This window comes from Chelonia mydas, chromosome 6 (assembly GCF_015237465.2).
Source record: "Chelonia mydas isolate rCheMyd1 chromosome 6, rCheMyd1.pri.v2, whole genome shotgun sequence".
NCBI classification, from domain to species: Eukaryota; Metazoa; Chordata; order Testudines; family Cheloniidae; genus Chelonia; species Chelonia mydas.
Genome location: NC_051246.2, coordinates 117,710,616 through 117,854,794, shown reverse-complemented (window position 1 = coordinate 117,854,794; position 144,179 = coordinate 117,710,616). Strand labels below are relative to the sequence as shown.

At 42.7% G+C, this 144,179-nt stretch overlaps 1 protein-coding gene and 1 pseudogene across 4 annotated transcripts; one reads left to right on the top strand and one right to left on the bottom strand.

The window, feature by feature from the left end:
- Nucleotides 1-13,619: 13,619 nt before the first annotated feature.
- Nucleotides 13,620-30,979, bottom strand: LOC122466313 (annotated as a pseudogene).
- A 34,429-nt stretch (nt 30,980-65,408) lies between these two features.
- On the top strand, nt 65,409-140,051 carry MTHFD1 (methylenetetrahydrofolate dehydrogenase, cyclohydrolase and formyltetrahydrofolate synthetase 1). Of its 4 annotated transcripts, none has more exons than XM_037901107.2 (28): nt 65,409-65,623; nt 77,656-77,740; nt 85,337-85,396; nt 86,181-86,234; nt 86,595-86,731; nt 86,943-87,043; nt 87,444-87,580; nt 89,040-89,151; nt 93,540-93,667; nt 95,748-95,845; nt 96,855-97,028; nt 97,752-97,888; nt 98,254-98,300; nt 100,240-100,347; nt 100,455-100,529; nt 102,368-102,470; nt 106,571-106,647; nt 107,415-107,555; nt 110,117-110,185; nt 114,647-114,758; nt 114,871-115,010; nt 116,179-116,220; nt 117,330-117,430; nt 118,330-118,507; nt 120,940-121,047; nt 121,940-122,092; nt 129,986-130,094; nt 130,286-131,346. In XM_037901107.2, the coding sequence occupies exons 1-27, from the start codon at nt 65,445-65,447 to the stop codon at nt 130,073-130,075; spliced, it is 2,946 nt and encodes a 981-aa protein (XP_037757035.2). In that variant the 5' UTR covers nt 65,409-65,444; the 3' UTR covers nt 130,076-130,094; nt 130,286-131,346. The 4 variants fall into 4 exon arrangements, with proteins under 4 accessions (XP_037757035.2, XP_043404407.1, XP_043404409.1 ...); XM_043548472.1 differs by lacking the exon at nt 130,286-131,346 and adding an exon at nt 135,989-140,051 and having other exon boundaries at nt 65,468-65,623; XM_043548474.1 differs by lacking the exon at nt 65,409-65,623 and adding an exon at nt 65,719-66,028.
- The last annotated feature ends 4,128 nt before the right edge of the window (nt 140,052-144,179 follow it).

The following is a 144,179-nucleotide window of genomic DNA, read 5'->3' as shown; positions in this document are numbered from 1 at the left end:
CCAGATCACTCTGAATTAGTGAACTATCCTCTTCATTATTTACCACTCCCCCAAGTTTTGTGTCATCTGCAAATTTTATCAGTGATGATTTTATGTTTTATTCAGGTCATGGATAAATATGTTAAATAGTGTATGGCCAAGAACCGATTCCTATGGGACCCCACTGGAAACAAATCCGCTTGATGACGATTCCCCATTTACAATTACATTTTTAGACCTCTTGGTTAGCCAGCTTTTCATCCATTTAATGTGTGTCAGAAGAGCCACACTCAAAGCATTTTCTTGGGTCTGCATCCTGGGCTGGATGTTTGTAAGTAGGGTTATTTAGAGGGTACCTGTTTGAGGTATATTTGGCCTTGCATCCTTCCTCCTGTGAACAGATCTGGGACCCCCTTTTACAATGTGTAGTTCCCTTTGGGGCTTTTTTTCAATACCCATTCTGGCCTGCATGTGCAAATCAGCAGCCTGAGCCGCTACCTGCACTGTGTCAGGATTCTTTTCTTATATGGTAGCTCTGATTTCATCTGAGCAAGCATTAAAGAAATGTTCTTGGATGAATAAATCAAACAATTTCTGATAATGCCCTTCTGCCCCTTTACTTTTTACCATTTTTCCTATAATCACACATTTTATGCATAAATTGTTCATGACTGATATTGTCATGCTTCTTTAGATTTGTAAACTTTACTCAATATGATTCTATCATAATTTGAAAGCTTAGCAATACAGCTTCTGTATATTTATCATAGTTTATTGCTTTTTCCTGGTCCAGGCCAGAAACATACTAGAAAGCTTTTCCCTAAGTTTCAGTGATCAGTACAGACATTCATTTTTCCTTAGGGATGCCATTGGCCTGGCATATTCTTTTAAAAGCAATTAAGTATTCTTCTATGTGTTCTCAGTCTTGAAAAGGTGGACACAGTCTGTCCCAGCTGGGTGAATAGCGGGTGGGGGGATTGCCCACAGGTTGGGGAATACCTTTCTGCTACTCCAGATCTATGAGCTCTGTTTCTTGTGCCTCCATCTGACACGTATATGCTCTCTTCTCTGCTTTGATCACCTTCAGTCATCACTGGTGGGCCCATTCCTCTGCCTCCTCGTTAGCATGGGCTGTCTGGATCACCTCCATTCATCTCTGGTGGTCCTGCTTCTTTGGTGGCTTCCTTTTACATTCTGAGCTCAGCCATCTGCAGCTAGTGCTTGTATGCCTCCTTGTCTTTGCCGATCTGTAGTTTGGTCAGCTCTACCTAAGCAGCCATATCTTGCGGGGAAGTAATGCCTGGCTGGTTTCCCAACCCTGCGTCATCTCCCTCCTCAATCTCCTCCTTGCTCAAAATACTTAATGAGTGAGGTTTTCAGATCCTGTGCTGATTTCCCCTTGTGCAGTAAACCATATTTCAGACACAAGCTCCCAAGCTGCTTTTTATCCATTGTGTCCAAGGACAGAAATATAGTGTCAATTTATAAAAGGGAAAATAAGGACAACCCGTGGAATTACAAACTAGTCCACTTAACTTCAATACCCGGAAAGATAATGGAGTAAATAATTAAGCAATCAATTTGTAAACCCCTAAAAGATAATAAGGTGATAATTAACAGTCAGCATGGATTTGTCACGAAAAAATCATGTCAAACCAACCTAATAGCTTTCTTTGACAGGGTAACAAGCTTTGTGGATGGGGGGAAGTAATGGATACGGTATAGCTTGACTTTAGCAAGGCCTTTCATACTGTCTCGCATGCCCTTCTCATTAACAAACTTGGGAAATACAACATATATGGACCTACTATAGGGTGGGTGTATAACTGGTTGGAAGACCATTCCCACAGAGTAGTTATCAGTGATTCACAGTGAAGCTGGAAGGGCATATGGAGTGGGGTCCTGCAGGAATCAGTTCTGGGTCTGGTTCTGTTCAATATCTTCATCAATGATTTAGATAATGGCATTGAGAGTACCATTATAATGTTTGCAGACAATACCAAGCTGAGAGGGGTTGCAAGTGCTTTAGAGGATAGGATTAAAATTCAAAATGATCTGGACAAACTGGAGAAATGGTCTGAAGTAAATAGGATGAAATTCAATAAGGACAAATGCAAAGTACTCCATTTAGAAAGGAACAATCAGTTGCACACATACAAAATGGGAAATGTCTGCCTATGAAGGAGTACTGGGGAAAAGAGATTTGGGGGCCATAGTGGATCAAAAGCTAAATATGAGTCAAGAGTGTAACATTGTCCTGGAATTAAGTTCCAAAGAACTTCCTTTTGGACCCCAGTTTATATAGTTAAAACTTGGGTTCTTCTCAGCTATACCTTAACCAATCATTTTGAACTAAAATATTACAAAACAGTATTTTTCACCAATACTAGATGATTATGAAACAATTCTTTAACCAATCATACCCCACCACCTTAGTTGATTTACATTTTGTGAAATTAGTTATGCAACAGACAGAAACAATTAAAGAATCAGCTAGAGACTATACGGATAAAAATAGAGAAGTAGGGACCATAAAGGCCAAACGAGAGAAGTATAGATTTCACCATCACAACTGTTAAGTGGCTCCTTGCCAGACAAAATGTTATCAAACATCTTAAGATCTGTTTTTCTTTAAATATCTTAAGATCTGTTTCTTTATCTGATGATGGTGGGTACTATTAGGACAGGAGTGCCTTCTTAACAGCCCGATATTACATTGTTTTGATGCAATTTAGATGGAACATGAGGATGTCACTCTTGCAGCTTAGCTCACAGCTGCTGTTTTTACTGCAGAAGAAGGCGGCAGACCTTATAGTTCCAAAACTTATTGAAAATCAACATGAATATTCCTGAGAGCTTTGCAGCCAGCTCCTTTAAAACTCTTGAATGCAAATTATCTGGACATGCTGATTTAAAAATGTCTAACTTTAGTAGTCTCTGTTTAACATCTTCCTGAGATACTAGCTGAATGAAAAGAGTGTTATCATCACCATATGATGAGACTATATCATATTTTTCCCCAAATACAGGACAGAAATATTGATTGAACACTTCTGCCTTTCACAGTGAGAACAGATTTTCCTTTATTTGGCACTTGGCAGAAGCTAAAAGGCCCTGGCCTGGAAACATCTCCATTTTGCCTCTTTCCTGCTCCAGCCTCTGGACTATGAACATATACTAATGGGAGCATGCTAACCAATGGACTGAGGACTTTAAGGTAATCTGGAGCTTTAATAGTTCCTTGATCCTTTGCAGATGGATTTATGAGTTGGATTTAGTACACAGACTGTTCTAGCCACATTGACTGCTGATTTCTCCCTTGCAATGGACAAAGAGCAAATGTCTGCTGACTTTCTCACATGAGTCAGCAGCCTTTGATACCTGTGGTATAAGCAACATAGCGCTTGCTTGACTGGTTTTGTTCTTTCCTCTCCAAATGTCAAAGCCTGTTCTCATTGAACTGAATAGCAAAACTCCTTTTGATTTCAATGGGGACAGGATTTGGCCCCAAGAGATCAGAGAATATTATTTTGGTCAATTGCTTATCTGTCCAGAGACAGTTCTCATGCATGTTCTGCCAGGCTGATTTTGATTGCCCCTCCTGTATGTCATGCTGAGGAAAATAATAAAACAACGTGGGTTGTCGTTCTATCAAGATGTACATGGCACACACAATTCTATGTCTCTTTTCCATCAAACCTAGATGGCGCAGCATCTTTGCTTTCCTAGTGCCTGGCAGAGAGTAATACTTAGATAAAGGCAAGCTGGCAGAAGCTTAGTTTGGATATAAGAGAGGCACTGACAGTGTGTTCAGAGAAAGTGGGGTGATTGTCCTTCCTTTCCTTCTTTCATTTAAGAAGTTTTCAATTTGGGGTGCTGCTGGATCCTCAATGACACCTGGAAGTACAGGTAGGGCCGGGGCCCAAAGCATCATTTTACAACTGCATCTGCTTAACAGATGCAGTTGTAAAATTTTAGATAGGTAAGGGGGGTGTCAGAGGGAACAGGGAGAGCGTGGGGGCTGCGGGCTGGGGGCAGGGCGGGGAGGAGTCACATGGAGGGTCACGTGGGGAGGTCATGTGCCCCCGCCCCCTTGTGTCCCTCCCATGCGTGCAGTACCGTCAGGAAATGATTTCTACTTGCACCACTGCTTAGAAGTTCCCAATGTTGCCTGAAGAGGATGTTTTTCTGACAATAACTCATTGGCAGGTATGTGAACAGCTGATGTAAAGAAAAGCTTGCTTCACCTCATGAGTGAAAACAAACAGACACAAACCCGAGAACTTTGTTGGTTGTATTGATGTACAAATATCAAGAAAAAATAGATTCAAGCAGTATTATAGGCAGAGTTGGTAGCTGCTCCTAGCATTAAAGTTGCCTAATACTTTCCATTATAAGGCCCTATGTTCTGTTGCTTATCACTTTGTAAAACTTCAGCCATTTGCTGAGTGTCTGCCTCAGGCTGAATTTTTTTTTCCTTTCTTTTTTTTTAAACACTTCATCAAAAAGGGTCCAGCTATTTCTCAGAATGACGTTAGAGGAAAATATGTTGTTTTTCCCATGCTAAAAGTGTGTACAACCATTTCACTGGGAAGCTGTTCCGCCTGCATGCTCACAGAAGGAACTTGACATTTGGCAGGGAGGTTGCCCTAGTACCAGGAATGCGCCTGTCGTTATCCCTATGAAAACCTATCCACATTTGGCCAAGATATACGATTCTGAAAATTGTAGTTTCAACATGCCCAGCAGGATCTTGATTTTGCCCCAGTGAGTCAGTGAGAATTTTGCCACTGACGTCAGTGGGAGCAGGATCAAACCTTAGAGGTTTGTTAGTGCAGCCAAACTCTCCGAAGATTCCACCTCCATTGAGCATTCTCCATTCCCTCACAGCTTCGGCATAGCAACGAGACTGTGTATTTGCCATCCCCACAGACTACTAAGCATGCTCTTTCTCAGAGTTGCAGCCAGCTGAACATGCCTTTCGGTCCCTCCTGTTCTTTGTCTGTGTCACACAATAGTTTAGTCTCCTGAGGACTGTTATACAATGGTCTAATTCTGGTTGTTGGCTTGGGTTGAGAGTGGCTGGTTGGTGTTTAGTCGCTTGTGATAGGCAGGAGCTCAGATTAGATGATCTGGTGGCCTTTCTGGCCCTAAACTCTGTGACTTTGACTCTGTGACCCTGTAACTGCTCTTCCTGGGTGCTGGGACAACCTTCCCAGGCTGTGCACCAGAACTGGGAACACCTGCTGGATCCCAGGAAGCAAAGAAGAGAAGGAAGAAGCAGCCTGGTTTGAAAGCAGGATGAAGAAAGAGCAGATGGAAGGAGGCAAGAACAGGAACTGGTGGGAGGAGATGATAGGAGCAGAGATAGGAGAGATAGGAGGCAGTTTGGGAGAGGGTGTAATAGGAACAGGTGGGGAACAGGATTCCAGGGGAGGGGAAATAGGAGCAGAACGTGGGCTCAGGATCAGGAGTCAAGAGGCAGGGATAGGAGCAGGAGGGAAAGTACTCCTGGGGGGAATTCTGGGCCACTGAGCATGTGAAGAATTTATGTCCCCCACAGATTTCTTTGCTTCCCTGCAGAAAAATGACTTTATGACAGGGAAGCAAAGGGAAGCCACAAGAGCAGTCATGTTTCAGAGTAACAGCCGTGTTAGTCTGTATTCGTAAAAAGAAAAGGAGTACTTGTTAGTCTCTAAGGTGCCACAAGTACTCCTTTTCTTTTTACGAATACAGACTAACACGGCTGTTACTCTGAAACCTGTCATTATGCAAGGCACTGCATTTAGCCGCATGGAGTGGAAATCTATCAACTGCATGAAAAAACTTGTACAGATACAGACAGACATCATCTTCCTTTCCAAATGCAAACAGATGGACATCGTACCAAAAGGACTGAAGGTAAAAAATCCATTACAATCTACATACCACACAGACTATGCTGACAGCTTGTGCCACACGCTCTCAAAGAAACTGCGGAATCACCTGATCAACATCCTCTACAGCAAACAGGGGAAGATTAAGAATGAGCTCTCAAAAATGGATACTCTCATAAAAAACCAACCTTCCACACAAACTTCCTCGTGGCTGGATTTTACTAAAACTAGACAAGCCATTTACAACGCACACTTTACTTCTCTACAAAAGAAAAAGGACACTAAACTTTCTAAACTACTACAGGTTACAAGGGGCCACAGCAATGGTTCCCTCAACCCACCCAGCAATATTGTTAATCTATCCAACTATACTCTCAGCCCAGCAGAAGCTGCTAAAACTGGTTAGTCTCTAAGGTGCCACAAGTACTCCTTTTCTTTTTAAGAGCAGTCATGTGACCCTCCCCAGCCATATGTTTCAGCTGTCCAGGGCAGCCGGCAGAGAGGTAAATCAGTGTAGGGCAGGAGGCGGGACTGGGGAAGACCCAGCTGGTGGCTCCTACCCTGTGCCGGGCTCAGCTGCTAGTCCCAACTGGGCTAGGGAGAAAGGGACTTCCTCTTCCCCTGCATGGCAACCAGGGCCGGGTCAGACCCACCCCCAGATTTCTCCCCCAGCTGCAGGAAGCTCTGCAAACACACCACACACACCCTTGCTTCCTGCACCCACTGCTCCTCAGCTGCAGGGGGAGGGACTCCTGTATAGGGAACTGCTCCCCCAATCCACCCAACCCCCAGGCATCCTGACCCCCTCGTACTGAGACCCTCCCGCTAAGCCTCATCCCCACCCCTCACTCAGAACCCCCCTGATGAGCCCCACTCCCCCTGCACCTGAACTACACCAATGAGCCTCCCGCACCCAGATCCCCACACCACTGAGCCCCATCCAGCTGCATCTGGATCCCCACCCCTTTGCGCCCCATTCCCAGCATCTGGCCCCCACAATGAGCCCTCCACACCAAATTCTATCCCCTCACAGACTCAGACATCCATCCCGCTGAGCCCTAACCACCTTCACCTTGGACCCCCCTGCAGAGTCCCATTACCGTTGCACCCAGAACTGCCCAACAAGCCCCTGTACATCCAGATCCCTACCCCCACCCCGCACCCAGAAAATAAGGAACACCACCTCTCAAAATATAGGTTTCAGGGTGTAAGCTTGCATGTCCATCCCTCCACTTCCACCTCTGGGGAAGGCCACACCTCCTTGCAGTTTGATCTGTTAGAGTCTTTTACAAATAAAGAAAAAAAGGGGGGGAATTAGCGGTTCTCACAAGGCCGCAGTCTTCAGGTGGGGTAGGGCCCTAAACAATCTGGGCTCTGGCCTTCAACCCAGCAGAATAGTAGCAGTCTATTTGCCCCGCCATTAAGCAGGGCTCTAGCAAGATACTAGAGTCTTCTATTGGTCTTTCAAAGAGATTTCAGTGGCTAATGTTAAATTGTTTGGCATGAAAAATACAAAAAACTCGTATAGATTTTTGTCCTTAATGTCGCAGAAAATAGGTAAACATTTTTGCTAGAGTTCTTGGTCTCATCTGTTATGACTGCACATATTCTAGTCTGCTTGTTGACCTAATTTCACAATCTAGTGTGTTCTGTATGACCTGATATGAAAATAAGCTTTTTCTCAACTTCAAAAAATATGAAAACTGAATTCTGGATGTAGAACTGAACTGTGTGTGAAATTGTGGATTATAATTTAGTGTCACATCTAGCAGTTCTCTAATTTTCTTTGACTAAATTATATAATTCATTATGACCCATAACTATCCAATTCTGTACAGCACAACAGAGAATTGAAGTAGTAATCAAAATAATCTCTTCTCAACATACAATTTTTATAATCAATCAGATCAGTGGTTCAGTACCGTCTGCTTTACTAAGATGCAAAACCCCCTACAGTTATTGTAGAATAAATTGCCTATCGGGGAGATTTCTTCCTCATCCCTGTCAATTGGAGGTGCTTTGAAGCATCTAGAGCCATTTTTAATCCTATGTGATATAACTGTAGATGTTCTCATTATCTACACAATTGTCTATTTTGTTGTTGTTAAATCCTACTCAGCTGTTGCCCTCAATGATATCTCAAGGCTATTTTGCTTTGACTTTGAATGGTCAAGAGATCGTGAACACTGCAGACATTGTGCAAGTTTTTCATATGCCCCATGTCTGCTTGGGCGGCAGTATTCATTGCAGTGGTATCATGAAGTGAGGATCTTTTCTCAGCTTCATACTTCCTATCTACAAAGGCCCAAGATGGAACAAAATTTACACAATTTACTCTTCTCTGAGTATCCCATGCGTATCCCATGCAGATGAAAACTTTGTAACATGCAGACTAAAAATATCTTATAACTGTATTTTTCTGTAGAAGGCCCTATATCCATATAGAAGAAACTTGGAGGAGGATGTGTGGGAAAGACAGAGGAGACCTGGAGTGAGGTAGAAAAACATACATAAAAATTAAAGAGGTTACAGACAAAAGGAGCAAGAAATAAGGTAGGAATTGTATACACTCAGTAAGGATACAGGTGAATTAAGAATCCAGAAGAGAGCAGGATCTACTGTTGGAAGGACAGTGAACAATACTAAATAGCAATGGCAGGAGAATAAAGTGGGGATGGAAAGATTAATATACACTTAGCAGCAGGGCAGGGGAAGAGGGATGAGAAAAAAAGAGTCTTGTATCCCAGTTTTTTGGATTGAACATAGTTGCAAAATGCAACACGCAATATATGCTATGTTTACTCAAATTCCTAGTGTCATATAGCAAAACAGATTTAAAATCTTTACCTAGCAACATTATAATGGACTCTTGTATATGATCAGGGATTTAACTGCCTAACCTTAATTTCAACTAAGCATATGTTAAAAACCTGTTGTGTGGAAAGTTACATATTTACATTTAGAGGCCAACCCTGAGTTAGCTACAGAGGAATAGGGAGTGGAAGAATCAATCCTCCTCCTTTCCTCAAGCTATGGAGCCTTTCCAATGAGACTACTGTAGCCCTATGGCTAGAGTATCTCCTTGAGTTCTTACATGGGAGAATCTGTGTAATGGGATCCTTCAGCCTACCCATTCCCCTGCCCCAGTGCAATGTTTTATACAGAATGTACATGCAGCTGGGCTCTCCATAGGAATTGCTCAGTGCCTAAGCCCCACACCCCATCCTTGCAGAGCAGAACCACGAAGATTCTGCCCAAAAGAGCAATCCACAGCTGCACGTGAGGAAGATGGATTTGCTTCTTACTAGTGAGGAGGAGTAAGACCCTTCCACATAAACACAAACTGGCCTATGGCCTTCCCTACCCCACCCCCACCACAAATTTTTGCTCCAGGTGTCTGGGGAAGAGCAAGCGACTATTTTGGCCATGAGTGAGGTAGCAAGGAGTGTGCGGCGGGGAGAAGTGGAGGAGGGAGTCCTCTATACACCTTGTAGAGGGTCTAATGGATGATTTCTCTCCTAGTAAAAAGAGGAAGAAGAGATCCCTGGGCTCTTCCTGGGATTTTGTGGCTACATGCCACACCTTACACAGGCTTGTACTTATAGGCACAATCTAGCACATAATTAACCACCACAAAATAAGATGTTAGGGTCAATATTTTCAAGTCTTCACTAATTTTGGGTGCTAAACCTGAGAAGGCTAAAGCCTGATTCTCAGAAATGTGGAGCACCCACAGGTCCAAATATCGTTACTAGGGTATGTGGGGTAAAAAATTCAAAAGCACCTAAATGGGTTAGGTGTCTAACTTCCATGGAGTTAGGTGCCTAACCTGCTTAGATGCTTTTGAAAATCCAACTAGGTATTTATCTGCTTCCTTTGGCACGTAAGTACCTTTGAAAATCTGTCTCTACATTATTTAGGTGCTTTGAAAAATTTATGCAAGGTGCTCAACACCTCTGAAAATCTAGCCCGAGGTGTCTCAGATTGAGCAACCAGAAATTAAAGCAACCAAAATTAGTGGACATTTTAGAAAATGTTGGCTTAAATGCTTTCTAGGACAGATGAACAGTAAATTTTCCAGTTTTCTCATCTAACACATCACATAGGAGACCAATATTGCATTAACTTTTGTTTACCATTTCATTAACTATGCTCCTAAATCAGTTCTGTTTTAGAATCATATTTAGAACATTTTAAAAATTCTGTAATTCTGCAACAGATACGTCTTTACAAAAATGTTTTGTAGCACTAAAGTCATTTCTGCCAGAGCCTTTTTCGGGTTAAAAGAAGAAAGAAAACCACTACAATTAAACATTTTTGAATAATTTATATAGTTAGTTCCGGGTTGATATTTTAAATATTTCTTGCAGCTGTATTGTACAGTATATGTATCACTGACCAGTAATTGTAATTCAGAATCTATTTTGTTAAATGGTTTCTTCTTTCAGGAAAATGTTCCATCTTGTAATAGTGGTATTTTATCCCATCAAAAAATGATTAGGATAAAACATCTTAGTAAATGCCATAAACTACTCAATAACATCAAAAAATTGAAGATGTACAAACGCTATCCAATTACTTAGGAAACATCTCAATTTGCAGGTAAGAGACCTCATTTCCTGCTTGAATGAGTAATCAAGAAAATATCATTTTCTTTTATATTGATCATGATACAAGGTACAATCTAACAACAGGTGCATACAATGGCCTATTACATTTTCTTTATTAGTACTAGAAATTCATCTTCAAAACTACTTCACTGATTTCCCTGGGAAAGGAACCTCCTTTCTGGATATTTTTATGTATAGTTTCTAAACTCTTAGCTGTATAAACTGAGGACTGTCGACATGCTTGGACTCTAAGTGAGATCTTGGCCTGGTTGAAGTCAATGAAAGTTTTGCCATTGACTTCAGTGAGGCTAGGAATCAGGATTGCACCTTCTGTATTGATCTATGAAGAAGCTGTAGGAAAGTTAGTATCCAAACCTTGAATACACTCGATTTTTCACTAAACAGGTTTCACTAGCACACGATGCTAAAAATAATAAAACAAAAACAAAACATGCTGGAATACAGTACCTTAGGATCCCAACAGTGGAATCTGTTTAGTTGTGCTCACTACAGGACCTAAGGATGGGGCACAGGAGACTTTATGCCACCTTACCAGGAACACGATTTGGAGGCTGGCTGGGGGGCCAGTTCAGTGCTTGGCATAAATTAGAGCAGACTTAGTGTTTCTCTAACCTACATCCTAAAGGTACCATTCCAACAGTCAGGAATAATCAAAGGCAATGATGCCACTTCCTCTTTCTCCTGAATGTACCCCATATGCCAGGAATTGCAGGAGTGGGTTGGTGGAGATCTGTAGATTTCCCAGGTAGTCAGATCTTCTGGCTATATGACCCTTTTTGCCATTCCACCAGCACAAAAGAGCCAGGTCAAACCTGAAAATCAGGCTCTAGAAGTTTTAGATCATTTTAAGCAGACCACTAGCAAAGCCAAACATGTTCAATAAAGCTCTTAGCTTTTTATCTTAATGCTGAGATTTAGTGTAATAAATAGTGTCATATTATCAGTGAAATAGTAGTTCTGGGGTTGGTATGAACTGCTAGAAAACAGAGAATAAAACAGGCCTTTTAAGTTTGCACATGAGCAAAAATTTAGCAAAGTGCCACAGATGCCACAATACTTGTCTTTGGGGCAATACAACGTTGTAATACCATGCCTTACCACACCTCTTGGTATTGGTTTGACCTACCTCTTGCTAAAAGATACATTTTTAGCAAAAACTGTTATTATATTTTAAACTACGCACATTTGACCTAATTCTCTTTTCATACCAATTTTAGAGTGTTGTAATTCCACTGACTTCAACTGAGTTACTTCTGATTTACCCTGGTGTGAAAGGAGAATTTAGGCCCATTACATCTGTGTAACTAGGACATGATTTATATGATCTTAACTGGACAATTGCCTTGTAAATACTCGGTGTTGGTGAGGCCTCATCTGGAGTACTGTGTCCAGTTTTGGGCCCCACACTAGAAGAAGGATGTGGAAAAATTGGAAAGAATCCAGGGGAGGGCAACAAAAATAATTAGGGGGCTGGATCACATGACTTATGAGGAGAGGCTGAGGAAACTGGGATTGTTTAGTATGCGGAAGAGAAGAATGAAGGGGGATTTGATAACTGCTTTCAACTACCTGAAAGGGGGTTCCAAAGAGGATGGATCTAAACTGTTCTCAGTGGTAGCAGATGACAGAACAAGGAGTAATGGTCTCAAGTTGCAGTGGAGGAGATTTACGTTGGACATTAGGAAAAACTTTTCCCTAGGAGAGTGGTAAAGCACCGGAATGGGTTACTAGGGAGGTGGTGGAATCTTCTTCCTTAGAGGTTTTTAAGGTCAGGCTTGACAAAGCCTTGACTGGGATGATTTAGTTGGGGTTTGTCCTGAGTTGAGCAGGGGGTTGGACTAGATGACCTCCTGAGGTCTCTTCCAACCCTTATCTTCTATGATTCTATGAAAACTCCTAATTCACTGATCATTATTGTCCTGGTAAAATATGTGTGGCAAGTATAATATATGTGTAAAGTATAAGATTCTACTTTATGATGTTACTAAGGCATATTCCGAATCTGAGGAAGCAGTCCAGACCAGTTCCTCAGAGACAAAAGGCAAACTGATGCCTCATCCATGTGTCAAAACAATCAAATGGACTATCATCTGGGTAAGCAGCCATTCTTTGGCAGGAAAAAGGGTGTGAGTGAGAAATTTACATCTTGACAATGGAAAAGCTGGAGTGTTTCCGTGTAAATAGAATGGGTGTTGCCTGAACCCCAGCTGGAAATTATTCTCAAAGAGGAGGAAAAGATATAAAAATGAGGAACAGAGGACACAAATCACCTCTCTTCCCTCATCTCTACTCACGGATAAACATTTGAAAGACAAAAGAAGCATCAATGAACTCGGGGAGTGGTCCTGGCTGAAGGAATCCAGCCAGACTGCTGTAAGCATTTGGTGAGAGAAACCTTCTGCTTTTAAATTCACTTAGCTTGTTAAATTAGGAATTAGTTTCCCTTTACCTTTTATTTCTTTGTAACCAATTCTGACTTTTAAGCATCGTTACTTGTAATCACTTAAATCTGTTTTTCCATAGTTAATAAACCTGCTCTATTGTTTTAACTAAACCAGTGTGCGTTTGAACTGAAGCGTTTGGGAACCTCCATTTGCGATAACAGGGTTTGTGCATACCATTTTCTGTTAATGAAATTACAAACTTTCTATAAGCACTGTATTGTCCAGGAGGTTGCTGGGCAATACAAGATGCACATTTCTGGGGACAAGTCTGGGACTGCAAATTCACTGATCATCCTGCAATATAATTCAGGAGTGACTGGCTAGAGCACTGATATCATGAGAGGCTGTGTGTGAACAAGCCAGGAGTGGCTGCTCTAATAGCAAAGCAACATAAAAGGCACCCCAGGTTGGAGAATTGAGGGGACAATTGAGAATTGAGCTGTTCAACAGTCCAGATTGTATCCTGGGGAATGTCACACCCACCTAAAATACATATCTGTGATTACAGTGTTGTGGCACTGCAGAGTTGGGAACTCATGAGATGGTTAGTTGATGAAGAATACTACCAGAGGAGAAGAAGAGAAATCTTCTGATTAGAATGCTAGAGTCTCTAGGATTCACCATAAATTACCAATATTCCCACATTAATTTCTTTAATAAGAAGAACACATGGGCTCAAGTTAAATATTTTAAAAGGCAAATTGAGGTGTGCCAAAAATCCAGATGTCTGTCTCCATCTTCATTGGATCCCTGCAGTTTTGAACGAACACTAGTGGATTTGTGGAAGAAGATGTCTCTGGAACACAGTATCTATAACAGTCAGAGGTATCTTATAAAAATGGGAAATAAGGCAGCAAGACAAAATGAAAAGATAAGACCTAATGATATGTAAGAGTTATGCTATTTGCCTGGTTCATGCACAACTGTCTTCAGGGTTCCTTCTCATGCTACACCCTACACATTGAACACCCTGCTTGAGCTAGTCTACAATGTCACCAACCTCTCCTCATTTAAATCCCTCCTGTATTCCCATTTTCTCAGTAATCCTTACAAGAAATTAGCTGAGTAATTCATCTCTTGTATTTTTTATTCTTCTTCAAGCAATGTACCTGTGGGTGCTCCACTCCAGGTGTTGGTACGTCCCACCAAGAGCGGAGCACCCACAGGGACACTCATCTCAAAGAACCTCAGTTACCGCACAAGGTGAGTAACCTTCTCTTATTATTATTAATTATTATTTTACCTCATGAATGAACTGCTCATCTATATGTAGAGAGGAGGTTGAATGTTAGGGGGAAGGGCATGGGACACGGGAAATGAAGCTGGGACTTGTGTGAGAAGATGATAAAATGGCTGAATTATAGGGGGGAATGGAGTTATTTAAATTAAACAAACTAAAATACTCGTTCTTATTATCACTCTGCTTGCTCTACTTGTATGTCATGTCTGTTTTCCACAACTTTTGTCTGTCTTTGTCTTTTTACACTGTAGACTCTTAAGGGCAAGAAATGGGACCTCAGATGTTTGGAGAATCCCTAGCTCATTTGGAATACTGCCACTATCTAAATAACAATAATAAATAATGGGGAGTAAAGGAATATATGAAAGAGAATCTAACATAACATTTATAAAAATAAAATCAACAACTGAGAGACAAATAACAGAAATACTGTCATGAGAGATTAAATAAAATACAATGGCGTAAAAACAACAGTAATAACTAAGAACAGTAAAATTTATATAAAAATACTAAGAGTGGGTTAAAAGGCAAAAGCCTAATTTTCAGAGGTATTGAGCATGTATAGCTCCCATTGATTTCATATGGAGTTGTGTTTGCATAACACTTGTAAAATTCAGGCCATGCTTTTGGAAATATACTAAATCAGAAAATGTTTTTATTGGTAGTTCACATGTTATAATTTTGCTCATGGCCCACAACTTGCATGTACAGTTTTTGGAGTAATTCGCAGAGCTTTGCCTCCCCTTTAAAAATTTGTGGCCCTTGATATTTATTTCTAACTTCTCACAAATCCAGGCTAATCTACAAAAAATTCATGGGGCCATGAATTACGGCAGCTGAGGATATAGTACATGCCTTTTTTTTTATTAAGTACTATAGATCATGGTGAAAATAATACACTTAAATTATTTAGTAGGTGGTACTCTTCAACAACTGTTTGATGATTTGTGAAGATTAATATAACGATACTTTATCCTTATATGACAGGTTTCAGAGTAACAGCCGTGTTAGTCTGTATTCGCAAAAAGAAAAGGAGTACTTGGGGCACCTTAGAGATTAACCAATTTTTTGAGCATAAGCTTCAGTGAGCTACAGCTCACTTCATCGCATGCATACTGTGGAAAGTATAGAAGATCTTTTTATACACACAAACCATGGAAAAATGGGTGTTTACCACTACAAAAGGTTTTCTCTCCCCCCACCCCACTCTCCTGCTGGTAATAGCTTATCTAAAGTGATCACTCTCCTTACAATGTGTATGATAATCAAGTTGGGCCATTTCCAGCATAAATCCAGGTTTTCTCCCCCCCCCCCCCCCCCCCCACACACACACACAAACCCACTCTCCTGTTGGTAATAGCTTACCTAAAGTGATCACTCTCCTTACAATGTGTATGATAATCAAGGTGGGCCATTTCCAGTACAAATCCAGGGTTTAACAAGAATGTCTGGGGGGCGGGGGGGTGGGAAAAAACAAGGGGAAATAGGTTACCTTGCATAATGACTTAGCCACTCCCAGTCTCTATTCAAGCCTAAGTTAATTGTATCCAATTTGCAAATGAATTCCAATTCAACAGTCTCTCGCTGGAGTCTGGTTTTGAAGTTTTTTTGTTGTAATATCGCAACTTTCATGTCTGTAATCGCATGACCAGAGAGATTGAAGTGTTCTCCGACTGGTTTATGAATGTTATAATTCTTGACATCTGATTTGTGTCCATTTATTCTTTTACGTAGAGACTGTCCAGTTTGACCAATGTACATGGCAGAGGGGCATTGCTGGCACATGATGGCATATATCACATTGGTGGATGTGCAGGTGAACGAGCCTCTGATAGTGTGGCTGATGTTATTAGGCCCTGTGATGGTGAGTGATCACTTTAGGTAAGCTATTACCAGCAGGAGAGTGGGGTAGGGGGAGAGAAAACCTTTTGTAGTGGTAAACACCCATTTTTTCATGCTTTGTGTGTATAAAAAGATCTTCTATACTTTCCACAGTATGCATCTGATGAAGTGAGCTGTAGCTCACGAAAGCTTATGCTCAAATAAATTAGTTAGTCTCTAAGGTGCCACAAGTACTCCTTTTCTTTTTGCGAATACAGACTAACACGGCTGTTACTCTGAAACCTCTCCTTACAATGTGTATGATAATCAAGGTGGGCCATTTCCAGCACAAATCCAGGATTTAACAAGAACGTCTAAGGAACGGGCGGGGGGGGGAGGGGTGAGGAGGGGGATGTAGGTAGGAAAAAACAAGGGGAAATAGATTACCTTGCATAATGACTTAGCCATTCCCAGTCTCTATTCAAGCCTATATAATCCTTATATTGTGTCTTTCGTCCATGGGTTTCAAAGCATTAAACAAATAATTAAGGCTCAGAACACTACTTTATAGCAGATAACTATTGGCTAGGGAACATGAGCCAGCGAGTGCCCAAGGTATCATTGCAATTAAGTGACAGAACCAGGAATATAATCCAGACTTCCAGTCTTGTGCACTGATCACTAGATTATACCTATGATATTACAGAAGTCTAGAAATCCTCACTAAAATCTAGGTTGTGTTGAGAAGAAGCAAAATACACATTACTGATTCTCAAATCCAGTTGTAAAACCACACAAAAGTTTTGATTCATTGTTAGAAGTAACTTTAGAAAATTCATAGGCTTGTATAAATTGCTTTAGTTGTCTGATGACCTCCTTGTCTGATATAGCCAATGTATTTATGCAAAATCCCATAATTTTTGTAATGGCTTCTCTAAAGTCAACAAGCTACAAAGAACCACAACAAGAAAATCAAAAAATATCACTTACTTTTACACAATAATTGTAATAAGGCAGTGGATGTGATAAGAATGTTGCTAGAATCAGTTTTAGGGTAAAAAAAATCTACACCTAGACAAATTTTTAATTAATTAAAGCCCTAGAAATTTTTTCCTTTTCCCCCCTCTTTAAAAAATCTGGATGAGATAACTTCTAATGACCTTTTAGGGAATAATATGGTGCTTGTGATATTCCTATTCTCTTCTGCAACACAGTTCATGATATCTTTGGGATAAAAATCTTTTTTTCAGGTTGTTGAATAAGTCTCTTAAAAACTCCTTGAGCTACCACTGTGTGAACTGAGTTGCAACTAATATGGGCCAGAGCCACTAAAAACTATTTAATCAGCTTTTTAAGAGTTGCAAAAAAGACATTAATAATTTGCTTTAATAGCAATGGGAGGAAAGTACCTGTTTTTCTCTTCTTGCTACTTCTTCAAGTGCTCTTTTTGCTATGTGGAGCTCATTAGTAACTGCTTCCAACATATGATGGGCCCTCTCTTTCTCCTTCCTTGCCTCATGTTCTGTGTAGTCTAGTTCTGTTTTCAAACTGACCACCTTTCTAGCTGCTTTCTCCTTAAACTTTTCAAATTTTTCCAAAGATTTACTGAGTTCTTCTATGGTTTTGTTCTGCAAAAAAATGTTTTTTAAAAATCCTAAAAATCTTAGAAATAGAAGAGAAAAGGCTGAATTCCCAGAATTTAATTAGTAGCCATTTCTCATCTGATTTTACAGATAGCTATACTTACTTTGAGATCATTTACACTCACAAATTTTGCCTGGAGAGTTTGATTTGACATTTTCATTTCACTAAGCAGTTCCTGAAGTTTCTCAGATTCTTTCTGGGCTTTCAGGCTCTGTGGATCCTGCCCAGTATTCAAGCAGACCTGTTGCTCTTTTCCTTTTTCAAACTGTTTGATCTTCTCTGTCAGTTGTTCTATCTGCCAAGTCTTCATTTTGATTTTTTCCCTTTGAGAATTTACCTGCATTAAGAGAGGGTTGGGTTTTTTTACAGGATATGCTATAAAAGATTTGAATTCCTGCTGTTGACATTTGACATTTCTTCTTACCTAAAACAAAAATACTCTAGTGAGTAGCTTTGAGTGAGAGGTCAGGCTGACATAGTACCTGATTTGTCTAAGCCACGGTTGCCTTTAAGCATGTATATTGCTATTTGGGAAGTCTTTCATGCATGTATTAGGTTATCATTTTAATAGGCTGACTTAATGCTTTAGCTGATGTTTGGGAAGTCTATTAAGATTCTTTAAGCACTGAAAATATTCCAGTATTCTAATAGTTTTGGGTTTTTTTAAATCACAGACCCTTCCTCTTCACTTGTGAAGCAGGGAAAAGACCCAGCTTTGTTTAATAAAACTTACCAAAAAAAAAAATCATAAAACATCTGTGTGTGATGCACTTAACATGTTTACCCACTGCACTTTATCATGACTGCCAAGGATAAACCCTATTTTAAACAGTGCCGACCAGAGTTTTTCATCCAGTATTTGCTTCAGAAGAACCCCTAAATATGTACTGGAACATTGTTGGCTGTAGCCTTTAAAAATATTATTCTTGTTTCATCCCATCTCCTACTTGAAGAAGACCGAATACTGAAACATTACAACCATGGCTTGTCCTGTGTATTGCATAGCTCTGTGTGACATGGAGCCCAACTCTGTGGGGGCACCCTTTAAAGCAGAAGACCAGAGAGGGTGGGGCAGGAGTAGGCTGAAGGAGGAGGAAAGATTGGGACAAACCCATCACTGCACATATCTTCAGTTCCCCTCCTTTTTACACATCCCAGCAGTCAGGATATGTTGTACCACAGATGGCTATTTCATCCATGAAATTCCCTCTTCCTTCCTTCTCTCTCCAAAAAAGTACCCATTACTTGGGCTGAGTGCTTGTCCCTGAATTTAACCCAAAGTGTTTTCTGGAGTTAAAGTGTTAAACCACATGCAAAATGTTATTTTGGATTGATTATTAAGTTTGTGTAAGCAGTTTTATTTAGTAAGTTTATACATTAATATATACAGACTTCAGGGAACAAACATTCATTAGGTGTAAAACTTGCCCAGAATTCCTATTTATAACCAAGTACTGAAATCATAAAGCAAGTTATTTGAAATATGATATCTTTGGCATTTTCAGGTGAAAATAACAAATTCTGTATCAGTTACCAAGGTTTACAGTTCAACTGGAAGAAGAATATATTTTCTGTTTTTGATTAGGCTTAATTTTGATATCATTTGAATGAAAATCTACTTATCTATGTATTTTTCAGTGGACATTGTCATTCATCCAGTTCCTACAGGGGTTTATGACAGAAGTGCAGACATTACTACAAGACTCATGCAGCTTAGTAATGTTGATCAGCCATTCTCAACAAGAGAAATGGTCTTTAAAATGTGAAAATGAGAATTTACACTGACCTTCTGCAAATTAAAGATGCAGTTCTTGTTCGCAATGAGATATTCTGTATCAGTTTACTGAGCTGTTCTGCTTTGTCCAAGAGCATTTCATATTGGCAGTGCAGACTTTCTGGTGAGCTAACCTGATTAATCTGTAGCTTCCCTGTCAGCTCTTGCAGAAACCCCATGTGCTGCATAAGAAGCAAGCGAGTAAAATGTATTAAACAATCTTTAGCATGATTCTAGTCAAGGTTACAAATAGGTCATTTAAGAGTCATTTTCTTTTTAGTGTCTTTTTACTTGTCCCCCCCCCCTTTTATTACTTCACATCCTTGTTATTAGAAATACATTTTCTACAAAGACATTTATACATTTTTCTGTATAAGTTTAAAAAATGTCCATGTGACAGAGTGCTGTAAGCTAGGAATTGAGCCAGAACTCTGATCACTCTGGCACTAATTGTTTCCCCAGAGAGGTCTGATTGAACTATCTAATCAGGCTGGCAGGCTCCTGCACTAAGGATTCATTAGCCCATCAACTGAGTGCTGATAAAAAGGCACAGGAAGCAAGTGCAGGAAGAGAGGAGCAGGGTTGCCTGAGCTCAGACTTAGGGCTTGTCTACGCATGAACTGCTACTGTGGCACGAATGCAGTACTTCAGTGAAGATGCTACCTATGCTGAAAGGCAGGGTTCTTCTGTCAGTGTAGGTAATCCACCTCCCCGAGAGGCAGTAGCTAGGTGCTGTCTTCACTGGGTTAGGTCGGTTTAACTGTGTCATTCAGGGATACCCTTAAGCAATATAGGTATACTGACCTAATTTTCTAGTGTACACCAGGCCCTAGAGAGCACACAAGGAAGGGAGACTTCTCCTCCTCTTGGGCTCTGGGTGAAAGGGCTGATGGTACAAGGGATGTTGTAAATAGTATTGCTGCATGAACTGTAAAGATATTAGCTCATCTTAATTAATTAGCCTCTTAGAGTTGGTATGGCAACTTCCACCTTTTCATGTTCTCTGTATGTATGTATATCTTCTCACTATATGTTCCATTCTATGCATCTGATGAAGTGGGCTGTAGCCCATGAAAGCTTATACTCAAATAAATTTGTTAGTCTCTAAGGTGCCACAAGTACTCCTGTTCTTTTTGCAGATACAGACTAACACGGTTGCTACTCTGAAACCTGTAAAGATATTGATGGAAGGAATTTAAATAAACTGCACAGCGTGAATACCTAACCAGTGAAGTCTGAACAGCATCTGTGGTGCTGGACCAGGAGCAAAGTGCGCCCTGCTACAGTCCATAAAGACTCTTTAAATTGTATTCCAGTGCTTTGAAACGCATATTACAAAATGACATACCTACTGGTCCAATTTTTAAGTTTCTCCCCTTACTTGTTCAGCTGGTGCATTATGGGAGTGTTTGTTAGTCACAATCAGGTAAAGCAGGTTAGAAAATCATCTGCCTAGATGTATTATAAGCTAGATGCTACCTAGCAGCAGGAGGAGCAAAATCGGGGAGAAAGAATGGAAGGCCCTGAAACCAGCGAAAAGCAGAGAAGTTGTGCTGTTTGCTTCCCTTTCCCCTAGGGCAGGCCTTCCATACAAACACTGCATGGTTGCAATGGCACCGGAACAATTTTTAGAGTGGGAATGTTGAAAGCCATTGAACAAAATAGTAAACCCTGCATATAATGGAAACCACTTCAAAACAGGGGGTGCTGCCACCCACAAAATTGGAAAGCTGGGGAAGGGAAGAAGCTATGCAGGGATGATGGGAAGAAAAGAGAGATGATAGAGGAGGAGGAAAATGTAGAGATCCATCTGAGAAAGCATGAGAGCAAATGGTAGGGGGACAGACAGGAAGAGATGAGAATGTAAAAAGGAGAACGATAAGGAGAGGAAGAGAGTGAAGAAGAGAATGGGATAACATGGAAGGTAAAAAGAAAAGAAATGATGTACAGTTGTAAGATTAGAAGTGTATGTTGTTTGTATCTCTCGCAGGACCCTAATTCCTCACTGGCCACTACCACTGGAAACCTGCCAATACATTTACACACTGGGCCTTTTTCCTGGAGTCTGCCCTTGCAGAAACTGTGAGTGCCTCCTTCAGAGTGCTGAGCACCCTCAATGCCAATGAAGTCAATGAAAGTTGAGGGCTGTGTCAGCACCTTGCAGGACTGGGCCCTTCCTGCTTTCTACCCAGTTCCTCTGCCCCATCAGAGCTAAATGCAGTTTGACTCTGCAGTGTCAGTGTTTCTGTTGCGAGACGTCGGTGTGAACTTTAAAGAAGTCTCCTTACTTTCTTCCTTTCAGAGATAAATCTCTCTAAGAGCAAATCTTCTGCAGCAAGCTTTTTTTCCCACGCGCTTTAGGGATCCCTTTTGTTTTTGAAGCACTTCTTCAGCTTTATAGGATTTACTCAGAGCCTCATGATATAGATCATGCTGCTGTTCTAGCTGACTGGTTAGTGACAGAACTTTCTGCTGCAGTTCATCAGTTTTCTATGGGTAAAAGACAGCAATTTGGCACTTTGACATACTTGTTACTTCCTGGCATCCTTATGTTCTGATACATCCACCTTCAAGAGAGTTTCAGAACTACTCTTCTTGGGGCCAAATCCCTGCCAGCACTGTGAGGATAACCAGAAATACAGTCCAGTGTGCGCTCTGCCATCCTATGCAACATTCCAGGATGCAGGCTGCTCTTTTGAGAAGGACCAATGTGTATCTGAGGCTAATGCATGCTTCCAATGGCAGAATGTGCACTGATGGCTGAGGGACTGTCCATACCCCCTAGTCAGCCAATCATGCCCCATTTTGGGCCATGTTTCATCATAGGAGTCCATCCCCCTCCCAAGCCCTCTATTGTGGGCTAGTTAGGAATGCCACCCTGCTAAAGAACTGGAAGAAAGAGGTTACCTCTCCTAATGCACCCATGCAGAACAGTGCAGAATTTGGACTATATATTGTCACAAACATCATAATAAAGCCAATGCTATTTTGTCCCAGAGGATTACAATCCAAGGTAGTTTAAGAACATTGGATTGCCATATTGGAAGGCATCAATGGTCCATCTAGTGTAGTATTCCACCTCCAGCAATAGCCAATATGTGATGTATTTGAGGAGATGAAATCCTCCATAATGTTTCAGGCCAATTGTGCAACATTTACTCCTGGGGGAATTCTGCACCAAAAAAAAATAAAAATTCTGCACACAATATTTTAAAATTCTGCATATTTTATGTCAAAATAATGCAATATAATCCAGCTCGTTTCAATTATTTTGGTAATTTATTTAAACTACAATACAATGGATGGAGAATGGGAATGGGGAGCATTGGAGGAAATCACCAAACACCCTCTGTTTAACAGTAATGTAACTAGTATTGACCCTTTACTTCTAATTATTAGTCAACAAATATATGCAGCCATATGCTCAGTGTTACATCATTGACAACTGAAGAGCAAGTGAGGGCTGGGGACTCAAACTCACAATTTATACTGGCTACTGACTGTCTCCAGAAAGGTCAGTCACAAACAGGTCATAGAGCACATTTTGATAGGAAATTTTTTTCAGTCCAAAACTTTAGACCAGTTCTAATCACTAAAACACCATAAACCTTTATAAGGCCATACTGTCCTTTACAATAAGGCTCCTTTAACCCACTCTGGCAATGTAAAGGAGCCTAAAAATGTTTACACCTGTTTTATACTCCTGGGGAAATTCACTAAGAACAATGGGAACAATTCACTAAGCATGCAGTTTGCTACATTCTCCCTTGCCTGTGGGAACAGAGCCTGCCCCACACCTACCTCTTCAGAAATACCCCAAAGCCCTGCCCCGCCACACTGAGCATGCTGCAATAGCGAGCAAGAGAGAAAGAGTGTCTCTCTCTCTCTCACACATGACTACCAAGTTCCCCCCCGCCCATACACACACACAGGTGGTGATTTACGTCTCTACCAGCTGCTCTGGGTACCCAAACTGACCAGTCTGCACTGACAGGGAGTGGGCACATGACCATTCTTGCAGCTTCCCTTTGCTTCCCCATCAGAAGTCATTTTTCTGTCGGTAAGCAAAGAAATATGTGGGGGCCATGAATTCTGCACACGCGCAGTGACGCACAATTCCCCCAGGAATAAACATTATGCCATAGAGCAATAGTATGCCAAATATCTTTCTTGAAACCAATTGCTTATGCCATGATGTATGAAAAAAACCTTATAATATTTAGCTACATAGTGTGACAGCAGATGCTATTCTAATTCATATTGGAGAGTATTTTACTTCACAATTTCACAGAAAAATCTTGGCTAAGAGTTTGTTTCTAGTTTGAAATTTTTGAGGAAGAGACTAAATATTACAGACCTAATGGCAAACATGTTGCTAAATATATCATTACATTTACTGGCTGTTTCATTAATATTTGTTTACAAAATTATTCATTTACCTTTCTTTTACAATGTAGTGGGGGGAAATATTTAAAACTTACTGCAAATGTTACTTCCAATATTTTCTCTTGATTTAGAAATCGATGGATCTTCTCCCAGATCAGATATAGCATTGGCAGTTCATTATTTTCTCATCTTATTCGATGCCACAATGAGTGAGACAATCCCCAGTCTCAATACTCAGTACATATTGTAAGAGGGAGACCACGGTGGCTGTAGCAGCACACCAAAGTGTTAACAGGTAAGTGCTTCAAGCTGTTTTAAGGATGACTTTTCAAATTCAGTACATCTGTGGTCTACAGATTAAACTAAAGTCAGTGAAGTTTCAGTAGGAATGAAATTGGCCCATTGTAGTTATAGGGTTAGTCACAAAATAAAAATATTAATCCATCTGTAATTTAAAGCAAGGTCATATGATTCTCTGTTGCTTCAGTAAGAGTGAGTTTATATTGTCAAAGGCTATTTTCTTTCCATTCTTATTTATGCATATCATACTGTTAGTGTTGCTAAGCTACTTGTATAAAATTAATTCTTGCATTTCTGCTAACGTGCATTATTTTTTAGTTAGCTCTGGCCTAAAAATAAGTTCTAGTAGTAAAGAGACACAATGGGCCAAATTTATCCTCTGCTATGCTGGCATAAATCTGGAGTAACTCTACAGAAGCTACTGGAGTTAGGCTCCCCACTTCTTTTCATAACTGTCTCCCTGATTCCCTTCTGCCCCCCACAAACACTGAGCAAAGCTCCAACATAGGAAAAAAATGATAGATTTTTAAGACCATTATGACAATCTAGCATGACCTCCTGAAAACAAAGGCTATAGATTTTCACCCCTCACTGAGCACAAAGGGAGACAATTTCACTTTTGTGTATGTAGGAATTGTACAACTTTCTGTCTTCCTGCAGTGATCACATGGTGGAGGAGAGAATGCTTTTCAAATGAGATCTTCTCTCCTTTTACAAAAAAATTAAATGGGGTTTTCTGCATTTCCACAAGTCTTCAACACACTATTTGTGGGAATCAAAATTAGTGTACAGGTAGACATTTTGTTCTAGCTGTAAAAAATTGTTGAAACACTGTTACCTCTCAGCCTTCCATTTTACATAATGAAATCCATTTGTTTGCTTTCTTGAACTGTTCCTAAACTATAAGAAATATAAGTATATTTCTTTATAATATTGTTTTGTTGTAATAATAGGCCAAATCCATCCCTGCTGTCATCCCACTAAAGTCAGCAAAGTTTCAGTAGGGATGAATTTGTCCCATTGTTTTTATTCACAAAATAAAATAAGACCATAAGAATGGCGAAACCACTGGGTCAAACCAATGGTCCATCTAGCCCAGTGTCCAGTCTTCCAATAATGACTGATGCCAGATGCTTCAGAGGGAATGAGCAGAACAGGGCAATTATCAAGTGGTCCATCTCCTGTCATCCAGTCCCAGCTTCTGGCAGTCAGTCATCTCTTTTCTAAAACGAATAGTCCCAGTCTTTCTAATCTCTCATAATATGGAAGCTGTTCCATACCCATAATCATTTTTGTTGCCCCTCTCTGTTCGTTTTCAAATTCTAATATTTTGCGAGGGTTGGGAGGATGGGATGGCCAGAACTGCACACAGTATTCTAGGTATGGGTGTACCATGGATTTATAGAGTGGCATTATGATACTTTTCTGTTTTATTATCGATCTTTTCCGTAATGGTTCCTAACATTCTGTTAGCTTTTTTGATTGCTGCTGCCTGTTGAGTGTATGTTTTCAGAGAACGATTCACGATGATGCCAAGATTTTTTTCTTTAGTAGTAACAGCTAATTTAAATCCCTTCATTTTGTATGTATAGTTGGGCTTATGTTTTCCAATGTGTATTACTTTATACTTATCAACAATGAATTTCATCTGACATTTTGCTGCCCAGCCAGCCAATTTTGTGAGACCCCTTTGTAAATCTTCGCAGTCAGCTTTGGACTTAACTATCTTGAGTAATTTTGTATTGTCTGCAAACTTTGCCACCTCATGGTTTACCCCCTTTTTCAGATCAATTATGAATATGTTGAACAGCACAGTTCTCAGAACAGATTTACCAAAATTTTAGTCATAAAGGCTAGGTTTGATAGTACTGTACTCACAGGTTTCCAAGAATGTTCACTGCCATGGATTTCTTGTATCCTTTCTTTAATAGCTTCCTCTGTCCCAGCCACAGTTATGAAGATGTTGCTCAGAAGTGTAGCCAGTTGACTGATGAAGGTTTGATATAGAGTCTGTGTAGTTTTAGTCTCATACATGGAGGCATGCAGAGCTCTATCTAACTCAGTGAATTTTTTCTCTTTATGGAGCAATTCTTGGCAACAGTTATCCCAAGCTATTTGCTAGTCTTTCTAAGAGAATGGTGTTATTCCTTTCAAAGGTGTTCTTGGTCAATACAGCCTCATCCTTCTCCTAAAGGCAAGAAAATTACAGTAACGCAATATTTCTCAGTCTGTCAGCATGGCCTCTTTGGGGGGGCTTCTGTTTCATTCAGACAAGAATCCAGGATAGGTTTTTCAACCTCTTTAAATAATATCTGTGCTGCTAAAGCATTCCAAGAGGGTTACTGTTTTCTTATTGGGATGGACACAATTTTGCCAGGTGCAGTTGTGCAAATGAAATATTTGAATCCTGCCAATATTTCCATAATGCAAAGAAGTCATACCTTTTCTCCTGAGCTGTTCATCCCAAAATAGGGAAAGGAGTGTCTTTTGTCAGGCCACCACTCGAATTGTTTACTTGAGCCTCACACCAGCATGGTGCATGATCACTGCCCTAGTCATCGTGGTGTCTCTTTGGGACCCCCTCTGAGTCATCCATTAGGCCCCCAAATTAATATGGGTCAGCCTCTGTAGTAAGGCCCAACACCAAAGAGCCTGTTTACTCTAGGAAAATTATCTATTGTTGACAATGAGAGTCACAATCTGCCTTCCGCCTTGCTCAACGTAGAAACTACTCTGCACCAGGTCAACAAGGGGTGCAGGGTACTTCCCCCAGCACACCTGCATGTCTATGCTAGCTGGAACAATGAAGACATATAGCAGCCCTGAAGAAGCTGCTCTGCTCCGCACCCTGCACTGTTACTCACAACACAGGCAGCCAATGCAAAGGAATAAGGGAGCATCTTGCTCTCCCTTGTATGACCAGGCAATCTGGCCCTTATCCACTATGCTATATCACTGATAGTTGGTAAAAGAGATTAATGGAAAGTATTGCCCTTACCTTCTTTAGTATTGCCAGTTGTTCAGTGTGGCCAGCTGCTGTTTTTTTATCCTTTCATTTCTGAAACAAGATTCACTATTGTTTCCCTACTAGCTTTAAGCTCCATTTCTTGAGTAGCCAAGGCTTTTTCAAGAAGTGCAATTCTTATCTTTTCTAGTGAATGTTCCTTCAAGAGCGTTGGAAACTGCATAATAAAAGCAAATCATCTACAGACACAGCTTCAACATTTTATGCCATTGTTATGCTTTTAACTGCGGAATAAAAACCAATACTGAAGAGAGACAAATTTAAAATGTGGTGTTGGAACATGAGTTTCATTCAACAGAAAAATTTAGCAGCCTCATTTCTTTATTTACTCCATCCCTTCTGCTCATTAATATAGCCCTGGAGTCCCCAACCAGGCATGCAGTCTCATGGACAAGTAATGCACTGCAATTCCTGCAAGTAGAATTATTGCATCTGAGAGGGCTTTGGTTGCTCTAATGTACATCAGCTGGCTGTGACTCCCAAGGGCTCTCCACCAGTTGGAGATCTCTGGAGCTCAGTGGTGATCCTGTCATTCCCCTCCCCCAACATGCTGAGGGCTGCAGGTGGGATGGCACATCTTTTTGGAGTCCTTTGTTTTCAGCACATGGGAGTACCTGCAGGAGACACCCCTTCCACAATACCTCAGTCAGCCAAACTCCATCTCCATGGATATGAATAGAGGGAAACAGTGGGGGCTCCAGGCCTGTGGAAGAGATGCTGTTTGTTTCGCTTAGTGGAGCTGCTGATGCTGAGAGTAGGATTCCATGGGAAGTGTGCCATGGGTGTAGATTCCACTGTTGCCTATACCACTTCCCATAGTGTGGTTGGGGCAAGGGGGAAGATGCTGCACTTCAGGTACTTGAGGTAGGAGCTCTGGTAGCCGTTTGATAGAGAGGTGCCAAGCATGACAGAGATTCCACAAACACAGCTGTTCTCATGAGATTTACACTGTTGTGTGAGAGTTGGAAAGGTCCCTTCCGGTTTTGGATTTGACCTGGGACAAAAGCACTTCCTCACTTGGCCAGAGACTAACCATTGAAAATGTTAGGCAGTAGCTTCGTTTCTCAGAGTGCTCAGAAAAGCAGGGCAGTCAAAATTGAACTTGCAATAGAAACTATCACTGCAACGATCCCCATAATCTCTGCAAATAAATGAAGAGTTGGGTAATCTTACCTTTATTACTAAAAATCCCAAAGGATCTTCTTGTCCTTTGATATCTATATTCATGGAAGAGGATAACTTGTCTTTGACTTCTGCCAACTTCTTATCCAAGCTAGCTGCTTTTTGCTCTGCTTTTTCTCTCCTCACCAGAAGCATCCTGTATAAAACATATTAACATTCCATAAACCAAAATCTCACGGTCAAAAGCAATAGCTAGGGATAAGCACTATAAGGTGGGTAGAAAGTTGGCTAGATTGTCGGGCTCAACGGGTAGTGATCAATGGCTCCATGTCTAGTTGGCAGCCGGTGTCAAGTGGAGTGCCCCAGGGGTCGGTTCTGGGGCTGGTTTTGTTCAATATCTTCATAAATGATCTGGAGGATGGTGTAGATTGCACTCTCAGCAAATTTGCGGATGATACTAAACTGGGAGGAGTGGTAGATACGCTGGAGGGCAGGGATAGGATACAGAGGGACCTAGACAAATTGGAGGATTGGGCCAAAAGAAACCTGATGCGGTTCAATAAGGATAAGTGCAGGGTCCTGCACTTAGGACGGAAGAACCCAATGCACAGCTACAGACTAGGGACCGAATGGCTAGGCAGCAGTTCTGCGGAAAAGGACCTAGGGGTTACAGTGGACGAGAAGCTGGATATGAGTCAGCAGTGTGCCCTTGTTGCCAAGAAGGCCAATGGCATTTTGGGATGTATAAGTAGGGGCATAGCGAGCAGATCGAGGGACGTGATCGTTCCCCTCTATTCGACATTGGTGAGGCCTCATCTGGAGTACTGTGTCCAGTTTTGGGCCCCACACTACAAGAAGGATGTGGATAAATTGGAGAGAGTCCAGCGAAGGGCAACAAAAATTATTAGGGGTCTGGAACACATGACTTATGAGGAGAGGCTGAGGGAACTGGGATTGTTTAATCTGCAGAAGAGAAGAATGAGGGGGGATTTGATAGCTGCTTTCAACTACCTGAGAGGTGGTTCCAGAGATGATGGTTCTAGACTATTCTCAGTGGTAGAAGAGGACAGGACAAGGAGTAATGGTCTCAAGTTGCAGTGGGGGAGGTTTAGGTTGGATATTAGGAAAAACTTTTTCACTAGGAGGGTGGTGAAACACTGGAATGCGTTACCTAGGGAGGTGGTAGAATCTCCTTCCTTGGAAGTTTTTAAGGTCAGGCTTGACAAAGCCTTGGCTGGGATGATTTGACTGGGGATTGGTCCTGCTTTGAGCAGGGGGTTGGACTAGATGACCTCCTGAGGTCCCTTCCAACCCTGATATTCTATGATTCTATGATTCTATGAAGCAAATGTCACAGAGCTTGAGGACTCACATATCTCTCAGAGTATATTTTGGATTCTCTGGACTCAAAGCAGGTTCAAGTTAGGAAAACATTTTGCCCGGTGATTTCAACCCACCTTCTTTATTGAGGGAGATTCATTTAAAAAAAAATTCACTAACTAAAGAGCAGCCTGAATATCAGTGATAGAGGAACACCCCCAAAGATAGACTTTTATAGTGATGGCCCTATATGCTATGTATTACTGAAGACACTAATTACTTTTCATTAAAATAATTGGAAGTGCTACTATAGACAGGGCTTCAGGCAGCTGCCAGCATTTTAACCATTGTGTTGTCTAAATCTTCTGAGAGCAGCTGTAGAGGATGTGGTGGTCACTATGTGTATTTTAGTACTCCCCCTATTATTGCCACCAGTGGAGCTGAATCAGTGGTAGCAACTATGGGAACCATCTTAATGTAGACAAGGCCCTGGCTAGATCAGATCCAGATCTCCAGGGCTACAAGCATTCCAGATTCCATTGTACACCAGAGCGTACAAACAACCAATGGGACCCAAAACAGGTATGGGCACAATCAGGCCCCCAATGTATTTTAAGGTTAGAAGGAGGCCAGAGATCACTGCAAGATAAGATAGTAGAGTGACAGGAGGGACTATGCAGATAAGATCTCTCCCAGTTTCCAGACCCTCCCATTCAACACTTATAACAAGGCCCTTGACCCTCCCACAATACAGCTGAAGAATGGAATATGATTGAAGTTTAAGACTTCAAATGGGATTGTAGAAGCAGGCCTAGATAAACTCTTTAATCTAGCAAGCCCCAGGAGCGAGGGGCGTGAATTAAAATAAAGGAAACAGCAAGCAAAGTAATAATTTAAACATAGTATTTTGAGCAAAATTCTGAACTCATATTAATGTAATTCCTGAGTAATTCCACTGATTCAATGTAGCTACTCAGGACTAACACTGATGTAACTCAAGTCAGAATCTGACCCAATGGCTCCTAAATGCCCTCTTTTCATTCAGTACATAGATACTCATTTTGGTGGGTAACAGAGGTGCATTGGATATTGGGAGACAATAATGTTTCTCTTTTTTTGAGTTTATCATGCATTAGTCTGTTACAGTCAAATTGTTAACACACCTGGAGTCTGGTAAAACTGACACTTTTGAAAGGGACTTGGAACCTTATCTCAGATGTTTTTCTAATTCTGAGACTCTTTCACTTAACTCTTGGTTCTTCCTTTTGAGAGTATAAATATAGGCACCTGACTGTGACTTTACACGGGTTACAGATGTAGCGATTTCTTCCAGCTCCTTGACCTGAGCTTTTAGGGTCTGAATTTTGGAGGACGGTCTAGTATTATTTTCTTTGTAGATTTCCAACTCTGATTTCATCTCTTGCAAAGAAGCTTCTTTTGTTACCAGTTGGCTTTGGAGCTGCTGGCTCTTAAGAAGAAGAATAGAAAGATAATAGCACCTGTACTTGCAAGAGACCTGGCACAGTACAAGTTATTAGTAACTTGGGAAAAGTGAAGATTTTATACTCAGAAGTGAAAGCGTTTTCTGCTGGATTTTGCTGTAACGTTTGTTGTAATGTTAACTGCATACGTCAGAAGTAAAAACAACCCATGATGGTATATGATACCCTCTTCTATGTTGGCTAAAATTTAGTGACCTGAATAAGTTAGCAAGCAAAATCTAGGGGTTTTCAGGGCCCTCAAAAGCTTGTCACAGGGCCCCAAGCTGCACACCACACCGTTGGCTAATATGAGATATAAAAATAAAAATACCTTGTATTCATATAGCACTTTTCACAAAGTGTTTTATAAACATGAATTAATTAATTCTGGAATCTCTGCAAAGAAAGTAAAATACTTTGGGCCAGATCCATGTTAAGAAATCCCTGTCCAGCATAAAGATATCCTATAGGGCCAGCTCCATGGCAGATCTTTCCTGTCTCTCCTCTCTAACATAATGGGCATGTTGGGGGCATTTCAGGGGCAAGTTAGGAGAACACTGCACTCTGGTGATCCTTGTTTGTCAGTGTAGTGGCCTGTAGGGGGTCACACACTGCGGGGGTAGGTTGGTCCACAGCCAGCTTTAAGGTGCACGGAACAACAGTGAAGTGCCTTAGAGCCACTTTCCTCTTCCCTCAGCTATGCTGAGCTCTGCTCTATTGCAGATGAGGATTCAGCCCTCTGCATTCTGTACAGTAGAGTGGGACTTTGCTAAGCTAATACTTCCAAGAAGGACAAGAGCCCATCTGCCTGCCTGCCTGCCTGTGGCTCCAACGTATGGCGTAATATACTGAATTCTTTCTGTGGCAGCATGATGTTTTGATAGGGATCATCAGTGCCTGATGCAGGAACTACCTACCTACCGATCAGCAGGGGGAAATGACTGTGACCCACATTTTATTTCCTGACTTTACATTTAATAAAACCACTAGATTCTTTAGTGCCATACTCAAATCCCTCTCTCTCTCTCTCACTCACTCACTCTCTGCTCCCTTGTATCTGAATAGATGTAGGAAAAGTACTGAAGAAGGAAAATTGAGGTAGCATTTTGGTGGCCATCAACATCTTAAACTATTATGTTCTAATCTAATCGATTTAGTTCAAATTTCTTATTAAGCTGGATAGAATATAACTGCATCCTTGAGAACTAGCAGGAAGTGGAAAGGAGAGATATTTGATTTTACTTGACATAGTAAAAGTACATTTGCTTTGTGACCAGCAAAAGATCAGGAACATTTTGTTATTGCAAGAAATTGCATCAATTACAAACCATATGATCATCCTGCAAAAGCATCATGCACACCAGTTACCTGCAGCCTGAGTTTTTTGCTTCTAGTTTCATTGTGGATTTTTCCTTTTTTAACAAAATATTTTTTCCAAAGTTGCCATGAGGTAACATTAATACAATTAGCAGAATATTTTGCATTGGGTATAATTTATTGTCAACTTGCTCTGCAAGAGGGTTAAGGGTATTGATTTTACATTATACAGCACCTTTCTTCCAGCAGCAAAGGGCTTTTTAAACTTGAACCTGTATCCCTTGCTCACATGTGTAAAAGCATTGACTTCAGCAGGACTAGTCCCATGAGTAAGGACTGCACAATTGAATATTATATTTACAGTACAGCCACATCTAGGGAGAGACATGGTGTGATGGTTCTTGGGTAGTTATTTTACTGCACGGTGACTTACATAATAAATATTAAGGATTTATAATTGAAGTTTGCCTGGAGTTTGGGGTTTATTTAACCCTGCAGTGCCAAGCAATCTTGTTAAAACAAGTATCAGAGGGATAGCCGTGTTAGTCTGTATCCACAAAAACAACATGCGGTCCGGTGGCACCTTAAAGACTAACAGATTTATTTGGGCACAAGGGTAAAAAAACCCACTGCTTCAGATGGAAGTGGAGTTTTTTACCCATGAAAGCTTATGCCCAGATAAATCTGTTAGTCTTTAAGGTGCCACCGGACTCCTCGTTGTTCTTGTTAAAACACTGTCTAAACTTTTGTAGTAGAGCTGTGTGTGATGTCTCAGGCCCCTGCTTGAGTTCAGATGCAGTATCAGGAATTGAATGTTTTTCCTTTCTAACATGGCAGCCAGGAGACAGCTGATCTGCAGAGAGCAGATCATCCCTATGTTTCATAAAGACTTTGAGACAGGAATGAATAGAGGCCATGAAGCCACCAGATGACACATAAAAGATGAAGTTAGGGGGCAGGGCCCTGTTGAGCCAACTCCTGGGTGAAAGAAGGGCCCTAGATCCTTCAGGAGAAAGGAGACTATGTGTGGGAAAGAAGGGACATGGTTGGGGAGGGGGGGTTTCCTAGGTAGTCCAGGGCTGCCCAGGTATTCTAAAAGTTTTGCAAACCTGGGGTAGAGTTTGTGTGAGCCATTTAGTTCATCTTTCACAATGAAACTTTAAATCAGATTAGTTTTGTCTGGTGTGGGATTTTGATGCAAAAATTGTTCCAATCTCTGGTAATTGCCACCATTGGAATTAGGGTTAGATTGCTACTTTAACCAAAATTGATTTTTTTAAAATCACCACACAAGTGTTCAGTCCTGACTTTTACATCTCATCTGAAAGAGAGCTTCTAAAGGAGTACAGTGCTACATAACATCAGGGGCTTTATTCAGCATGAAGAATGTCACCCACTGAACTGCAAGCATCAATTTCTTCAGCTCCTCTGTTTCCCTAGAGGTCTCCCACTCATACATGCACATAATTCCCCATGCAGCATGTATAGTTCCCCATGTATATCAAGCTAGGGCTATTTACTGTATTTTCAAACTAATGGAGCCACATGCTATGATGATGGTCACATTAGAAATATATAAATGGATAGTGAACGTATAATGTGTCAATTAAGGACATTTATTTTTACTATAGAAAACATGAACCCTCAGCTTTCTATTAAGTCCTGGGTAATATTTGTGCAAATTATATGGAAACCTGATATAAAAAGACTTTCCTGTATAACTAGGGCCCTACCAAATTCACGGTCCCTTATGGACAATTTCACAGCCATAGAATTTGAAAATTGGTAAATTTCACATTTTCAGATGTTTAAATCTGAAATTTCACTGTGTTGTAACTGTGGGGGTCCTGACCCAAAAGGGATTGGGGGGGGGGGAGGTCGTAAATCTGTTGTAGCGGGGTCATGGAGGATTGCCACCCTCACTTCTGTCCTGCCTTCAGAGCTGGACAGAGTGGGGATAAGAGTGTGCAGAGCTATCTGCAGCAAGGAGAGATACCCAAGAGCAGCCCTGCAGGGAAAGAACGAGTCCTGTCCTGCCCCAGCCCTCCTCGGACTAGCAGCTAGGAGCCCCCTTTGCTGGGGTGCTCCCAGCAGCACAGGAAAGATCGAATCTAACTCCACAAGCTTCCTCCAGCTGCAGGAACCTCTGGGGCTGCTGCCCAGTCCCAGAGTGTCCTGCAGTGGGGAGGGGCACCCGGAGGTGGGTCTGGTCTCCTCTTCCTCCCCTCTCCCCTCCCCAAGCAGCTGTGCAGGGGATGGACAAGTCCTGTCCCTCTCCAGCCCAGCCGGAGCTAGGATCCCCCTTTACTGGGATGCTCCTAGGAACAAGGGAACATCAATTTCAAGGGGAAGGGCTTATTTCAAGGTCCATGACGTGTTTTTCATGGATGTGAAATTGGTAGGGCCCTATGTATAACTTACCCAAAATATACAACTCATCTGCAGTTACAAAGAACTTGTGCTACCATATACTAAAACAGTATGTGATAGAGTCTCAAATGTGGAAGATCCAAAAGGAAAAGATATGTGAATGTAAATCAATTGTGGGAACAATTCTAAAGGACTAAGCTAATGAGGAGTTATCCTGAATATCCGTGTGCTTGAGGGTTGGCCTCATGTCTTTAGCCACTCAAAAGATGCAGTTTTCCAGAATAAATTCACTTCTTGATGAACATTTTAAAATGTTCAAAAAAAATAACGATTAACATTCTATTTTTAAAAATCAGCATAAACTAAAAGGTTCCTCATCTTTCAAAAATAGTAAGAGATTTTAAAATGTTAGCATAAAATCTGTCTCTTCCCCTTCCCCCCGCACCCCAGATAACCCATTGTTGACTTCTGTCTGGTCCTAACATCCATATGTGCAGTACGTATTTGCAGCCTCCTGCGTTAGCTCTGTGCAATTGACAAGAGCTCTAAGGACTTGGTTTCTGGATACTGTTCCTGTTCTCATGGAAACAGGTGTCTGTGCCTTAAACTAATCACGGTTTCAAAAAAAAAAACACCTTTGTTAACAGGGATTATTTATACTCATGAGACCTTTTTTTTGGCAATCCAGCTTCTGGCAGATGTTTTACCTACTATTATTTCTTTGCCCTTTTGTCAGTGCAGTAATTTAGGTAACGTCCAACAAGACCCAATCTGTTTTGCATGCTTGTTACCTGCCCCAAATAGCAAGATGCCTGCTTTCCCAATACCCATTCTATAAATGAAATTTTGTGTGCCAGTCAGAATTATTAAAATGACTTTGAACATGTAATCTGTCAGGGTTCCTTCCCCATTCTGAACTCTAGGTTACAGATGTGGGGACCCGCATGAAAGACCCCCTAAGCTTATTCTTACCATCTTAGGTTAAAAACTTCCCCAAGGTACAAACTTTGCCTTGTTCTTGAACAGTATGCTGCCACCACCAAGCATTTTAAACAAAGAAGAGGGAAAGAGACCACCTGGAGACATCTTCCCCCAAAATATCCCCCCAAGCCCTACACACCCCCTTTCCTGGGGAGGCTTGAGAATAATAACCTAACCAATTTGTTACAAAATCATCAAAGACCCAAACCCCTGGATCTTGAAAAATGGAAAAAGCAGTCAGGTTCTTAAAAGAAGGATTTTATTAAAAAAAAGAAAGGTAAAAGTCATCTCTGTAAAATCAGGATGGAAAAAACTTTACAGGGTATTCAGATTCAAAACACAGAGGATCCCCCTCTGGGCAAAACCTTAAAGTTACAGAGAACAAGAATAAACCTCCCTCTTAACACAGGGAAAATTTACATAAAACAAAAGATAAACTAATCCGCCTTGCCTGGCTTACCTATACTGGTTGCAATATTGGAGACTTGGATTAGGATGGGTTGGAAAAGATGGATTTCTGTCTGGCCTCTCTCAGTCCCAAGAGAGAACCACCACGTAAACAAAAAGCACAACAAAAGGCAACCCCCCCCACATTCCCCCAAGATTTGAAAGTATCTTGTCCCCTTATTGGTCCTTTGAGTCAGGTGCCAGCCAGGTTAGCTGAGTTTCTTCACCCTTTACAGGTAACAGAATGTTGCCTCTGGTCAGGAGGGATTTTATAGCACTGTATACAGAAAGGTAGTTACCCTTCCCTTTATATTTATGACATAATCTGTTACATGTACTGAATCCAAAAACTAATCAGCTATGTTACTAATTATTTTCTGTTGTTGTAGCCATGTTGGTCCCAGGATATTAGAGAGACCAGGTGGGTGAGGTAATATATTTTATTGGACCAGCTTCTGTTAGATATTACCTCACCCACCTGGTCTTTCCAATTATTTTCTATCTGTCTAAGGTATTTATATAGCATTAATCATTGTCATATATAAGCAGAGTATGAAACACTTTCTATTAGAAGTAATAGATTATCTAGTACTTTTGAGTCATGTGTGAGTCAACTGAAAAAGACTGTAGCCAAGCTCGGTACAGTCACTGTCAAAATATCGTGCTCATTACAGGAATGACAAGTAGCTACAAGTGACCCATGTTAACTCTGGCATAAAGAGTAATCAGTGGCCTCTCAGGCTTACAATTTTTAAAAGAAATCTGCTACTGTAATTGGTCACTTAAAAATAAATAGATCAGATGATGGTGCAATCTAACCACTATCTAGCAGCAACATTGAAAACCTGTGAAGCTCTGATTCCAGCACTGACATATAAACTTATTATATGAGACCTAGTGATTTGAAATGGGCTATCTGATTTTACTACAGCTTCTTAACTATCAAGAGTATATAGACTAATAGATTCCAAGGCCAGAAGTATCCATTGTGATCATCTAGTCTGACCTCCTGTATAACACAGGCCATAAAACTTCCCCAAAATAACTCCTAGTCATTATCAATAGTGCAATAATACCAAAGAGTCCTGGGGGGTAGGGAAGGGAAATGAGTATCTAACTCCCTAAATATTCTTCCACTCTCTGTAAAAGGAGCCAGAGGACCCTGACTCCTCAGTATCATCTCAGGACACAGGAGTTCTGTGTCTGTAAATTACTCGAAATGCAGGGAGCTAAAATGGACAAAAAGCAAGGAACTGTACCCAAAGGGGAAGTTCTGATGCACTTACCATGTAAATCAATGACCTAGCTGCTGCACAATACACTGTGGAGGCATATTTGGAAAAAAGGTCGTATGCCCAAAGCAAAATGATGGGAAAGATTCCTACAGTGAAAAAGTGCTAGTTAAACAAGGAGTTGTTGCCCCCTTTTGACTTGAGTGGCTAGTCAAAATTTGGGGCTCTGTGGGTGTTCCATTGGGGTGTAGAAATTGGTGGTAATTAGGTATTTCTTTGATGCAATTTTGCTCATTTTTAAAGAATGTACAAAGTACTGTGTCTCTGAACACAGAAGGCACAAAATAGCAGGAAACAGATTCTTTTGCTCACAGCACCAAGAGCACTGTTTTCAGCCTGCACCCGTGACAAAAAAACCTCCCCTCTAGATTTCCTCAGGGTTAGCCTCATGCTTTCAGCTGCTCCTTCAGGCTGCCTCTCTTACTCCATCTGTTCTTGTCTGACCTAAGTTTGGGAGATCTCTCTCCACACACATCCCCACCCCCCTCTTTTGTCTTGGGTGGGACTTATTCTTACAGTTATGTTAACTGAAGGGTGAGTTCACACCTACCAGTCTCAGTGAGGTTTTAACTCAACACATAACAAGCTTTCACTAGCTCATAACACAGTCATGACTAATTGCTGATTACAGGTCCTGGACATGTTTTCTAGAGCCAGAAAACTTTGGCCTAGATTGTGATACCCTTACTCACATTGAGTAATACCTTGTTCCTAGAGTAGTCCCACTGATTTCAGTGGGACAACAGAGGATTAAGGTGTTTCTGGACATTAATAAAGGTTTCACAAGCTACCTTTGGAATATTAGAAATATCAGAGTATAAGAAAGCTCGTGGTCTGACAGAGCAAGTAATGACAAAATTCTAACTCAGCTGAGAGGCTAGACACTAAGAAGTTTTGATTCTCAGATGCAGGGAGAAAATTGATAACCACAGCCAGAAAAAGACTCTGAAGGCAATGGATACAAATTGTCGGGGGGGTTTCTTAAAACTTGAGCCTGCTCTACTATCAAGATGACAGCAGTTGAGAAACCTGCAAGTGAACAGCCATCTAGCTGTAAATGAGTTTCCTGCCTAACCTTGTGTTCATGTCCTACATATTGCTCCTTGTCCAAACCATACATTTCCCCAACTCTAGAGAAAGGGCATGAAAGTACCTTAATTGATGATAAAATGCTTTTTGTACAAGATTGGCTTTTCTATCCACGGAAGCTAATAGGCTGCTTTTTTATTGATTGTGCTCTTCTTGCTAAATACAAACATGAAATATTAAGTTAGTAAATTATAATTTTGGCTGCAAGCAAGCAAACAATTTCACCATGCTGCTTTTTATCCCAGAATCAGATGAAGGCCACCATTCAGCACACGTGCTTTAAAAAGCCCTTCTTTGGCAGAACAATTTAGATCAGCGGTTCTCAAGCTATGGGGTTGGTCTCCCAAGGGAGGAACAGGAATGTGTCAAGGGAAACAGGAGTTGTGTTTTTTGTTTTGTTTTGTTTTGTTTTGTTTTGTTTTAAGAGCTCTGGCTGTCAGCCCTGTGTGACTGCGGCTCATCCAGAAGGGCCATGCACACCCAGGAGATGGGGATAAAGATGAAAGCTGGAGCCCTGCCACCCAGGTTCAGGGTCTTCTTCCCCCGCTCCCCAATCCCTCACCTGGAGGCGGCGGGGCTCTGACTGTCAGCCCCGGGATGGCTGCAGCAGTGCAGAAGTAAGTGTGGCAGTGGGGTGCTAAGTCTGCTATCACTTTTCACAGTGACACCCTTACTTCTGTGCTACTGCTGGCCTGGTGCTGCCTTCAGAGCTGGGCGCCAGCCAGCAGCTGCTGCTCTCCACTCTGCCTTCAGAGCTGGGTGGCGGTATATGTACTTGTGGAGGGGGCGTAAATTACTAGAGAGACAAAGAAGGGGGGCCCGATCAAATAAGTTTGAGAACCACTGATTTAGACCAATCCAAATGAACAACTATTAGTGATCAGCGCTTTAGCTGTCAGCAATAGAACTAAAATCACAAAATCCTAGGTTAATACTGTTTTGTTTTTCACAGAGTGACTGAAACAAAGCATCAGTAAGCCGCAGGATACAGTAATACAGTTTATTTATTCTGCACCTCAGTTTGGAGGCTGCTGTTTTTCACCAGCAGAGCTGCATATTCACAATGTGCTATATTAGGTGCTTTTCTGTAGCGAATCAGCTGGTATCTGGAGGCATCTTATTCTAGCACTGGGCCCAGAGAAACCTGGAAAGGCATATAATGTACTTTATCACTTGCAATCTTAGTGAAAATTATTCAAGAGAAAGGCTGGATTGCTGCATAGTTATTATATGGGGGAAAACTGAGCAGATTAGGCATACAATAAGAGTGCACTAAGCACTGGATGATTCCATGTGTAAATATAATGTTCCCTTTACAAAATTATTGGCAGTCCACAGGTTTATTGCAATTGACCACACCACGCAAGTCCGGTACAAAAGCGCCAAGGATTTTTTTTTTTACAGAAACAAGCTATAAGACAAATGATGCCATTCCATGTGAAAACTTCCAGGAGAGCAAAAGCTAGATGGAAATTTCCACAGCTTCAAGGTCAGGGAATTTCTTACAAATCATGGCACTGTGGCAAAGAGTTGAAGCATAGGGATTGTACAGGAGATGTAGTGCACCTGACTCATAAATGGGAGAATATTCTGGCTCTGAAGGAATTCACAGAAGGGGGTCTTCTGTGCTACTTCCCCATTTGCCACTTCCTCCATAGTGGCCTGGCTAAGGGAAAGCTGTGGTCTCAATGGCTTTCTGTTTCTGGGCCAAAACCACTTTTGAGGGTTGGACAGTTGAGGGTCTATAGTGGGAGCCCACATGAGAACATCAGAATTATTTTACATGAGGAAATCTCCATGCGTTCAGAGGGGGATGATGACATGAGAAATGGCTGTACCTAAGCCCTACCTTTCTCTGCCTCAGCTATGGTCTGCCAAAACTGCATAGTCCCAAATGTGATAGACAGGGGTGTCTACAAGGAGGGGCAAGCATGGGCACAGCTGGGCCTCCCCAATAATCAGCGGGGACACAGAACTTCTCTGGCCCTTGGGGCTGTGGTGGAGAGAGCAAGCTTCTCTGGCCCTGGGGTCATGGCAGGGAGAGAGAGCTCCTTTGGCCCCCAGGCCCACTGTGAGAAGAGTAAGCTCCTCCAGCCCCAGGGCTGCAGCAAGGTTTCAAAGAGCTCTTCTGGCCCCAAGGCTGTGGCGGGGCACAGAATATGCACCTCCAAAAAGGGTCAAATTTAAATTCCTGCTCATGCCCCTGGTAATAGAGCACAAGGAAGGTCTTCTACAGGGTTGGACAAAGTGGTGAATGATCCTGTATTGAGTGACTCTCCCCATAACAAAATTTGGGCCAAAGCTGTAACTTTTCCTCTCCTTTCATCCCTGCTCACAGGACAATTGGATGGAATGAGTGGCTCTATAGTTTAGTTCCCTCTTCTATATACAAGCAAAATGCAAGGTGAAAACATATGAGTGTTTTTTATTCATGCAAAGGCACGATTATCTCTCTTTTAACTGTTATTCGTTGTACATGCATGAAGGTGGCTGTGCTGCATGTTGAAGTGAAAATGATTCTTACCAATCCAAACATAACTGTGGCTGCAATTTCATGATCAGGAAAACCCGCACAGATTAGCAGTTTAGCAGGCTGAAAGTCAGTAATAAACACCTATTTCCTATTATTTTGCTGATTGCATGAATTTTAGTTGACTCTTCAGCAAGTGTTCTTTCTTCAGCCAAATTAATCAAACATAGGTGAGGTTTGTGGCTTAAGCGCATGAGTCTAACCTTAAACCATTCCCTGCCTTATTGTCTCTCCTGCCCTGACTCCTTTCATAAAAACACACAAGTCTCAGCTTCTTTTTCTTTGGTACAAAGCTCCCTCTGTTGTTCAAGTTGAGAGTAGCACTGCTTTAGCTGTAAATCTGAGTATATTCTGCAGACTCTGGGCCTGGTTCTCCTCAAACTAATGTAAATCAAGAGTATCAAATAAATTTGTTAGTCTCTAAGGTGCCACAAGTACTCCTTTTCTTTTTGTGGATACAGACTAACATGGCTGCTACTCTGAAACCTGTCAGTATACCCTTTGAAGTCAATGGTGTTACAACATTGTAAAGCTGGGATAAATTAGATGAGAAGTGAGTCCATAGCGTGTAGCATATTTTCTGATTTTACAACTATACCATACATTCTGAAGAGAAATATAAATGCAGATTTAATAATAATATGGAGACATATAGTCTACATGTGTAGCCTAAATGACCACTGAAAGATGCATTAATCATAGGAGACAAATTCCCGTTACTGCCATTTATTTCTGTTTGGGTTATACCAGGAAAGTTTCGATCCCAGGGCTCCAAAGTCATAAGTGTTAGAACTCTAAAGGTTAGACTGTGCAACTTGTACCCATGTTGGTGAACATCATAGACCTCCGTAGGACTGTACCTGGGGAAAGTGCTCACTGACATGTAATAGGGCCGCACAGTTTAGCCCGATATATAGTCCTGAATTTTTCCAGCTGCTAATGAAAACTTTTGATGGTTCATATATCCAGTGAGGTTACAAAATCTAGGATTCTTCTTCTAGAGATGCCTCTGTCTATTCCCACTTGTGAGATCTGGCACCCTTGGTGTCGAGATGCAAAAGTGCCTTGATAGGTCATGTTTCTTGACAGGCAGGGGCGCAAGAGATCTTGTGCAACAGTGATGTCATATTTCAGAGTAGCAGCTGTGTTAATCTGTATCTGCAAAAAGACCAGGAGTACTTGTGGCACCTTAGAGACTAACAAATTTATTAGAGCATAAGCTTTCGTGGGCTACAGCCCACTTCATCCGATGCATAGAATGGAACATATATATATACAGATAAGTTGGAAGTTACCATACAAACTGTGAGAGGCTAATTAGTTAGATGAGCTTTTATCAGCAGGAGAAAAAACCTTTTGTAGTGATAATCAAGATGGCCCATTTAGACAGTTGACAAGAAGGTGTGAGGATACTTAATTTAAGGAAATAGATTCAATATATGTAATGACCTAGCCACTCCCAGTCTCTATTCAAACCCAAGTTAATGGTATCCAGTTTGCATATTAATTCAAGCTCAGCAGTTTCTCGTTGGAGTCTGTTTTTGAAGCTTTTCTGTTGCAAAATTGCCACCCTTAAATCTTTTACTGAATGGCCAGAGAGGTTGAAGTGTTCTCCAACCGGTTTTTGAATGTTATGTTTCCTGATGTCAGATTTGTGTCCATTTATTCTTTTGTGTAGAGACTGTCTGGTTTGGCCCATGTACATGGCAGAGGGGCATTGCTGGCACACGATGGCATATGTCACCTTGGTAGATGTGTAGGTGAACAAGTCCCTGATGGCGTGGCTAAAAGGGAGTGAGCCCCACAATCAGGGAACGCAGAGAGGCCTGTGCTGCAGCTGAAGACCTAGGAGAAATTCTGACTCACTTAGCCACTCTCTTGAGGCTCACAGGAGTGCACGATTCAACTGAAGCTCTGTTGCTCTGTAGACGGGTACAGCATGTGCTCTCACTGATGTGGGAGGGGCAAGACTTCATCCCCAAGCTCCACTCCACACCCCCATATGGGGAAGCTAGCAACAGTGATGATGCCGGATCAAGTCATTCAATCGGATTATTTAAATGTAGGGTTGTTGTTGTTTTTGTGGGGTGGAGAGAATGACTCTTATTAAATGCAGTTTGTTTGTGAGATGTCTGTTCTGTTCTATACAGTTTCTTATGCTGCACCCATTCCCATAGTTTCTGATGCTCCAGTATCGCTACATGTAATATCTGATGCAGAGCCTATGTTTGATTTACAAGAGCCCTTTGTACCACTGGTGTTCCTACACTTCTGAAGAAGAAAGGAGACATAGTCTCTCCCACACCACTCACTGTTGGAGTTGTACGGATATCCGCTGTGATTTACTGAGGGCTATTGCTGTGCCCGACATAGCCTTTCAATCTTTTAAAAGTATTTTCAGTTTCCACTTCCAGGCCATGAGACGATCATCCATAAGCACAAAAATTTAGTTTGTATTCAAAGCATTTTGAACAGTTGTAAAAAGTTAGGCGCACCCTGTCATCTTCTGCCAACTCTTTGTTTTTCTTGGCTGGCTGTTAGGCTTGCTGTTTGCTTTCATAGCGGTGGCCAAATATCCACACTGTGACATTTGTGCTTCATGCCACTGTGTTGCATCAACTGTGACAACATTGGATGCTGACACAAAGTCACAGGGCAAAATCCTAGTCTTGTTGAAGTCAATGGCAAAGCTCCCATTGGCTTCAATGGGTCAAGATTTCAGCCATACTGTACTGAGGCAAAGTCACAGCATCAAGGCATAACAGCACTGCACCAGGACACTGCATTGTGACACAGTGGCATGACATTGTGACACTGAGAACAAATTATGGACTCTGTTTGTCCTGTCATTTTGGACCCAATGTCGATTTCAGAATGGGTAGCAACCCTACAGTTGACACTCTTTATAATGCCCAGCCCCTCCTTCCACTTGTTGACTTCTTGACCCTTCATTAAACAGCTATTCAAGGCCCACTACTTCCTGGTAGAGCACACAATTTTGTGGTTGTAGCATAGTTACCGAGCACTTTTACCCTATGCCATCATGAAAGTTCAAATACCTTCTGACCTGCCAGCGCATAATCCTACTTGACAGAGCACTATTCCTACCAAGAACAACCTCAGGTCCTACTTTACCCTGAGCATTTGAGAGGCCCCTGCTATGCTTTTTTTTTTTTTTTTTTGGAAAATTATTCATTAAAAAGAAAATGGCTTGGGAAGTAGGGTGGCTTTATCCTCTTGTCTTTTTCCATTTCTCACCCTCGTCGGAACACAGCACAACAAACTAAAAGCAATGCAAAGACCACTTTAGCGTGTCATGAAAATACAGTGTTACAAAACTTATGATTCTAAAGCAGCCACTGATATAACTATAAAACTGGGAAAGGATTCTTAGTCATTCTGGTACTCACACATAAATCCCTGGAGTCTCTCACCTCTGAAATACTTTGACAAAAAGACAGAGATCCATTTGCTGGTTGGCCATCCTCACGTAGCTTTTTGCCTTCGTTGGCATTCAGGAGGTATCCGGAATTTGAGTGGTTTACAAACTCGAGAAGATCTGACATGACTCAGGAAGCACTAAACTAAATTTGTGATAATACAAGTTACATTCTTCTGGCAACTCAAAGTGTGCAAGTTTTCAAGCAATGTCTAGAGGAACAACAATTTTATATACATTTTGCTGTATGGTCTTCTGCCAGATTGTCACTGCCTACCAAGTTTCTTAGAGAAACTGTTAGAGGTGCACTGACCCTGTGATATTATGGACAGGGTGTGACTTGTTTCTAAAGAGACCACAAATACACTGTACTGAATTCCTAACTGTTGTAGTTACCTGTCACTGAAACACAGGCAAAGATCTTCCTTCTAAATGGTGTTGTGCAACAATGGGAGCAAACTGCTTGTTTACAAATGTATCAATTTCATATTCAGGGCTAAATCCTGCCCACCTCTCTGAAGGAGCTCAAAGAGGAAAAAATGTATAAACAACCACAAATCTTTGTGTAATACATGACTACACCTAGTTTGTGTGATCATGTCTCTCTCTAGTGGCGGGTTCCAGCAACTACAACAGCATCCTGCTTAGTCACATTTCAACAAGTTCTCCTTTAGTTCAGGTAGCAAAGGCTTGTGGCTTTGGTGGGAAAGGATTTGGGTTCCATCCCTTCTCTGATGTCTGTCTGCGGCCACAGCTCATTATGTTCAAGCAGCAGCAGTATGTGAAAATCTGAAGGTATCCTGCCATGATTTACAAAAGTGCACTAGCAGGTCCATCTGACTTCCATAACAAGAGGTGCACTGTAATCAAAAACAACAGGGTATATTCAAAATCTGAGCAGACATGCTACCCTATGACCAATAATAACTTTGTTGTGCTTACAGGGGGGAACCTCAGAGTGTGCTAAGCTGGCACATGGTGCTCCTTCCTGCCTGGTGCAGCAGGATTTCTCTTGTGCTGGACATGCCTCATAGCCACAGTTTTATCCAGGAGAGCACTATGGCTCTGCTATATTGCTAGGGATAGGCCCGTAGTGTCTTCCCTAACATAAAGTGGAATCTTCTTACAGTGAAGTCACTTTTTCACAGAACAACGTCATTATAACTGGAACAGCCAGTTGCACATTACAGTGCTGAAATGGTCTATAACTTTCATTCTCCTTCACTAAAAAAGGCCTTTCACTGTATCCAAATTCACTGTAGGCAACTTCCACTGTACTTTCACCTGAGAAAAAAGGCACTCTGGTACCCGCCGGCTCGGCTGGTAGTGATAGATCTATCGGTGATCAATTTATCGTGTCTCGTTTAGACACGATAAATCAATCCCCAAATCGATACCTGTACTCCACTGCGGCAGGAGGAGTAAGTGGAGTCGACGGGGGAGCCGCCGTGGTTGACTCGCCGGCGTGAGGACGGCCAGGTAACTCGAACTAAGATACTTCGACTTCAGCTATGCGAATAGCGTAGCGGAAGTTGCATATCTTAGTTCGAACCCACTCCCCCAGTGTAGCCCAGGGTTTTTAAGGTAATTCTGTAGCCCCCCCCATTACCATAGTATCTGAGCACTTCACTATCTTCAATGTATTTCTCCTAGGGAAGTGCTGCTACCCCGATGGTACAGATAGGGAACTGAGGCACAAGGAAACAAAGTGACTTACCCAAAGTCATGCAGGAAGTCAGTGGTAGAGCAAGGACCCCTGTTTAAGGGTGCTCCTCAGTGCAGAGGGGTCTTGATAGGGCAGTGAATACAGCCTCTGGCTGTATTGGTTTTCCTCTGTTTTTTCCACCAGGTTCAGGAAACTGCCTCCCATCCAGCCCACCATTCCCTTAGAAAAGCTGTAAGGCCATGGTGTGGTGACAGAAGAGGGGGAACACAGTGCTGCAGAGACAACTGACCCCTTTCTTCATGCAGACGGAGTGATCAGTACATGGATCCTAATGTTGTGGCCCACATAGTCTAATGGTTTCATACCTGTAGGAGTTACAACTCAGCACTCAAACAGCTATGGCACAGAAATAAAGAATTTAATGGCACAAGGGTGCTCATGTTTGTATATTCACCCTTTCACTGTGATGTACAGATTGGGTAGAGAAGGGCATCTGGTAGATAATCTGTAGCTATATCTCCATGAAAACTTGAGGATGCTTCCTGCTTACAAAGCAATAACTAGCTATATCTCTTGGGCTGAATAAAGTCCAAGACCAAAGATTACTAGAGCAAATTGGCCTCGCAAAGTTCATTAACCCTGAGTATGGTTATTACTAAGTTAACAAAAGAAGTATCTTCTATTTTTTACTGTTTTTGCGGGCCGGGGGGGAACGACAGAGCACATATATGCAACATTAAGAATGAGAATCGATCTCTTTCTCTCTCATTTTCTTTTTAAATCTACTTTTCTCTCTGCAGAAAATGCTTCTTCCAATCATTCCCTTCTGCCCCAATCCCTGCCATTTTATAGTTCATGAGAATCTCCTTCCCCTCCACGCAAAGCTACCCCTTTAACAATATGGAAAGCATGTAAGCTAGGACATAAGGGGGGATGTTCATTCTCCATTGTGCTGTGTTGCTGTCTGCTCCTGCAAGCATCAGGGGCTCTTTAACAATAACAGTTATCTAGCACTTTACATATATTTTATGAAAATTCATTGATTATTATTATTAATTTGTCCTAGTCAATGTTCTCTCTAATATTTTATGTCCATGTCCACAATTTTGTTATGTACACCAATATGGAGGTGATGTGTGGCAGGGGTGAGGCCGAGAGGTTAGAGTGTGGGAGGGGGCTCAGGGCTGGGGGGGGTTGGGATGCAGGGGGGTGAGGGCTCTGGCTGGGGGTGCGGGCTCTAGGGTAGGGATGGGGATGAGGGGTTCAGGGTGTGGGAAGGGGCTCAGAGTTGGGGCAGAGGGTTGGGGTGCAGGGGCATGAGGGCTCTGGCTGGGGGTATGGGCTCTGGGGTGGGGCCAAGGATGAGGGGTTTGGGGTGCAGGCTGCCCCAGGGCTGCGGAGGGACGAGAGGACTCCTCCCAGCCCTCTCTCATCACAGTAGCCCGGGGCCAGGGGAGAGCGCCTCTCCCTGCCAGGGCAGCTCCAGGGCCAGGACAAGGGGAGAGGTGCCTCTCCCCTCTTGTGTGGCCCTTGATAGCCTGCTGCGTGGCCGTGCAGCTTAGAGGGAACTTAGATCCTATTGTAGTTACTGTTCCCTCTAAGCTGTGCACGTGTGTGCGCACACACAGATCTTAACCTCCACGCACATGGTGAAACACCATACGCACTCCGGCTTCGACGGCGTCTTATTTTTTTGCTTTGGCGGCGGCACAGAAGAAATTTTTTGCGTACACAGCCTGTTAAAAATTAGAGGGAACATTGATTGTAGTGCATAGGTGCCTCAGTCATGGATCCCATTGTGCTAGGTGCTGTTCAAACGCAGAACAAAAAGGTAGTCCCTGGCCCAATATTTATTTGCTGCCCAAGGTTTGTGGGGTGAAAGCAGATATCCTGTTCTACCACATCCAGTACCTGGCATGTCCGACCGGAAGTACAGTAAAACCTGCCAAATGCAACCACTCCCAGGAGTTAGCAAAAGTGGTCGTTCGTAAGAGGTGGTCTCTCTTCAAAGGTTTCCACATCAGAGAGCAGTAATGTTCCGTGGCCGCTGCAAGTAGTCACTTGTGACAGGTGGTTTCTCTTCAGAGGTGGTCTCTAAGGCAGATTTTACTATACTCCACACTTCAAACCAACCAACAAAAAACCCCCAACTTCACTGCAATCCACTGCAGTGCAGTGCAGAGACTGCAATGGAATCCAGTCACTAGGCACTTAAAATAATGGCCAGATACAGCTGTACAGGACAACATTTGCTTACATGGGAGCACTGTCTAGTGGTTAGAGCATGGGACTGAGACTCAAGAGCTCTGGATTATAATCTTGGCTCTGCCACGGACTTGATGTGTCTCATTACATAAATCCCTGTGCTGTAATGTCCCAGTCTGTAAAGTGGAAATAATTTTTATCTACTTCACAGAGGTATGGTGAGACTTAATTACTATTTCTAAAGTGCTTAGCGATCCGTAGATAAAAGGCACAGTATGAATGTAAAGTGTGATTATAATTAATAATGAGGCCCCATTTTTCATACAGTTTTATCAGCCTAGTGACCTGCCCATAATGCATTTGTACTTTTTGAGAAATCTCCTTAGAAAATCTCATGGCCACAGAGGTCTATGATTCTAATTATGTATTTTCGAAGTACCTTTTGTCAGTACAAAACCTTTTTCCAGACCCATTAACACATTTAAAGCATCTTTTGCATAATGCTATAAAGTAATCTCAGAAACTGGCCAGCATTATTGGGAGCCCTCCAGGAACTATAAGATTGAAAGGTCTTGTGCTTCTTGGTCAAGTGATTTCACTTTCAGATACCACATGACTCAGTCACCTTCAAACTTTTCTGAAAGGAGAATCTGTAGGGAGCTATGAACATTGAAACAAATTCAATGCTTCTCTGTAAAAATAGATCAGCAGCAGCTGTATCCCTGCATATATTTTAATCAGGAAATAAAGTAAAAAAGAACTTTCTTATGAAATCACGACAGCAAGAGGTAAAAGGACAAGGTTTGTGGTATGGCTCTCTTACATTTTGTTACCTCTCAGGGTTTGTCTACACAGCCCTGCAGTCTGGACCATGAGGGTGTGAAGTGTAGAGCACTCTAATGCAGGGGTGGGCAGACTACAGCCTGAGGGCCACATCTGGCCCTCCAGCCTGTGTAAACCGGCCCTCGAGCTTCTGCTGGGGAGTGGGGTCTGGGGCTTGCCTGTTCCCACGCTCCAGCCGGGGAGTGGGGTCGGAGGCCACTCCGCACATGCGTGCCACGCAGGGGTGAAAGTAAATCTAGATACTTACCGGTACGGGGCTGGGCTGGGGCTTGCTCTGGCCCCTGGAAGGGGCGGGGCCTCAGGCAGAAGGGGCGGGGTTGGGAGGGTCAGAGCCAGCCCCGGCCCACCTGTACCGGCAAGTGCCTCCTTCCCCCTCCATGGGGTAACAGCGGCAGCCGGGAGCTCTGGCAGCAGTTTAAAGGGCCCTGGGCAGTAGCGGCGGCTGGAGCCCTGGGCCCTTTAAATCATCCCCAGAGCCCCGCCACTGCTTCACCAGGGCTCCAGCAGCAGGGCTCCGGGGACAGGGCTCCGGCCGCCACTACCACCCCAGGCCCTTTAAATTGTCCCCAGAGCCTGCTGGAGCCCTGGGGAAGTGGCGGCAGGGTTCCGGGGACAATTTAAAGGGCCCAGGGCTCGGCTGCCGCTACCTAGCCCCACCGTCTCTACCCCAAGGCTCCGGCAGCAGGGCTCTGGCAGCAATTTAAAGGGCCGGGGGCTCCAGCTGCTGCTCTAAGGGCTAGTCTACACGAGAAGCACAACTGTGACACTGCAGTACGTCTGGTGAAGACGCTCTAAGGGAATGGGAGGAAACCTCTCCCCTCAGCATCATAAATCTACCTCCATGAGAGGCAGTAGCTCTGTCGGGGGAAGAGCTTATCCTGTTAATGGAGCGCTGTCCACACCAGTGCTTAGATCAGTGTAACTTACATTGCTTGGGGGGAGACTTATGCACACCCCTGAACAATGTAAATTATGCCAAAGTAAGTGGCAGTGTGGGCCTGGCCTAAGTGCCCCAGGTAAATACTGTTGGCAAAACTTAAGAGTCCCCTAGTGCACATTAACATGGTCCTGTCTGAAACAGGACTACATCAATGTGAACTAAGTGCCTTTTAGTTCACACCGGCAGGGTCTACATGGGACACTTAGAGCACAGCACATTAGAGCACTCTACAGTTCACACCCCCATAGTCCAGACAGCATGCCATGTAGTTAAGCTCTAACTTCACTATACACTAAGATTAAAATTCACATGTGCTTAAAAAAACCAAAAGATTTCCTTACCTATGTTACTAACAACATCTTACATTATTAACGGAGTAGGCAATTTCATTTTGGATTCAAGTCAGCTTCGTTTTCACTGTATGGTTCTCTAGCGTGATACTGCAATATCAAGATCACCAGATGGAAACTTCACTTCTTTACAAAAATGTGGACAAAAAAAATCTGGGGGAATCCTCACTTTTACAACCACATGTGGTCAGGATCTTAGTTTTATATCTCCATTAAAAGGTGACATCTCTGCAATACAGTGCCTCCTGAAAGCATATGGAGAATTGCCACCCAATGAATATCCAACACTACTCCTTCAATACTCTCAGTTTTCTCTGCACGCCTCCCATCCAAGAACTGACCTCTGAGCCTACTTAGTGTGTGAAAGCTGACAAGGGCACAACCTGGAATTCTATGGCTGCCTGCAGCCCATGCTTTAATAGCCTTTCACAGAATCTGGAGCCAAGTCTTTTTCGGGCTATAACATACTCTGCCAGACTCTGCATCATTTACAAAGGGTACAGTACTTAATCTGGAATCCCAAATTAGCCATAGAGAAGCTCCTAATAGAAATCAAAGTGAACATGGTCACTGCAACTGGAAACACATTAGCCTTTTGGATACAAGTGACTAATGGGCAAAGGACATAAGGCTGGGAAATCCTAAACTTGATACAAATGTATCAGCTATGATCAAGAATGTTTCTATTTAGTTCATTGCTCCTTTTTCTTTGTTAAATTTATGAACTAGAGTGGAATATACTTACAGTCAGTGGTGAGCTGGAGCCGGTTCGCACCGGTTTGCTGGAACTGGTTGTTAAATTTAGAAGCCCTTTTAGAACCGAACGGATGGCCCACGAGACCCTCCTGCCCGGTTCTGGGGGCAGTCAGGGGACAGGGCAGGGGGTGGATGGAGCAGGGGTCCGGGGGGGGGTGTCAAGGAACGCGGGGGGTTGGATGGGGCAGGAGTCCCAGGGGGCTGTGGTGGGCCACGACCCCCTCGTGGGGTGAGGAGGGAACCAGTTGTCAAGATTTTGGCAGCTCATCACTGCTTACAGTGATCTCTGTTACAGTGACACTCTGTAGAATGAGAGTTCTGAATTGTTTGAATGCAATGGAGTCTTGTTTAATTTCTTTTAAATCCTGTCTACGATATAGGCTGAAGCTCAATCCCAGATATTTAGATTGTGAGCTCTTCAGGGAAGATAATACCTTTTCATTATGTGTGTGCACAGTGCCTAGCAAAATTGGCCCTGATCCCTGACTGGGGCTGCTAAGTAAAAAATAATAATTAATACATGGAAGGTTGTTTTTGTTTGTTTGTTTGGTTGGTTTTTTGTTTGTTTTTTTTTTGGCTAGGATATGATAAATTGAGCAATTAGCATCACTTAGCACCATTCATACAATCCTTTCCAGTCTCTGATCCTAGCAAGGTATTAATTCCATTTACTAAGGTATTAATTCCATTTACTAAGTTCACCAGTAGCATTTTCTGAACCTCGCTGAGCTGTAGTTAGCTAGGTAATTATCCAAAACCAGAGCACTGGAGCATGCCCAAGGCTTTTCTGGTATAGCTGGCCAAGTGGTTAAGGTGTTAGATTCAAGATCTAATGGGTATGATCCTGTGTGGGTTTGAATCCTGCTTCTGGTAAAGCTGTAATGCCTGCTGCTTCCTTTTCACCATCTCGTACAAAAATTCAGGCTGCTGCTTCTCTTTGACATAGCCATCTGGCGTACTGTCCCGCTGCACCCCTGAAAAAATAAATAGAATTGTAGAACTGGAAGGGAACTCAAGGGTCATTAGTCCATGCCCCTGCTCTTGTGGCAGGACTAAATATTTCTAGACACCTAAAAGTTAGACGTTGCAATGCCTAAGTCCCTTTGAGGATCTGGGCCTGAGCCTGCAAAGTGCTGAGCACTGTGTATTTGATTCAGCAAAGCACTTAAGCATATACTCTTAACTTTCATCACATAAGTCATTTCATTGACTTCAAGGGTACTGGTCACATGTGTAAGTGCTCTACTGTATGAGGGCCAGAGTGTTCAGCATCTTGCAGGATCAAGCCTTTTAGGTAGGCCTCTGCATGCTAAGCTCTTATTTTGATGCCTAAATGGGAGCTGACCTCTTCAGAAAATTTGGTACTGAAGTTAAAGAAAACACTACAAAACAGACTTTTATTAAGTGGGAGGTGGGAGGGTCCCAGGGCTCAGGCTGCATCATGAGCCCAAATGTCTGCACTGCAATTAAACAGCCCCGCAGCCCAAGTCTCGCAAGCCTGAGTTAGCTGGAATGGGTGTCTATTTGCAATGTAGACAGGAATGAGTTGGATTGAAAACCCTTGTTACTCTTGCCTTTCCTTGTCTGTTCATGACATTCACTTGTTATGTTATGCTGAAATTAGAGCACAAACTCTTTGGGGAGGGACAATGTCTTTCCTTGTTTCAGTGAGAGCACATTTTGGGGCACTCAGAATGTAACAAGTAATCATTATGGAAAGGTACATGTAGAGTGCATAAGATAGCAGACATGCCATGACAAAGGGGTCAATAGGCATGGTGGTGTCTGATTTTTCTCTCTGCTACATTGTTATTATTAATTATTATTATTATTATTTATTATATACTTTTTATCTCAATTTGGGAGCCCAAAGGTCCTAGCCAGGCCCATTATTCTGGGCACCGTGCAAGCACAGAATAGAAACCATTTCTGCTGTGTAGGATTTACAGCAGGGGTGGGCAAACTATGGCCCGCAGGCCATGTCCGTCAGAGATTTTAATCTAGACCCGGAGCTCTATTGCCCCGCTCTGGTGCTCCAACCAGGGAGCAGGCTCAGGGGCTTGCCTCGCTCCGGTGCTCCTACTAGAGAGCAAGCCCTTGCACCCCGCTCCCGCTCCCGGGCAGGAGCGCCAGGCGGGCGGGGGGAGTGAGGCAAGCCCCCGATCCCACTCCCCAGCTGGAGCACCGGGTGGCAGAGTGTGGCAAGTGATGGGGTGGGCCTGGATGATAAGTGGGTGGCCCACGGTCCACCTGTGGTTACACCCCTGGTACAACGTGTCTTTTCTGATTTGAAAAAACATGTTGCCATCACAGCTCTTTTGAAAATGAGGCCCTGCGTGAAGTGCGTGCAATCTTCTAAAACAGCAGTTTGAAATAAGGGCAGCAGTTAGCATTTTCTTTTCCCTTTCAAAAATGGGCACTGCAAAAAAAAGAAAAGTGGACACTGAGTGTTAGGTTTTCAACAAAGAATGGAATGCAAAATATTTTTGCACAAACATGAACTTGAAGGCCGTATGCCTGATTTGTCAGGAGAGCATCGTGGTGTTCATGGAGTAAATCTGAAGCACCATTTTTCAACGGAACATCTTAATTATGGCAGCAATTGAACAACTGAGGAAAGGGCAAGAAAAGCTGAGAAACTCACCACAAACTTGAAAGCTCAGGAAAATATCTATGTGCAACAAGCTACAGTTCAGGAAGCCACCACAAAGGCAAGTTATATTCCGGCGTTTAAAATCATTGAACAAAATAAGCCTTTTGCTGAAGGGGAGTTTTTGAAAGAATGCATGGCTGATGTTGCTGGCATGCTGTGCCCAGAATACCAAAGCAAATTTGAGAACATTAGTTAGTCACAGAGAACTGTTACTGGCCTTGTAAAAGTGACTGATTGAACATTTAGCTTCTGAGTTGAACAAGAAAGCACAGGGCTTTACGTTGTTTTCGCTAGCTCTCGATAACAGCACTGAAATTAAGGACATGGCACAGTTATTGATTTTTGTCAGAGGAACTGACAACAAATTTGAAATCACAGAGGAATTTTTATCAATGGAATCAATGAAAGGCACAACTACGGGATCGGATTTATACGAGAAGGTGTCTGGCTGTCTTGAACATCTGAAGCTCCCCTGGAGTAAAATGGCAAACGTAACCACACATGGATCGCCAAATGTAATTGGGGAAAACGTAGGACTTTTAAAAAGAATTCAGGACAAAGTAAAAGAAGATGACCCTGATAAAGAGGTGATTTTTCTGCATTGTATTATACATCAGGAGATGCAAAAATGTCCTGGACATCGATCATGTTGTTCGCACAGTAGTGAAAATAGTGAACTATATAAGAGCGAGGGGACTTAATCATCGGCAATTCATTTCCCTTCTTGAAGACACTGATGTTGAACTAGGACTTACTTTATCATACAAATGTCCGCTGGTTCAGCCTAGGAAAAGTATTGCAAAGAGTGTGGGAGCTCAGAGATGAAATTCGCACTTTTCTGGAGATGCAGGGAAAAGAAAATGATTTCCCTGAATTAAAGAATTCAAACTGGGTGTGCGACCTCGCTTTTGGTATGGATATATTGGCACATTTAAATGAACTTAATGTGAAGCTACAAGGAAATAATGTGTTTGTACATGAATTGTATTCTAGTGTGACAGCTTTCTTGTTAGTCTTGTTTTCAAAACAAATTCAGGACAAAATGTTCACTCAGTTTACAACACTGAAATACTTGGAAGTGTCGCTAGAGCAGACAGAAGAGTACAGCAAAATTTTCAGTGACTTGCACAGAAAATTTTCTCATTGATTCTCTGTCTTTGAGAAGATAGAGATGTAAGCAGAGTCAGGATGAGCTCCACCCTGACATCTGGTGGTGAGGTGTGGCAAGTTGTGGAAAAGAACTTCAGGGGCTGATCTCATTTGCATAGGCACACCCACCCCACCTAGAATGAGGCCATAGCTGCCCAAATGGTCACTTTGGCTGCTGTGGGATCTCCAGTGTCTCTGTTATTGGGGCAAGAAGAATAAATTGTTATTACCCTGATTTTGGGAACTGTGTTTGGAACTGTACTGGGCCTTTTGTTATGATGGAGGGACTCACCATCAACTAAGTAGCACTCACTAGGCAAGGGACATGGGTTCCAAAACTCTGTGAATTGAGAGAGGCTGGGGACAGGTATTTATACTTGGTGGTATGGGCCCCCTGGTGAGGGCCTTACATGCTAATTGCACTTTCTTGTCTCTCCACTGTGGAATATCAGAGCTAATGTTGATTCTATTAGGAGTCTAGTTACAGGCTGCTGAGCTGAATTCACTTTGGGCTAATGGTGTACCAGCGCTAAGGCTCCCCTACTACAAGCTGAAATCACAAAAGAGCTAAAAACTGACTAAGAGCTGAAATCACTGAGTGTTGTGTTAAGTAGTGGGGGAGCCTGAAGATATATTGTGGAGCAGTTTGTGGGACGGCTGGAGCGGCTTGTGGATCCGCTGGTGGAGCAGTTCATGGGACGGCAGGAGCTGCTTGTGGGACGTGGAGCGGAGCCGAGTGGAGCAGTTCATGGGATGGCGGGAGCTGCTTGTAGGACGCCAAGCCGAGCCGAGCAGTTTGTGGACCGGCAGGTGGAGCAGTTCATGGGATGGTGGGAGCCGCTTGTGGGATGCGGAGCGGAGCTGAGCAGAGCAATTTGCGGACTGGCTGGTGAAGCGGAGCAAAGCCCTATGGAGCTGTGGGGCAGTCAGCTTCAGATCATGTAAAGTGCCCCTTATTTCTTCCCCCCCCCTCATCTTCACCCAGGTTGGGAGGTAAAACTCTGCAGATAAACTTTCGAACTCTGGGGCTGCCCTGACCAGGGACAGAGACTTTTGGGCCATTGGACTTTTGGGACTTTGGGTGATTTTGGGTTGCTGGACTCAAGAACTCAAGGGAAAGGACATGCCCCAATTTGCTTGGGGTGGGCTTTTGCTCATGGGTTGTGTTATGAATCCTGTTCGTGGTGTTTCCCCAACATAATGCCACATTGTTTCTCTCTGTTATTAAAAGGCTTTTTGCTACACTCAGACTCCGTGCTTGCGAGAGGGGAAGTATTGCCTCTTGGAGGCACCCAGCGGGGGTGGTATATATTTGTCCCAGGTCACTGGGTGGGGGCTCGAGCCGGTTTTGCATTGTGTTATTGGAATGGAACCCCTAGATACTGAACCCGGCCCTTGTTGCTGCCAACTCTGATGGGCAGAAGGGTTACAGAGAAGACACTGGAGCTGGTGTCATTGATTGGAGCTTATTGATCTCTAGTGCAATTCCACCTTGAAGGAAAAGTATAATTCAGAAAAACTGGACAAGCTTTATGCCTCCTTGAGTGAAACAAAGTTCCCAAATATCTGCAAGGTGGCGCAGAAAATCCTTGTTTTGTTCAGCTCCACCTATGTATGCGAACAAACATTTTCCCTGCTGAATTACAACAAATCTCGCTACAGATCCCAGTTAACTGACCAGCATCTCCGCTCAGCTCAGGGCTAATGAAAATGGGGGAAATATACATTAACTTTATAGATGGAAAAATATTTTTAAACAGGGAAAATTCAATTAAAAACATGATCCTTGGTCCTTATAACAAACCTATTTCTATGAACAGTATAATCAACAGACTCACTGTCTCTCCAATCAGCCAGGCGGTCTCCTCCAGGGATCTACTCAAATTATTTGGCTCCCAATTGCCTTTCAGAGGCAGTTACATAAAAAGAAAAAGAGAGGGCTGAATTTATTGTCTGTGGCTTCATGCTTCTTTGTGCCTCTCCTAAATTGGGCCAATTCAGGGCCCCTCATACTTCCCTAACCTGTGCCCAGCTGCCCTACAGCCCCCAAGGTCCATTATGGTAGCTGTGAGTAGCTGGGGTAAGGAAAAACCCAGACCATGCCCCCATTTCCCCAGGAACACCCTGACACACTCCCTATGTGGGGGCAGGGGCAGGTTTGTTCTTGTGTGGGTAACACAGAGCTGGGTATGCTAACTTGCACCTGACAGGGTGGAACCTGTATTAAGGGATTCCCTGGGGTGGGAAATTGAGTACTCTATGGCTTGTATAAACTTTCCTTACAAGATGCCAGGTAACCAGCTTTTAAATAATAGCATGGCCTAAACTAGGAGTTCTCAAATTCCTTCAGTGTGGATCAAATCTTAAAAGCAAGATTATTTTAGGGACCATTCCCCTCCTATTCATGATCATGCAAACCACCTTAACTCCTGTCCACAACTGCACAACATCATGGCAGCAACTGCTTACATTTGGGAATGAATTTTGTGAAAATTAATATTGGGAATGTATTTAAATGTATTTTTCAATGCAACTTAGCAGTTGGAAACAAGAAGAAACAGCACCATGTGGCCACAAGTCATTGCTTTAGGATTACTGGTCTAAAGGAATGAACAGGGAGTTAGAAGTCAAAGATCCCTGAGTTCTAAGCCCAGCTCTACCTCTGACTTCAGTGTGCGGCTTTAGGCAATCACTTAGGCCTATGTCCTCAAAAGTATTTAGGGACCTAACTCCCATTGATTTCAACTATGAGGATCTGAGCCTCAATTTTTCTTCCTCAGTTATCTCCTCTAAAAAATGGGGATAATGATTATTACCTTGGAAAAATGACAATCTGAAACTTCTTGTTTGCTCTGAATTATCAATCTTCTTTAAAGAGTCAGGATGACCCAGGGCCTGGTGTATCTTGAGGTCTCCGGCATTGTTCCAAATAGTATTAAGTACAATGTAAGGTACGCTAAAACCGTTAACAAATATTTTTCTTCTGCATGATGCCTAAGAAGTACCATAGCAGGTGAAGAAGAAGATTTTTGTATTACAAGTAAAGTGATTTATTTACAGGGAGGTTGATTAAACAATGGTACAATAAAAAGACAAACAAGCCAACCATCTAAAGGAACAGAAAAAGAAACCAACAAAAAACAATCAATGGAAAATGCATTAAACTAAATTATTTACAAGTATTTATCACTGATCTTAAAAACTCTAATGGGAGAGCAGAAAATAAAACCTAGTTATTTCAGTCTTCAATGTTCTGTACAAACTTTAACTATACACAACATCACTATGAGATAGGCAAGTGGTGTACTTTACAGAGGAGGAAACTGATATACCAAAAAGTTAAGTAACTTGTCTAACTAGCAAGAAAGAGGCAAAGGTAGGGTCAAACTCAGGATTTCTGGATTCCAGCTTCGTGCTCAATCCTCGAAACTACAATGCCCACAAATAACGGTATATTTATATTGAGAAAATGCATTGTGATAGAAAAGGTGAGAACTAGCACATTATCTACCATGCTATGAAACACAGCTTAGCCTTTAGTGTGGACGACAGTCATTTAAAAAAATGTTAACTGATTGTGGTTAGCCCTAGGTTAGGGTTTTTATCATCTTCTGAGTGAGGCTAGAGATAACCAGCACCAGCTAAACATGACTCTCATTGTCCACACAAGAGGTTAAAAAGTGTTCAACATGTGAGCTAACCCATTTTCTAACATGATGCATTTCCCCTATGCAGACAAACTCTGTACATCAGTCATTCTCTAGAACAGTGATACTCAGACCTCAGTGGTTCAGGAGCCCAATTAGTGATCAACAGTACCCAAAAGAGCCACAGTAGTGTGAATTCATTTTCATTTACTATAGTACTATATATTAGTATTTAAACAGTATGACAGGGAAATATATATAAAAATATATAAATTCTCACAGCAAAATGACTGACCAAGTATTATTTTATCAACTACAATTGGCTAATAACACAGTAGAAGCATCCTGATGGGTTAATTAAATCACAGTGTTTTAATATTATGTGCCACAAAGAGCCAGAGGAGACACATTAAAGAGCCACCAGCGACTCCCAAGCCTCAGTCTGAGTATCACTGCTCTAGGGATACAATCTTACAAAGACTTAAGCATGTGTAACTTTACAGATTTGAGCAATCATACTGTGTTCAATGGGGCTTATCTTGTGCAAAAAGTTACTTACGCTCGTAAATTCTTGTGGGATCAGGGCCCAGTACTGGTTCTCCACTCCTGTGTTGTAGTGAACAAAGTGGGTGAGGTAATATCTTTTATTAGACCAACCTCTGTTGGTGAGAGAAACAAGTTAAGCTTGAAAACTTGTCTCTCTAATATCCTTGAACCAACATGGCTACAACAACACTGCATATTACACTGAACGGGCATTCCCCATTTCAGCTTCTTTAGCACCGCCCATGGGACCAACCTCACTTTTTTCACTTGTCCTTCTCCTCATATAGAGATAGTCTAAGGGAGGAAGGGTTTATCTTAACTGGATGGAGAAAACCCTTAGTTCCTTTCCACAAATCCTGAGCCAATAAGAGGTCAATTTTCCATGAAATCATGATGCACCTACTAAGACCCGCTGCAAACACAGGCTCAGCTATTAACTCACCAGTATCACTGAAGCTGCAGGTCTTGCATGGATTTTGTGAGTTTCATGGCTTTTAAAAAAGCAATATCTATGACTTTTGACATCTTGTGTAAGAGGCAGTGGATGTGTTGTTAAACAATCAAACTTCGGGAGCTGCCAAGTTAAACCCTGGATTGCGTGGGAGGCTAACAGAGCAGAAGCAAAGCAACAACACTGTGGCAACACACAAGATCAAAGCAATAAACTCTCAGTGAAAGCTTTAAATCCCAACTGGATGAAGTTGCCCCATCCTCATCTTGAGTGATGCTGAGTTTATAAAAATCTGCCCTGGTATTACAATTACCATGGTCAGATCTGTCCACTGTTTTCAGAGCTCTAATACTCTTCTAATTATTCACACTAAAATGGGTAAACAAAGCATATTAGAAGTATTATTTATTATTCAACATTTTCACTTTCATTCATTTGGATAATGGAGTGGAGAGTATGCTTATAAAATTTACAGATAACACCAAGCTTGGAGGGGTTGCAAGCACTTTAGAGGACAGAATTAGAATTCAAAATGACCTTGACAAATTTCAGAAATGGTCTGAATTCAATAAGATGAAATTCAATAAAGACAAGTGCAAAGTTCTTCACTTTGCAAGAAAAAATCAAATTCACAACTACAAAATGTGGAATAACTGGTGAAGTGGTTGTACTGCTGGAAAAGCATCATGGGGTTATAGTGGATCACAATTTGCATATGAGCCAACAATGCGATGCAGTTGCCAAAATGGCTAATATCATTCTAGGGTGTATCAACAGGAGTGTTGTATGTAAGACATGGAAGATAACTGTCCCACTCTACTTGGCATGGGTGAGACCTCAGCTGGAGTACTTGTGCCCAGTGTTTGGCACCATGTTTTAAGAAAGATGTGGAGAAATTGGAGAGAATCTAGAGGTGAGCAACAAAAATGATAAAAGGTTTAAGAAAATCTGACCACTGAGAAAAGGTTAAAAAAACTGGTTATGTTTAGTTTTGAGCAGGGAAGATTGAGGGGGGACTTGAAAAGTCTTCAAACAGGGCTGTTATAAAGAGGATGATGGTCAATTGTTCTCCACGTCCACTGAAGGTAGGACAAGACGTAATAGGCTTAATCTGCAGCAAGGGAGATTTAGGATAGATATTAGGGAAAGCTTTATAAGGCCAATGTGATGCAGCAGTGAAAAAGGTTAATGCAATCCTTAGATGCATCACGCGAGGTATTTTCAGTGGAGATAGGGAAGTGTTATTACTGTTATACAAGACAATGGTAAGACCTCATTCAGAATACTGTGTGCAATTCTGGTCTCCCATGTTTAAGAAAGATGAAGTCAAACTGGAACAGGTGCAGAGAAGGGCTACTAGAATGATCAGAAGAATGGAAACCCTACCTTACTAGATGAGACTTACAGAGATTGGCATGTTTAGCTGAACAAAACAAAGGCTGAAGAGAGGCATGATTGCTGTCTATAAATACACCACAGGGATAAACATCAGTGAGGGAGAGGAGTTATTTAAGTTAACCAATGTTGCCACAAGAACAAATGGATATAAACTGGCCATCAAAAAGTTTAGGTTTGAAATTAAACAAAGGTTCTAACCACCAGAGGAGTGATGTTCTGGAACAGCCTTCCAAGGGGCATAGTGAAGGCAAAAAAACTAACTTGTTTCAAGACTGAACTTGATAAGTTTATGGAGGTGGATGGTATAATGAGGTCGCCTCAAATGGCATATGGCCCATTGCAACTGCTATTAGCAAACATCTCAAATGGCTGGAGATGGGACACAATATGGGGAGGACTCTGAGTTACTACAGAGAATTCTTTCTCAGGTATCTTCCTGGTGGGTCTCACCCACGTGCTCAGGGTCTAACTCAGGGGTTCTCGCAACAAATTTTTTGGTGGCCTCAGCATGCGGCCACCAACTCTCACTGGTGGCTGCACTGATACTTTCCCCCTAAAATACTTATTTAACTTTAGGGGGAAAAAATTAAATATGCACAGATTCACATCCAAATAATTATAATGTATATTAATAGGGTTTTTTGGCAGACTCAATAACAAAAATAATGCTGCCTCCCCCTTTGCCCTCCACCCCCCCCCCCCACATCCAGGGCTTAGTGGGTCCTAGGGCTTGCTGTGAAAAGTGATATTTGTATATTTGTTAATATCTCAGCTCGCTTAGCTACCTGGGAGGCTATGAAAAGTGATAACTGATATTAACAAACATACAAGTATCAGTTTTCACAAATAGCTAGTAAGTCTGCTGGGGAGGCCAAAGTGGGAGGCAGCAGGGACCAGAGGCGATGGATGCGGGGCAGGGATGGATGCGGGGCTGGGGGAGGCAGCGGAGGCCTGGGGCAATGTGGTCTAACTGATTGTGATATTGGGAGTTTGGAAGAAATTTTTCCCCAGGTCAGAGTGGCAGAGACCCTGGACATTTTTTGCCTTTCTTTGTAGTGTGGGGCACAGGTCACATGCTGGTTTGAACTAGAATAAATGGTGAATTCTCTGTAACTTAAAGTCTTTAAATCAAGATTTGAGGACTTCAGTAACTCAGCCAGAAGTAATGGGCCTACTACAGGAGAGAGTGGGTGAGGTTCTGTGGCCTGCGATGTGCAGGAGGTCAGACTAGATGATCACAGTGGTCCCCTCTGGCCTTAAAAGTCTATGAGTCCATGAGGGTAGTTAAGCTCTGGAAGAGGCTTCCAAGAGAGGTTGCTGAATCCCCGTCATTGGAAGTTTTTCAGAACAGGTTGGACAAACACCTGTCAGGGATGCTCTAAGTTTACTTGGTCTGCCTCAGCACAGGGGACTGGACTTGAAGACCTCTCAAGGTCCCTTCCAGCCCTACTTTTCTAGGATTTTCTGATTATTTGTATTACCTTAGTGCCTAGGAGCCCCGTCCCATGGATCAGGAGCCCTTTGTACTAGGCACTGTACAAACAAATACCGAGAGTTGACAAGACTGGATTAGTATCCACTGATTCTGATGGCAGCGGTTGCTGCTGCAGCACTCTCCTGGATAGGTGACCGGAAACATTTTTTATAAGAGAACTGTGCTTCTTTTCTTTTTGATGTGTGGGGAAAGGCCTGAATGTTTTTGTTTGTTTAATCCTGCTTGGGTTTTTTTACATTAGCAATTTTAGGAATGCCAAGTTTGGAGTTCCCTGGTTTTGCTGGTGGATGGGTTGTCTCAGATGTTTTTTGTGAGTTTTCTCAGCCTTCGTTGAAGGAGTGGGGTGCGTTCAATCTTTTTTACAGAGCCATATTCTCTCCCACTTGTTCATTCAGGCGTTTGAGTTAGAGACATCAACAAAAGCAAACAAGACAGAATTTTAAGCAAGCTGTGGGGGAAATCATTTCTCTCAATTAAATGGTTTTAATTGTATAATCCTACCAGATTTCTGTAGAGACATCCAGGGATAAAACAGGGTACCAGAATTTCTAATGGAGAGTAGGGAACTTTTAAAGAATGAAAGAGAAAGCTCTTGCAAGCTTTCTTTATGTATCATATAGAAGCAAAAAAGGGAATGACTCAATTTATTCCCCTCCCTTACAGGTTACCTTTAAAGGGAAGTGTCTGGGTTTTAACACTATGGTTACAACGTATTATGAAGTTAATGTTGTTTCTTTCTTAGTGAAATTATTTTATGGGTCAAGAGATACTGAAGTTTTCACCCAGTAAAAAGCAAAGCAAAGTAAAGCAAATGTCCAGCTGACTGGGGGGAAAAAACAAAAGCAGGGAAGACACACTCCCAGATAAGTAACTTTTCACCCTTTAAACTAGTCACTGGTTTTACTCCACTATTTGTCAATTATTATGGCATCCTGAGGTTAACAGAGAATATGAAGGCCTAATCCTGGTTTAGCCCATACTCACATGAGATGCCTCATTGGTTTCAACAGCAGATATATCAGGGGTTTACTTCATCCATCTCTTGCCCTATGAATGTGGTTGTATACCTCTCTGAGAAAAGCAAACAATTATGCACAATATGCCTAGACAATGATTATTTCACTCACCACTGAAATGCAGCCCCCTCTCTAGAGGAACATAGCCACTGTTTAATAGAACACAGCAGCAACAATATATAAAAGTATGGCAATCTTGTACCACATTTTACCATACTGCACTGTGAGGCTTCCTCTTCATTACAGGATGGGCTGTGCCTGACATGGGAAGGGTTGTGTTGAGACAGTCTGACCATCCATCCAGCTCTGGGAGCCTTTTACCCTTAGCTGCTAATGTTACTCCTGTGGGCTTCCTGTGCCAAAAAAATAAAAATTGTGTGCACAATGTTATAAAATTCTGCAAATTTTATTTGTCAAATAAATGTGGAGGCTCCAGCATGGCATTGGGGAGCACAGGTTACTGGCACAGAAGTTGGAGATCACTCTGCAGCTCCACGCCAGGACATGGATTCAGCGGTGAGGCTGCACCCAAGGACACAGCACAAGGACCAGGCCTGCCCCAGAAACACCCCTGGGCCCTGCCCCTCCATGCCAGGTGCACCAGGTGTGAGTAGGCAGACTCAGCCCAGCAGGATCCAAGTGCAGAGGGGATTAGTGTGGGGGGATCCAGCTGTGGATTGAGAGAGTTCTGTGTGGGGCAATCTAGGTGCAGGTGGCTCAGTGGGGGATCCAGGTGCAGGGAGCGGTCTTGATGCACAGGGGCTTGTTGGGAAGTTATGGGTGCAGCGGTAATGGGACTCTGCAGGGGGGTCCAGATGAAGGTGTTGGGGCTCGGGGGCGGGGGTCTAGGTGTGGGGAGAACAGAGCTGAGTAGGGCAATCTGGGTGTGGGATAACCAGTGGGGGGCAGTCCAGATGCTGGGGGAGTGGGGCTCAGTGGGGTGGGCATCCAGGTGCAGCTAGTTGGGGCTTGGTGGGGTCGGGATCTTGGTGTGGGTGGCTTGATGGGGTGGTCCAGGTGCAGCGGAGTGGGGCTTATCGGGGAGGTTCTGAGTGCAGAGGCGTGAGGCTTGGCAGGAGGGTCTGGATGCACCGGGGTTGGGTGGATGGGGGAAGCAGCTCCTTGTACAGGGATCCCTCCATCTGCAGCTGAGGAGCAATGGATACAGGAAGTGTGTGCGTGAAGGGAGTTTGCAGATCTTCCTGCAGCCGGGGGAGAAACCTGGAAGTGGGTCTGACCCAGTCCCAGATGCCATGCAGGGAAAGAGGAAGTCCCGTCCTCCCTAGCCAAGCCGGGACTAGTAGCTGATCCTAGAACGGGATAGGAGCCACCAGCCAAGTCTTCCCTGGTCCTGCCCCACAGTGATTTACCTCTCTGACAGCTACCCGGGCACCCAAAACAGACGGCTGGGGAGGGTTGCCTGGCCGCTCTTGTGGCTTCCCTTTGCTTCCCCCTCAGAAAGTCATTTTTTTCTGTAGGGAAGCAAAGAAATCTGTGGGGGACATGAATTCTGTGCCTGCGCAAGGGTGCAGCATTCCCCCAGGAGTAATTTAATGTGGCCACGCTCCACAGCCCAGAGGCTGCGGTGGAGACCGGGACCGCCTTCTCTCCCACAGGCTCAGGATGGGGGTCAGGCCTAGCCGGGCTGCACTGGTGCAGCAGCTACCGCCTGCGGTGAATGTGACCCCCGATGGGGCCCGCCAACAGCGTGGGTCACAACAGCAGGATTATTAATTGGCTAAAGAGGGGCGGGCGCTTGGCCTCGGGAGGCCTATGAGCCAGCGCAGCCGGAGGATCCCGCCCCCCGTCCCTTGCCGGCGCATGGGGGCGGGGGTGCCCGGCGGGCGCGGAAGCTCGGGCCACGTGGGTGCGGCGGGAGGGTGTCTGGGCTCGCTGGCGCAGCCACGCGCAATTGGAGCCTCGGGGAGCGCCGGGGCGGCCGGCGCGCGAGCAGTCAGCATGGCCCCCGCGCAGGTCCTCTGCGGCAAAGCCGCCGCCGCGTACGTACCCCGGGGCTGGGGCGCGCGGGCCGGGCCGGCGGCCGCCCGCAAAAAGGCTGCGCCGCTGGCAACGGGGGGCGGGTTCCCGGCTGCAGCCTGGCAGCGCCCCTGGGGCCCGTCTGGGTGCGCCCGCGGCAGCCAGGCCAGCAGGGCGGTGCTCCCGCTCCGCCCGGCTCTCCCCGGGGGTGCGGCGCGGCGCGTCCCGCTGCCGCCGGCGGGGCGCCTGCCTGGGGAGCCGCCTGCGCGGGACGGGAGACTGGCCGGGCGGGACCGAAACCAGCCCGTTCGCCTGGCCCGGGCCTGGGGAAACGGACCCCGCAGGAGCTGTTACTTCCCCGGGTCTCCGCGCCCGGGCTGGAGCGGGGACCTCTGCACTGTTGTTTCCAGCCCCGGGGCCCAGCCTAGGTTGACCCCGGCTCTGAAACCGGCTTCCGCGTGTTCGGAGGGGGTTATTTTGGGGGGGCAGGCTGGGTTGGGGGTGGGGTATGCTTCGGAATCGTTCCATGAAGTGTGAGGTACAAGGGCAAACACTCTTACATGGTGGGCTTTTTTTTGTTTTGTTTGTTTGTAAATGTTGGCTAGTCTTGAGCCTTCCAGTGCCAGGATGGATCCCTGGGTAGACAGGATGGTTTCTGGTAAATTCCCCCCCCCCCCCAGCCATTCACTTACCCACTTGTTCACTTGTCTGTCTCTCTTGGTGGCTGCTGCGCTGCAACCACTGCTTATGTTAATCCTAGCACTGTGACAGTCCCTGTGACCTTGTGCTCTTCTCCCCCCAAATGCTGGTTCCATCCATCTGTTGCCTTTCCTGATGTATTTAGATTGCATGTGCTCTAGGGTGAGGACCATGTGCATACTGTACATATTACGTGTGTACAGTGCCTAGCACAATGGGGTCTAGAAGTGCTATTGCAATTCATGTAATAATCTTGATGGGTTCAACATGGTGTTGTCTAGTAGAGTCCATAGATTCATAAATAGTAATGCCAGAAGGGACTGATTTCTCATATAGCACAGTCCATAGCCCAAAATAATTCCTGGAGCATATCTTTTAAGAAAAATATTCCGATTTTTATTTAAAGATTGTCCATGATGGAGAATCCATTATGACCTTTGGTAAATTGGCCCAGTGGTTAATGACACTCGCTTTTAAAAATGTACACCTTTTTTCCAATTTGAATTTGGCTAGCTTCAACTTCCAGGCATTGGATTGTGTTATACCTTTCTCTGGTAGACTGAAAGTGTTATTTTTTTATTATTAAGTATTTCCCATGTAGGTATTTTACAGTCTGTAATCAAATTACCCCTTAACCTTCTCTTAAGCTAAATAGATTAGCTCAGTGGTTTGAGCATTTGCCTGCTAAACCCAGGGTTGTGAGTTCAATCCTTGAGGGGGCTGTTAAGTTGATCTGGGGCAAAAAATGGGGATTGGTCCTGCTTTGAGCAGGGGGTTGGACTAGATGATCTCCTGATATTCTCTGATACAGATTGAGCTCCTTGAGTCTATCAATGTGAGGCATGTGTTCTAAAACGTTTGTCATTCATGTGGCTCCTCTTCTCCAAACCTTCTCAAATGTATCACCATCCTTTTTGAATTGTGGGCACCAGAACTGGACACAGTATTCCAGCAGCAGTCACACCAGTGCCAAATATAGAGGTAAAATAACCTGTCTACTCCTACTTGAGATTCCCCTGTTTATACATCCCAGGATCACATTATCTCTTTTGGCCACAGCATCACACAGCATGGGAGCTCAGCTTCAGTTGATTATCCACCATGACCACCATATCTTTTTCAGGGTCACTGTTTCCCAGGATAGAATCCCCCATCCTGTAGGTCTGGCCTACATTCTTTGTTCCTAGATGTATGCATTTACTTGTATTAAAACACATTGTTTGCTTGTGCTCAGTTTACTAAGCAATCTAGATAGCTCTGAATCATTAATCAGTCTCTTCATTATTTACCACTGCCCCAATTTTTTTGTCATCTGCAAACTTTATCAGTGATGATCTAATGTTTTCTTTCAAGTTATTGATAAAAATGTTGAATAGGATAGGGCCAGGAACCACTCCCTGTGGGACCCCACTGGAAACAGACTTGCTCAATAATGATTCCCCGTTTACAGTTAGGTTTTTGAAACCTATCAGTTAGCCAGTTTTTAATCCATTTAATGTATGCCATGTTGAGTTTATATGGTTCTCGTTTTTTAATCAAAATGTTTTGCGGTCGAAGACCTTACAGAAGTTTAAGGACATTACATCAACACTATTAATGTTGTCAACCAAACTTGTAATTTCATCAAAAAACATGGTTAGTTTGACAGGATCTATTTTCCATAAACCCATGCTGATACGCATTAATTGCATTAACAACCTTTTAGTTTTTTATTAATCGAGTCCCATATCAACTGCTCCATTATCTTGCCCAGGTCATCCCGTTTACCTTTTTTAAAAATTGGCGCATTAGGTTTCTTCCAGTCTTCTGGAATTTCCCCAGTGCTCCAAGACGTACTGAACAAAAAAAATCAACATTAATAAAAACTCTTGCGTGCAAGTTATCTGGGCCTTCTGATTTAAAAATATCTAACTCTAGTAGCTTCTGTTTAATATTCTCCAGAAATACTAGTAGAATATGATGAGACTTTATTTTCTGTTTTTTCCCCAAATATAGAACAGAAATATTTATTGAACACTTGTGCGTTTTTATTGATACATTCTACCATTTCCATATAGTAATGGGCCAATACTATTGTCAGGATTCTTTTTGATCCCAATATATTTTAAAAACTCCTTCTTATGTCCTTAATGCATCTGATGGCCATAGATTTCTTCTTGTGTCCCTTGGCTTCCCTTATCAATTTTCTACATTCCTAACATGGTTTATATTAAGTGCTATCAACTTCCCTTTTCTTCCATTTGTTGTTTGTTGTTTTTTTACAGCTGCCTTCACTTCCCCTCTAAATCGGGGTCACCTGTGTCAGCAAAGAAAAGCAGGGGTGGTTCTTTTAAATTGCTGCTGGTGGTGTTTGCTGTCAGTGAACAGCAGTAGCAAAAGAAGTTAAGTCACACTATAGATTTGCTCACCCCTTTCACTATTGTACTAACAGCACAATGGTCTGTGGGCAGGGAGAATGGAAAGTACTAAGACAGCATTGTACAGGAAAAAAGGTTATTAAAGAATCTTTAGAAATATTCAAAAACAAGTCATTTCAAACTACTTAAATAACTGTTCTGTCTTCTAAAATCATTCTCTCTTTAATTTTGTCTGCTTTCGTTCTCTATTACATCACTGGCCTAACATTACCCTAGTGGCATATAACTGACTGGCATTTGGTATCAGTCCTCATGCAGAGATAAATCATCTGCCTAAATGTTTGCAGTGTGGTGAAATCCCTTCTTACTTTTAAAAATCCGTTCTCTGTCTCCTGCTAGGATCCTCTCTAGGTTTCAGTAGTGGGAAATGAGGGTTTATGCAAGACTATGTTGTACCTTTAGTTTGCTTTCTTCTCTAAATATCCAAGTGGAATGAAAGAGCTTAATGTTCTCCCTTCTTCCTTGAAAGGCTTAGTACTAAATACTGTCTAGTGTTTCAAAGTGCTGGACAAATATTAACCCTATTTTACAGCTGGGGAAACTAAGACACAGATGTTGAAGTCAAAAATTACATCAGATCTGGGGTGAGACCTTGGGCCTGATTTTTCAGGGTGCTGAGCTGTGGCAGCTCCATTAACTGAAGTTGGGATTGTGGGTGCTCAGCGCTTCTGAAAATCAGGCCAAAAATGTCTCAAGCTGGACGTCCAAAATCAGACACTACTTAGAAAATGTGGATGTAAGGGCCATGTATCAAAGTGAGTTAGTGGCAGAGTTGGAACTCTTGAGTTCCAGTTTCTTAGTCTCTTGTGCTGTGCATTACACCATGCTGTGTCATGGTTATGGCACTCTGAAAGTCAGTGTTCTCAGAATTTTACACTTAATGCCTGTAGAATCTAATGGTAAAACTGGGGAAGTTTGCATGTTGTTACTGCTGCAGACTTCTTCTCTTACCTTTGGCACAGAAACAGGTCCTGAATTGTAGCAGATCCTCATGGGCCATAGTTGTTGCAGATATAAACTGATTTATAGGTCTCTGAAAAAAGTGGAGTACTTAAAATAATTTTGCTGATGTTTAGTTTGATAGTGAGTACTTTTTTGCCCTGTGTGCATTAATTAAAATTATCATAATAGAGTATTCATCTGAAAGATCAAACCTGCTAATTTTATTAGCAATATGTTTTATACTTGTCATTTACCTTAAGTTGATAAATCTACTAGAAAAACTTTGATTACTACATGTTATTTGTATTACAGTAGCAGCTAGACTGAGATTGGGACCCCACTGTGCCAGGTGTTGTCCAAATACTTAGTAAGAGGCAGTTCCTTCTCTGAAGAGCTTACAATCTAAATAGAAAAGTCAGACGAGTGGTAGAATTATTCCCATTTTATAGATGGTAAACAAAAGCATAGAAAGTCTAAATGGCTTGCCAAAAGTTACACTGGAAATCTGTAGCGGAGCTGGGGATTTAATGTCAATCTCCTGAATCCCTGCCCAGTGCTTACCACAGGACCTACCCTCCCATCCTATGCCAAAAAAAGACCAGCAGCCCCTTTAGTCATAGCTCAAACTGTGTGCTCCTATAGTCCATTACTTCGGTAAGACAGAATTGAGGGCTTTCATTGTGATGTATTGATCTCACTAACCATGTGGCTGCTATTGAATTCTTCTTTGTATTTTGCAATCAAAAGAGGCTGCTTTATATCACCTGCCTCTTGTTCTATTTTGATGCACAAGAGTAGCTATCTAAGAAAATAGGGTTACACCCAGTAGCAGTTCCACTCTAGTGTAAGAGGTGAATGCTGACAGTTCAGAGGAGAGATGTTTAAAGTCCTGACTGTTCGCAGCAAATAACCAAGTCACTTATCCCAGCAGAGCCATCAGCAGTGGTTCACAGATGGTAAGGCCTGAAGGGACCATTAGATCTTATTTGACCTGTATATCACAGGCCGTGGAATTTCATCCAGTTACCCATTTACTTGAGCCCAGTATTTTGTGCTTGTCTACAGCATGACTTGTATTTGGCTAGACTGTATTTTCCAGAAAGGCATCCAGTCTTGATTAGAAATCATCAAGAGATGGAGAATATACCACTTCCCTTAATAATTTGTTCCAGTGGTTAATCACCCTTCGTACAGAGATAAGGAGGGTAAGGTAATGTATTTTATTGGACAAACTTCAAAAGATATTACCTCACCTACCTGGGATCAATACGGCTACAACACTGTCAGTCACTCTTACTGTTTATTTAAAAACAAAGTGTCTTTCTTTTATTTATTTTGTCTTGGTTTAAGCTACATGTATATGAGGCAACTAGTCCTCTTAACCAGCCTGGAAAAAGAATGAAAAGAGCAAATTACCCTGCCACACTTTATAAATGGGCTTCCAGCCTAATTGATTTTCCAGGAGCAGTATGGAAAATAATTGCAGTTGGACATGCAAATAGCTCTCCTGCCTCCCAATTCCCCTGCTCCTGTCATGAGTTTGGTCAAATGTAGCAAAACCAGTAGAGTACATTCTGGGATGGAAGGAACCAGATTTTAGCTAGAATTTTTCAAATGAAGAAGATTGAGGGAAGTGGCTCCATATCTTTTAATGTTCTCTTTCTCCTCTGGATCCTATAGAGAAATGTTATATCAAAGAATTCTGATCACCCTTGAGATGGGACAAAGTTCAGGAATAAGTGTCTTGAGGCAATCAAACATGTAATCTAAGGTCCAGTAAAGGTCTGTCAATAGAAGAAGGTGTGTGGGTGTGTGGTTTTTCTAGGATTTTTTACAAGAAGCAATGATTGTTTATGTATAGGGAACTTGCTTCTACCACAGCTTGCAAAGTCAGGATTGTGTATGGTGGTGTGCGTGTGGTAATCACTTAGTTTTTGTAATGTCATGGCTTTAACCTTTTATCAGGGAAAGAGTCTATTTGGAGGTCAGTCAAATATTTACAGACTAGGAGAGTCGGATGACAGCTACACAATTCTTTCTTTTTTTAATGGAAGTTCCGAAGTACAGTAAATGTGAAAAAGGTGAGCTGAAAGTTAAAAGGACACAACTGTGTTGTAACTGTTTAGTTTCACCTGCGGAGACATGTGTACACTGTGGATGAAATGCTGGCCAGATTGGCAAAACTCCCATTTAGTTCAGGGGGGGCAGGATTTCACTCTGGGTATTACTGGTTGTTTTTGTTTTTATTCTTTTTAAAATACTGTGCTTTAGTCTTGTCTTTGTAGGATACGACCAGGTAAGCAGATGGCATCTAAGGTGTGTTAGCACTGTCGTTTTTATAATATGGACAGGCCCCAAACGTTTCAGGGGGTTGGGTGTCTTGGCTTTTGCATCTTGCTGTCTAGCTTTGTTTTCCTCAGGTTTTTGATACTTGTTGTCTTGTTTCCACAGCAGAAAGCCCTAGTTGAAGGAATGTGGTTCCTGACCCCTCTCCTGTGGTATAGAAATCATCTTGAAATTAGTTTGATTTCTCAGCCTTTTCAACCCAGTACATGAACTTCCCTTCCAAGGTGCCATTTGGCCCATAGAGTTAAAATCTTTCATGCTTCCTGTGGTGGGACAGATTAAATCAATTATGGTTCCATAGTCCAGCAGAAAACCTTACACAGCACAACTATGATTTGAGCCAGTCTCAGTTATAACATCTGAAGACATTCAAGGCCATGTCTGCATTCAAAGGCTTGCTATACTGGAAAACCCTCTTAATGTTGATGCAGCTTTACTGGCAAAAATGTCCTTTTGGTGGTATAACTTATACTAGTTCCCTGAGCAAAATAAGCTCTACAGGCAATTTAACTACTTTACTGGTATATTTGAGTCTACCCTAGGATTTTTGCCAGCGTGGATGTGCCGGCAAAAAATCGCACTCCTAACCAACATTGCTGTGGTGGCAAACCTTTTTAAACATAGACCGGGCCAAAGGCTATGCTCTAAACTGAACAGTAGTCAGGCCTTTTAGAAGTGAACAGCCTTCCCCTGTAGAGTAGCTGTCTGCTTCCAGGGAGGAGAGACTAAGTGACATGCCCAGGATCACATAGTGAATCGGGTAGAGCTGAGGCTATCCTCCTCCTTCTAGTCCCAGGCTCTGTCCCCTTGGTTAGTGCTCTCCCTCTGAGAACTGACTTAGGCCCGGTCTGCACTTAAAAATTAGCTTGACCTAGCTACATCACTGAGGGCTGTGGACAATTTGTGCTGTAGTTAGGTCGCTGGAAGAACGTTTGGAGAGGTGGATTATCTACCTCAAGGGAAAACCTCTTCTGTTGACGTAGGAAGCGTGTACAGTATGGCAGAAAGCGGCACACCATAGCTGTGCTGCTGTAGCAGCTGTAGTGTGGACATACCTTTATAGCCCTTCACAAATTTCAGAGATCAAGGACTTCCCGGTCCTCACAACAATCCTATGAAGTAGGAAGTCATGGCATCATTACTTTACAAAATGTAACACTTGTTTATATTTTATTATTTCTTTGGCTTTATCAGCTCAAATGCGAGAGAGAGATGCACTGCAGGATGGAGAGGAGACATGCCCATCACAACATGAAAAACATCCACAGCAAATGCCAATTGTGAAACTAGCTGAGATTAGCACAGCATAGCAAAACAAACTGTGTACTCTGTCCTCCCCAAATACCATCCCTCAATCAGTACCATTCCCCAAAAGCCAGGGCACCCTGAAACTCCGCAATCTAGGACAATTTCTGACCTGAGGGAAGCAAGTTCCACACAGAGGATGTCTTCCAGCATGGGCCTTTTTTATATTGAGGCAGGGAGCTCTAGCCTGAGTGCCTCCACTGATCGCACCTGGTGCAGTATGGCCCGGTGTGATGGCCTCTTAGCGAGGCAGGACACAGGCCAGTTAGGGTTTTACAGATAAAAATCAACGTCTAAAATTCCTCCTGGAAACCCACAGGCAGCCAGTGCAGATCACAAAGCACCAGTGCAATGTGCTTGCCTGGGGATGCCCTGTGTAGTAAGCAGGCTTCTCCATTCTGCACTGGTTTCAGCACTCAGATTCATTTAAGAGCTAACCCCAAGCACAGAGCACTTTGCAGCAGTCAGATCTTGAGGTGACACAGATGTGAATCACCATTATGAGATGTGCATCCAAAAGAAAAAGTTTCAATCTCCTGGCCAGACAGAATGAAACAGAAGCCCTCCCAGCCAGTTCTGAAACCTGATAATCAACTGTAATTGGGGAATCCAATCAGATCTGCTACTGCAGAATATCTCTAGTTCAAGGTGAACTGCAGTGTCTTGGTTTTTGTTTTTAAAAGCAAAATAATTCCACATAAATAATAATATATTTCAAAACAGAGCCCTCAGTTGATAAGAGCTGTTTTTTCCAAATATTTTTTTAAAATGTATTTATTTGTAATTAAGTCTGTAGATTTAAACATCCAAAAATTTCTTACAGCTGATCCTTATTAGTTTTCTTTCTTAAATAAACTTCAGTATGTGTGACTTTTACTTTTGCTTGCAACTGAAACAATGTAGTTGCTTTTTAGCAAACACTAGATGGCTTTCTAACAAATGACTTTTTTTTTTTTTTGGTGTGTGTGCTTAGAGAGCAGTAGGAACTTGCACTCCATTGAGTTTTCTCATGTTACTTTCTTGCTGTAGAGGAAAACTGAGCTAATCTTTTTTTTTTTTTTTTTTTTTTTTTTTAATGAATGCACTATGAGTTGAGGTAAGCCATGGCTCCTGATTCTGTATTAAATGAATGAATACCACAATATTCTGAAGTCCTCTTGTTAAGAAGGTAGAGGGAAACAAAGTTTTCAGTGAGAGTTGGATTGGGTCCTAACTTTACAAAGTTGACAGATCTGCACTGAAGACTTCTAAAGTACCGTATACTTTACAGTTTAGATCCTGGTTCTGCACATGCTTAAGCATGTGCTTAACTGTATGTATGAGTAATCCAATTTGGGTGACTACTTGGATGTGCAAAATTAAGCTCTTGCGTTTTTGCAGGATCAGGACCCTAGCTGTTTGCCAGTGCAGTAATTTACCACATCCTGTGTTAGCTTCATGACTTTCATGAGCATTTCGGGGTTCATCGGCATCGTACACAAACTTTGTTTCCAACAAAAGTAATCGCAGGGGTGTTTCCTTTAACAAGCATGTATCTTTAAAATACTTTCATATTTATCAGTAGTAAGATGATTATGCAATATTTAGCTGCTTTATAAAGATAAGATGGGATAATAATAAAGCATAGCTCTTATATAGCATTTTTTTTATCAGTAGGTCTCAAAGCACTCAAAGGGGGTCCAGGTTTTTATCCAGCTGGGGAAACTGAGGTACAGAGTGGTGAAGTGACTTGCCCAAGGTCACTGACCAGGCCTGTGCTTAAGCCAGGAATAGAACCCAGGTCTCCTGAAAGTCCCAGTCCAGTGGGGATGAATGTTCGTTTTGATTTTCTTAGGATTTTATATTGCCACCCATCACGAGGATCTGAGTGACTCTGAAGCTCAGCCTTTCCAAAATCACCTTTTCAGTCTGTGGACACAACTTATGGTACCTTGATCTCAGGGCACCCACGATCAGGTGAACAGGCATCTAAATAAGTACAATTTCAAGTGTAATTAACTGTGCCAGCAGAATTTTTATTACTGTGATAGCACCTGGAGACCAGGGCCCAGTTGTGCTAGGCACTGTCCTGGCATAAAAAAGAGACAGTGCCTGCCCCAAAGAGCCTACAGTCTCAGTGTACATATAGGCAATAGGGGGCTCAAACAGATGAAGCACAAGGAAATCAGATGATACTGATCAGCCTGAAAAACTGCCACAGCACACCAGTACCTAACCGTTGTTGAGTGTTTTGTAGGCATCACAGTTGGTAGTGGAGGCTGTCTTGAGACCTGCATGAAAGCCAGGACCTAAACAATTATTTTAAAAGTGGGATGAAAACAAAACTCTTCTACTAGAGTCTCCTGTTGGGAGACTTTGAAGAGTTCAGCCAGAAACGTGCAGCGGCCATCAAAAAAACGAACAGAATGATGGGAATCAATAAGAAAGGGATAGACAATAAGACAGAAAATATCACGTTGCCTCTGTATAAATCCATGGTACTCCCACAACTTGAATACTGTGTTCAGATGTGGTTGCCCCATCTCAAAAAAGGTATATTGGAATTGGGGGAAAAAAGGTTCAGAAAAGAGCAACAAAAATGATTAGGGGTATAGAACAGCTTCCATATGAGGAGAGAGTAATAAGACTGGACTTTTCAGCTTGGAAAAGAGATGACTAAGTGGGGATATGATAGCGGTCTATAAAATCATAACTGGTGTGGAGAAAGTAAATAAGGAAGTGCTGTTTACTCCTTCTCATAACACAAGAACTAGGGGCCACCAAATGAAATTAGTAGGCAGCAGGTTTAAAACAACAAAAGGAAGTATTTTTTCACACAATGCACAGTCAACCTGTGGAACTCCTTGCCAGAGGATGTTGTGAAGGCCAAGACTATAACGGGTCAAAAAAGAAATAGATAAATGCATGGAGGATAGATCCATCACTGGCTATTAGCCAGGAGGACCAGGGATGGTGTCCCTAGCCTCTGTTTGCCAGAAGCTGGGAATGGGCGAAGGGATGGATCACTTGATGATTGTGTTCTGTTCATTCCTTCTGGGGAACCTGGCATTGGCCACTGTCGGAAGACCAGATACTGGGCTAGATGGAGCTTTGGTCTGACCCAGTATGGCCATTCTTACGTTCTTAAATTCAGCCAGACCCTTGGGTGCACCTGTGCTCCTGCAACTTTTCCACTCTCTGCTTGATCTCAGAGGCAGCATCAGGCTGGTTTGTTCCCCTCTCGTGCAAGTTAGAGCTGCCTCAAGGGTGGTTCCAACCCACCCAAGTTGCAGGAGTGCAGTGTGCTCTGATCATGTCCTTTCTTGCCTCTGGCCTCCCTGGGGTTGGGGCTAAGCGGGTGGCCTAGTGCCGGCTCCACTGGCTTTACATCACCCTGGAATTCCCTTCTGCAGCAGGAATCCCATGCTGCCATACTGGGGGAGCTCCTTTCCATTTCTGCCGTGGGAGTGGGGCATTGGAGCTGGAGCCGTGGCTCAGGCTCTGGCCCTGCATGATCACGTGTCTAAGACTTAGCAGGGTTCCTGTTAATGGTGACCTTGTCCCTGATTATTTTATTTAGTGTTTTTCCTGTAACACCCATCACCATGGTATCTGGGCACTTCACAGACATAAACTGACTCTCACAAGATCCCTGTCAGCTAGGGAAGTGCTGGCGCTGGTTTGGGAACTGCAGCAGCATTCTTCTGTCCAGTATCGTATCCATGGCTGTAGACACATATATAATGGAGTTCTGTGTGTTTCACCCATCAGATGTTTGGCGCCCACACAGACCTCCCTCATGGGAAAACTGTGGGTTGATCATAAATGTATACTCGGTGAGAAGTAGGTAGTAGGCAGGCCTAGCAAAATCCTGAGTATACCACCTGTAAACTGAAACCTTATATCTTTTGCCCAGCATCTGGATGAAGGACTAAAATCTTAGGCCATGAAGTTTATTGTTGGTCTTGGTAGCTGAATAACTGCCTTGGTAGTCATGAGTAACTGGGGTGCTCATCCTATTACCAGTAGCTACCTGAATACCTTTGAGGGTCTGGGCCTTAGAAACCTCCTTCTATTTTGACTTGCTTTAGACTATTCTGATCATTCTCTCCCATGAAACTGGTTGGTAAGGTACTGAATGGAGCGGGCTGCAGACAGGTGTGGTCGTACATTTTGGGATTGGGAATCAACATACCCTGGTGACTGTCTGGAATTTCAATTCCGTGCTTTAAACCTTTTTATTTTTCCTATGTCTCTTGAGTGCCGTGCAACTGCTGTGAGGATGAGAGAACTTAGAAGTATAGGGTGGGATTTTCAAAAGCCCAATTTCTTGGTTAATTTCTGTTGTTTTTCCCCTCCTATCCCAGGCAAATGAGAGAGAGACTGAAGACTCAAGTTGCTCAGATGAAGGAGAGAGTCCCTGGATTCAGACCAGGGCTTGCAATTTTGCAGGTATTGTTGCCTTCTTTAAAAATAAAAAAAAAATGAAAAAGTCCTTCTGCTCTGTAATGCTAATTGTAAGACCATGGAAAACTGATTGTCTTCATCTGAAACGACTCAGTAAAATAATGCTTTAAAACAAAAATTCCTACTGAACACAATGTAGCAATGTGATTATCTGTGTGTCTGTTACTGGGGTCCAAGAAAAGTCGTCCCCCGCCCCCCTCGAACCTGTCTGACCTTCCCCTCAATCTGGTTTGATTTGTTTTCATTCTTCTTCTTTTAATGTGAAAACACTTCACAAGTATAGACTGCTACACAAATCCTGTATTATCTACTAACAGCAAACCTCTCTAGTAGACTCTGTTTCACGTCTTTTTACCTTATATGACCGCAAGGTACACCAGCTTTTGTAATTCCCACAAACATAGGTTGTTGCATCAGAAATCAGCTTAATGATGTGATGAGTATTAGGGTGATTGACTCAGTTCTTGCTGCTAGGGAATGTGAAAGAGAATCTAACATGAAAAAGTTTAGTTACTGTGAATGTAACAAAACTCTGCGAGCTGTAGTCTGGCTTTTCCATGGCACCCATCCAAACATAAAAGCCATCCTGCAAGCCCAAATGGGAATATTAGCGTGAGTAAAAGTGCAGGCCTATACATTTGGCAGAATGCAGTGTCTTCTATTGCTGTTGTGAAAAATAGAAGTTGTCTGGTCAGAAGCATTTTTCAATCTCAAATTGAGTAGGTGTAAAGAGCAGCTGTCATGTCACAGGAATGAATGCTGTGGGTGGAGAGAATTTATGGGATTTGAAATGAATGTTTACAGAAGTGGTCTCTGTCCTTGTCCACCCTCATTTATCTGTCTATTAGAAACATAGACTATCAGGGTTGGAAGGGACCTCAGGATGTCATCTGTGCAACCTCCTGCTCAAAGCAGGAGCAATCCCCAACTAAATCATCCCAGCCAGGGCTTTGTCAAGCCTGACCTTAAAAACCTCTAAGGAAGAAGATTCCACCACTTCCCTAAGTAACCCATTCCAGTGCTTCACCACCCTCCTAGTGAAAAAGTTTTTCCTAATATCCAACCCTCCCGCACCGCAACTTGAGACCATTACTCCTTGTTCTGTCATCTGGTACCACTGAAAACAGTAGATCCATCCTCTTTGGAACCCCCTTTCAGGTAGTTTGAAAGCAGCTATCAAATCCTCTCATTCTTCTCTTCTGCAGACTAAATAATCCCAGTTCCCTCAGCCTCTCCTCATCAGTCATGTGCTCCAGCCCCCTAATCCATTTTTGTTGCCCTCCGCTGGACGCTTTCCAGTTTTTCCACATCCTTCTTGTAGTTTGGGGCCCAAAACTGGACACACTATTCCAGATGAGGCCTCACCAATGCCGAATAGAGGGGAATGATCACATCCCTCGATCCCCTGGCAATGCTCCTACTTATACAGCCCAAAATGCCGTTAGCCTTCTTGGCAACAAGGGCACACTGTTGACTCATATCCATCTTCTCGTCGCTGCAACCCCTAGGTCCTTTTCTGCAGAACTGCTGCGTAGCCATTCGGTCCCTAGTCTGTAGCAGGGCATGGGATTCTTCTGTCCTAAGTGCAGGACTCTGCACCTGTCCTTGTTGAACCTCCTCAGATTTCTTTTGGCCCAATCCTCTAATTTGTTTAGGTCCCTCTGTATCCTATCCCTACCCTCCAGCGTATCTACCACTCCTCCCATTTTAGTGTCATCTGCAAACTTGCTGAGGGTGCAATATAAAGCCCTGCTGAGGGTGCAATATAAAGCCGTACTGAGGGTGGCTGAATTATCTGCCTCTATCTTTATCTATCAACCAAAATACAAAACTCTTCACCAGCTGGGGCACAAAAGTAGCTGACCTCTGTACACTGCAATCACCTGGCTTCATTTAACATTCTGACACTTTCATTTTGGCTGTTCCAAACCGGAGGATTGAAGCAGCATTATACAAAACCACTTGTTAATTTGAAAGCTATTTATCAGGCTCACTCGCCAGAAGAACATCCACAAAACATCTGGAAGACTTAAATTCATTCTTCAGATTAGTAGCAGCTTGGATAGCATCAGCTAGTGTTATTGCACTGCATAGCACAATGGTAGACTAGCCTTGTCCCTGGTGTGCATGGTAAGAAATTGCAGGCCATGGTGTTTTCTAATCTTGCCGGTAATTTGCTACTGGAATAGCTTGCAGTTTCTACATCTGAATGAAGTAGGGCTTTATATTTTTTTAGCAGCTTAGCCAGGAGAAGAGCCTCTTTGTACACAGGATAATTATCTATTTCTTCAATCAGCTGATAAAATGCAGTGTCCTAAGATGACTGTATTGTTGGAGTGTAACTAGATGGTTTTGCTTTATTTATTTTGCTCGAGTAGGAAGAAAGGCATGTTGAGTGGTAAACTGCGTCCTTACCAGTCAAGTCTTCCACAGATGTCCTGCGCAACATGTCGTCATCTCCTTGTTGAAGTGCTGCATTGGTTAGATTGGTTAGATCTTAGATTGGTTGCTTACTCAAATGTTTCTATTTTAAGAAGTGTCAACTTGTATTTTGTGTGTGTTTTCTCTCAAGGAAACACTACAACAGGACGATAGTTGGAGGACATGCTTGCTCTGGTGGCTATAGAAGCAGGTGACCATGATGCGCTCTGATCACCTTCAGAGTCTGTTTTGTTTTCTTGGGTTCAGCACAACTGAGACATGTGCCAAATTCATATTGTGTATTTTTGAAAGTAACTCCTATATTAGGGTGCTGATGCCACATCATCTAAACTAGAAAACTCATCCAGTAGCCATCAGTACAGTTCATCCCCCCCCCATGCCTTCTGCTACCAGCATCACAGATGTCTGTCCAGTTCTGGTGGCTTTTGACAGTTTTGCATTCTTTTGAATTTAATGACAAATCACACATTTTTTCACCTTTTTTTGTGTGGAGAGTGTTTTTCTTTTTGATGTGAGCCTTAAGGGGCTTGAATCCTCCATGTCTTCATATACTCTAACTTCTCTGTAGAGGTAAAATCCCCAAGTATATTGTTAGCATTACTACCACCATTTTTCGTTTTGTACAAGTATAAGACTTGTGCTAAATCAGATACAAATTAGATCTATATGTTAGTATCAAAAATGCCATTTTTGTTTAGTGAGCACTTTAATGGAAGCTTCATATTGGGCTGTGTATTGTAATTTCTAACACTAATACTGACCTGTGGATAAGTGACGCTAATTAAAAAACTAGTTTCTGTACTATTTCAAAGGCTAGTACTTTATGCATAGGCAATTACAAATTAAAACCTTCTACCAGGCAGATTAGCTGCTATGTGGTGTGTACAAAAGCTTACAAATGGAGACGCATAACCAGGAATTCACATACCTTTCTATTTACCCACTATGCAGTACAAATGGTGGGCATGTAATCTACTGCTGTTGGTGCACAGCCTTCAGTGTGAGACTGATCTGGTCAGCAAATTTCAATTGAAAATATAGAAAACTATTATCCCTAGTGAGATACTTGGACAGCTAAGATTATGCGATGTGAAAACATGTCATCTTAATATATTGCAAAATGTTGATATTTGCCATTTTTGCCACATGCTAAACAGCGTCGTCATTTCTGGGGGGGGAAAAAAACTTGCCTATGCAATGCCAATAAAAGTCTTTTAATACGTTGTCATTTGATAGCTCTGAGCAATAAACACCATGTTAAGGTGTTGAAATTAATGTAAACATAAAAATCTGTAGTCAGTAATGTTGCAGTGTGTTTGAAACTGCAAAAAATGATACTTTATTTTGGGGAGCATTGTTTCACTTTGCAGGTTTAGGGCACCATTTGACAGCTCCACATCGTATCTCATCTAAACATACATAAAGTAAGCTTTCAAATGATAGATGATGTGGGTGTGTGTAGAGTGGGTACATTCAACTCTGAAAATATGGCCCTTTATGGAGAATTGCCACACGTCTGTTAGTGCAGAATTCCCCTCTGATGTACCTCAACCCTGCATTGTCTCAGAGAAATTCAGTCCTCGTGGCCCATTCAGTCCTTGGCATCGCTGTGACTTACAAGGATGCCAGATGTGATGGTGGTTTCTATGGTAGGTTTGCCCATTTACTAGACTGGTGTTACCAGTCTGTTTCACATAGGCTAGCAAACAGCATTTTACAGCTGCAAAGTCCCATATCCATTAATAATTTCCTGAGCCATCTGTCTTGCAGCTGTTTGATTTAACAGTGCAGAGTAATTAATTGCAGGTGGGCAGGGAAACTCTTCCTGATCTGTGTAGATTCTCATGCATTTATCTCCATTTCATTAGGTTACATTGGGTACTATACATGGCCATTTTGTTCATGAACAAAATCTCAAGCTGTACGTTGAAAGCAGAGTTTGAACATTCTCTTTCCCACACTAAAAACAGATGTTTTCTGTTTCTTCACGTCTCCCACTGCCATCTCCACATTTTCTTCCCTTTCGCCCCTACACAGACATGGCCTTCCTGAGCTGGTCTGCAAAGCTGCTCCCCCAACAATACCCTTAAGATCCATCGTTGCTGTAGCTTCTGTACAAGAAATTAGCTAGCTGTGGGAGTTGGGGATATAGTTTGATAAAAATCAAGAAGACAAGTGCCACTCATCACCTTGGCCATTTTCCTTGTTTCCATGCCCCCCACCTTTCTTTAGACATCAGACTCTTCCAAGCAGGGACACTGTCTTTGTATGGGGATGCCAGGTTTCGGGTGCTTCAATAATACAAGTGGTAGTAATTGCTTGTTACAGCTTTATGTGGGGAGCAGAGTTAGCCATCTGTAATCCAGTCATTAGGGAGCAGCATTTCTGGAGTTCACCCTGTTGTCTGCTGGAGTCTTGCCAGCTCTCCCTGATGTTGTTCTTGCTACACAGAGTCTTTCTTTGACAAATGAGGCTGGAGTATGCATCCTGCTTTCTGAAGCCTGGCAGCACTGTAATCACCTGATACCAAGAATTACAAGCTTGTGTCCCACGTCACTTTCTCTTACATTTTGTGCTTGATTTTGGTTATTTACAGCACGGCGGTGCTGGAAAACTGTCAGTGGAAATTTTAAGAGACAAGTGGCATAAGATGCCCAATGCCCGTTAGTTTGGGGCACCTTGTTGCCATATATGCCTTTGAATATCCATAAAAACGTACCCATATATATGTATGCACTAGGGCTGTCAAATGATTTTAAAAAATCACAATCACGATTAAAAAATAGTTGTGATTAATTGCAGTTTTAATCACACTATTAATAATAGAAAACCAATTTAAATGTATTATACATATTTTTGGATGTTTTCTACTTTTTCAAATATATTGATTTCAATTACAATACAAAGTGTTCAGTGTTTGTATTATTTTTGATTACGAATATTTGCATTGTAAACAATTTTTTAAAAAGTCGAAGCATGAATGAGCATACGAATGTTTAGCATATCTGGCACATAAATACCTTGCAACGCCAGCTACAACAGTGCCATGCGAATGCCTTTTCTCAATTTTGGGTGACGTTTATCTCCCCTAAATGTAAACAAACTTGTTTGTCTTAGTGATTGGGTGAACAAGAAGCAGGACTGAGTGCACTTGTAGGCTATAAAGTTTTACATTTTCTGGTTTTGAGTGCAGTTATGTAGAAAAAAATTCTACATTTGTAAGTTGCATTTTCACAATAAAGAGATTGCACTACAGCTGTGGTTCTCAACCAGGGGTACACGTACTCCTGGAGGTACGCAGAGGTCTTCCAGGGGTTACATCAGCTCATTTAAATATTTCCCTAGTCTTACAACAGGCGACATAAAAAACACTAGCAAAGTCAATACAAACTAAGATGTCATACAGCTAATGATTTGTTTATACTGCTCTATATACTATACACTGAATTGTAAGTATAATATTTATACTCCAGTTGATTTATTTTATAATTATTGGTAGAAATGAGAAAGTAAGCAATTTTTCAGTAATATTATATTTGTATTTTTATGTCTGATTTTGTAAGCAAGTCGTTTTTAATGGACGTGAAACTTGGAGGTACTCAAGACAAATCAGACTCCTGAAATGAGTACAGTAGTCTGGAAAGGTTCAGAGCCACTGCACTACAGTACTTGTATGAGGTGAATTAAAAATAGTATTTATTTGGCTGTCTTTTTTTACAGTGCAAATATTTGTACTAAAAAGTAATAATATAAAGTGAGTGTTGTACACTTTGTATTCTGAGTTGTAACTGAAATCAGTATATTTGAAAATGTAGAAAAACATCCAAAAATATTTATTTATTAATTCATTTAAATTGGTATTTTATTATTGTTTAATAGTGTGATTTAAACTTGGATTAATCATGACTATTTTTAATCTATTTTATCTATTTGTTTTGCATTAATTACTTGAGTTAACTGTGATTAATTGACAGCCTAATATACACACATAATTAGACTTTGTGTATATCAAATAGGCCCAACTTGCCTGATGGCCTTAATCAAGTAATTGGGTGTTTCATAAATGAAATGAGCTCAGTTCAGAATCGATACATATTCACGCCTCTGGCAGTGAATCTCTCCCAGTATGGACATCCTTCTGAAGTCCCCAGGAGCAGTGCAGTCAGGATCTTGACCTGTTGCTCCAACACTAAAGGACATGCAGATATATTAGTGTGTTTAGATACAAGTATCCAGGCAAGGGAGATGCTGCTTAAATATGTGCAGCAGCAAGGTTTGCCGTGTCAAGAGGGGTATCTTGAATGAGGTGAAGGCCAGGGGTTTAATTGTGTGTATGTAACCTGAACTCCTACTTTGAACTGACATAGGAGCCGAGTATCTGAGCTTAGATCTTGATGTTTTTTGGTGGTGGGGTTTCCTCCCTGCATGCTTTGACTCTGGTGGAAATTCGACATGAGCACACATCAGTATTGTATGCTGCCAGACAATGAGGTCAAGAGTGACTCCTTGTCTCCTCACCACCTCAGGACCCCTGCCCTCAATCAGAGGAAGCAAATATCTGGTGACTATTTCAGTGTGGAAATGTTGTTGATTTCACTGCATGCACAGCAGTGGTTCACATCCGAAGTAGCCTCTGATAATTGGTGTGTCCAAAAACTCTCTTATTCTTAAACCGTGCTTCATAGCCGTAACTCTACATAGCGTGTTCTGCACTATGGGAAGTTGCTGTCTTCTGATCGGTGATCAATAAGGCTGAAAGATCCTGGCAGTGCTATTGGGTATAAAACTGTCTGTATTTGCAAGTCACGTTAATACATTTTAGATTTAACTTTTTCAGGAAAGAGACTGGGCATTTTACTCTGCTTTGGAATGTACCATATTAAAGGCTTTCAAAAGGCATAAATGGCTGCTATTTAGAAAATTAGCCAAACTGTTTACCTATCTTTCACTTAAAAGGACATTTCCCATTAGCTCTGTCTGGCTGTATCCCTTTGCTATAGGAAGACTCTTGAGTCAAGCTGTCCCTGTAATATAACTACAGTTGAACAAAGGAACAGTCATTCAAATTCAGATATATATTTCTGTATATCTGTATCTCTGCTTTCCATTGTGACTTGTCTCTTTCCTTTCACCCTTTAGGTTGGGGATCGAGATGATTCAAATATCTACATTAGCATGAAGCTGAAGGCTGCTGCTGAGGTAATGCCTAGATCATAACTTTGATTTTCTTCGTAAATATTATACACCCCACCCCACGCACACGAGGTAGTAAAAACGTGCCTTTAAAGCCTTCAATATGGCTATACCTATGCAAACCCCTAATGTAGACAAGCTGCACTGATATAAACTGGGGCTTGCACTGTGTGGATTACTCTGGCAACATCAGTGTAGTTAGTTGGTGCAAATGTTTATAGTGTAGACAAGCTCTTAGTTTTGTGTGCCCACTGCACTGTTCTGTCCTCTGGCTTAGCCAGCCCTTAGACCCCTGCCCGTTATACCTCATTAAGGCATACACCTGCAGTTGCTTCATTTCAGCTCATTGCCCTGCAGCCACTGTATGCTACAGTACACCCTGTCTTGTGGAAGGGGAAATTGGCCCGTTGTCCAAGATGTTGGTTGATGTCTTGTTGCTGTTTGCTAGCATTCCAGAGCAGTGTCGTTTTTGTCAGTCCTAGTACAGCAGCTGCTATCAAGCTGAATTGCCATCCCATAACTAGGGATTCTCTTTCTTTTGTAACCTATGTTACAGTATGGGGTAGTAAAAACAATGACAGGAAAGTTAACTCAGCGGGGTACTAATCTTCTCTTTGGTTTATGTACTTCTGAGTAACAGGACTTTATTGCCTGTCCCTCAGTCAGACTAGAAAGCATGATGGATTCTGTCGCAAGCCTGGGCTGGAAAGAGAGAATTGCCACGCTGTTTTTACATAGTGCCTCTTACGTCAAGTAGAAAACCAGATCACTTCTGAGTTCTCTTTTGCAGATTGGGATCAATGCCAATCACATTAAGCTGCCAAACACTGCAACAGAAGCTGAGGTAAGTGACTTGGTCAGTCTCGTTAAGAAGCCCTTCATTTTGGTTTGGTATTAAAAAGATAAAATGTGTGTGTATTTCTTTGACCTATCTTTTTATATAAAGAAACACTTGCCTTTAAGGGGTGACTCATGCAAAAAGGAGAGATCACCAAATGCTGAACATTTTTAAAGAATTTAATCTAGATGTTTCTGAAAAGACAAATCCACAAGTAATTTATATTTTTATATGGGAGAACTAAACATTGTGTGGTGTTCCCAAATTCTATCCAGCTAGAAAATGCAACGTTCAAGTACTTGCACCAGACTTGTTTAAATGTATCATTCTTAATGTTTTTATCCTGTCCCCACTTTAAATGTATAGGTGCTGAGGTGCATCACTTCTTTGAATGAAGACCCTGCAGTTCATGGATTTATAGTACAATTGCCTCTAGAGACAGATCAACCCATCAGTACAGAGAAAGTGACCAATGCTGTTGCCCCTGAAAAAGATGTAGATGGGTAAGCTGATTTTTGCAGTTGGAGGGTAATTGTTTTTGCATACAACTTGCTCTCTTTCCTTTAAAGCTATCTGCTTAAAATAAGGATTCTAAATTTAGCAAATAACTTTAAAATATATAAATGTTGGTGTTATGGAATAACAGTTAGTGTAACTTTAAGATCCTATTCCTGGCACATACGTACCATTGTCCCCTCCCTTCATATACTTTAGGTTAACTAGCATCAATGCTGGGAAACTTTCCAGAGGTGACCTTGGAGACTGCTTCATCCCCTGTACACCCAAAGGATGCATGGAGCTTATCAGGCAGACAGGTAAGTAATTAAAGTATATTTGAAGGACTGATGGTTCTCCTTAGTCCTGTCCTCATTATTGATGAGTACACTGTGTGTCAGTCCCTTGATGAGCTGTAAAATTACACTTAGTGTGCAGTATATGGTAGCCTTTTCTAAAAGCACTCGTTTTCCTTGAGGTGCCAACCCCTGTCCCTCTGCCTTCTTAAAGCCCTTCACCTTCCACTTCTTGACCTTCAAAGCCCCATCGCGTAGACAGCTGTGTTTTCTAGCCAAGGATGACTAATTTTGACTTTCCTAAGAGCCACAGCTGGATCCATGCTGACTAATGGCTCTGGAATAAAGTTCAACTAATTGGCAGCTGGGATGTGCCCAGGTTGTTTGGACTGCTAACCTAAAACCGAATCTTCTTATGTTTCAGGCATCCAAATTGCAGGTAAAAAAGCAGTGGTGGTTGGACGCAGTAAGATAGTCGGTGCTCCAATGCATGACCTTCTACTGTGGAGCCATGCGACTGTAACCACTTGCCACACAAAGACTGCGGCACTGGCTGAGGAGGTAAGGATAAGGTGTTTATTTAAACCCTGTACAATATATACACATGCCTGTCTCTTTCCACAAATGAATTTTCAAAAAATAAGATAAAAAAAGCCTGTACTTTAGAAGCCTCTATTAAGATTAACGCCCAAAAAAGCTTTTCACAGAGGTCTTTAAAATTGCTTTTGAGACTGGTCCCATTTTCCTGCTCAACAGCAACAGTAAATCACAGCAATGGTGTGGTGGCAGTATTGACACCTACTTGGATTTTTCCAGACAATTGGCACGCTTCAGCAGGCAGGCAAAAGAGCGGATGTGTATTAATGTGTAACAGATCAGAAAAGCTGCAGTGCTCTATGGTACTGTAAAACAGAACTCGGGTATTCCTGTGGTGTTTAAAGTGGGATTAACAAAACTGACCCAACCTCACAAGGTGGTTGTTAGGCTTATTAATGGTTTAAGTGCAAAGTATTAATAAAATCTCAAATATAAATCTTCTCCCTTTTAATATAAAGAAAAATCAAAAAGATAACTACTTCCTATGAAAAACTAGATGGGGTGAAGGAAGTATTGAAATGACCCTCATAATAGATTTCTGTTTGCATCTTTAGCTATAGAGCTTTGACCAGGTCTGCCAGACTTGCCAATATGGTCTAAGTGAGCGGTCATGCCAAATTACAGTGCATTTTGTGTTACAACCTCATGAATGTTAAAAGAATAAATCCATAATTAATAATGATTTTGAGCCAGAAGACTGGATTGCTAACACTGGGTGGTTTAGAGGCCTGTGCAGGAGGTATGGTTGATGGCTTTCTGAGATGTGCTGGCTCTATCTCCACCCAGCCTACCTTGAAAAGAATAGCTCTGCTGTAGGAAATTCTAGGGGTTAACTTGAGGAGAAGAAAAGAATGTACGGTAGTGTTAAGCATGGGCTGGTACATAGGGTCCTTGCCTGGGAATCGGGACACATGGATTCTACTCCCACCTCTGCCACTGACCTGCTGTGTGACCTTGAGCATGTCACTTAGCTTCTCTGTTCTGCCCCCTTTGTCTCCTTAGGTTATAAGCTCTTCAGGGCAGGGATTCGCTCTCACTATATGTGTGTACAGTGTATGTGCCTGCCCCAATGGAGTCCCCCTCCTGGTTGGAGCTTCTGTGTGCCGTTGTAATACCAACAATAATAATAGATATAACTCTGACCTGCATTAACAAAGATGAATGGCTATAAAGATCAAATAGTCAGCATGAGGTGGAAAGGTGACTTCCAGGTGCTCCTGATTTAACTCCATGCCTCTGAATTCAGTCACGAGATCTTCACAGTAGCCATAGAAATATTTCCTTCCCACCCATCCCTGGGCTTCCAGGAGGATTTTTGTTTTGTGTTGGGGACACTGTTGCTTTTTTGAATATGCAAATGACTAAAAGTAAGCCGAAAATGACCTGCTTTGTATCTGCTGTAGTGACAGAGATATTTTGATAGGTTAGTAAAGCTGATATCCTGGTGGTTGCGGCTGGTAAACCTGAAATGGTAAAAGGGGAATGGATTAAACCCGGTGCTGTAGTAATAGACTGTGGAATCAACCATATACCAGGTAAGCATGTGTGTGGGGGTGGGGGGTATTACACCGTTGCTGCGTCTTGCTGGAGACCTCTACTTAAACTTAAAGGACTATTGTCTTGAAGCATTATATAATTTGCAAACCACTGGAGGGTCTGGCACAAAATCAACTGGCTATGGATTTTTGTCTAAGGGTTAATTTAACTACTTTTTGTCACTTGTAAAGAAGAAACAGATGGTCTGGCTCATTCTGGTTTTTTCCCTTCATTTTTAATCCAAGTTACAGGTATTACATGATATGGGAAATTAGTCACAATCAAGCTGTCATCATGCCTACGCCCACAGGGCTTTTAAGAAGGTAGTTTTATAATTGATCAGTCATTTTGTTGCAATGTAATTATCTAATGGAAGGTAAAGACATTTCTCGCCTACAGCTCAGCTGTCTTACCTCTTGCAGATGACATCTGAGTTGTTGTAGTTAAAAGCATTAAGTCCTCTGCTTAACATAAAACTGCCCTTGCAGTTTGTTGTTGTTTGATATATCTGTGCCGAGCCACCCAAACGTTGGCAATCTGTCAGGAACCATGTTTGATTTGCATAAAACAAAGCAGATTGCAGCCTCCCCTGTTAGCATGTTGCAAGTAGAAATACCATTGTGTTCCTGGTATACCACTGTCTTGCCATTCTTCAAGAGCTTGCTTGGACTGCATGTCTGAGAAGTTGGTCCCGATTTCCTTGATGATCACTTTAGTCTCTCTGGCTTTAGAAAGGTTTGAACCTAGCATAGAATCACCTGTGGCAGTTCTATAGTCTGGCGCGCTTGGGGAGATATGAGGCTTAGCAGATAAGCTCTTTAAAATGTATCCTGTGGAAATATTCCATATTGAACACTTCCTGGCCCTGGTTTCCCAAGGGTTCCACAGCCTTTCCCTGGGGTTCTTTTAAAGCCTGTGATGAGGAGGGGAGAAGCAGGTGGAAGCTTTGCAAAACTCTGTAGCTTCCTCCTGCTTCTCCCCTCCTCATCACAGGCTTTAAAAGAACCCCAGGGAAATGCTGTGGAACCCTGGGGAAACCAGGGCCAGGAAGTGTGGGATCATGATGCTAGAGGGGAAACAGTGGCTGCTTTGTCAGCTTCTCCAAGAAAAGCTCTTCCCAGGGTATGCTGCTGCTGGCCCATTGTCTGAGATTAACAGAAGTCCTGTGCTCTGAATGCTAGGTAGAAAGTAGCACAAACTGGCCTCCAGTGGATGTAAGTGTTTCCGGCTAGATACCTGCACAGAATGTGAATTGCAGCTCTGAGACTGAGAGGAAGCTGTTTAGCTTCAGCACTGTATTATAACTGGTTTCCCTCTGTGGAGAGGGCTGAGATGCAGCAAATCCTGGCCCAAGGGATGCAGATAGGGGAGTGCCACCTCATCTGCATTGTTCCAGCCCTGCAGAAATCCTCTGTGCTGTGTGGGGAGGGGAAAGAAGAGCAGTACTGGGGGTGGGCCACAGAATCAGCACAGTCTTTGCTCTCTTTCCAAAAAATACCACAGGAGACTCTTGCTTACACTGCTTCCTTTCCACAGTTTGGAACCCACCATTTAAGGGGTAGTTCTAGGTCCTGGGGAGCCTCTGTTTGTGTGGGATGAGAGAGCTGGAAGATGGAGGTGTATCAGAGATCCCCTGTGTTGGGTATCCTTGAACCTTAGTAGACTATTTGGAATTCATGAGTTTAGGGATCGGAACTCCAGGTTGCTTCAGCAAAGGAGAAGACAATTCAACACCCTGCCCTGGCCTGCTAGGGCAAAATTCAAGGGAACATTGAGTAGATGATTGCATGTCCCTGTGCAGAGCTAACCCCCTGGGGAATCAGTCTGGCCCTGTGAAATTGTACAGCAGTAGCGTCCAACAGCAAATATCTTTACAACTGACTTCCAGAAGAAGAGCTTTGTGTGTAGGTTGAAACCATGTCTCTTTTACCAACAGAAGTTGGTCCAGTAAAAGATATTGCCTCGCCCACCTTGTCCTTCCAGATGTTGAGTCTTTTATCCTGACGTGAGCAGTTCACTTTCAGGTGTACAGATTTGACTGTGTACTCTGGGAAGGAGCCTTGTAGTCTCATATCTATAAAATGCCACCATTTAGTTTCTTTGACCTCTAGCTATTGAACGTTTTTGTCCTCTGATATTTTAAGTGAAGAAAATCTGTTGTATGTTTAGGAAGATGCAGCGTGTGTGTGTGTGGTGGGAAGTATAGTGGAGGGGTGGGTTAGATGATGACTGGGGGAGAACAGCCAATAAAAGATCCTCTAACTGACCACTTTATGGAGCACAGGAGGGAAAATATTTTAAAGCTGGTCAAATAGTCACCATTTCCTCTTCATTTATATTATCTTGCAGACTTAGCTTCACAATGGAGAATAAACTGTGCTTCTCTGCCTTGCCTGTGTATCGGACACAGATTAGGATGTTTTGTTTTGAGTGCATAATTTATCAATTGTTTGATTTTGTTCTCAGGCACTGAGGCTTTGTTGCTGGTATGATTTGTAGTCATCCTTGGCATCCTTAGAAGAAAATGTAATTACATTATTTGCCTTTTGCATTCCTAATCAAGTTGCCCTTCAGAATGGGAGGTTGAATTATTCTGTAGCTCAGGCAGCAAGTCTGCAGATTACTAACAGTTGCTGTAGAAACAGGATTAAACAGCCATGACATGGTTCAGGCTTTGGACAGGAGAAGGAAGCTTCTGACTTAACACACAAATGTAGCAAAACTTCAGAACTGCTAGTTGTCACTAACAGTGGTTTTAGAATTAGTGTTGACTTCAGTTGCTTTTGTTTTGACTTCCCTTTCAATTTTTCAGTCTCCTGTTTTATATTTTTTTCATAGTATTTGTTAAAGCTTTTGATTATATTCTGTCCAGCGTTCCTGTTGGACAGCCACATTGAAGTGCATGGAGTTGCACAAGAGCAACCAAGGGTGAAATGTGGCCCTCTGGCTATAACACTGCTTAAATGAGATTTCTTTCTGGTTTAATAAAAAATTAAACATTTCTGATTTCTTGCTTTGAGATAAACTGGGACGTGTAAACTTCTTTCAGACCAGATGTTTACATCCCTCTTCATGTAATGTCCTCTGTGTTCTAAATCACTGACGTTAACATCCACCACTCTTGCAGAGAAAGTGAAAGCCACCATTTTGGTGTCCTGCGCCTAAAATTGAGTCCCTCTGCTGAGTAAATGAATGAGTTCTGTCTCCAGACAGGTGAATCTCCCTGCAAACCTCACTTAATGCACATTGAATTAAAAAAAATCCAAAAACATATTGGATTCTGGACCATTTATTTATGGGAAAGGGCAGGGGTGTGTGTGTGTGTGTGTGTTGTGATTAACCTTTGCCAAATAGAGAAGAGAGACTTATTAGAGAAACAGAAATTTAAGATGTTTAAATGGAGGAGGGGGATTAAGTTGTATTTCAAGTTTAATTTGACTGGACACTGATCTATTGATACTGCAGTATTGCTTGCCAACCATTTGAACAAAGCAAGAAACTTGGTGGGGGGGAAATGGAAAACTCTGTCCTCTCTCTAAAGAGTGGTGAATTTCTTCTATGTAAGTCAACCAGTGTATGGCATGATACTTGCTCAGAATGGTTGAAATTGAAGTGTAACTTGTGTTATAAATTGGGCTATTAGTATTCAGTTTCAGCTCCTGTGTCATTTATAGCATGCTGGCAAGATTAAATGTTCTGCCTAATTCCATCATGTATTTTTAAGTCATGTGCCATACTTCATAGTATGTAATCACTTAAGTGCAGAAGAGATCAGAGCCTCGGCTTGCTCTGAAATGCAGGAAATCTAATTTAACCTAAATATGAAGAGCAAAGGGAAATGTACAGCTTCTTATTACTGGAAAACATGTTCCTCCTCCACCCCTCACTGCTTCCAGTGTGACTGAAAGCTGTACTTGCAATTCAGGACAATCTCCGACAGCTGTGTAGTGGGCTAAATGATTGGTGGGATCACCCCTCAGCTTCCCCTCCTGCTCCCGCAAAGCCAGGACTTTGTGAGCACATGGTCCCTCCCTTCTTTTCCCTTCCCAGAAGCACCATGTGATCTGGAGCCTTCTATGAAATTTCCCAGGTTCGTGTCCCTTTAAGGAAGCCCCAGCACCATCAAGGAAGTAGAGACTGCCTGTGTTCTACCTGGTCTCTGGGTAGACAGTGCTATTGATCCAGTCTGACTTCACAAGCCCTAAAATTACCCTTTGGGAAACAAAGAGAAATCTAGCATTTTCCAGCTTGATTATTTTATCTCTTTTGCTGCTTGCCGTGTGGCTGAACTTTTATTTCGATATGTGCGAGCCCTCGTCTGAGTGGGAGTTCAGCCTCTCTTGTTTCAGTGAAATGCTCTGTGTGTAACTTTATCTCTCCCTCCCAGACAGTACAAAGCCCAATGGGAAAACGGTAGTAGGAGATGTGGCTTACAGTGCAGCGAAGGAAAGAGCTTCATACATCACCCCCGTCCCTGGCGGTGTTGGACCGATGACCGTGGCCATGCTAATGCAGGTATGTGAACTACAGACTGACTGTGTCCTACCTGTTCTTTTTATGCGTTTGTCTGACTAGCCAACTAACACGCAGTAAATAACCGTGGGCATTTCTGGGGGTGGGTGAGTGCCTGGGAGGAGTTAGGCTGTGTGCCACTGGTCAAACATCCCACAGAAATGCCCTCCGCTGCTTTGTGTGTACGCTACTTGTGTGTGTTTGAGGTTTTGTTCGCTGCCTCTTTGCTTGACTTCACTGACACGCATCATGCTACCTAATGGGGTTTGTCTCAAGTTGAGGGATTTCCACTGTCACTAGCCTGGTGTCTTGCATACCCTCTTCCTGATGCTGTGCAAAGCAATCCAGGTTTGTAGTGGGCTTAATTTGCTAGATTCCTGACAGAGGAAAGTTGTCCATAGTCTCTCTCCCCCCCCCCCCTTTCTCCGGAGGAGAGTTCCAACAGTGCAGGGGGACTGCAGCTCCAGCTTGTTGGGAGATGGCTCATGACTCCCAGGAACAGGGCTGGATTTAGAGATGGGTGACTGCCTGGGGCGCCAGACTTGGGGACGCGCCGGGCTTGGGGAGCTGTTTTTGTTAGCAGTGAAAGGGAAAATAGAATGTTTGAAGTAAAATGTTTCAGGTAGTCTGTACGTGGATTCCCTTTTCACTAACCTCCTAGAACATTCTGGACCTTTGTAGAATCTCGTGGAACCTTCCAGATTTTCTGAGAACTACACTTTTCTTGAATCTCCTGGAATGTTGTCAGCCATGCCCTTGTGGGTATATAGGGGGTGGGGAGTCACCAGTCAGTCAGTGAGATATAAGAATGAAGTAAGAGCCCCAGCTGCGATATTGTGAACGTTGTTTTACTGTGTAATTGTGAAAGTGTACTTGTGTGTTAAGACTTGAAGAGTGTAAGTAGCGACTAATAAAGGACATATTTAATGAGAAGCTATGCTTCAGTTCACGAGGTCAAAAGCGAGAAAAATGACCTTTTGAACTAAAAGACTAGGGTTAACGTTCTAAAGCCGTCACCTACTGTAACCCCATTTAATACTGGTCCACCCGATCTTGGTGCCCAGTTCAATTTCTTGATGTTAGTACATTTCAGTTACTCTTAAAATTAAAAAGTTTCTATAAGCTTAGAGGAAACATTTTTATTTGCTTATACATGGCATGAATAAATACAGATGTACGGATCCTAGTGTACGAATTTATCATCTCATATGACAGGGATAAGTCATGCATGCACATTGTGCATCAAAGTCATGAAATGGGCTACAAATGCAATAAAAAATAAGGCATTCAAAAGTTTAACAAATGAAGGGTGGGGTGCTGAAGGTGCTCCTTGCCTGGGGTGCCATTTAGTCTAGGGCCGGCCCTGCACAGGAACCCAGAGTGGCTGGAAAGTGGGATGAACAGCTTCGCTGGTGGGGCTCTTAGGGAGCGCTAGCTGTAATTTTAAAACAAGCCATGAGGTGGCCCTAGAAAGAGAGCAGTAGCACAGCACTTGCCTTCAGAGGTTGCTCTAGACAATCAGCCACCCTAGGCAAAACTTCACGGGGCTGCCCCTTCCTACTGCCTAGAACAGAGATTCTCAACTGCAGGGGGGAGACGGGTGTAGGACTTTCTAGGGGGTGCAGCAAGCCTTCTGATGGTTTGGTGGTTATGATAGGGGGCAAGTGCCAGGTCTCAATGACACATAAATATGGCCTGGCCGCCCCTCTGCCAAGACAGGGGTGTGCAGCTGGGTCAAATTCGAATGAGTGACATTGCAACCGGGTGCACAGGGTTACAGTGCTGCTCAGGTTTGGCCCCGCCACTCTAGGCAGCTGACTTGTTTGCCTAAAGCTACTGCAGCCCCACCTGCCTTTTGGGGAGGGGAGAGGGGGCAAAGGGGGGGGGGGAGGGAACAAGTCCAGTGTAAGCATTTTAAAAGTCTCCTTGAGAAATTTAAATAAATGCTTTAATCAGAGGTTTGCATTGGTTGCTGTCTGGGATAGAAGGGAGGGGGCTGGGCAGTCCTTTCTGGACCTGTGTTTACTAACCAACGTGTTGCAACATCTGTGGCTGTAAACTGAGCCTTTTTGTACCTGTTCAGAGCACAATAGAGAGCGCACAACGATTTCTAGAGCAATGCCAACCTGGGAAATGGAACATCCAGTACAACCAGCTCCGCTTAAGGACTCCTGTGCCAAGGTAACACTTTAAATAAACTACTGCTGTCTATCTCGTAACGTCGTGTTTCTGTTCTGTTTTCTCTGGGACTGTGTATGGGAATTCCCATGGCAGGTTTGTACGCAGGAGGGTAACTACTTGAGTTCATTCTAATTTTTAAAATTCCCAGCGTTTTGCAGAGGAAGGCATTCCTGTCCAATCCTGCAGAGTGACATGTGCGACCAGGCTCCTTTGCCTGTCTGAGCCCCATCAGTGGCATCAGGGCTCCAGACGGGCACACAGGTCCACCTGCACACATCGCTCCAGAACAGAGGCCTCGTTGTGTACAATGATGCAATTTATGGTATTGGCCAATACGCAGGTGGCAACATCGTAGTTTTTAAAATATGGATAATTGTATGATAATGGCAAGCTGCTTTTAAGGGCAATGATGCTGTGTCAGAGCAGTACTACTAGCACTTACATAATCATTTACACATGGAGACGTCAGTTCAGCAAGGTGTTATGTATGGCCATCGGTCACATTGATGGAGTTCAGTGGGACTTAAGCATGTGCTTAAGTATTTTCCTGAATCCGGGCCTCAAAGCTCTGTACAAATGCAAATCTTCTCAGCCCTCTTGCAAGGCAGAGACTGCTAGGGCCAGTTAGATGTATAATGGCTGAAGCAGCAAGTAGCAAGATGCCTTCCTTCACCTTGGGAGAGCTGAAGTCTGAGATAGCAAGAGCACCTTGGGATAAGAGTTGTTGGGTTAGAGCTCCTGCTAATAACAAACACTTGAAAGTGTTTGAAATGTCACAGGAAAGACTAGAAAATTCCCAGGCATCAGTAACAAAGCTGCCTTGGGAGATGTCCTTACCCATACTACAATGGGCTGAGAGGACCTCCTTGGGCAGATTGACTTCTTTAGCTGTAAAGCTTAGAGATTTCAGTTTTTAAATCCTACATTGGGGTGCTTGTGGGCTATACCTGTTGGGAAGCAGGCGGTTTCATGCTTCAGCAAATTAGATTCACCTCCTCTTTTCTTTAAGCGACATTGAGGTATCTCGATCTTGCGTACCCAAGCTCATTGGTCATCTCGCTAGAGAAGTCGGCTTGCTCTCCGAAGAGGTGGAGCTCTACGGTCAGACCAAAGCCAAAGTCCTGCTGTCTACTCTCAAACGCCTGAAGGACCAGCCAGATGGCAAATATGTCGTCGTAACAGGGTAGGTTGTTCCTTCCTTAAAGGTGATATTGGGGAATATGATGTAGAATTTCTGGAGGAGGGTTCTGGAGTCTTGTTGCTTTGCTTTATAGTTTTAAGAATGTTGGAGGAAACTTGGAGCAATTTCATAGGAATTGGATCAGACCCAGAGTCCATCTAGTTCAGTATCCTGTCCGACAGTGGCTGGCGCTAGAGGCTTCAAAGGATGGTGTAAAACCGCTGCAGTAGGATAAACTGGCTCCACGCTTAGGGCTTGTCTACACCGTGCATTTGCCCACAGCAGAGGGATGTAAATTTTAGATTGTGACATGCTAGTATGAATTAACTGGACTGCGTGCACTCTGCTGGTGAGCACTAGAAGTTCCCTAGTTACGTTAACATAGTACTGTTTGAAATGGGACTGTCAGTACGCACTAAGGAACTTCTAGTGTTCACCAGCAGGGTGCACACAGGCCAGTTAGTGCGCGACACACTTGTGAATGAAAATATGCACCCCTCTAGAGTGCACCAGTGTAGACAAGCTCTAGGACTCATCCTGAACTTTAACTGCAAGAGGCTATTTTGAGCCCTGAAGCATGAGGTCTTATATCCCTTCCAAAATGTGTGTTAGCGTTAACTCTGATAACTGGATATTCTTATCCATTAGACATCCAATCCCATTTTGAACCTTGCTAAGTTCTTGGTCTCAAGTATTTTATTGCATATGCTGTGTTGTGTATTTTAGCATAACACCTACGCCCCTGGGAGAAGGGAAAAGTACCACTACGATAGGCCTGGCTCAAGCCTTAGGAGCACATCTCCACCTGAACGTGTTTGCTTGCGTCCGACAGCCTTCTCAGGGACCAACCTTTGGCATAAAAGGTATGACTTGGCAGCGCCATATTGATCGCCATTCATGCAGTATAGAAGAGTAGCAGGGAAGGCACATTCAGCCGATGGGTGTTAGTTGAAATTTCAACTCTTAGGAGAGAGTGTTTTCTGTTTCTGTATAGAGGTGTGTAATCCCCACTGAGGTCATTTAGGGTTACACAAACATGTGGGGAGAGAATCTGATTTATTTAGGAAGAAAGCAAGTTTTGGATACAGTCACAGTGAAATCCAGCACAGCATTTAATCATACTTGTTCAATAATAAAGACATTTTAAAAATGGCTAAGCAAATGTGCTCAAAGCTACAGAGGCATTAATGAGCATGGTTTGGTTACTTCCTTCTATGCCTTTTTATAGGTGGAGCTGCAGGTGGTGGATATTCGCAGGTTATCCCCATGGAGGAGGTAATTTTGACACAAGACCTTATTGACTGTGTAATGTTCAACTGTGCTGAGAGCAGCTGTAGTCAGTTAACTTCTTGGAAATCTTTTGTTTGTAGTGAGATCAAAGTCTAAGAATGGGTATTGACTTTTCTTTCAGCAAAGCTACTTTAAGGACAGAGGGAGTTAATCTTTCATTGTTTTTAATGGAAGGCTGCGTGGGTCAGCGAATAGGGTATAGTGCTGGGAATCAGGAGAACTCGATTGCCTTGCCATTTCTATCACTGACTCACTGCATGACTATAAGCAAATCATTTTAATTCTATATGCTTCAATATCCCATCTGTAGTGTGGGGGTAACAATGGCCCTCCTTTTATAAAGCACTTTCAGATCTAAGGGGGAAGAGAGTTGAGTAGCACTGTCAGTGACGGTTTACACTCTCAGGAACACACTATTTCTGTTTACTACTTCTACATAATTGTCTGATAATGTACAATGGGTAAGGGAAACTTGGAAAGCAGTAAGGCCAAGACGTAGCAGTGCTAGTGGCCAGCACATTAGACAGAAATATGCAGTGTGATATGGCGGCGGCAGCAAAGGTAATGTGGTGGGTTGGGTTTTTTTTGGGGCAGGGCGGGGCTGCATCCATACACACAGCATTGCAGGGCATGGAGTTAGAAAGCAAGTCTCTTGTGTTATACACCTAGAATATGATATTTGCTCTATTTGCTAGAAATATGGTGACACGTTGGAGGGTATTCAAGGAAGATCAGCAGAAATGATAAAGGGACTGTAGGGAAAGATTCATGTGTCCAGTCCACAAAAGGTGTAAATGTGAAGGCAGGCAAAGATTTAGTTAGCATGGTGCTGCGGGGTATATTATTGAATTCAAGGAAGGAAAAATAATCTCCCAATGGAAGCTGTGGAAGCCCAGTCACTTGGGCCATTTAACTAGACTGGCCAAAACGCTTGCCCATATACAATAATAAGGAACAATCCTGCTGTGGCTGGAAAACAGACTAGATAGGTAAGATCTCTCTCTGACCTCTGGTATTAAAATAAATTCCAATCTTGTTGGGTTTCTTTTTTTAATCAAAACATGATTTTTTTTTTTTGATTTTTTTTTTTTTTTTAAATTGAAAGTCTGTAGAACTATTCATCACAGTACAGGCTCTGAGATATTGGTGGATACCTTTTGCAAGCAATCTCCGGCCCAGGAAGAGCTTAGCCAGTAGAGAACATTAAAACAAGAGGTGCAAAATAAGGCAATAAGCAATGGCACATATTTGTGTATTAGAATAAGATTGCCTCTGGTGATTAATACATAGCTATCCAGTGTCAGTTACTCTATTTTTTAGCTTTCTCTGTTTTAAGGACTTAGTAACTGAGGTTTCCGGAGTCTATGGGATTAAGATTTTATGGCTCTTGCTGTCATCTCTTCTGACTTTTCTAACACCATCTCCCTTCTTCATTTCACTCCTGCTATGCATAATTGCCCTAACTGAATCCCCTTCTTCCCCCCCCCCCACCTCCATTTTTATATGCCAAACATAGAAGAAGCAGCTGTAAATCCTAACCTCTAATCCCACTATGCTGCACAAATCAGATGAGTTGTCTCAAATGAAGGTAACAACAAAGCAGTATAGCCATGTTTTTCCATCTTTTGCATGAACCTTCTCTTGATGATCCTGGCAGAGCTGGGGGAACTGACTCTTGTATGAGAAACTCATTTTGAACACTTCGTTCAGGAAGTTTGTAAAATGACATAAATGTGGGGATGGCATGTTTCTGTTTTAGACGAATTCCATCTTCTGTTCCACATATTGCACAGAGCAGTTTCCCCCTGCTGCTCTCCCAGTAACATTGCTATTAATATTTCTCTTTCCATCTGGCTATAACAAACTACCCAAAAAAAAAGGGTAAAAGAAGGGTGAAATAACTGATGTCCATTTTTTCCTGTAGTTTAACCTCCACCTGACTGGTGACATCCACGCCATCACAGCAGCCAATAATCTAGTAGCTGCAGCTATCGATGCTCGTATGTTCCATGAGCAAACTCAGTCTGATCAGGTAAGAGATGATGTAGTTGATTCCATTCTGTGTTGTGTTGAGCACAGTCTATTTTGCCAAGATTTTTTGGACACTCTGCAGCTGCTAATTATATCTCATTCTTCAAGGCTCTTTATACCCGCTTGGTGCCTTTGATCAATGGTGTTAGGAAGTTCTCTGATATTCAGATCCGAAGACTGCAGGTGAGTTGATCAAGCTTGTTAGGTTTCTAGTACTGTTCTGTATGCGTCGTCTTTACCCTGTGAAAAGATAAATTACAAAAACCTAACATTGGTCTGTTTGTTGGTATTTATTTACACAGCATCCAAAAATGCATTACCCCACAATCCAGCTAAAGACATGTCACAGCCCTGTCCTTGAAGAGGTTTCAGTCTAACTTCATATGCTATTCAGTGAATGAGTAAACTACAAGGAAGTTAGGAAGAAACAAGGGTCCCTTATAAATAATCAACTGTTATTTCAGTGTCCTTGATGCAGCATAACTCAGAAATAAATAGTCCTTGCCCCAAATACACAGTCATAACTGAAGATGAACGTTTCCTGCTGTGGTATTTATTGTGGCAGTGAACACAAAAACCCAGCCTTCTGGACGTGAGCTGCTGGAAATTGTTTTAATACAAACTGAGCAAAAAAGGGAGAGACGTATTTTATTTGCACATTCTGTGTGTCAGTTTTTACATGGAAAAATACTCCATTGAATTCCTCTCCTCTAGCTACACAGCTGTTCAATGATTATTTAAATGACTAGAACTTGGGAAGCAAATGGAGTCGTTTGTCAGCAAAAAGCATGGGCCACCGTGTGTTCCTGGTCTCTTTAGCAATTCTCTTTCACAGTAGCGACAAGATCATCTAGGTTGTAGGTTCAGGGGAAGTTATTGGAGTTGTCTCCTGGTTAATCAGTTGGCCTACCTATTAACATAGCCTGAGGCACTCAGAATTGTACGACTACTTTTATGTTGTACATCCAGAACAGGTGTCCATTGGGAGGGCAAGAACAACAGTCTCATTGTGGGGGCTCTACATTTTTGTATCATTAACTGGCTGTAATGTCTCCACCATGTGACACTCACATTTGATTGCCAGTTTGTCTCTCCTCCTTTGCTGGGCTATGTCAGGTCAAGTGCTCAGGCCTATTATATGGAGTGTTACTGACAAGCTCTGCAGGGAGCCCTGGCCAGTCCCCTGCTGCCGCAGCGCTGTTGGCTGTAATGTGGAGGTGTGAAGGGTGGCAAACATCGTCCTGCTGCCTCTGAGAACCCCTGGTGCTCAGGAGAGCGACAGAGGAGAACCTGTCCCTTTTTGCCTCTCTTCTGGTGACATGGAAGACTGTGTTGTCTAAATAAAATGCTTGCTGTTCCTAAATCAGTTCCATTGCTTCACTCATTTCTAAGCTTGTACTTGAATCGGGCTCCTTGAGATAATGCCTCTCTGTTAAGCATCTTGGCAAATTGCCCATCATCAGCAAGTTCCTGGTCTTCAGGTAGGGCTTTCTGGGATATTGACCGTCTTGTGACTGGATTGTTTAATGCCTCCTTTGTGCATTGTATCTAGCATGCTGAAGAAGCAGTGTTTTAATACTTATGGCAGTGTGCAGTGACCCCCCCAGGCCAAGTAAAGAGAAATCGGTGTAAATACACGAGACTGATGATTAGAACCTGGCACGTAAGGTAGAGCTTTGCATGATTTCTTAGGGATGCAGATGGAGGGGGCTTCCCTTCCTCTTCAAAATGTCACTAGCTATCTTGTACCTGTGTTGACATTGACACTCCCTCTGATGGGAGGGACTGTGTTATATGCATTGCCCTCTGACAGAATTTGCAATTACCTAGTGGCACACACTGCTTCAAAAACAGATTCTCCACTGCTGCTTTATGCAGGGAGAAGTAGCTCTCCGGAGGCACCCTCTCCCTCCGTTTATTGCTAAAAATGGGGAATCTGCTGTACAAAGGCTCCTCATTTTAATACAGGCTCATTTCCTTCAGCCTTTTGACTATTCCTTTTTCCCCTCTCCTCCCCCCAGAAACTGGGTATTGAGAAAACTGACCCCGGGACATTGACGGATGAAGAGAGAAACAAATTTGTGAGATTGGATATTGATCCAGCTACCATAACATGGCAAAGAGGTACCAGAGCAATAGACAGTTGAACTGCCGGATACGACAAATGTGTGAAAAGAGGGGTTGTAAACGTACAGGGAGCTGTGTTTACTGGCACAACTGGGGGTCTGACATTGTGCATGCTCAGTGGGATAGATTCACTCTTTGGGCTCTTCTTTCAGTCTCAGTCCTAGAGCAGTTGACACAGATGGCTTGAATCTTGATGTGCTCAGGTGAGATTTAGTTAATTGCTACAAAGCTGTATTTCAGACTTTGCCAGTAGCTCAGTGAGAGAATACAAAGATTGGCAGCCCTGGTTAGCTGCCTAGTCTTCCCCATGCTGAGAAGAAGGGAAGTCCTTAGAGCTCCGTCCTGGCACTTGGTAGAACCAGGTTCACTTCCGTGCTCTGACACCAACTTCCTGCGTGACCATGAGGACAGATTTCCAAAGTTGTTTTGCACATGGATGTTGTGGGGATAAATGCAAGACTGTGAGGTGCTCAGATACTATGCTGGTAAGTCCCTAGGGTAGATATGGTACTATTCCTTCCCTGCGAACTCCAACAGGGCTGTCAGCTTCAGCCTTCGCATTACCACTGAGTGGATCAGGTCTTTAGCTCGCTCTGGTGACCTACGCCAGCTGTGAAGCTGCCCCACTGCCTCTTATTTTTCCTGTCTCAATCCATTAATTTCACTTCTTTGGTCTGTGTTAGCTGGGTGGTAGAATTTAATGCGGTCATTCTGTTAGCAGATTTTAAACCTTTTCATTGACCGATTTCACTACTATGCTAGTTGGTTCAGTTACAGCTGCCAGGAAGAAATGATACCTGATTAATTAAAACAGTGATTTTTTTTAATGTCAAACAGCATTGTTTGGACTTTTACTTCCTCTAGAATAGCTTGGAACAGATGGCTTAACTCTCTGTATTTAATTATTTATTGCAAGAAATGTTTGAGTAACAGTAATTCAGCCTGAATAACTCTTTTCTGAAGTGAATGTTAAACTTCTTCTGTCTGTGGCATTCCAATAAGAAAAGAATGTAGTCTCTTGAGCATTTAAATTGTAGTTCGAACCAGGGTGGATAAAAATCATGTTTTAAATGACAATAAAATCAATTTTATAAAAAAACTGATTTAAAAAAAATGAAATTTTTTTAAATCAGATTTCTAAAATTTTCATGTTTCTAGTTCTTTATTTTCTTACCATTTTATAGCCTTACAATGCTGAAGTGTGTTTTTTGTACTTGTTTCTTTAATTAGGCCTTGTCAACACACACAATGCTTTTACTATACTGGTCTAGTTTAACATGCTTTATTCCACTTCTTGTAAAGGAAAAAGCTTTCGTTATATAAAGTACCTTTACACTGGTATTACTGGATCCACATTAGGGCTTGTATTGGTGTAACCATAGCAGTTAAAAAACAAAAATCACATACACCCCTAGGTGAAATAGTAATACCAACAAAAATCTGTATGTAGATCAAGCCTTGGTAGAAATAACGTCTGCGTAAAATCTGAAATCCTACTATAGTTAGGAACTAAGAAGTTTCATTATCTATACTAAAAAGGCAAGTCCAGAAACTCATTAACATCCTACTGGTAGAATGGTACAAATTCAAACACAACATTGACAAGCAAACATCCTGTGCTATATTTGCAACCAACCCTGTTTTCTGAGGTATTGAACTTCCATAAGTCAAGAAAGCTGAAATGCTTTGACTAAGTTAATTATTTGTTTTTTGAAAATCCAACACTCAGGTGCCTAAATATGGATTTAGTAGCCTATTTTTTAAAAAGATTGGCCTGTGTATATGCAAAAAGTTGACAGCATCAATGTATTGAAAGTCTAAATTGACTTTTCATTTTTTTAACACTGAAGCAATTTTGCTTGTGTTCACAAACATTATACACTGCTCAGAGTGAAGTTTTTAATAAAAATACAAATTTAACCCCTGATGTTGTAAACACTTAAGTCACTTGCTTAACTTTAAGCACACAAGTCATTTGAGGTCAGTAGTGTGTGTGAGTAGAGCTATGTGCCTGTTTGCTGATTTAATTTTCAATGTTTTGGTTTTTTACCTATGGCAGTTCTGTAACGTACAAATAAGGTACCCTACCAATAGTGACAGGTTTTTAAAAAAATGCATTTATAAGTTATTTTCTTATAAACTTTATATTAAGATTACATTACAAATTTTCAGTTTAGTTTTTACAAAGGTTTTACAAAATTTTAAATAAATTTAAAATCACTCACTGGCTCAATCCCCTAAAATAATCATACTTGGCATTTACATAACGATATCTAGCTGTTCTATAGCACTTTTCATCCATACATCATACAAGCGCTTTACAAAGGAGGTCAGTATCTTTGTCCCTGTTTTACAGATGGGGAAACTGAGGCACAAAGAAGTGAAATGACTTGCCCAAAGTCTCCCAGCAGGCCAGTGATAGAACTGGGAATAGAATCCAGGTAGCCTGAGTCCCGGTCTGGTTCTCTAGTCAATAGGTGACACTGCCCCTTTTATATAGCACTTTATATCTTCAAATCCCTGTACAGATATTGCACCCTCCATCTACCCCGTGAGTTCACTGGAAATAACCATTAGCCCAACTTCAGTGGCAATAGCCAACTGTCCTTATGTTACAGGTGGGGGAAATTGAAACAGAAAGGCAAAACGATGCAGCTAAGATTAGAATTCAGGACCTCCTACCTCACAAATCCACGCCCATTCTATAAGAGATGCTTCTAAAACCAGTGTGATTAAAGATCCCAAGTTGTATCCAAATTCATGTTTGCAATCCAAACCCCCGTAGTCAGGAGTAGAGTCCTTTGGGAGGTATTGTAGGAATGTACTTCGCAAATATCAGCAACAGACTGAGGTTCGTGCTTTCCTAGTGCTTTAAAAATATGATCCCTTTGGTCTGTGCAGCAGGCTGGTTAGAATTTTACTAGCAAAAGCAAACCAAAAAAGTTATTGGACTGATTTATTTTAATTTCTTTGATTGAATCCAGACATTATCCTATATCTCTCAGCAATGGGAAGTGAAATGTGTTCTCATATCTGGCTCCCAGAACTTAATGAGACTAACATCATTGGCAATATACTGTGAAGTATTTAAACTTGAAACCAGTTGGCTGGAAATAAGTCTGTAGCGAATTCTGAATGAATATTTCTCACACCCAGTTCTGTTACGAAATGCAGAAAGAAGGAACTGTTTGATACTAAAACAGTAGTGTCTGAGCGTTTCTTTACTCAGTTCTTTGTGGGTCCTTATTTCTCTCTCTCTCATCCATTAGTATTTTCCCAATCTCTTGTTGTTGCCTGATGGGGATGAGACAGCCAGAGGGATAGTGTCAAGCCCCCTTTAGAGAGGAGGGGTAGTCTTGTGGCTAAGGGACTGGGCTGGGACTACAGTTGTGGATTTGATTCGTAGATCTGCCACAGAGTCTTTGTGCAACCTTGAGCAAATCACTTGAGTTTTCTCTGCTTCAGTTTCCACCTGTAAAATGGGGAGGCAGTGTTACCTAGTGGATAGAACACTGGACCAGTACTCAAGAGACCTGAATGTCTATTCCTGGCTCTGCCACTGGCTTGCTGGGTGACCATGGACAAGTCACTTTACCTCTCTGTGCCTCAGTTTCCCCATATGTAAAATGGGGAGTATACTGACCTCCTTTGTAAATTCTTTGAGATGTAGGAATGAAAAGCGTGATGTAAGAGCTAGATTTTATTAATATTTGATTTATAATACTTCTATTCCCTTTTGTCTTGTGTGCATAAATTGTAAGCTATTTAGGCAGGGGATTGTCTTTTACTATGTGTTTGCACAGCACCTAATACAATGGGCCCCTGATCTCGGTTGTGATCTCTAGATACTACCATAATACAAATAAGATGTAGTAATAGCTTGTAAAAGGGCTTTAAGATCTATAGGTTTGAGCGTTGTGTATTTAGTAGTAGTATTTTAGTTTTTTAAAGAGTATGATCCTTCTCATCACTATCCCTTCTCTTAGTGATGTCAATGTTCTGAGTGACCAAATGGATATTTCAGAGTTTGAAATCACATGTATTAGCTTAATGTGGATGTTTTTTTTTTACTCCCTGCAATTCCCCTCTCCCTGCAGTGATGGACACAAATGACAGGTTCCTGAGGAAGATCACTGTCGGACAGTCTCCAACAGAGAAAGGCTTCACGCGAACGGTAACTGGTTCCTGCCTCTTGGGGCATTTAACCCTTTGAAAAGCAAGCAGGAGAAAAACAGTCCCTGAATAAAATTGTCATGTTCACCTCTGTGAGCCTTTCTTCTGCTAGGAATTAACAAATGTGCATTGTGCTGTCTCCCTGCTCAAATGAAGGTGAGAGGATGTGAAGCAGAGCCCCTAGCAGTGTTAAAATTCCCACCCCAAAACCTGCCACATTTGGTTTTAAAATTTGGTCACCAAAAAAGTCTTTTCTTGAACGTTGGTTTCATGGTGGACTGGAATGATCTGTGTAGAGTCTCTTTACCTAAAACCAAGCCATGCAGAAATATATTTTATTTAGTGCAGCAATAACCATTTACAGCTGTTCCAGGGACTTTCTTTCTTATAGAGACGAGTAGTTTTTTTCCCACATGCTGCAGCATTGAGACCAATTACTTAGATTGCTCTTTAAAATACATTCTGGCATGAAACTTTATACTGGATTTCTGATGCTACATTATTAACTAGCTTATGTGCCTAGAGAAATACATTTTCATATGATGTTAGTAGAGTAATGTGGTGCCTGTGCATTTTTCTTTAAATTGCAGAAAAACCCTAATTAAACACTGTGAACTTTAAGCATTCTTAGTTGTGATACTATAGATCTGTTTATTTTAAAATGACAAAAATAAATTTCCAAGAATTCAGTGCAGCTAAAATTTCTGCTTAGCAGCCCTGACACTTCTCTCTCTCTCCCCCCCCCCCGCCCCCCCTTGTTTGTTACAGGCCCAGTTTGACATCACGGTGGCAAGTGAAATTATGGCAGTCTTGGCACTCACTGATGGACTAGGGGATATGAGAAGACGATTGGGAAAAATGGTGGTAGCCTCTAGCAAGAAAGGAGAGCCAGTGACTACAGATGATCTTGTAAGAGAGCCATATAATTGCTACATCCCTAAATGTAAAACTCTCCTTGTTGGCAAGTGAAAGTCCTCTGATGTAAAACAAGAAGATGGTTCCACATAGGAGGGGTTGTAGGCTATTGAAAACTAAGGATGAAATCCTGGTCTCATTCACTTCAGTTTGAGTTTTGACTTCAATGAGGCTCAAATTTCATCCTGAGAAGAGAGAGAGTCCTCTTGATGCTAGGGCAGCTGGGAGGCTGTGTGTGTGATCGATCTCCTATATGTCAAGATGAGGTTTCAGCCCTAAGAATTAATGGGGAAATATGCAATGGCAAAAAATACTATGATTAAGGTGAATCACTCACGAATGGCTGCATTTTTGTAGGAGTACAGGGTCTCCAGAAAACAGCCTTGCAAAAAAATTTAAAAAAAAAAAGCCCACTATTTCCCACTAAAAAGAACACTCGCTGTCCATTGCCTAGCACTGTCCCTTTGACACCCACCTGAGCCTACATAGATGTGAGTCATTGCTGAATTTGGAACTATATCTTTCAAAAGCCTCGTTTGCCGAAGGCCACAATCAGCACAACAGGGAGATGCTTGGAAATGTTTCCGTTTATTTCACCTTGTTTGGAATGAGCCCTTCCAGAAAAGTGGCCTCCTGTATGAAAAGTACCAATAAAAAAATCCACCCACTGCGCCAATATCCCAAACTAGAAACTGTTACAAATATCTTAATATTAAGGCTCCTCCCATCCATCCTGCCCCACTTTAAATCTTGGCGGAATAGTCACTTTGCAGGATGACCAAAAATTCAGCAGATTTGGGCTCTGCAGATGAACAATTAAGCTAAGTTCCAAAACTGGGCGCCCTTCATTGAAAATGCCCTGCTTGAGGCTTTCAAAGCCCACTAGGGGATTTAGCCACACAGTGTCCATTGAAAGAAATGGGAGCAGTGTGACTAATCCACTAATCGGTTTTTCAAATGTCAACTCCTGCCCCCAAGACTTTCCCAGTTAAACAGGCCTGGCTAGTTCAGAACCTCAGGGAGGGGAGAAAAACGTTCTTGTTACTCAGGCAGAGAGCACTTTGTCAGGGAGGTGCATTAATACTGGTTGGAATTTGGGTAAAATCAGTCTTGAATTACAATTGTTCTTTACCTAATTGTTGCAAAGTAGAGGATCTCATCAAATCTAACTCACTGCTTCTCTCGGCCATTTGAGTGTCTTCCCCTAGATTTGGCTGGCCCAGTCTCGCAATGTAATGCAGTAAAGACACACGCACACCTCCTCATGCCTCTGTAGGCCTTACACAGGCAAAACTCTAGCTGACTCAGTGGGAGCCTTGTCTGCCCAGGCCCTTCAGACATGGCACAGACAGCAGCAATGATATCATTGTTCTGTCTGGAAGTTTGAAAGTTAGAAAGAAATTTTGGAGCAAAACTTAATGGCTACAAGTTCCTTGTAGGATACAAAGACAGTTGAGGAGTTTGGGGGGAATAGTTAGAACTGTCGAAGGGTCCATTGAATTATACAGAAGTCTAGTATCAGTAATATTGCTTTGCAGTTTTTCATTATTTTCTTCTGGAGCTGGGTAAAATTAATCTATTAAATGCGAACAGAACCTTCTCAGAGTGAGATTGAAACAGGAATTAAATGCATCAGTATGTCTTTTTTTTTTTAATAATTGCAAATTCTCCTTGTGTATTATTGAATACTACAATCCAGCTGAGAATAAAATTGTCTCAGTGAAAGAGACCGGAAGGTTCAAGGGACTGATGATGGATCTTAGCTCACTCGTTCAAATCCAGTCGTTGTGGTAGTGACTTAAAATTGTTACTGCCAGGGCTTTGTAGTGGTCTCAGTTCAGTTCCTAGTGGACTGGTGTCGGTCACAAAAACGCCCTCTCCAATGACTCTAATAGATGGGGAATGTGCATGAAGATAAGGTCACTCACTCCCCCTTTGCAGGCATCAGAAGGATTGAGGCTCCAGGGTGGAGCAGTGAGCTACTGTTGCCCATGCTGAGCCTATTCTGTGGATAAATAGAAGACTTCAGACTCCAGTGAGGACAATTGGGCACCTCTCGCAAGCACCAAAATTCACTTCAAAAAATTGTTTCTGCCAGACAGACCTGGCCAGAATGTAGCAGTTGGATGCATTAGTTCTGAGGCCAGTAAATATAAATTTAGATACAAAAATGAAAAAAAAAAATACATTAAAGACATTGACATTGAGTTTTTTTTTTTAATATCTTAAATGGGATTAGATACCATCAATGAAAGGAAATAATGCTGTGACTGAAAGAGAAGCTGAGGCAGTTAGCACAATACACTGTTTCCACATGAGTGTCTTATTCACTGCAGTGATCTCCCCCCTGTTGCATGACTAGACCACGTAGCATTCTTCAGTGGGCCGCATTGAATCGTGAAACTGGTACATCAGTAAGTGCTACTAGCTCTGTTCTTTGAAGGATCACCATGATGGAGGAAGAGCCTGGGTGTTGACTAGGAATTTCAGAATGGTACGAACACAGCCTTAGTAGACCTTGGGAATTGATGTTCTGTTCTCCTTTGTTCCCTTAGGGAGTGACTGGTGCTCTGGCTGTCTTAATGAAAGATGCAGTGAAGCCAAACCTCATGCAGACGTTAGAGGTGAGCAATACACTCCTTCATGGACTGCTTCGGTATGTACATTCACTAGACTGGCAAACTCAAAATGAAGCCTGGAAAAGCTGATTTAATTGCAAAGCTTTAATTTCATTTGATGCCTGTAAAAATGGATCTGCCTCTCCTGTTCATTCTTTCAAGCAGTAGTTGGGGGATGTGAAATGTTTCCCGTTCGTTTGTTTTTTTGTGTGGTTGGTTGGGTTTTTTTGTTTGGTGGTTTTTGTTTTTTTTTTTTTAATTAAAGGGAGGAAATTTTGTGTCTGTTAGTCCAGGGGAAGGGCGCTTGTCCCCAAGGGCTTTGGGGTTGCCGGAAGGAACTCTCATGCCAGCTCCCAGTGACTTGATCTCTTCTCTCCCCCTACCCATGCTTGGCACAAGGTTCTCCAGCAGAATTTTTGTAAAGGGGACTGTGGTTTGGGGTGAAGGAGCAGATGTGAGACCTATGATCCCATGTCTAGTCTGAATACCTGCTGGCTGTTACAGTGGAGCAAGGGGGAAATAGAGTAAGGGGGATCAAGGAAGTGCAGCTTCCTCTCCTCTGCTGAAAGCAATGGGGAGCTCCCTTTTCTCTCCCTGGCCTGGGGTAGCAGCGTCCCCTGCAGCTCCCCCTCCTTCTTGGCTGGTGCACCGAGAGCCCCCACTCTCCGTTTCTATCTCCTTTTACCACTGAGTAGAGCACAAGATGATGATGATTTATCTGTATGTTTTCTCACCCCCATCCAGTTGCTACATTTTACTCCGCCCACCCCCCCACCCACTGTTTGAGTAAATAAATAACTGAACATTCTTCTTCGAGTGATGGTTCCTGTTGTATTCCACTGTGGGTTACGCATGCGCCTGGAGCTGGGGGAATTTGAAAGTAGTGTCCATTGGTCTGTGCATGTGCCCTAGCTCACCTCGTGTCTTGGATCGAGAGGATAAAGGGCAGGGCAGGGCGGACCAATCACCTCTCCAATTCCTTTTCATCACCACTTGGTTCAGGTCGCAACTGCTCTGTGTCCATAGCTTCAATCTCATCCCTTAAAATATGATTTACCTTGGTAGATAGTTTTGGCATTTTGTACAGTTCATAGTTTTAGTGTTAGATTAATCGTTGGGGGTACTGAACTATGGCCAAGACTCCAGATTTCACACTCTGCGCTTCTTGCCCACAATCTTCTTGATCAGCAACGATTACCAATGCCACATCTCAGCAAGGTGCAGTGTCTGCCACTCCTTTTCCATCCATACCCAAGAAGGGTGGGAACTCCACCTCCAAACATACCTTATGGAAATAGTCGTGAGCCCTCAATCAGACCCAGGCCAGGGAACCTCCCTGTACATTGGTCTGACTCAGCAAGGAGTGAACCTCCTGCTGCTAAATCTGACATTGGTGCCAGAGAATCTGCCTCCATAGACCCCCCCGTGGTGGGATCTTCTCAGGATATGTATGAGACTACATCTTCTTCAAAATACACTTCAAAGAAGTCGGACTGGGCTCTGAGCAAGCCCAACACTTCAGCCCAAGAGAACTTAGTGTGTCCTAAGTCCCGAGGCTTGACAAGAAAGTCCATAAACATTAGGCTCCATCGGTACTGTCATCGGCACCTCCCAAACCTCTGGATCTGTCAGCGCCGTTGAAGACTGTTCACTGACTATCCCGGCACCGTCCTCATCAGCACCCTCTCTGGCTCTGATAGTCCGGACAGAGACACAATCCCTCTCAATTCGGGAAGAACTGGGTCCCGTGCACTCTGGAATCCCCTTTCTCAGGTCCATTCCTTTCCAGAGATGTTGAATACTTGAAGTTTATTGCCTGGTCCTTCCTCGAGATGCCGCTTCCCTCCAGCACCACCGCCTCTAGAGCAGGAATCCATTTTCTCCTCATCGGGAGGCACCGATCCAGAGGAGCCTTCGTTTCCTTACCCTACATCTCCTCTGCCACCCAAAACACTTGCACCACCTTGGAACCAACCTCCGCATTTAGCTCTGAGGCACTGGCACATGGGAGCCTGCACGTCACCCTTTCAACCCTTCCTACTGGCTATATTGGGGGCCCTGGAACCGGGCACCCCCCTGCAGAGTCAGTCAGGTCTGCTAGAGAGTCACTCCTTTCCTCCCCTTGAAGGAGGCACTCAGATCCCCCACATGGATCCTTCCGAAGAGGAAGTGCAAAACACACCAGATTCGGCGGTTCTGCCAGAGCCGGCAAGACTGCCATCGTCCTCTCCGGAGGAAGCAGTAACCCCTGTGTCTCCCCCTCCCTGCTGAGTTCAGGCAGTTCTAGGATTATCTTCATAGAATTGTTGGCAAACTTCAGATTCCTGTGGAAGTGGTTCAGGAATCCCAGCACAAACTCCTGGACATCCTCTACCCATCTGGATCCAACAAAATAGTGCCCCCCCCCCCCCCCCCCCCCCCGTTAATAAGGCTACAATGGAGCCAGCTGGGGCTGTTTGGCACACTCCTGCTACCTGCGCTCCCGCCCTCAAGAGGGCTGGAAAGTGCTGCTATTAAGTGCCAGCCAAAGGGTCTGAGTTCTTGTTTTCTCGATCCTCTCCCAATTCTTTGGTAGTCCAAGCGGCTTCTGAAAAGGCTAGACAGCAACATCCCTGATCTGCCCCTGTTGACAAAGAAGATATGTCTAGACCTACTGGAGAGAAAGGTCTTTTTGTCATCTAGCCGCCCACTCAAGAGAGCCAAGTATCAGGCACTACTGGCCAAATATGACTTCTTGAACTGCTCCAAGTTGGTGGAGTTCACTGACAGTCTGCCACAACAGGACAGAGCTTGTTTCCAGGTGTTGATAGATGAAGGAAAAGTGGTAGCAAAGACCGCTCCCCAATATGCAGTCTATGCCGCGTTCACTTCCTCTAGAGTCTTTATCCTCTCAGTCGGAGACGCAGGGTGAGCCAAGGCTCATGCGTGGGCCAACGGACACCGCTTTCAAATTCTCCGGGCGCATGGTGCACATGTGTAACCCATGGTGGAACACAGATAGGGGCCACGCATCTTGAAGAAAGAAGCTCCAGTTACTAGTAAGTAACTCCTCTGTGTAAGGAGGGCTGGAGAGGACTTCCTTAGAGCCAGTCACCATGGTGCCTGAATACCCAGAAAGAGCCATTTCCTTACCCCTCTTCCCCCTTACCTATACAACCTCTTTACGCCCACATACACCTGTAGCCAGAGTGGGTCTGCAATGCGTCTGGGAGCCCAGGTCCATAGACTTGTGGTGTTGGGGCATAAGAGCCCAAGCTCCAGTCTGAGCCACTAGCATGCCGAGGCTGGGAGGCTTGCTCCCAGCTACAGAATAGCATACCCCCAGAGACCAGGAGCCTCCAGGATGATGCATTCTCTACTTGCTAGATTCAACTCTTACATTTTCTAAACAAAAACCAGTGCAGATTTATTCTGCTTGGAGCTGGGAGATAGAAGATGCAGCCCAGTCTAGTGACTAACACACTGGTCTGGGAATGGGGATTCCTGAGGTATGTCTACGTTGCAAATAGATGCCCGTGGCTGGCCTGTGCCAGCTGACTCAGGCTTGCAGGGCTTGGGCTAACAGACTGTTTAATTGCAGTGTAGACATTTGGGTTTGGGATACAGCCTGAGCTCTGGGACCCTCCCACTTTGCAGGGTCCTAGAGCCTGGGCTCCACCCTGAGCCCAAACGTCTACACTGCAATTAAATAGCCCCTTAAGCCAAGCCCTTCAAATCCGAGACAACTGGCACTGGCCAGCCGCCGTGTTTTAATTGCAATGTAGACATACCACTGGGTTCTAATCCCAGCTCTGCGATTAGCATGCTGCATGATCTGAGGCCCAGATTTTTTTGGAGCCTAAATCGGTTTCAGAAAGAATTAGGCACTTAGGAGCCTAAATCCCATAGACAGATCTGAGCCTTAGTGACTTGCCAAGGTCATGCAGCAAGTCAGCAGCACAGCTAGGATTAGAACCCAAGAGTCCCCTTTGCCAGACCTGTGCTTCAGTCACTAGGTTGCACTACCCTTTCTATCTCCCAGCCCCAAGCAGAATAAATCTGCACTATTTTTTTTGTTTGGAAAATGTAAGAATTGAACCTGAGCTCAGCAGCACCTAAATACCTTTAAAAATGTGGGCCGTAATCTCTCTGCCTGAGTTTTCCTGTCTGTAATACTTGGATGATAGAATGTTTGTGAAATGTTTTGAGAGCCTCTGATGGAAGGTGCTACAGAGTGAAAAGTATTGTTATAATTTAACCATCTCTTTCCTGGGAGGATTAATATCTCCACTTCTGCAGATTATTAAAATCCTTTTTGCTTCAGATTCTTACTACTGGGAATGAACGTTTGATCAGAAGGCTTTAAGAACTGCTGTTCGCCACAAGTGTATTTTTCTCAACCTCAAATGCTGTGGTCCTTAGCCTTGCAAAGTTTCAGAAGGTACTGAATCTTCCCTTTTTTGTTTTCTCCTGTCCTCTCTCTTCCAGGGGACTCCAGTGTTCGTTCATGCCGGACCTTTTGCCAACATCGCACATGGCAACTCATCTGTCCTGGCAGATAAAATTGCACTGAAGCTCGTGGGTCAGGAAGGCTTTGTTGGTAAATTTATGTGTTTGCTGTCTTTCCTCTTGGAAAAGAGACTTCCTTTTTTTTTTAAAGAGAGCTGACTTCTCTGCTCACCGTTTTAATGTGCTCTTTATTCCGCCTACAGTAACAGAAGCAGGTTTCGGAGCAGACATTGGCATGGAAAAGTTTTTCAACATTAAGTGCCGGTATTCTGGCCTCCGGCCCCATGTGGTTGTGTTGGTTGCCACTGTCAGAGCTCTGAAAATGCATGGAGGAGGACCCACTGTGAGTACTAGGCAATACTTTCTGTAGGCCCAAGGGACAATTCTTGTTATAAATGAATCCTTTTGAAGTCCTGTGTGTAGCTAGAGGTAAAAGCAGGCTAAGATCCTGACTCCCATGGATTTCACTGGGCCCGGATTTCATCCCAGGGGCATATGTCTGGCTCATTACTCTACACTTTGTTTTGTATCTGACTCTTGCAAATTTGATTCTGTGGGAGGTTTTTAACCCCTGCTGTTCCAGAACAATTCAGCTGCCTCAGCGGGTCCTGAGTGGAGAGGCACTTTTGCAATTACTTCCAATAGAGGAGCCCTCTATCAGGCTTTGTTTTCTGGCCTTCCATAGACTCACCACTTGTTTTAGTGACGCAGTCTGGCAGCTGTGGCTTCCTCTGGTGGCCAAATCCCTGTTACGCTGTCTTGTTTGCCCATATGGTTTCTGCGGACGCTACCAAATAACACCATAGTACGTGCTATCCCTGTGGTATGGAGATGCAGCCTCTGTCCCAGAGACCTCTCAAAGCAAAGTTCTCCTAGGAACTGGAAACCTCCACCCACACTGATAGTGAATCTAGAATTTTGCAGTTGTCAGCCCTTGCCTGCCCCGCCCATCCCCTCTTGGTCCTTTCTGCCTTCCACGTGTGTCTCCTTCTGCTCCCCTAGAGTCTTTTCCCCAGTCCATTATCCCCTGTAGCCTTCGTCTCCGCCCTGAAGCTTTCCCAGGTCTAAGAAGCTAAAATGGTTGTTGGCAAAGTGAATCACATTTGGGTGTTGTTTTTCCAGCCTGGACTGTAGAGCTGTACATCCTTTTTCTAATGAGCTCTTGTGTATGCCACTGGCTCTTCTGACAATCTGTCCTGTGCATGCTTTTGTTTTGAGACTCAGTGGTAAAAGTTAATAATGTATCCCTGAAGGCTGTACATGACTTTGTTTGGTACATTAGAGATGCATGCCCTGCTTGGTTTTTATTATTGTAATGAAGCCTCTGCACTCTGGGACATCTCTGTCACATCCGGAATATGTAACTCTGCAATATCCTTGTATTCAGAAAAAGATGAGAGAGTCTTATGAAGAAAGGAGACTGCAGAATAGGGTCTAATTCTTAACCTGAAATGAGATACAACTCAGTGCAAATTGCTATCATTCATAGGAGTCTCTTGCGTTTCTTGCAGGTCACTGCTGGGGTACCCTTACCAAAGGAATACACCGAAGAGGTAATTCTGATCATTATAAATCCAATTGTTGCCATTGGCTAACCAGCTGCTTTAATTGTCATGCAATGCACAACCAATAACTAGTGTGCATCACTTCTGCTGCTGTCAAAGTATTATCTTAGCCTGTAATGTTTCATTTTTATAATGACAGTTTGGCTGTGCTCTCTCAAGCAGTTATCATTATTGACCCAGTCAGTGTTCAGAGCTTTCAGTTTCTCGTGAGCTCATGTAATTGTCCAAGTGCTTGATTTTTTTTCATGGTAATTTCCATTCTGCTGCCTATGACCCCTTCAGTGCTGGAGCTGTGTATAGATTAATTGCCTTGCTGAAACACTGTCACTTCAAATATTCAGGGTTTTTGTGTAATTCCTCCTTTCACAGACTTCCTTAGCATCAGAGGAATACTGTTTTTGCAAGTGTGGAAGGGAAATAGGTTAAAGTCATAACTTTACATGGATGCATTTGTACACTTGGCTAATTAGTATGGCCCCTGTTTATTAATGAGGCTCACGTCTTTGCTTGTGGAACTTCTGTGTGAATTCCCCTTTGCACAACTAGTAATGAAATGGCCAGCATCCCATGCTGATAACCTGAAACACTGCAAATGTAAATATGCATAAACCCAAAGCTGTTAACACAGACTTCAGTGTCACGAAATTCAGTGTTAATGACATTCAACACTTCACAAGAATGCGTCATGGATGAAAATGAGGCTTTACTGTAGGAGTTATTGAGCTTCTGTCTCTGCTTATGCAGGGAATGGATTAAAAGGAAATCAAGGACTTCAGAGACTTGATTCCTTCCACCTTTGGTTGGCAGCTGAAACTAACTGAAGATATCTTAAGCTGTTAAACTAGTAATAATCATTGGATTTCATTGTTCTGGTTAGAGATGGTCATTCCTTTCCCGTAAGGTAACTTATCTGTCATTCAACAAAACAGTGGTATTTGTAGAAAGCTGCAGCATGAAAATTTGTCTTTTAAGGCCTTATTTCTATTTTGATACTATTATCATTATTAGTTCCATCTGCTGTTAAAGTCAGAGATTCCTGGTCGAAGTTTCACTGCTCCTCACAAAACGTATCTCGTTTCTCACTGATATCGTTGCAGAATCTTCAGCTCTTGGCAACAGGTTGTAGTAACTTAGGCAAACAAATCCAGAATGCCCGGACCTTTGGCACTCCCGTGGTAGTGGCTGTCAATGCTTTCAAGTAAGTGAGGCTAGTAGTCAGAGCTGTGTTTGCAGCCATTCCACAAGTGTGAAGTGCCGGTATTCTGAAATGTCACCTTTTTCTTGCTTTCTATAAACTAATGTATAAAATGCTACCAACTAGTATCTTGCATTGAACAAAATTGTCTGATAAATATGACTAAGAGAGCTCCTTTGTCAATCTCTTAAATTCTTTCCCCGGCTAGTTTTAATCTTGATAAAATAGGATTGTTTATTGAGCCAGTAATTTTCATTCTTGCCAACTAAATGATTGTGATCAGAAGATGCTTCTGGTGTCCTGAAGATTAAGTATATAATAGTCTATGCTGTCGCTATTGTCCCTTTTTATACAAGCAACAAAGCTTTGAACTGGTATTAAACTGATTCCAGTTGCAGATCGCAGCCAGTCTGAAACTGAGTAATCAGCTAACGATTTGCCATCCTAAGTGAATAGTTTCTGGTATGTAGCACAGTATCATTTTTGGCTTCTAAGAGAAGTGCATTATATCCATCCGATCTCCATTCATAGACCAACAATGGTATTTGCTTTCATGGTAGTCTCTTACTTCCTAGTACAAGAATTATGCTGGTGACGCTGACCTCTATATAGGACAGGAACCACTGAAAATACAGGATGCTGCTCTGTCAGTCATAGATTTCTGTATACACCGCAGCCGTTACGGAGAGAGCTGGCTGTACTGCTGTGGACTGGCTGCTTTCACAAGATAGTGGAGGCCTATATGAAAATCTCTTCTGACTGTTATGGTGGGTCTGCTGGCTTCTAGGATTGCTTTGTTCAGCATTTTAGGATATTTTGGGGGGAAAGATATATGCTGTATGTTTAAAAGAGGCAAACAAATCATCTGAGTACTAAATGTGTATACTTGGTCATCTTTACAGATCTGATACAGAGGCTGAGCTGCAACTGGTCATTCAACTAGCAAAAGAAGCTGGGGCGTATGATGCTGTGAAGTGCACTCACTGGGCAGAGGGAGGGAAAGGAGCTGTTGCTCTGGCTCAGGCCGTTCAGAGAGCCTCACAGGAACTGAGTAACTTCAAGTTTCTCTACAATGTGGAGGTGAGAACATGCATTGACCAAAGGGGAGACCTTATGTGACTTTGCATTTCACTTCAACAAAAATGTTTGAGGACATTGCGGATTAGAATTACAGACATGCTTTGTGGTCTGTGATACTTCACGAAAGTGCATTGTATCCATTTGCTGGTGTTGCCTAGATTTATTTGCTCTAAGTCAGTGGTTTTCAGCCTGTGGTTTGTGGATCTATACAGGTCTGCGTACTTTGCCTGAGATTTCCAAAGGGGTCTGCACCTCCATTTGAAATTTTTTAGGGGTGTGCAAATGTAAAAAGGTTGAAAACCACTGCTCTAAGTACTGAAGATCACCCTAAAATCTGAGACTTCCATTGGATCCTAGATCTTTTGAGTCTGGGCAGTGAATTGTAAAGTCTCTTTCCTTGCATTTTGGATGACTGATTGGAACTTGTTCCTTGTCTGCACTGAAAGGCTTTACCAGAACTCCCACTCAAAGTGTGAAGCACGTCTACTGTAGGCAACCATGGATCAGGGAAGTGGGGGTATTTACTCCTCAAACTGAGACACATTTTCCAGGCCATACACTGAAATGAAGAGACCTGGAGAGATGTTTTGCTCAACTTGTGATCTTTCTTAGAACTTCAGAATGTGCCTCTTGCTTTGCATGGGGTGGAGCTCACTGAAATCTTCCTGCCTGCCTGCCTGACCACAAAACAAATATGTGATCAATTTATTTTATATCCAAGGGCGAATTTGATTCGAACTCTATTGTCTTGAGTCCACAGAGTAATCAAATAATCATTTTTAATGTCTCACAAGGATTGAAAATCATCTGTTCTAAATACATGGAAGCTAAGTGATACGTTAAAAATACTGCAAGTAACTGGAAATGTGGTTTATAAATAGAGTTGATGTTTCAGGTAACTCTAAGATTGTTACAGATGTAATGAGCTCTCGTAGTTCAGTTTCCGGCCACACCTTCCCCATTCTGGAGTTTTCTGTATCTCTTCTAAGAACATGGAGGACATCTCCATGTTCTACTTGCTTTTAATCCTTCAATTCCCATTTTCCCTTTGATGCTTTGTAGTGCAATTAATGACTTACTAGCCTAGGAGAGACCCATGCATCCTTCAGCCAATAGGAGGGTAACTTCCTGGATGTCAGTATTGTTACGAATTATACCTGGTAGGTCACGCACACAAATGCTGCAAATTATACCTGGTAGGTCACGCACAGTTCGAATCTAGGCCGAGGCACATAAACAAAGTCCACAACTGCAGAGTTCCCAAAAAACACCAAGTTTATTACGCTCGAGCGTGGTGCCCCCCTTCTAGCCAGGAGGGGACCCCGAATACATAATGGCATGGGGGACAGAGTGAAAGAAGGAAGGAAAATGGAGGGGTTCACAGGGCATGCTTGCTCACACACTGGAGGACCACCCCAGAAACACTGGTGTGATGATGATTTCATATTTAATGTACATGTCCCTCCCCCCATTTTGTTGTGGGTGAGTGGGTGCTGCACTGACCTCAGTTTTTGTCGTGCCCAGCCAGACACACTGTAAAGGGGTTTGATTTTCAGAAAGTGCCAAGTAGCAACCCCATGAAAATCATGCCTCTTAAGGTGTCTGGAGTTGGGCACCAAAATCGCTATTCACTTCTGGAAAATCTTGACTGATGCGCCAAAGTTTGATTCTTTTATTGAAAGCCAGTGCCAGATATTCATGCAAAAGTTTCACAGTGCTCCAGTGAGAGTGCCTAAATGGTCCAGGAGCCTGGCTTATACATCTTTCAGTCAGTCTCTCCAGATCTGGTGTTTAACAGTAACCATTTCTGGCTTGAACATGTCTGACTTCCTCTATAGCAGAGAGACAAGGTGGGTGAGGTAATATCTTTTACTGGACCAACTTCTATTCATGAGAGACAAGCTTTTGAGCTTACACAGAGCTCTTCTTCAGGGCTTCCTCTGTAGCAGACAGCTGTCTAAGGGCCTAGTGAAATGCGATGTTATATTTTTGAATCAATTTGTTCACCTTAACAGATGCTGAATTTCTCTCTTACATGCTGTTTGTTTTCCTGAGTACCTAGAACTGCTTTGGACTTTTTCAGAAGTTACCATTCCCCCCCCCACCACTCCTCTTAAGTGTTTCACTGTTGTAACCAGGTTGGATGGTTAACATGTAAGCTCAGCTTAAAGAATATTTATGCATATTTTCTTGCTTCTGGTGACAATAAATGAGTCTTGTTTGTCCTACTGTCAAAAGAAACCGCTGTAATGTGATGAGTGAAACCTGTTTTGAAAACCCTCACATTGTTGTAGAGCTCTGTAGAGCTGCAAGTAGAAATTGGTGTAATAGCTGCAGGTTGCGCGTCCCTTGATGTGTACAGGACTGAAGAGTTTCTGTGATGTCGCAGCCCTTGATAGACTCACCATCATTGACTTGTTTCTCTTTTCTAGCTCCCGGTTGTAGAGAAGATCAGAATTATTGCACAGCAGATTTATGGGGCAGAGGACATTGAGCTATCTCCAGAGGCAGAGCAGAAAGTTGTAATGTACACTAAGCAGGTGAGTTCTGCAGGTCATTGTTGCCCATTGTCTTTCCCCTTTAAAACATTTGCACTAAACAGTTGTGTTTTTAAAATGTGAATTCCACATGTGAAGGGCAGTGTCAGTGCTAATCAAACGATGCACCTACAGACTGGAGGGAATCGGCACAGCTGCTGGGAAAAGGGTGGTGTTCTGGTTAGGAACTTCTCCTGATTGAAACACTGGCTCACCCAATGTTTTAAGTCGTGTCACCATCCTAGCTGGTCTCTCCTTCCCCTTCTGTAATAGGGCACTGGTGATAATTACATCCCTTGCAGCTAGGCTGTGAGAGTTAATGTCTGTAAAGGGTTTTGAAGCTGAGTGCTGTGCAGATGGTATATGTTTTCTTGGTGTCTTGCATGTTTTGAATGACTTCTCTTTTGGAGAACATTTGTTTGTGAAATTATTTGTATGGCTGCTCCCTTTTCATATTTCTTACATGTCCCTCTATATTCTACAGACCATTCATATAATAGCTGTGTAATTGCTGGTCCCGCACATCCTGCAATTATATTGATCTGATAAAGACTTCAGGTGGGCTGAGAACTTTAATTTTGAGCTGTTAAAAAAAACAAAACCCCACAAAAACGCTTAGTTACATACTGGAATCCTATAAAAGCATTAACCTCTTCTCTGATTGGATCTGGCCATGACAACGTTTGTTTTTTCCTTAGTGACTGGAGAAAAGAGGAAAGGTGATACAGAACTGATTTGACAGTAACATGCAGGTTGTGGGCAAAGCAGTTACTGAGAGACAAGATGGTCTGTTAATCCAAAGAATGGCAGAATGAAGCAGATTACCTAGACGAAAGTTTTACTTTTGCACTTTACAAATTATGTCCTATTTTCTTGCCCCTTCTTGTTTCCCCAGGGATTTGGAAATCTGCCAATCTGCATGGCTAAAACTCACCTGTCATTGTCTCATGACCCAGAGAAGAAAGGCGTGCCTACAGGCTTTATCTTGCCTATCCGAGATATCAGGGCCAGTGTGGGTGCTGGATTCCTGTATCCATTGGTAGGAACGGTAAGTGTCATAGTTAAAACCTCAGCTCCATAAAGGAAAAAGGTTTGGAAAAAATGCGTGTGCATTCCAGTTGGTGGGTTAAATCAGTGGTTCTTGCTGGTATCCTATGAGAGGGAACTCTGCATACCATACACGTTATCCATGTAGATTTACACAGTATACTAATAATGTGTCTATATAGTGCTCCTAATGGAGTGCCTGTACAATACGCTGGATGCCCTTGAAAGTTTTTTAAAAATATGCTAAAATAAACGGACCCCTCATTTCCTCCAGATAATTCCAATATCCAGCAACAACATAAAATGTGGCAGATTAACTGACCTTACATATGGTCCCTGAGGCCTGGTCTACACCAACGCTGTAAATCAATTTAATTTACACTAGGTAAGTTACATAATTGAAGTCGACATAGCGTAGATCGACTTACAGCGGTGTCTACACCACACTATATTGATGGGAGAGTGCCTTATCGTGTCTTCACCAAACCCACTAAATCGACGCTGCTGCATCGATTGCAGTGGCGCCGATTTATAGTGAAATTAGCCAAGTCCCACACCTAGCCCTATCCAGTGCCAATTTTTTCATCTCCCAGAGCAAACGGGGGAGCCATGCAACATGCCATGAGGCTAACAAACCCTGGGGTGCAGATCTGGAGAGGAAGTGAGTTCCCAGGGTCCGAACAGAGAATTCCCTGCTAGCTGTCCCATCTTACATTGGAAGGGCTTTGAGTAATTAGTCTGTCCGGCACAGCACCTGCACCAGTCACTCCTTCTCCGTAATATTGCAGAGTAATTTAGTCTGTTTAGAAGTAGCACTCAATGTGCACAATACAGTCAGTGATGCAATTGGATATTTATTACTTTCCTTGTTATGTGATGGAAGGAATGTTAATTACAGCAAAGACTCCCAGAATAATACTGGCCTTGGACAAGCTACTTAACTTCCCTGAGCATCTCTGTCTGCAGAATGGGGATAATACTTAGTTCACAAGGGTGTTCTGTGGCTTGGAGTTTCTAACTGTGAAGTGCCTTGAAATTCTGTAGCTAAAGGCTCTGTACAGCTGCAGAGAATTAGTTAAACTACTTGAATGCGTCAGAATGCATCAGACGCAAGGTAAGCTCCTCCTCCTGCTTTGCCGCAAACAGTTGATTGCTGCTGCTGATACTAAGACGTAAACCAAATGGGGAGCACAAGGCAGTGAGGAAGCAAGCTCCATTTGCCAAATAAAGGACAAAAATCAATTGGGAAAGTTCATAACTGTTTCACTGAAAGGGGAAGGTCCGAGTGCTACAGGAAAGTCAATAGCATTTCAACTCTCCAATTTAAGGAAGCAATATATTTAATAGGAAGATGCACATTTCAACTGCCCCTTACTGTAAAGTCAATTATCAGATATAAATAGGAAAATACATGGGGTAGGACTAAAGAGTCTTTAACATCTTCACCTAATTTTGAACTGCTGGTGTTTTTTAATTTAAAAACTTGAGTCTTGTATTGCCAGAAGCTGGGAGCGGACAACAGGAGATGGATCATTGGACAACAGAGGGTTGGATCGTTCAATGGTTGCCTGTTCTGGTCATTCCCTCTGAAGCATCTGGCATTGACCACTGTCATAAGACAGGATCCTGGGCTAGCTGGATCGTTGGTCTGACCCAGTCTGGCAATTCCTATGTTCTTACCTGTAGCCAACAGCAGCTTGCTTGCTGTAACCCTAAAACCATATGAATTTAAAAGAAGAAAAAAGTGCATGGGCTCACTGGGTTGATTTGTCAAGGTGGAATATCACTGACAAAGTAGTACTGTTTGTGCACGTATCAGTAAGAATATTAATGCAGTTTCATCTCCAGAGACCTGAGCTCAAACCTAGTCTGGGTCAGAAGTGAAATGAATTTGGATTTAGCTGACATTTGTCCACATTGTAAAACCACAGTATAATCTGGCAAGAGTCCATTCACTCTGATTAGTAGAGACCAGAATAGCAAGGGTGAGGAAGGTCAGGATGAGAGTGTATTACTACAGTTGCAGAGGGAGACGTGGGTTATGCCTGCCAGCACTCTGCCAAATTTTAGGTGCTATTCTCACTCTTGAGTACTAGAATCCCCCTTTCAAATGTAACGCTAATGCTCTTAGACTTGACTTTAATACAGTTGAAATGATGAGTAGTGCTTTAGATCTGTGGGGTTGAAGTTTAATCACTTCATTGTAACTAGATTTGTTGTGTTTGAGGAAATCTTAAAAAATTAATTTTTAACACCAAGTAGAAGAGTAAACAGTCAGTCATGATGAGCAAGAAATTGCCTGCCTCCCTAAACAGCTGAATGTTTCTTTTAAATCATGCTTTAAAAACAACAAAACAAAAAAATATATATTTAACTAGAAACAAACAGTCCCTGAAGTTCAAGAAAAAAAACAAACAAAAAAAACCTGGAAAATGAGTTTAAGTATCCTGAAAGAGCAATATTGTTACCATTGCTCAGACCCTCCGTGCTTAGTCGTTAATTAAAATTCACTGAATTCTTCATGGCTCAGGCACGCTCAACAATTTGATTCCTAGAGCATCTTGAAGGTTATTGATCTCCAGTGGTGTAGTTGCTACTTACAGACGCGGAAACAGTGTTGGTGCCATGTGAACAAAGTTAAACCACAGGCATTATGTTTAGTTTTCTAAACTTGAGCTGCATCTAATCCATTAAACTAGGTTCAGTCACTGCCTCCAAATTGGTTGGTTTGTTTGAAGAAAAAAAAAAAAGACAGCAATAAAAACCACACAAAAGTGGGGAAGTGACATCATCAGCTGGAGATGACCAGGGTGGGAACAGGATCCAGTGACAAATCTGATGGGATCACCACCCTAAATGGCTGGTGTAATCAACGCAGAGTGAAAGGGAGCTACAGACAATCATGTCCAAGGAAATAACATCAGCAATAAAGGAGTGCCTGAAAATCTGGAGGGGAGGAATCTAGTCCTGTTTGGGCAGACGCTGGTAAAAGACCTACTAAATGTTGTTTCTCTGAGTGGATAGGGCATGGAGAGTGTTTTCCCTTCTTGCTGCAAGTGGTAACTGTCTAAAATCTCAATGCTGGGTTCATTGATTGAACAAGAAGAACATGGCAGTGTAAATATTTCTAGATTACCTGTGATGAAGGAATTAGTCATGTCTCATTTAAATCTGTCCTCTTTAAAAAGAGCATATGTGTTTGGATACAGTGAAAGATAAATTGAGCCCTTTCCCATCATTAGTTACATTCATTGCAAACAACACAGAATTTAATCCAATGACTTTTGGAGAGTTTGAAATGTAGATGAACCATGGGGTATGTATCTTAGATCAGATGTATGAGAGAGGGATGTTTTCAGAAATTAAAACCAAATAGAACTGGTTTGTTCTCCCATGGTGTCAGTTCTGCAAAATCAGTCCTGCTTTCCAAATGTCTAAAGTACTTTTTTGGCGCAAGACATTAACTCTAATAGACACAATAACATCAGGATTAATAGGAGATTTATGATTATGGCCCCTGACCCTGCAACCAGATCAGTCTTGTGTAAGTATCCACCAAGCCATTTGACTTTAGAGGGGCATGATTGCAGGATCCAGCTCTGGGGAATGCAGAATTCAGACTGTTGTCTAAGCCCATTAGGGTGTCTCTACCCTACAATAAAAACCCAGAGCTGGCCTGTGTCAGCTGATGTGGCTCAAGGGGTTGGTGTAGAGGTTCGGGACCCTCTCACCTTGCAGGATCCTAGAGCTCAGGTTCCAGCCTGAACCCAAATGTCTACACCGCAATTAAACAGCTCCTAAGTGTCGAATTGCAGTGTAGGCATACCATTAGATTAATGGACCCCAGACTGTGTGGTGCAGTCCCCCAGGAAGGCTGTTTAGCTCTGCTCTGCCCCCAACTCTGCTCCAACCCCAGCGCCTGGCCGTGACTCCACTCCTGGCTCAGGCTCTGCTCCTGGCCACAGACCCAGCCCCAGCTGCAGCCCTGGCCTCAGCTTCTGGTTCCCAGCCCAGCTGTGACTCCGGCCCCAACTGCGGCCCCTCTCCTTGCCCTGGCTCTTAACCGCTGCTTGGGGGCTGCGGAGGGGGCATGGACAGAGATAAGAAGGGGTCATGAGGTAAAAAGTTTGGAAACCACTGCCTTAGATGATGATATGCTGGGCCAGATAAGTACTTAGAAATGGGTGAAATTTTCAGAAGAACCTAAGGGACTAAGGAGCCAAAGTCCCATTGACTTTCAGTGAGACATTGGCTTCTGAGTGCCTAGGTCACTTTTGAAAACAGGTTACTAAGTGCTTTTGAAAATTTTAGCCTGTAATATATAATAGGTGCTTGATTGTTGGGCCTTTTTTTGTTTGCTTGCTTGCTTGTTTGTTTGTTAATTCTGTGGGTGGATTCAGTGCCTCTCCATGCGTAACTAAGCAATGATAATCACTCTGCATTCTTCAGCTTTTCAGTGCCTACATTAAGGAAAACACCCCACACTCTCATTTACATCTAGTTTTGAGAACAGCAGAACGACAATAAAAATATATGAATAATTAACATTCATAGAGATGATCATTCTCTTAAAATGTACTGTGTAACAATGCAAAGTGACTTAAAAGGCGCTGAATTTTGTGGCAAAATCAGGCTAGTGTGTCCTTTTTTTAAAAAAAACTTGGATTTGTAAATTTCTCAGTAAGACACTGCTGATGCCTAACATTCTTTGTGTATCATTTTAGAAGGTGAATTTAGTTTTGTAAGAAGCTGAGTAATAGACAAAGAGATCTGACATACAGTAACCTTTTGTTCTAGAAGAGGTCTTTTTAGGAGATAGCAAACAATTGTCATGCTGAAAGTTAGCTACAGTATTTACTTGAATTCTAGAGCATCAAGGAGTGAATTATTTTAGGCCCTGATGCTGCACCTGCTTGTGCCTATGTGAAGCCCCACTGACTTCCAGGTGAATAGAGGGGTTCATGTAGGTACAGTCAATTGCAGGATCGGGGACCCACTGTTTTCCCCTGCCACACTTGTAACCTTCTTAAAACACCCTTTTAGTGTTTTCATTTATTGTATTAAACAAGAAGCTGCCCTTTTAACATCCTCTTAAACCAGGACACAGGTTTGAAAGGAAAGTTTAATCTTCTTGTAAATCTCCTGGTGTCGAGTCAGCACTCACCCTTTTTTATGCTCTTCCCAAGGAAGAAACAGAGCAATTAATGTCTCTCACACACACACACTCTCTCTCTCTCTCTCTCCCTCCCTCCTCCCCGCCCCCATCCCATTAATTCAGAGCCATCTTTTCATCCACCCTGCCTGCAAAGTACAATGTACGTGGACAAGTGTGTGGTATCATTTAAAGCCAATGAGATCTATGACATTAGGAAGCACAGATTAGAAATAATTGCAGCTGGTATCCTGCATGCTTTCCCATCTTTCTGTGCTGATCTATGTGATGGAGAAAATGGTTTGCTGTGGAGCTGTACAGTTTTTGCAGTTCTGTTGTGTTCAGGGTACAGTGTAATTTATTTTTTAATACTGTGATTAACTTTATGCTCAACAGTTTTCTGTTTTTCCTTTACAAGAGGTGTTTACTTGAGATTACAAACTTATCAATCAAAGACAACTGTCGATATGATATACCTAGACTTTTGTAAAGTGTTTTACTTAGTACTGCGTGACATTTTGATTTAAAAAAATAGCACTATGCAGTATCAGTAAAGCACACATTAAATAGAATAAGAATGGGGTGGCTGATCAATCTCGAAAAGCAGCAATCAATGGGGAATCCTTCTCAAATGGGGTGTTTCTAATGGGTTCCCATAGGGATCAGTTCTAGGTCCAACATTGTTCAACATTTGAATCAGTGATCTGGAAGTAAGTATAAAATCACTGCTGATAATTTGCAGATGACACAGTGGCAAAAAAGTAAATAATGGTGAGGACAGGCAGTCATACAGAGTGGTCTATATCACTTGGTAACCTTGGCTCATTTAAACAGAATGTTTTAATACGGCCAAGTGAAATGTAATATGAAGAGGAACAAGGAATGCAGGCCATACCTACAGCATGGAGGGCTGTATCCTAGAAAGCAGTGGCCCTCTGGAAAGGATTTATGGGCCATAGTGGCCAAGCAACTCAACGTTAACTCCCAGGGCAGTGCTGTGGCAAAACGACCGAATGCTATCTTTGAATGTATAAAAGGAGGAGGAGTGAGTATAAGTCGGGAGGTGATTTACCTCTGTATATGGCATTGGTGTGACTGATACTGGAATAGTACGTACAGTTCTGATGATAATTCTTAAAGATTGGAGAGGGTGTAAAGAGCCACAAAAATTACTTGAGGGCTGGAGAAAACACCAAACAGAGAAAGATTTAAACAGCTAAGTCTGTTTGGTTTAGCAAAAATGAGATTGAGCAGTAACATGATTACAGTGCACAAGTACTTTGGTACTCAGTTTTTAATTCCCATGAAAGAGCTCTTTAACCTAGCAGAGTATGGTGTAATAAGAACCAATGATTGGCTGCCAAAGACAGACTCAAACTAAAAAGGAGGCACAGATTTTGAATAGTGAAGACTATTAACCACTGGAACAAACTACCAAAGGGAGTGGTGGATTCTCCATCTCTTGAGGTCTCTAAGTCAAGACAGGTTGCCTTTCTGGATGATACGCTTTAGTCAAATGCAAGTTATTGGGCTCAGTACAGGGGTAACTGGGTGAGGTTCTACAGCTGTCAGGTACAGGAAGTCAGGTTAGATGATCTAATGGCCCCTTCTGGCCTTAAACTCTATGGATTTGTGAATGTTGGCGCTTGACAACTGAACAAGTGATGGCATTGGCTTGCGTAGGCAGGTGTAGTGCAAGCTTCCCCACTCTGTTTGGCCAGTGCACCACTGTCCTGACTTAAAACAGCTCTCAGAACTTCCATACAGTTTAATGTGACTGGCTGTTCCATCTAGTGGAAGTGAGTTGCCCCTCCCCTCCTCAGTGCAAGCCCAGCTTCTGTCTTGAAATCCATCTCTTTTCCAAGTCAGTACTGGGCATGTAGGTAATGCCTTCAATCCTTGGCTCTCAGAGCACTTCTGACATGTTTATTATGTGTATCTACACTGTGAGCTAAAGGTGTGACTTCCAGCTTGAGGAGACATCACCATGCTAGCATGATCAGAGTTAGTGTGCTAAAAATAGAACGTAGCCACAGCAGCGAGAGAGGCTAGCCGTGCTGATTACGTCTTGGACAGGTATGTGCTCACGGTGACTAGCCCCTCACACCGTCACGCTGTACAGGCGAGTCTCATCTTACACGCATTTAACATGCGCAAATTCAGCTTTGCGCGGTCGGCAAAAACAAAAAAGAGAAAAATAACAATTTAAATACTGTACCTGTAGTGCAGGCGATTCTGCCCGCCATTACACTCAATGTAATTTTGACTATACGCGATTTTTGCTTTAGGCGCTGCCTGCGGAATGTAACCCCAGCGTAAGATGAGACTCGCCTGTACTCTATTTTTTTTAGTCCGCTTGCTCCATCAGAGCTAGTGCAGCTGTGTCACCTCAAGCTAGAATTTACACATCCAGCTCGACGTGCAGACATACATGAACGCCTCACAACGCTTCTCTGAGGTATTGAGATCCCCACCCCATCTTACTAACAGGGAAACCGTGGTACAGTTATTCCCTTGTCCAGCAAAGCTTAATTAAAGCATATGAGTAGTTCCATTGAAATCAGTGGAACTACGCACGTGCTTAAATTTCAGCACATGCTTAAGTGCTTTGCCAAATCTTGGGCTAAATCATTTGTACAAAGTCACACTTGAGTCAATGGAAGAGCCAAAGACAGAACCAAGCCCTCATAACTCCCAATCCCAGGCTCTCTCCACTAATACACTTTTCTTTCTGTCTGCTAGATGAGTACTATGCCAGGACTTCCTACTCGGCCCTGTTTCTATGATATTGACTTGGATCCAGTCTCAGAACAGGTGAATGGGCTATTCTGAAAAGAAATGTTAATCAAAGGTAAGTCTCTTACTTAGGCTAGAAGCCTTGCAAATCTTTGGGTTGAGTTAAGGGATTTACTCACATCTAACTATGAAGCCATATGTTTCCAATGGCATTTGGTTATAATTCCTCCTAAAAGTTGCCTTTGATATGCTAGATATATAGATATACATATATATTAGTAATTAAGTTTTCATTTTTCTTTCTAGCTACCTGAAGCTTACTCGATGAGTAAAGCAAACTCAGTTATCCCTGGATTTAAGACAAAATAAGATATGGCTGAGAAAATGCAATACATGAAGTGACTGGGAGAAAGGAGCATTTGGAAACGAATGAAATGCATGCATTTATTTTTTTAATCTGAATAAATTTTTAAAAAATATTTTATTTCAGGCTAACTTTTAGTTCAGTGAGCATAAGAACTTGTAAATCTTATACACTGATGTTTTTCAATGATATTGCCTTCATAGAATCATAGAATATCAGAGTTGGAAGGGACCTCAGGAGGTCATTGCTTTTGCCCTTCATAATTGCAGATGGAGCAAAATACAAAACTTGTTTTTAATACCCTCTTTCTAGCTCTGTGATTTTTTACTTATTAAAATGTAACAATAAAATTGCAGTTTCTCGATTTGGTACAGTGTTTACAACAACCCAGGGCTTAATTGGTTGTTTTTAAATGTGTTTTAGAGCACAGATACACGTTATCCCTTAAAGTCTGAGCACTGTATCTTCCTATTGCACTTAATTCTATAATCTATTGCTAGCATTAAAAGAGAAAATGTGCCATCAGACTGCACTAATTCAATGAAAAGTAGGTAGTAGGGAAGAATCCCTTTGCTTCTGTTCTTACCCTAAAGTTTCTGACCATTAGTTTCTGCTTTGAATTTTTCTTGTGGGCGCCTGCATTCTATCCAGTCTTAAGAAAGCCCTGCAATCTGTGTTTCTGTTGTTACCTACTAAATTGTTAATGGCAGTGGAGCATATAGACTTTTGCCTTTTTGGAGACCGGATCACCATGCTGTGGCTGGGGACGGGAAGCTGTTCCATACGTAGTTTTCAATAGATGGCTGATGAGCGAGGATGAGATTTGTAAATGATGTAACAACTTTTGTTGAAATCCCCTTTTTGGTGAGAAAAGACAGCACAAGCACTGAATGAAATGGTCTGTAACAGAGTTTGTCACAATAGGCCAAAAAATCACTTCATAATGTGAAAATGTAGTTACTGCCAGACTTCTAATTAACACCAATAAATTGCTAAAATCCTTCAAGAGTTCCCTGGGTTTTAATATATGCATGGAGATTAATGAAGTAGAAGTTATTTTTATGATGAATTTGGAGACCGTACATAGCAGCAGTCCCAGTATTGACAAGTAAAAGTGATTATTGCAGTAATACTGTTGAGACTGCAGTGCACCACTGTATAAATTTAATCCAGTTTCCTTTCTGGGGTACTGCATATCATCTGTAGGAAAATAAATTACCTGAATTATTCAGTGGATTTGGATGTACTCTGACTGTAAAAGATCTGAAGTGAGACCACCAGTTGTTTGTGTCAGTTGGCTAGAATAAGTTGCCTATGCAAGCAGCTAAATATTTTTGGATAATTCTTTCCACATAAAACTGCAAGGCCCATATGCTTGTGTTAGATCTGGACCTAGCATATGTTAAAAAATTGCTCTGACTGGAAGAAGAGTTGATGTAGGTGTATGCACCAACCAGTACATGAGCTTATCTGTAATACACATACACTATATATAGTAAGCTAGCAAGGAGAATAATTTATGTAACAATTACATGGCTGTCACAAGAGTGAAGTTAGAGTAACTTAAGTTGTCATAAAATCCCTAGATGCATTTAAACTTTCCTTTATATAATATCATTCCAAGGAGAACAACTAATCTTCAGGGCATAAACCAGACCACTTGCATGGGGTCAGGAAGGATTTTCTCCCCATATTTAATAGTGCACGTGGCTAGGCACCCTAGGAGCTTCTTCATCTAAGGCATCCTGGACAGGCCACTTCTGGAGCCAGGATGCCAGAATAGATAGAGCTAGAGGCTAACTAACTTGTGTCAGTTTCTACATTTAATACTTGTTTCATCTCATGGCTGCACTTCTTATGGCATCTCCCTCTTGCAGTCTTCCATTCTACCAACTTTATCTTGTTCCTTTCAGCCTGTCTTTTCTTTCCTCTCCTAGCCCCCACCTACCCTTCCAGTTCTTTTGTACAACCTTTCTTTAAAAACTAAACACTGGCTTTGTCCCTCTTGGACAAGGACTGGCTGAAAGCAAACTTGATGAGAGAGTATCTTTAATCTCCTGACAGATCCTAGAGGCATTCATTCTCCATAGAGCATCTGTGGCTCTGAAGCTAAACAACGAGGAGTCCTTGTGGCATCTTACAGACTAACAAACTTCGCGGTTGGTGTTGCTGCCCTGCCAAGGCTGTGCACGGCGCGGTGCAGCCCAGGGGCGCTTCCCCCGCCCCCGGGGGCCGGGAGAGCTGCGGCTCTGGCCGAGCAGGTGCGACAGGCTGGGCGCGAGGGGAGAGCCGGGCTCCGGCGGGGGCAGGTTGCACAGGCAGGTGCCTGCCCGCCGGGGGTCCTGGGCGCTGCGGGGCTTGGCGGGGGCACCGCAAGGTGCGTCTCCGGGCGGCAGCTGCAGCGCTCGTCCGCCCGCAGCGCCCCCTTTGCTTCTCCTGCCGCGGCCACGTCCTGCCCGCAGCCCCCGTGCGCGCGGCTCTGCGCCCCCGGCCGGGCCGCTGGCGCGCGGGAGCCGGGGGCGTGGCTCGAGCGGGGCGCGTCCCCTGCCCCGGGGGGGGGCGAGCCGGGCTCCCTCCCCCCCGCGCGGCGGCTGGGCGGGTCCCCGCGGCGGCACTAGCAGCAGCAGCAGCGGGCGGAGCGGGCTGCAGGCGCCTCTCTCCGGCGGGCCGTGGGCGCCAGGTGAGAGCGGGCGTGGGCTGGGGCGGGTCCGCTGTCCTGCGTGGGTCAGGGAGCCGCCCGGCACCGTGCCCCTTGCACGCCACGTGGGCGGAGCGGGGCAGCGTCGGCCCGAGCTGCGGGGCTGGAGCGGGTTTTGCCGTGGGGCTGCGGGGAGCAAAGCTGGACGGCGCTGGGCTGTCTTCGTGCGGCACCCCCGGCTCAGCGCGGAGCCGCCTGCCGCTGTGCAGAGAGGGTCCCTCTGTGCTCCGCGTCCAGGGAGCTGGCTAGTCCTGGGCGTGGGAAGGGGACGGCGCTGGCCGCCGGGGAGCTGAGGGGCAGCCGCCCTCCTCAGACCTGTGCAGCCCTCCCTTGGTCCGGGGGAGTTGTGAGCCTCCCTGGAGCACCCCGGGGAGGGTGGTGGATGTGCCACCGCGGGAGGGAGCGGGTGAGAGCGCCTCGCGGGGCCCATCGCTTCCTGGCTCAGCTCCCTGCCAAACCTGAAGGCAACAGGCACAAAGGGAGAAGACTGAAAACGGGGCACTGGGGCTCAGCTTCTCTGCTGCCGAGCCAGCCCTGTTGCGCTTCAGATCCCGGCTCTGGATGATGGAACTGTTCACACGGAAAATCAGAGGGAGAATGTTTCTTCTCCCCCGCGCCCCGTCCCCCCAATCTATTTCTTTGCCTCTAGCTTCATTTTTCATTACGGTGGCTGGCACATGAAGGAGACAGGTGACTTGTGTTGCGGCAGCCTCTCTTCCTTTCCACAAGGGAGCTGATAGATCTCTTTACAGGCAAAAGTTTTCAATCTCTGTCATTTCCTACTTGCCGTATGTAGCGGATTATTACTAATGGATCTCTTGCATTAGTGTGCTGGAATCTAGGCTTTTCATTATCAGTCGCTCCCTAGAAAGACTTTCCCTGTCTGTGTATGGCAGGGTAACACATCACAGTTGATGCAAGCTTTGGCTGAAGATTTGGTGAGTACCTTAGCATCATAAAGACAAAGGCCAACGTTTTCAAACACTGGGCCTAAAGTTAGAGAAATAAATCCATATTTAGGATTCTGAAATAAATGACATGATTTTCAGAGGTGCTGAGCACCCACAACAGCTATTAATCACAATGGGAGCTGGGAGTGTTCAGCACCCTTGAAAGTCAGCCCACCTGGTTAGTTGTCTGAATAACGATGTAGGAGCTGAACTTTTAGCAACGCTGTTGAAAATTTTGGCCATAGCATCAGTCTTATGTAAGGTGAACCTATTTGTTGGGAAACAGTGTGTTTGCAAACTACCAGAAATGTTTCCATTTCCATTGCAAATACTATAGCTTAGGAAACCTCCAGAGATTTGGAGACCATATAAAGAAACCTGCATTAAATCAAAGGTGTTTATATTGTGGGTGGCTGGGTCTGTTGGCTGGCATGGATATGCTAAGGCTTTTTCTGTAATTTGAACATTTCTATTTCCTTTATTTTCTATTTAAAAAAAATTTAACTGAGAAAGATTCATTCAGAAAAGGGGTTATTGATTAAGGCTTCAATTCAGCAAGGTACTAAGCACATTGTAATTCTCATTCTGTGCAATTTCAGACTCCACTAGCCTGAAGATTGCTAATAATCAGCATCCATTTTTTTCTGCCATTCAAGAAATAAATTGCCAGGCACATGGAGTGTACAAGAGGTGAAAGCACTGAGATGTAATGCTTACTGTGTCATTTGATCTAGAATTGCACAATGATCTGAGCAATGTCATGAAGTGATCCCAGGGCATCCTGCTTTAAAAAATAAAAAAAGAGAGTGAGACTGGAGAAGACACCTAATCTTCTCTTGGCTGTTTTCTTCGGACAGATCCATTTCCTTGTCTTTCCAGCCAGAAATACAGTATTGTCGATGCAGGGGGAAACTAATGATGATTAAGGAATGCTGGTCTGGGTCTCCTTTCCAAAATCAGTGTTTGTGTCAGTTACAGATTCCATATTCTGGATTGCAGATAGTCTCCATAGCACATGTGGTCTCAAGAGTAAGGTTTAGGGGAAAGCAAAGATTGACAAATAATTGTGGCAAAACATTATTTTTTGCCCATATACAAATTGATTGCATGTCAGTGACTTGAATTCATAATAAAATAAAATATCGGTGCATTGCTTTGCTTGTATTTTTATATGTTGTCGCATCCCTAAGCCACAGCAAATAATGTTAGATAAGTAAATTATTGCATTTAGAAGTTTAGTTTTTTAAAACATACATACAATAGTGTTTTTTAAAAAGTAGGACAAAAAAGAAAATATTTATAAAGAATTTCCCAAAGTTATCCAAGGAGAGAGGATCCCATGTACTCACTGAGAAGTATGTCAGTGTGCTATAATGTGTATTTGTATCTTTATATTCAGGAACGTTTGGAAGGGTTACATACATTTTATGATGAACATGTGTTCTGTGAAAGTGGGGTTGCCATGGAACGCTTGCACACACTGTAAATAACCAAACTGTATGAAGGAAGCTTCTCTTTTATAACTCTCAAACCCTCCATTTTATATTTTGTGGAGCTGCATATGATCATCTTATGCATTAAGAATAAAAACATCTGATATCTCAATTCAGAATTTCCCTTGGGGGAATTATGAGTGCGTATGGGTCAGTAGGGGAAAGTGTGTCTCAGGGGAAAAACATTTTCCTAACAAGTGAAATATAAAAATAAACTTCCCTTTCTACCCACATAAAAATTCATATATATGCAAGATTCGTGTGGTAGTTCTCCTATGTAACTAGAGTGGCACTCTTGAAACCCTATTTTGCCTTCATATATTGAAACACAGCTCCCATTGATTACAAGGGTGTATCTGAGCGTAGAATAGCGCGCGCGCACACATATATCAGGACACAGAGCACGGAATTTTAGAAATTGAAAAATTACCCAGTTCTTATAAACACAAATTGTATATCCATTTTTACGACATTGTTTTTCATCATTTGTTTGTTTTGTTGCAGATACATATGAAGCAATTTGAGAGATGAAAGCCTATGCCATATTTTTCAACATAAATGGCAAACCTTGCAATATGAATTGAAAGCAAATGAAATGCAAAGAAGGAAAGAGGAAAAACAGCTGCCCCTATCACTGGAGGCAAAATAAGGCCACTTGGTGTATCTTTTCTTTTTTTTTAATATCACTTCAATACAGTTGCTCAAAGAATGTGAAATAATGAACATATTAGCAAGTAGTAGTTGTTGATTGATGCCCATCATAAAATGAAAACGGTCAATTCTTGATCTGATTTAACATCCATTTTAAAAAAGTCCAACTGTTGCTGAAATAATATCCTCGTATCAAGTAGTGTTTCAGGTTGGCCATCCCAGAGATGAAACTGAGCCTATTTGATAAACTGCAGTAAAGTGTGTGATAATCTATCCAGTCAGTCTTTCTCTCAGGACAGGTAAGAAAAAAAAATCATAGTGGAAATATAAATGTAGTGTAACAAGTCCATCAGAACATTTCTTTGCATAACACCTCGTCAGTTCACAAAAGTAATTTCATGTTTTTTGGATGAAATTTCAAAGAACTGCACTCTGAGCTTACCTGCAATTAATTTATCTGATGGGTTAATAGAAAAGAAAAATATATGAAGAAATTAGAAGGCAGGACCACAAATATGGAGAAGGCAGCTAAAGAAATTCAAATGGAAAACACAGCACAATCAGAAAATCCTAGTGCAGCAAAACTGTGCTCTTCAACTGAAGAACAGGCAGAAAAACTCACAATGTTTTGTTTTAAGAAAAGAAAGAAGCCATGTAAGAAGGCATTGGAGATGAAAGGTGTCTGTGAAGAAGACACTGTAACCTTGAAACATACAAGCCAATCCATCAGTGCAGCCCCTGGAGAAGGGGAAGTTTCCAACCAATCTCAGTCATCAAGGGGAACCTGGACAACTATAAAACGTCTAGTGACACCTAAGAGAAGGTCAAAATCTTCAAGGAAGCAGACACACTCTGATTCTCAAGTGCAACTGGAGATAAATGCTGAGGATCCTGGTTTTCCAAAGAATCAGGTTAGTTCTGGGCTTAAAATTCCCTGTATACGGTTCTCAAGAGGCAAGAAAAAACCCAGCCATTCTGAAATAACAGAAGAATCAGATTGCAGTGTTAAAGCAAATGAACTGATGGGCATTTTGAATAAAGCTAACAGTGAACCAGAGAATTTGGCAATAACAGTCAAATCTAGCACGGATCAATCCTTCAGCCAAGCGTCTGAAAAAAGTGACAGGAACTCACTTAATTCCACTGGGAAGAATGCGCTTTTGGTAGAGTCCAGACCAGACATTGATCAACACACACAGTGCATCGTTCAGTCTGAAATAGCAAATTCAGAGGCAGTTGCTATAATGCTCCAGGAAGAGCTACACCAGAAGAGCCTACATGAATCTCCTGAACATACACTTGTAGCAAACAAGGGAGTTGATCTCAATACCACCCTTAGTGCTAATGTTTCTAAGGACCTGCCAGATAGAGTAGCTGAAGCCACAGAGGTACAAGAAATAAATAACATCCATGACACAAGGCTTGAATGTAGAGAGTCTGGAAGGAACATAAATGCTAGTGAAGACTGTAAATCGAGAGAGAGAATAATGAGTTTCAATCAGTCGGCATTTAACGATGATGCAGTAGGTGTGCAGAGCTGTTTAAATGAACAATTGAAATTAGAAGAAAACAAGGACACCAGTGGAGTGAGCATTGTGATTACAATTACTGAAGCAGATGATGAGCCTGATGAAGAGGAGTCGAACCAGGACTGCAAACTGTCCTCAATTTCATGTGAACATAAGCAAAAGGGGAATAAAAAAATAAGTGGGAACCTCAATTTCAGTAAACTTTCTAATCGCAAAGAGGCCGTAGTAGCAGGCAGTGGCCCCAGGAGGGAGGCTAGAGTCGGTTCTCCTGCTCAGTCACCCAATGGTCTTAGTGATCAGGAACACGGAACTTCAGAACAGTATGAATTGCTTCTGATAGAAACTGCTGCTTCCCTTGTTAAGGCAGCGATTCAGTCATCTATAGAACAGCTGGTTAATGAAATGGCTTTGGACCATAGTAAACATAACAGTGTTCTGTAATGACAAGAATGCCCCAAAATATAGTATGACTCAGCAGCAATTTAAAATTGTTTAGCACCAAGATGAAAGGCTAGAAAGTCTTAACTCCTTAGGTATTTGCGGTCTGTGTGTAGTGTATTTCTGCATGCTGGATAGGCCATTGTGTATATGTAAAATGGATCCAAGAATAAGGACTCAGTCCTGCAAAGTGTTGACAGGCTCATGAGATTGGGCTTTAAAACATTGTGATTGTTGATAGCTGTGGAAAAGGTAAGTTGTTTTAGTGGCTGTATTTCAATTTATTGTCTCTTTCGCAGTTTGGGGGCTCTATTATGTCACTATATATTTTAGATTTTTTCCTATTGTTTACATTTTATTTATTATGGGTTGCTGAGAACTCTCAGCTACATTGGGCCTGTACTCAGCGTAATCAGTTGGAGTTTTGCCATTGATTTCAATGCCAACAAGACTGGGCCCATTGACTTCAGTGCAAGTTGAGCATGTTCAGAACCTTGCAGGATTGGGTCAATGTCTCAAGATGCACATACTCTTTTAAAAAATACTACAATGCTATTATTGTATAAAATGAGGCAGGTATATAGAGTGCATCATGTAATGTAGCCTGTTCCACTGCCCAGAATGTCTCGTGCATCTCAGACGCGTTGCAGTCATGCACTAAGCACAAGTGTATCTGACCCACGGGCATGGGGTTGCCAAAAAACGGTGCCATTGAAGTCAATGGTAAAACTTCCAGTTACATCAGTAGTGCAGGTTTGGGCCTAAGTGAGCAAGGTACTGATACTCTCTTCTGATGCCTTCGTTTGTTTTTATAATGTTGGAGTGCTGAGGCCTACCCATTGCTTTAGCACATTTTTAATATGTAGTATGTAATATAAATAGGAATGAGCTGCTAGTGCACTAGTGGTACACTATTGCCTCCGGGTTAAAATAGTTCCTGCAGTTGCAATGGTCTCCAATCAGTCTGTTTTAACTTGAGCATTTTTTGTTTAATTACTGCTAATGCCCTTGACTGCAGCCAGCATTTTTTTTAATAAGTCTTAGGGTTCCCCCCAGCTTCATAGCTCTTCCAAACTTTGGCAAACAAATCCATCCCATCTGTGTGTAACTGCATTATGCCACTTAATTTCTCCTTGCAGTTTCATTTGAATACACTATCATTGACATTGTATTCTGAACTATAAAATCATGACTGGTATAGAGAAAGTAGACAAGGAAGTGTTGTTTACTCCTTCTCTTAACACCGGAACTAGGGGTCACCAAATGAAATTAATAGGCAGCAGGATTAAAACAAATAAAAGGAAGTATTTCTTCACACAACAACCTGTGGAGCTCCTTGCCAGAGGATGTTGTGAAGGCCAAGACCATAACGGTTCAAAAAAGAACTGGATAAATTCATGGAGGATAGGTCCCTCAACGGCTATTAGCCAGGATGGGCAGGAATGGTATCCCTAGCCTCTGTTTGCCAGAAGCTGGGAATGAGCACCAGGGGATGGATCACTTGATACGTGTTCTGTTCGTTCCCTCTGGGGCACCTGGCACTGGCCACTGTCAGAAGACAGGATACTGGGCTAGATGGACCCTTGGTCTGACCCAGTAGGGCCATTCTTATGTTCTTAACTGCTGGGTACTGCTGCTTTGAGCTGGAATGGCCCAATCCTGCTCCCATTGAAGTAGTCAGAAAAACTTCAGATCAAGCCCTTAAACACCTGCCATAGGTGAATCCTGAAACAGGTTTGTCATTGACAGAAAATATCAAATGCTTTGTTGTGAGAGTTTTTCTGTATATTGTATAATATATACAGTAAGTGTGTGTGTATCATTTGCCCTGTTCATTACCAGCTCTTTAAAAAGAAGCCTTTTGATTGTAATCTGTAAAGAATGAATGTGGGTCATGGGGCTATAATTTATGTGCAGCAGACAAATAAACAACCATATTCTCCTGAAAACATGCCGCCTTGTGCATATTTCTGAGCTGATGCAGAGAGAGCAACCTCACTTGGCAATTATGCATTGACCATTTGCAATTTTGGGAATCTTTTTTTCCTCCCCAGGACAGTACATGGATCCTGTATTAAAATACAAGGGCTACAGTTTTCCCTAGGAACTAGTGCTCGGTCACATTTTAAACATTGGAGGTAGAGAATCCGGGCAGAGCACACACTCAATGGCACACTCTGAAAATGAGCAATGAACACCAGGGCGTGCTTCTGTGTGTACGTGTAGAACGCCAGTCTTAAATCAAGAGGTCTGAAAAAGTGTTTAAACTTTCTTTTCTATGAATGTATTTGCTTAAATGTAGTTTGGATCAGAGTATCACTGATCCAATATCTGTAACACTAATGAATTAGTGCTTTATACCGTTCCCTGCAAATATTGTGGCATAATTTAAAAATGACTCTTCAGCACTTTACGCAACTTTGGAACTCTACCAGCGTTCTCCGGCACAACACAGAAATGCAGGAAGAGGCTTGTTTGAGCTAATGGACTTGCACTAGATGTCTTGATAGATCACTGCTGGAGGGAGAGAAAGCTGCAGCTCAGTGTAATTCTGGAAGGTCTGTAGGCTGTGGAAGAGAATGTCAGGTGCTCTGCGAAATGGATAAAAGTTGACTCCGTAATGGGACAGCTGGTGTGAGTCAGCATAGCTCCGTTGAGATCAATTTCAGGTGGCTTTCATGTTGATGTAGACCAGCTGAGGAACTGGCCAGTGTAGATATTTAAAAGAAAATGATATGAAACTTGTGATTGACAAAAATACATTTGTGCTCCAACCTTGGGCCTACAGGTGTTCACTACTGATATATGTTGAGGTTTGTGTTGGCCATCCTTTTGCGCTGTAGCTAGCTTTTCCTTCCATTATAACTGGATACATAACTCACAAGCACTTCCTTACAAATGAATACACCTATCGTTTTCTTGCATTGTGATTGACTGGGTGGCTATGCAGGAAATAGTGATTTTACATTGAAAGATTAATCTACAATAAAGATCACCTGTCCAGATTTGAATACTTCTAGCTACTCAGGCATCCATCCATACAGTGAGTAGAAACAGGTTTTCTAGACATTGCTAGAACTTTTGAGACTATCTAAGCAAATGTGTCCTTTTTAAGGCTTAACTTTGATTACTGTGCGTCAAAGCAAGTGTGACCCATTTTTAATGTGTTAGATATAATTAGTGTGGCTTCATTTTGACTAATAATTTCAGTAGGCTGCGTGGGTTTCAGACATACTAGGTCAAGTTCAGTCCTGGTGTAAGAAAGTGCAACTCCAGTGAAGTCAGTAGAATTGCACCCATTACACAGACCTGCATTTGGCTCACTGTTCTTATATTTTTCAGACTTTTTTTAGTCCTAACAACAGTAGCAAATGAGATTAATTTGTGTTATAGATCAAACAACCCCTAGCACCCTTCTTCCTTTATTTAGCATCTTTCACATAAGTATTTTACAGTATGTAATAGTAAATACTTATAATTTTTCAGCACTTTCATTCATTGCACTTTTATCACAGGACATCACAAAGAACATAGAACTCTATAAATGAATTAATTAAACCTCACAGCCTCCCTCTGTTAAGACCAGACAGAAGGATTATTAGTTTATTACTAACAACGAATGGTAGCCTCCTGAATAAAGAGTGGTAAGTTTGTTTTACAGTTGTGTGGGTGTAACTGGGCTATGAAACCCATAAGCATATGATTGCCTGGCTATGCAAGAGCTGCAGATATAAGGTATTGTGGAAGTTTTTAAAAAGACTGTGTTTTTTCACTGGTGGTTAAAAGAAACCATATGCTAGTTAACCTCTAATGCTTACAGTCTGACTTTGAGCACGTATGTTACTTTCTTCTCCAGCCATCTTGCTTCTGATTCAGGAGTCTGTTGGTCTGCTGCCTCTTTGAATTGTGGAAGTGGTTTCTGTCCGGTGTTTGTCTGAATGAATGCTTTTTTTCTTTCTTCCCTCTAGTCACTCCTTCCTACTTCTCTCCCCCAACATTTCCAGCATGACCCTTGGCAGGGACACCTCATCTTTCTTGTCCAACAAGTTGCCCATTGGTACTTCGCAATGTCATGTTCAATATTTTATTTTCTTACAGCTTTTTTAATATAAGCAACAAAGAAGGAAGAGTATTAAATACATTACTTTAATACAAACTTAAAGAACTTTTAGAACAATTCACCATCTAGGAACAACTGTATTGTGGTAATAGTGAGCAGAAAGCAACCATGTTAGTTTAAATGATCCTTGTGAAAACTTCTGGTAAATGGTTCAGCAAGTACAGTAGGACACTAAAATGAATGAACTGTGTGGGGCCAGATCCCCAGCTGTTACAAATCCATGTAGCACCACTGAAATCCACAGAGCTAGTTGGACATTGTTGATCATTTTTATGAAAGTGCAAGAGCTGTTTCACAAACGTACACAAGTAAATGAATCAAACAGTCCTAATCCAGGAGAAAAAAAAATATGTGGTATTTAAGCTAAATGGAAAATGGACCTAATTGATGGATCCAAAAACTCACTCTCCAGCCATTATGTTTTCCTCAAAATGATCATCAGTTTTTATAAAACTTAGTGTAGGTAACATAGCATAACTCTTTAACACGAACTTCCAGATTGCACTTTGTCATTACACTTTTGTGCTCACTAGTTCTGATTCAGAGGGTTGTGTGGCTTTGTCAGATTTAAAAGACACAGGAAGGTAGGTGGCAAAATGATATGGAACTAGGTGATGAGTCTGAAATCTTTCTTAGAGAAAAGATGTGGACAGATTTCTCAGTAGAGCGTGGAGCGACATCAGTTTTACACTAGCCAGGTATTTGGGAATTCTAGTTTTCCCTTGTTTGTTTCAAACCTGGCCATGACAGAAGGAATGCATATTTTCATTGAAACAATTCTCTGCTAATGTAATCCTTAGGTTATTGTAATTACTTCTGACCACCCGTGTCTGTCAAGGAAGCTGGGGTGTGTACTGCATCTTGAAATCATCTGTATTCATCTTCACACTGTGATTCTTATTTGTTTTTGTTTAGTTTTTCGCTGGATTCTCTTGGCTTTTCATAACAGTAATTTTGAGTTTTAGGGGGAGATGATTGGGGACCATTCATAATTATAAATTAATAGCTGCTCTCTGGTTACATCTTACAATAGCAGTGCTGCTTCATGAGCGGGCTGGATTGAGACATAGGAAGTGTTTGCCTGTGCGAAGGGCCCCAGCCCTGGGAGTCACGTGATTATATCAGAATCTCAGCTTTCATTTTAATAAAAGCAAGTAACCAATGCAATGATGTCTGCAGAGAACCTGAGGCAATAACAGTGATAGGTGTGAGCTGCCCCAGGCAACTCTAAGACCCCCTGCTCTGGGGGACCTGTGGACACCATCCCAGCAAAGAACTGTGTGGCAGGAGTAAAGTGCGATAGGCCTGGCCCACTCACCTAAGCAGCCTCTGCTTGGTTACTGAGGTAAGTGCTGCCCCCCTTGTCTCATGGGTGAGGGAAAGAGAAGTGGAGGTGGGGGAGGGCCTGCTGTCACTCTGGGGCAGAGAAGGCAGCCCCATTCTGCTGCCCTGCCCCTGACACTCCAAGAAAGGCGTCACGTGTGGGGCAGAGCTGTAGGCTCGGGAAGCAGTGTGTTGCAGTGTGTCTAAGGCACTGACAGTTTGCATGCAGCTCGTGAAAGCAAAGGTGGGCGGTTCTGAGCATCACAGTCCCGTTCTGAATCCTGGCCTCTAGCTGCAGCCATATCTTGTTGCCCTGGCCGGGCACCAGTGTACAGACGCCTATATGAGCTAACTAGCACCGTGTTCTAGGAGGCCTCTAGAGGAGCTGCTGAAGACATTAACAGCGGGGCGATACTGCTGGTGAAGAAGCCATCGCTCCTGGCAAATCTGTGAGAAAATAAGCTCTGCGGTGTGTACAGCACAACTTGTACAAATCAGGGGAGGGGGGGAGAATTTGACCTAGGCTCGAAAAGCATGGAAAAAACCAGCAAGCCAGTCCATGACCAGTGTATCCTAAGGCTTTTTGTGTCATTGGTGCCATTACACCAGATTCTGGGGTGGACAGGGCTTTAAA

Bases quoted from the DNA above. Each gene is read 5' to 3' on its own strand.
- MTHFD1 (XM_037901107.2), top strand. From the start codon at position 65,445: ATGGGGGCGGGGGTGCCCGGCGGGCGCGGAAGCTCGGGCCACGTGGGT. The intron at 100,348-100,454 runs GTAAGAGATGAT...TCATTCTTCAAG, and splicing joins AGCAAACTCAGTCTGATCAG to GCTCTTTATACCCGCTTGGT. The intron at 110,186-114,646 runs GTGAGCAATACA...TCTCTCTTCCAG, and splicing joins ACCTCATGCAGACGTTAGAG to GGGACTCCAGTGTTCGTTCA.